Consider the following 120,918-nt stretch of genomic DNA (forward strand, 5'->3'; position numbering starts at 1 on the left):
ATATCAAAATACTGAAGAACTATATAAAAATACAAGACACTTCTGAGAAATGAGAATTTGGAGAGCTAATTACTGTTTTATAGATTTAGTGGTAGACCAAAAAAATGCCAAAAGATGGTAGTATTCAACAATATAAGAAAAAACTAGAAAATCCCCAAAATATCAAGAAAGGAACCTAGTGTTTAATAAATCTGAGGATACTTACAAGAACGATTTCCTATTCAGCAGAGACAGAAAGTGAAGAGCTCTAGGGGCATTAGATTTAAAGTAACATCTTAAACCATGTACCAAGATAAGCAGTCTTTAAAATTTGCATTTTTTTCTTTTTAAAGGAGAGAATGGAAAGAGGCATTTTTCAGATATGTGATTTGGGGCAAAATTAATAGGACGAGGAATAAAATATCTTGAAACTGCTTTGGATTTTATGAAGGTGAAAAGCATTTGCAGGGGGTGACTTCTTTCAAAAGTGGCTGCCTGAGCAGGAGGCTCCTATTTACTTGCTGGAACAAAACACTTAAGTTTCTACAAGATGAAATAACTGAGAAATCTAATGAGAAAATTGTTCTCAAAACTGCAAAAGAGGTCACCCAGAAGAGAGGGCAGCAGGAAAAGGTACTATAAGCCAAGTCAGTGCTAGTGTGGGGTAGTCTCCCAGTATTAACAGATAGGTCAGAGTCATGAGTGGCCTGCAAAACTGTGTTAGCAGTAAGAGTGAAAGGACTTTGAGGAAGCCCCAGGGTGGTTACCTTGAAAGTGTTGAGAGAGCTGAAACAGGCAATAACCTGCAGGAGTGTTAGACCCAGACACCCTAGGCACAGGAATCCTAATGTCCCTAACATTGTTCTTAGGGGGCACTGAAAATCCAATATTCCTATCCTCAAAGATCCAGTGGGGCTTAATCCTAAAAGGTGGAGGTAAGTTCAGAAATTCAAGGTACCCAAGGTGAGGCCACACAAGGCGAAACATTGCATCCCAAAATGTAATGGGTATGGACTGACAAAATCCAAATTCAGGAACTAAAGTTGGAGAAATGAGACAAAGACAACGACCATTTCCTTTCCTTTCCTTTCTTTTCCTTTCTTTTCCTTTCCGTCCTGTCTTTGCTAGGCAATTAGGGTTAAGTGACTTGCCCGCTTAAGTGGCACAACTAGTAAGTGCCAAGTGTCTGAGACCAAATTTGAACTCAGGTCCTCTTGAATTCAAGGCCAGTGTTTTATCCACTGCACCACCTAGGTGCCCCCTACAATGACCATTTTTAAACATTATATAAATTATATAAATCTAAAGACAGTAGTTTGTAACAACTGCCAAGAGTGACTCAAAGGAAAATGTGTGGTTTCCACAAGGACTACATGAATACCTAGAAGAAATGAAGTCATTGAGGACAGCATTTGTAGGAGAATAAATAGCTCACAATCTAAGGAGATGACAAATATATACAAAGCAAGCTATATACAGGATAAATAGAAAATCATCCAAAAAGGGAAAGCACTGGAATTAAGAGGGTTTGGGGAAGACTTCCTGTAGAAGGCAGGATTTTGGTTGGAACTTAAAAGAATCCAGGGATGTCAGTAGTTGAAACAGAGGAGGAAGGGCAGCCAGAAAGAATGCCCATAGATAGGAGATGGAATGTCCTATTTGTGGAACAGCCGGGAGGCCGGTGTCACTGGGTTGAAGAGTGAGTTTTAGGGAGTAAGGTAAAAGAAAGGAGGCCACACAATGGATAAAGCACCAGCCCTGGATTCAGAAGGACCTGAGTTCAAATCCAGCCTTAGACACTTGACACTTAGTAGTGTGTGACCTTGGGCAAGTCATTTAACCCTCATTGCCCTGCCAAAAAGAAAAAAAAAAGGAGCCCACTATGTCGTGAAGGGCTTTGAATGCCAAACAGGATTTTCTATTGGTCCTTGGAAACACTTTTTCCAAATGATATGATGGTTTACTTAGAAAACTCTAGAAAGTCAGCTAAAGAATTAAAGGGAAGGGGCAGCTAGATGGCGTAGTAGATAAGAGCACTGGCCTTGGATTCAGGAAGACCTGAGTTCAAATCCGACCTTACACACTTAACACTTACTAGCTGTGTGACCCTGGGCAAGTCACTTAACCCCAATTGCCTCACACACACACACACACACACACAAAATTAAAGGGAAAATCTTATAAGGAGTGTGCTCAGGATCACACAGGTACTATGTGTCCAAAGTGAGACCTGAACCCAGGTCCTACTGGGTCTGAGGCCAGCTCTCTATGTTATTCTGCCTGTGTAATTAGTGTGAAGGAGAGAGAAAATCTTGGAATATGAGATGAAAAACTCCAAAAGAGAATGAATAAGGGAAAAGCATTTGTGACATGTTTACTATGTACTAGACACTGTGCTATGTGTTGGCAATGGATACATTAGCAAATGAGACAGTTCCTGCTCTCAAGGAGTGGACATTCTAATAGGAGAACATAACACATGTAGCTAGAGATGGAAAGTGTGTGTTGGGGGGTGTTGGGGAATTGGCAGTGGCCTCACATGGAGATGGCCAGAAAGAGGCATGTTATGCCTGAAAACAGGTGCAGATAAGGTGAGAGCTCACTAGTCAGAATCCATGGCCACAGGGTTGGGATTCAGAATTCTGGGCTTTCAGAAGAGGGGAAGGAGGAAGCTGGAGCTACCGGCCTTGGATGGCATGGCCTGGAGAGGGCTAGATTACAATCATACATGAGATTATGTCAATAATCCCAATGATAAATCCAAAATAGAAAAAGAAATAAGCTTCAATGATGTAGGAACACTATTATCCTATAGCCCCATGCTACTGAAGGCTAGGCTAAGTTTTCCTTAAGGTATTGATGGGGGCAGCTAGGTGGCACAGTGGATAGAGCACTGGCCCTGGATTCAGGAGGACCTCAGTTCAAATCCAGCCTCAGACACTTTACACACTTACTAGCTGTGTGACCCTGGGCAAGTCACTTAACCCCAATTGCCTCACAAAAAAATTAAAAAAAATATTTTTAAAAAAAGGTATTGGGGCAACTAGGTGGCGCAGTGGATAGAGCATTGTCCTGGATTCAGGACTACCTGAGTTCAAATCTGGCCTCAGACCCTTGACACTTACTAGCTGTGTGACCCTGGGCAAGTCACTTAACCCCAATTGCCTCACACAAAAAAAGGTATTGATGGCCTTGAGATTTAATTGGTCCAACAGATAAAGATTGGAATCATTAATGTAGTATCCTTATGGCCCAAGTCCAAAAGTCAGCACAATGAGGAGCCCAGAGCTCTCCTCTCAGTCTTCTAACTAATGCCTCAGTATGGCCAACACAGGGAGGCTGCATGCAATTGTAGGGAGGCTCCTATGTCTGCTAAGCATCTTTTCTAGGCCTCGCCCACCAGAGTGGCCCAAGTCAGGACTGGCCTACAACACTTGGATTAGAATGAAATGGGCCGGCACGCCATAAAGCACTGGCCCTGGATTCAGGAAGACCTGAGTTCAAATCCGACCGCAGACACATGACGCTTACTAGCTGTGTGACCCTGGGCAAGTCACTTAACACCCATTGCCCCACAAAAACAAAACAAAACAAAAAAAAGAATGAAATGGCTCCATCCAAGTGGGGGTAGGAAGGGCAAGGCAAATAAGTTAGGCAGCACTTAGTCTAGGATTGGTAAAGAGAGGAGAGGTGTAAACCATTTCAATGACAGATTACTAGGAATGATTAGCTTCTTCCTCTATCACCCCCTGCCCCCTTTTTTCTTTGCAAAGAGGGACCCAATAGGAAGAGAGGAAAAAAGTATCAGAGGTATATGATATAGGGAAATGCACAATTAACAGTAACAATGGTAAACATGAATTGAATGATCTTATAAAGTAAGTGGTATAATGGATTAGAAAGCAGAATCCAATATATTGCTTACAAAAAACATACTAGTAATATAAACATTCATAGAATTTAAACGGGTGCCTGGGGCAGAATTTATGCTTCGGGTGAGTTCTAAAAAGCAGAGATAGCAAACATAATCTCAGATAAGGCAAGTGTAAAAATACAAGTTTAAAAGCAGGGAACCTACATGATGCTTAAGGGTGATGTAGATAATAAAATAATATCAACACTTAACATAGAGTGTTCTGTGAGAAAATAATGGGATTTGGCAGATACCCAAAGGCCCCACCTGAGATTAATTTAGAACTGATTGAATTAAGTGAGATTGATTTTGCTGATTAACCTACTTAAAATTAATTCAATTAAAGCCACACCTGGCTGACTCCTAAGAGGGAGTGTTCTTAGAGCCTGTGGACTATGACATCAACATAAGACCACTCTCAAGTGCAGTGAACCAATGGATTTGGATGATGCTAACCAATCAGCTTGAAGCAGTATGAAAGGACTGCCTTTTCTCCAGACCTATTAAAAAGCTTCCACACTCATTTTGCTCAGGGAGTTCATGGTTGAAGCAGGCTCCTGGTGGAGGACTTGAGGAAGAACCAGACCAGGCTGGAACTCTAGGCTAGATAGGCCTTTTCCTAACTCCACCTGTTCTCTTTTTTCTAATACCTAGTGTGCTTTAATAAATGTTTAATGCCCAAAGACTGGTGCTAAAGCTTCTAATTTAAGGCAACCACACACTTAGATTTTAAACATCACAGTTTCCAAAGTCTTAGTGCATGTACCTAATAGCATCTACATTTTTGAAGCAAAATTTAATCAAATTACAGGAAGAAATAGCAAAGCTATAATAATTGGGCTCAGACCTAGTCAAAAAAATATTAAAATAGACAAATTAGAGGGGAATAAAGTAGTATTTTAGAAAAGTTAGATGTGCTACATCTCTGACAATTACTGAATGGGAATAGAAAGCAATATACAAATTTCTCAGATGTGTATAGCACCTATACAAAAACTGACGATGTCAGGGCATAAAAACTTTATAAACAAATGGAGAAAAATTAAACTTATCATTTACTTACTATAATGCAATAAAATTATAATCAATAAGGAGCCTCTGAAGAAAGGATTTAAAATTAAATGGGGACTAAATAAATTAATCTTAAGAAATTGATAGGAATTAATGTTAAGGAATTTGTTCCCACTGATCCAACATTCTGTAGAGCAATTTGGAACTATGCCCAAAGGGCTATGGGGTTGTTCATACCCTTTGACCCAGTAAGACCACTACAAGGTTTGTATCCCAAAGAGATCACAAAAAGGGAAAGAAACCCACATGTACAAAAATATTTATAGCAGCTCTCTTTTTGGTAGCAAAGAATTGGAAATCAAGGGAATGCCTATCAACTGGGGAATGAATGGCTGAACAAGTTGTGGTATCTGAATGTAATGAAATCCTATTGCGCTGTAAGAAATGATGAGCAGGCAGATTTCAGAAAAACATGGAAAGACTTACGTGGATTGATGCTGAGTGAAGTAATCGAATTAGGAGAACATTGTACACAGTAAGTACAGCAACACTGTGTGATAATCAGCTATGATAGATGTAGCTCTTCTCAGCAATAGAATGATCTAAGATAATTCCAAAAGATTTGATGAAAAATGCTCTCCAGATCCAAAAAAAAAGAACTGTGGAATCTGAATTCAGATTGAACCATACTGTTTCTAATTTTTTGTTGTTGTTTTTCTCTTTTTTGAGGTTATTCCCTTTTGTTCTGATTCTTCTTTCAAAACATGACTCATGCAGAAATATGTTTAATGTGATTGCACATGTATAACCTATATTAGATTGCTTTCTGTCTTAGGGAGGGAGGAGGGAAGGGAGGGAGAGAGTAAAACTTGGAATTCAAAATAATTTCTTTCTTTCTTTTTTTTTTTAGTGAGGCAATTGGGGTTAAGTGACTTGCTCAGGGTCACACAGCTAGTAAGTGTTAAGTGTCTGAGGCTGGATTTGAACTCAGGTACTCCTGACTCCAGGGCCGGTGCTCTATCCACTGCCCCAAAATAATTTCAAGTAGCTTTTTAGTTGATTCTCTAGGGTTTTCTAAGTATAACATCATATCATCTGCAAAGAGTGATATTTTTTCCTTATTACCTATTCTAATTCCTTTAATTTCTTTTTCTTCTCTTAATACTATATCCATGTGGAAGCTAGGTGGTGCAGTGGATAAAGCACTGACCCTGGATTCAGGAGGACCAGAGTTCAAATCTGACCTCAAACACTTGACACTTACTAGCTGTGTGACCCTGGTCAAGTCACTTAACCCTCATTGCCCTGCAAAAACAAAAAAAATGAGTCTTTGACACATCACCTTGACTGAATTCTAGAGAATTATTGAGCAGGAGTTGTTTCTCTCACAATTTGGAGGTCCCACCTAGATTTGAAAGGAGCTACAGGACTCTCCAGGTTTCACTACTCTTTCAACAGGATATCTAGCTGAACTATTATCAGTGATCGAATGGATTGTTGGAACCTGGAGGCCATATTCCTGATGAAACCTGAGGAGGAACTTGGGCAGAGATGTTGCAAATGTGGAAAAGATTAAGTGCACTCTAGAGGGGGTAAGAATTTATCCAAAAAGGGGTGAAAATTGATCAAATTATGGGGGAATTTCAAGCCGTGTAAGTCTGTGCTCATGGATCCCATAGAAGGAAAGGGCTGTTGAGTACTTCCTGGGTGGTTAAAAAGCCAGGGTTTGAGGCAGACTCTGGTGGGGCCATATTTGGTTCAAGTCTGAAGGCTTATAGCCAAGAAGTTCAGGTTTGCAGGCTGGGTTCCCCCAAATTAGAAAAGTCACCAAGGATGGTGTTGAAGGAACTGAGTAAAAGCGGCCTCTCAGAATTCCCTAAAAGACAGACCTTTTAGGGAACAAATTAAGCGAGTAGAAAGAAATCAAACCCTGTTTGTACTGACAGTGAAAAACTTGAAAGGAAAAAATATGGTTTTTTATTTCTTTCCCCAATTTTTCTTCTATTTCTCTAAATGCTTTTTAAAGTCCTTTTTATACTTTTCCAGGAATTCTTTTCAGGGCCTGAGATCAATCTTCACTTTTCTTTGACGCTTCACCTGTAGCCATTTTGTTACTAGTCTTTTTCTCTATGTATACACTTTGATTTTCACAGTCACTGTAGTAATTGTCAATAATCAAGCTTTTGTTGTTGTTGTTGTTGGTGGTGGTGGTTTTTTGCTCATTTTTGTGCCTTTTTTGTGTCTTGATGTTTTTATTTGAGTTGGGCTCTATTCCCAAACTGTTTCAAAGTCTGTGTTGACGCTCTGGGCCTTATTGGTGGTTTTCACTGGGCTTCTGGGCTTAGCCACTTTCTTTTACTGGGATGCTAAAGTTAACAAAGTCTTTCTGGTAGCTGTCCCTGGAGGAGGGATCTTGTTGTGGGTCAGCCCCAGAGGTGATGCCTTGCTGCTGGGTTACTCAGTTAGCAGGGCCTCTCTAGTAGCAGGCCCTGGAGGAGTAATTTTGTTTCCAATCTGCCCAAGTGTGTGTGTGTGTGTGTGTGTGTGTGTGTGTGTGTGTGTCTGGGGGGGGGGAGGTCCTGCTACTGGGTTGCTATGGTAACCAGTCACTTTGCTAGCAGGCCCTGGAAGGGCAATTTTGTTGAGATCTACTGAGTCCCTGGGGCTCATTTGCCCTGGCAATAGTCTCTCTGCTAGGAGGTCACTGGAGTGAGAACTTGCTGTTGACCTGCTTGGGCAGGGCTTCCCTACTGGTCAGCTATGGGTTCAAAGCCTCCCTGGTGGTCTGTGCTAGCTTTGGGGTACCTGGTGAGTGTCCCTGCTATGCTATATATAGTGGGGGCAATGAGGGTTAGGTGACTAACTCAGGGTCGAACTGCTAGTAAGTTTCAAGTTCTGAGGCCCAATTTGAACCCAGGTCCTTCTGAATCCAGGGCCAGTGCTCTATCCATTGTACCACCTACCTGCCCTATAAGCAATATTTCTTAAGAATCCCCTTCATCGGGGGACAGCTAGGTGGCACAGTGGATAAAGCACTGGCCCTCGATTCAGGAGGACCCGAGTTCAAATCCAGCCTCAGACACTTCACACTTACTAGCTGTGTGACCCTGGGCAAGTCACTTAACCCTCATTGTCCTACAAAAAAAAAAGGAAAAAAAATAATCCCTTTCATACTTAGGTAGGACTTTATTCCAGCCTTTTAGGAAATTAACTAGGTTTTTTTTCTTTGCTCTCTTCTCAGTGATGACTAGTAATGTCTCCCCCGCCCCATAATTTCTCACAAACATTTTATAAAATTTCTTAATACATCCCTTATGACATGTAACATCTCCCTTCTGATGAGGGGGAATTTCATATCACCTTGCTTTCTTCTCCACAGACTCTCATACCTCTCTCATAGAGCACATACCTTATCCCTGAGTCTATGGGGATAAGCATATCATACTAAGTAATTTCTCTAACTTTTATTATTCTAAAATGATTCTCATTTTAAATACAAAATATTTTTCTTGATAATCCATTGGGATCTTCTTGGATATGGTGTCAAGTGTTGTCTGATAATCATAAAGATTTTATTAGTTTTGGGCAAATCCCTTCTGGGCTGCAGTTTCTTTCTCTAAGTTGATGAGGGTTGGACTAGATGAATTCTGAAGTCATTTTCAACTCTAAGCCATGTGACTTTTTGTGGCTTAGGAGTTGGTGACATTCAAGGATGTGGCTGTGGATTTCACCAAAGAGGAGTGGCTCCTCTTGGACGATTCTCAGAAAGAGCTATACAAGGAGGTCATACTGGAGAATGTCCAGAACCTGCTTTCTGTGGGTAAGGACCTTTGCCTCTGGTAACTCTGGTAGCTCATTGCTCCTCATCTTGCCAGGCATAGCAAGTTTATCCTGATTCTTCCTTCTTTTGTTCCCTCAAATTCCAATCCAGATGGTGGGAAAAGAAGAGAATGGAATAAGCATTTGTATATACCTGCTTTATATCCAGCACTGGGCAAAGTGTATTATACTTATTGTCATTTGATCTTCACAACATCTCTATGATTTTGGTAGTATTATCATCCCCATTTGATAGTTGAGGGAACTGAGGCAAGCAGAGGTTACATAAGTTGCCCAGGGGGACACAGCTACCATGTGTCTGACACTGGTTTGAAATGGTCTTTCTGACTCCAGGCCCAGGGCTGTTACCACTGCACTACCAGCAGCTTCTAATTTCTAGTTATTGGAAGCTAGGCAGTATGTGCCCACCCTTCTGGGAAAGAGGTGAATAAAGCTGCAGTTTTCTGATTCCAAATGGGCTTTGTGATGTCTGCCCCCTCCAAAGATCCCAGCAATCAATACTATGGGAACCATCCTGTCATCTTGGCTTGCATGTCTCCTTTCCCTAAAGAGGAGTACCTTGTATATTTCTCTCTATCCTCATCCCTTCCTTTTTCTATATTCCCAGGACTTCCAATTTCTAGAGAAGATTTGAGCTCCCATGTATAGGAAGGGGAACTACCAGGGATGGTAAAACAAAAAGGTCCAAAGAACTCCAGGTGAGTGACATAAAAGCATGTGTACGAGGGCTTTTATCATAAGAGGTCTCTAAGTTTTGTGGTCAAAGGAGTGCTAGACTTGTGGGCATAAAGGTCTGGCTTAGAATTTGGTTTTAGACACATTTCAGCAGTGGGATCCTGGGCAAGTAACTGATCCTATGAGCCCCAGTTTCCTCTTCTGTAATGCAGGGGAGCAGGTCAAACTTCTTGGCCTTTCAGTAGCCTTGTAGTGATAAAACTTTAATGCTATAAGAAGTCATCATTTTGAGCTTTGAGGCATAGAACTCTCCTGAAAGCCTCTAAAATGGGCTGAGGTATCCAGTATGAATTCTTTCCTAGTCTTTATTCCAGTCAATAGACATTAAGCACCTAGTATGTTCCAGATACTGTGCTAAGCACCAGGTATACCAAGAATGGCAAAGGAGAAGCCTTGCTCTTAAGGAGTTCAGTCCAATGGAGAGGACAACATGTAAACAACTATCTACAAATCCACCATATTCAGGATAAATTGGAGCTAATCAAGAGAGGAAAGGCCATAAGGGTAAGGAAGACTGGAGAAGCCTTACTGTAGAAGGAGGAATTTTAGGCAGCACCCCAGGGAAGCCAGAGCAAACACAAGAGGCAGCCAGAGAGATGTTGTTGGTCAAGAAACAAAGAAACCTGTACCACTGATTATCACACATGTGGAAGGAAAGTAGGGTGTAAAAATACTGGAAAGGTAGGAGAGGGGCTGATGATAAAGGGCTTTAACAGCCAAGCAGAGGATTGGTAATAGGGAGTCAATAGGAACAGGGTTTACTGAAGGGGCAGATCAGAAATGTCCTGTAGTAGATGAATTTACCCCCACAGTGGGTGGGGGATTAAATGGATTGGTGAGAGACTTGAAGCATTGATGGCAAGCAAAAGTATTTTTCTTTTAAATATCATCATTTTATGTCTAATCATAATGATTGGGAATCAGTACACAGTGAAACATATGAATGTTTCAAACATGCATCTACTTGTTGTTCCAGGGGAAAAATACATTGGAAACAAACCTTGGCAATTCTTTACTGCATAAGGTGCCATTAAATAATTTGTAATACACATTTTTAATGAACGTTTTGAGTTCCAAATTCTACCCCTCCATCCCCTACCCCTTTTTCCCTACCCCTTTCCAGAGGCAGAAAGCAATCAGATATATGTTATACATGTGCAATTATGTAAAACATGACCATATTAGCCATTTTGTATAAGAAAACTCAAAACAAAACAAAAATGAAAGAGTTAAAAGTAACATGCTTCAATGTATGTTCAGTCAATATCAGTTCTGTCTTTGGAGGTGGATAGTATGCTTCATCATTAGTCCTTTGGGAGTTTTGGATCATTGCATTCCTGAGAATGGTTAAGTCATTCATAGTTCTTCATCAAATGACATCACTATCACTCTGCACATTATTCTCTTGGTTCTGTTCATCAATTCATAGAAGACTTTGCAGATGTTTGTGACTTCATCTGGTTTGTGATTTCTTAAAGCACAATAATATTCCATTACAATCCTATACCACAGCTTGTTTAGCCATTCCCCAGTTAATGGGCATCCATTTGATTTTCTTAGCCACCACAAAAAGAGCTGTCATAACATTTTTTGTACAGATAATTCTTTTTCTCTTTTTGTGGATGTCTGGGATAGAAACCTACCAATGATACTGCTGCATTAAATGGTTTGCACAGTTTCATAATCCTTTGTACATAGTTCCAAATTGCCCCCTAGAATGGTTGGATGAGTTCACAACTCCACCAAGAGTGGATGTGTCTGAGTTTTCCCAGATCCCCTCCAAAATCCAACATTTTCCTTTTTGTTATTTTTGCCACCCTGATAGTTGTGAGGTGGTAACTCAGAGTTGTTTTTATTGGCAATTTCCTAATCTAGAGTGATTTAGAACATTTTTTACATAACTATTGATAGCTTTGATTTCTTTCTCTGAAAACTGCCAGTTAATATTCTTTGACCATTTATCAATTGGGGAATGACTTGTATTTTTATAAATTTCCTTCTTTTCTCTATATATGGGAGTAATGTGGCCTTTATCAGAGATAATTGTTTTAAAAATTCCCATTTTTCCTTATAATTTTGGATCAATGAGTTTTGTTTGTGCAAAAGCTATTAAATTTTATATAATCAAAATTATCTATTTTACATTTTGTAATGTTATCTGTCTTCTTTGGTCCTAAATTCTTCCCCTGTCCATATATCTGACAGATAAACTATTTCATATTCTCTTAATTTTCTTATGGTATCACCCTTTATGACCTTATTTTAGTACACAGTAGTGTGAGATGTTGATCTAAACCTTGTTTCTGCCATTCTATTTTCCAGTTTTCCCAGAAGTTCTTGTCAAATAATGAGTATTTGTTCCAAAAACTTGGCTCTTGGGTTTATCATATGCTAGCTTACCATAACCAATTACTATACTGAAATTTGTACCTATTCCATTCCACTGATCCACTACTCTATTTCTTAGGCAATACCAGATTGTTTTGCATTAAATAATTTTTTGCTAAAACCCCTTGGACTTCATCATCATGAACCTCCAAAGAGTTCATAAACCACTAAATGGGATGCTGTACCAGAGGACCAGAAAGAAAGAAAAATGTTATAAATTAAATCAAGCCTCTAAAAGAATCCTGGTGGGAAAGAATCTACAAAAAGATGGAATGAAATAATTTTATAGCCCAAGAAAACTTAGAAGGACTTCAGAAAAGTTCTGTCTTACTTGTATAAAAGGGGAGGGGAGCCCAGTACAGACAATGCCTGGGAAAGTCAGCAGAAGGCTCTTAGCCACAGCACAGATCAGCAACCAAGGCCCAACCATCCTGAGCCAGAAGGTTAGTGGCACAGCAGGCTAACTGTGAGAACTCCAGCCCCAACACAGCAAACAAACTGCCAGCCCTAGAAATACAGCACAACAGCCATGACTAGGTTGTGCCACCCTAGAAAAGAAGGCAAGCTGCCAGCCCCAGAAGCCCCAGTGCAGAAAGCCAGTGACCAGACCCCTGGCCACCACTGCAAAAAGCTCAGGACAGTACCCCATATATCCCAAGAGAATAGCTCAAATTTTAAAAACTTTATTTAAAAAAAGGAACCTTGACTATAGAAATCTCTTATGGCAAAAGGGAAGATCAAAACCCAAACTCAGAAGAGGAGAACAATGCCAAAGTGCCTATATGTGAAGCCTCAAAGGGGAAGATGAATTGGTCTCAAGCCCAAAAAGTCCTCTTGGAAAAACTCAAAAAGGATTTTAAAAATTGAAAAGAATGGTAGAAGGAAAATTGGGAAAAGGAATGAGTTATGGGGGCAGCTAGGTGGCACAGTGGATAGAGCACTGGCCCTGGATTCAGGAGGACCTAAGTTCAAATCCGGCCTCAGACACTTGACACTTACTAGCTGTGTGTCTCTGGGCAAGTCACTTAACCCTCATTGCCCTACCAAAGACAAAACAAAAACAAAAAACCCCAAAACTAAAACCAAAACCAAAAAGTCTTGGGAGGGGGGAATTTTAAAAAAAATAGAATATTTTTTTTTAAAGGAACGAGTTATGCCAGAGAATTACAAAAAAAAAAAAAAAAAGAAAGAAAGAAAGAAAGAAAAAGAAAAAGAAAAGAAAAGAGTCAACTGCTTGCAAAAGGAAGCACAACAATCTAATGAAGAAAACAATTCCTTTAAAGGTACAAAAGCAAACTGAAGAAAATAATTTCTCAAAAATCAGAATTTAACAAGTGGAAGGACTCTTTTAAACATCAAGAACCAGTCAAATAAAATAAAAAGAATGAAATAATAGAAGAAAATGTAAAATACCTCATTGGAAAAACACCTGATTTAGAAAATAGTTCCAGGAGAGATAATTTTAAAATTATAGGATTACCTGAAAGCCATGATCAAAAAAAGATCCTGGACAGCATTTTCCAAGAAATTATCAAGGAAGACTATGATATCCTACAACCAGACTGTAAAATAATCTTTGAAAGAAACCACTGATCACTTCATGACAGAGATTGCAGAATTAAAACTCCAAGGAAAATTCTAGCCCAATTCCAGAACTATCAAGTCAAGGAGAAAATACTACAAGCAGCCATTCAAATACTAAGGAGCTACAGTGAGGATTATACTGGATTTGGGAGCTTGTACATTAAAGGATCAGAGGGCTTGGAATATAATATTCTGGAAGGCAAAGAAAATTAAATTACAACCAAGAATCAAATATCCAGCAAAATTTAGAGATATAAAATTTCCCCTAAGAACTGCTTTGACTGTGTCCCCTAAGTTTTGGTATGTGGTCTCATTACTGTCATTCTCTTGGATGAAGTTATTGGTTGTTTTTTAATGATTTGTTGTTTGACACACTCATTCTTTATGATGAGATTATTTAGTTTCTAATTAATTTTTGTTCTAACTGGTCCTTCAGCACACATAATTTTTATTATATCATAATCTGGAAAAGACACAATTACCTTATCTGCCTTTCTGCATTAGAATGTCAGGGTTTTATGCCCTAATACATCATCAATTTTTATGTACAAGCCATTTTGTGTACCACTGAGAATAAGATATATTCTTTTCTTTCCCCATTCAGTTTTCACCCTTTTATTTCCCCATTCCCCTTTTGCTTTCCTAGAGGATAAGATAAAATTCTATACACTATTCAGTGTGTATCTTATTCCCTCTTTGAGCCAAATCAGTTGAGAGTAAGGTCAAAATGATGCTTACCCCTCCCTTTTTCCCCTCTATTGTAATAGGTCTTTTATGCCTCTTCTTGTGATGTGATTTACCCCATTCTGCCTTCTCTTTCTTTTTCTCCCACTATAATCCCTTTTGTTACCCCTTAAGTTTGTTTTTTTTTAATATCAACACATCAGAATCAACTTATGCCCATACTTTCTGTCTCTGTGTACTCCTCCTATCTGCCTTGATAAAGATACAGTTCTCAAGAGTCATCTTCCTGTGTAGGGATGTAAACATTTTAACCTTATTGAGTAACATGTTTTGTTTTTTCCTCTTTTTACCTTTTCATGCATCTCTTGAGTCTTGTATTTATAGACTGAATTTTCCGTTCAGTTCTGGGATTTTCTCTAGGAAAGTTTTAAAGTACTCTATTTCATTGAATATCCCTCTTTTGCTCTGAAAAATTATACTTAATTTTGTTGGGTAGTACACTCTTGGTTGTAATCCCAGTTCCTTTGCCTTCCAGAATATCACATTCCAAGCCCTCTGATCATCTGATGTTGAAGCTGCCAGGTCCTGTGTAATTCTGATTGTTATTCCTTGATATTTAAATGGTTTCTTTCTGGCTGCTTGCAGTATTTAATCCTTTACTTGATAATTCTGGAATTTGGCTAAGATATTCCTTGGAGTTTTCCTTTTGGAGTCTCTTTCAGGAGGTGATCAATGGATTCTTTCAATGATTAATTTTTCCTCTGGTTCTAAGGTATTGGGGCAGTTCTCCTTGATAAATTCATGAAATATGCTATCCAGGCTCTTTTTTTTTTGGTCATTGTCCTCAGGTAGTCCAATAATTCTTAGTCTGTCTCTCTTGGATCTATTTTCCAAGTCTGTTGTTTTTCAGAAGAAGGATTTTATGTTTTCTTCTACTTATATATTCCCTTCATTCTGATTACTTCTTTCTTCCTATTGTCTCATTGAGCCATTAGCTTCCATGTGTCCAATTCTGATTCTTAAGGAATTATTTTCCACAGTCAGCTTTTGCACCCCTTTTTCCATTTGTCCAATTGTATTTTTAAGGAATTATTTTTTTTCCAAGCTACTGACTTTCTCTTGTATAACTCTCATTTCTTTCCCCAATTTTTCTTCTACTTCTCTTATTTGGTTTAAAAAGTCCTTTTTGAGTTCTTCCAAGAGGACTTTTTGGTCTTGAAACTAATTCTTCACCATTAAGGCTTCACATGTAGGCATTTGATCATTTTTGTCCTTTGAGTTTATGTTTTGATCCTCCCTGTTGCTATAGTAATTTTCAGTGCTGAGGATTTTTTTTTCTGTTTCTTGTTCATACTTTTGTCTCTTTTATGCCTTTTAAGGTTGAGTTCTGCTCCTGGTGTACAGCATGCACTGTCCCAAGCTTCTTTGAGAAGGGAGAGTAGGAGGGGCCCAGTTGTCCAGTCACTGGCTTTCTGCTCTGAGGCCTCAGCAGCTTGTAGCTTGCTCACTGCACTGGAGTAACCCAGCCTAGTTGGTTGTATTGGGTAGCAGATACCCCATCTGGCAGATTACCTTCTGCATTAGTGCTGGAGGCCTCACAACTGGCCTGCTGCACCACTAGCTTTTGACTTAGCTTGAGGACCTCAGGTCCTCAGTTGCTGATCTGTGCTATGGTTAAGAGCCTTTTGCTGGCTTGCCCAGACACCCTCTGAGCTGAGCTGTGTTGTCCTTTTACCCAGATGAAATAGACCTTTCCTGAAGATCTTGTAGGTTGTCTTAAGTCAGGAGACTATTGAATCTCCAGAATCTGTTGAGAGGCTTAATTTAATATTGTTTCTGAGGGAAATTTGGGAGAACTCAGGCAACTTCCTGATTTTTACTCCACCATCTTGGCTACTTATCTATTTTTTTTTACTAAGTGTGTGACCCAAGGCAAGTCACTGAACCCCAGTTGCCATAAATATTTTGGGCCATCTCCAGTAGTCCTGATATGTCTTGTCACTATACCCATGACATCACCCTGATTTCATGGTCCTCATTGAGAATGAAGAATGAACAACAACCTACCCTTAATCACTGAGTGGACTTTGCTTTGGGCAAAGTAAGACCTGAGAAAGGCCTTAATTGAAAAGGATAAAGTCTCCCACTGCATTTGGGGCCATCTCCTATTGTCCTGATGAATATCTTGCCACTGGATTCAGATGGCTCTGGAGGAGAGAGTAAGGTTGGTGACTGCACAGCCTTTCCTCATTTAAATCCAATTCATTGTAAGTCATGACATCACCTTCTCAATATCATGGTCCTCTTCAAGAATGAAGGACAAACAACAAACTAACAAAAAACAATTGTTTTTTTGGAGCTAGAAAAAAAATTAAACTTATCTGGAAGAATAAAAGGTCAAAAATATCAATAGAATTAATGAAAAAAATGCAAAGGTGCCCTAGCCATACCAGACCTAAAATGATATTATAAAGCAGCAATCAAAACTATCTGGTAATAGTTAAGAAATAGATTGGCATGAGGCAGCTAGGTGGCACAGTGGCTAGAGCACCAGACCTGGAGTCAGGAGGACCTGAGTTCAAATCCAACCTCAGACACTTGACACTTACTACCTGTGTGACCCTGGTCAAGTCACAACCCTTACTGCCTTGCAAAAAATAATAAACAAACAAACAAACAAATAAATAAATAAAGTTCTTATTTCTGAAATATAGTGACAATTGAATCAAATTTATAAGAGCACAAGCCATTCCCCAATTGATAAATGGTCAAAGAATATGAACAGGCAGTTTTCAGATTCAGAAATTGGTGTTACCTATACTCATATGAAAAAGTGCTCTAAATCACTTTTGAGTAGAGAGATGAAAATAAACAATTCTGAAGTACCACCTGACATCTATCAGATTGGCCAATATGACAGAAAAGGAAAATGATAAATGTTGGAGATGTGGGATAATTGGAGCACTAATGCATTATTTGTAGAGTTGTGAACTGATCTAACACTTCTGCAGAGCAATTTGTAACTGTGCCCAAAGGGCAATAAACCTGTGCATACTCTTTGACCCAGAAATAGCACTATTAAGTCTGTATCCCAAAGAGATCATAAAAAAGAGACCTACATATACAAATATTTGTAGCTGCTTTTTTTGTGGTGGCAAATAATTGGAAATGGAAGGAATGCCCATCAATTGGGGAATGGCAGAACAAGTTGTGGTACATGAATGTAATGGAATACTATTGTGCTGTAAGAAATGATGTGTGGGCAGATTTCAGAAAATCCTTGAAAGACTTTAGTGGACTGATGCTGAGTGAAGCAAGCAGAACTGGGAGAAAATTGTGCACAGTAACAGCAACATTGTATGATGATCAGTTGTGATAGACTTAGCTCTTCTCAGCAATACAGTGCTTCAAGACAATTGCAAAGTCTTTTTTTCTCATGTTGTGAGTGAGATTTTCCCCACCCCTTAAATACAAGTGATTTAATAGTAGTACTAATCAGATTGTAGACTAGAAACTGATTTAAATTATTTAGATATTCTTTAGTAGCTTAAGAAAATGGTAATGAAGTAAGATAGATATTGAAAGGAGCTAAGGCAAATGCAAACTTGTGTACTTTACAAGTTTAACCAAAGATTCAACTACCTGACTTCCAATTGTGGTTATGTATAGCCACCAATCAACATAAAGGTCAGATATCTAGAAGAGTAACTTCTGAGGTATAAGGGACCAATTAGAGCTGGAAACAAGTTGAAAAGCCAAGCTTAACCAATATGGTAGAAAGTCTTGATATAGGCCAGAGAGGCTGCATGCAAGATGGGAAAGACACAATCCAGTAGATGGCTTCTTATGTTACATGAGCCAGTTAAGTAGTAATAGGGTTATTTTAAGCAGGATCTATAGAATGGCAAGGGACTATGCTAGTATCTGACTGATGATTTCTTTCTTCCTATTCCATACTTACTGTATTTGTACCACTTGGATTATGTTAAATAGTGGGAGAAGTCATTGTGCATAAATATCCCTGAATCCTGAGGCTTGGGTTATTTGGGTCCTAGATGTGATACCAGCTTTATTGTGAGACAGGATCTCTCAATAAACCTACTTTCTTTTGGCTTGGAGACTGTGTTTTTTTCTTTGTCTAACACTACAACTTAGACATTTTCACAACAGAAATTTTTCCCCTTTGTCCTGTTTCTTCTTTCACGACATGACTAATGTGAGAAATCTGTGACTCTAATATCAAGATGGAGAAGAATCCTAAGACAATCTATGAGTTTGGTGAAATTAGAAAGGGATTCATACAGTCCTCAGTCCTAAATCACAGTAAGAGAATGACTTCATGGAATGAGTCTTTTCAGGACACTGAAGATAATGAATGGTTTCCTAAACAACTGGAGCCTTTTCAGTCTCAGGAGAAGTCACACAAAATGCAAATATGTCAAGGGAATCATCTGGAAATGGTGCTGAATTTGAATTCTGATCTCATTAGACATCAGAAAAGTGATACAGGAGAAATGCTTTATGGAAGTAACAAAAGTGAGAAAGCCTTCAGTCAGACCTCTAAGCTCATTACTCTTCAGAAAATTCACTATCTTTAAATGCGACGGGAAAATAATAAAATACTTTTATAATAAAAAACTTAAATAAAAAATAAGAAATTTGTTCTCAAAGAACAAATCAATAAAATAGATAATTTCATCACAGAAAATAGAGACCAAATGCCATAACCTTTGAGATGAAACTAAAAGAGATCCTGAGAGGAAATCTTTAAACACTTTCCTTAACAAAAGAAAGGACAGGGTCAGCTAGGTGGTGCAGTGGATAGAGCACCGGCCCTGGATTCAGAAGGACCTGAGTTCAAATCCAGCCTCAGACACTTAACACTTACTAGCTGTGTGACCCTGGGCAAGTCACTTAACCCCAATTGCCTCACTAAAAAAAAAAAATTGTGTTCTAAATTTTCTTCCTTCCTCTCTCCTCGACCCTCCCTATGAAATCAAGCCATTCAATATAAGTCACACATGTGCAGTTATGCAAAACATCTTCACATTAGTCAGGTTGTGAAAGAAAATAGACAAAATAACTTTAAATAAATAAAATTATACTTCAATCTGTATTCAGATACCATCAGTTCTTCCTCTGTTGATGTTTTGCATTTTTCATACATCTTTCTGATATCATTCTGCTCATCATTTCTTTCTTTGTATTCCCCTCCATTTTATTCCCTCCCCTTGATATTTGCTCTATTTTCTATCTTCCTTCACCCTATCCCTCCTCAAAAGTGTTTTATTTTTTACTCCCCCCTTCCCCAATCTGCCCTTCCTTCCTTTGCCTCTCCTCCTCCCATCTCCTTCCCCTCCAACTTTCCCTCAGGGCCAAATATATTACCATACCCACTTGAGTGTGTATGCTATTCCCTCTTTGAGCCAATTCTGATGATAGTAAGGTTCACTCACTCCCCTACTCCTTCCCCATCTTACCCTCTACTCCATAAGCTTTTTCTTGTTTCTTTTATGTGAGCTACTTTTCCCCAATCCACCTTTCCCTTTCTTCCAGTGCATTCCTTAGTATTAGGGCAGCTGAAAGGAATATACTTGGAGGGCATGGGTGTGAATTGAATATGAAGGGATGATATCTGTAAAGCATTTCTTTTTTGTTAATCCTTATTTTTTTGTGGGGCAGGCAGGGTGGGGTGGCTTATGTCTGGGGCCCGATTTGGGCTTGGGGCCTCCTGGGTCCAGCGCTGATGCTTTGTCCACTGTGTCACCTACCTAACCCATGATGACATCTCTAAAATAAAGTTAAGGGGTAAGAGGAACACACTGGAAGGATAATGTTGCATCTCAAACTGGATATCCAGTAGGCATTTTTTTTTTTTAGTGAGGCAATTGGGGTTAAGTGACTTGCCCAGGGTCACACAGCTGGTAAGTATTAAGTGTGTGAGGCCGGATTTGAACTCAGGTACTCCTGACTCCAGGGCCGGTGCTCTATCCACTGTGCCACCTAGCTGTCCCCAGTAGGCATCTTTAATTCAAAATGTCTAAAAGAGAGCACATCACCTTTTCTCCTACAGCCTTCCCTGACCTTTTCCTACCTTTTTTTTTTTTTTTTTTTTTGGTGAGGCAATTGGGGTTAAGTGACTTGCCCAGGGTCACACAGCTAGTAAGTGTCAAGTGTCTGAGGCCAGATTTGAACTCAGGACCTCCTGAATCCAGGGCTGGTGCTCTATCCACTGCGCCACCTAGCTGCCCCCCTACCTTTCTTATTACTGTAGAGGGCATCATTATCCTTCCAGTCTCTCAGACTCACCACCTATGAGGACTCTACTCTCTTACTTAGTCATCATCCATATCCAATCTATTGCTAAAGCTTGTTTATTCTGCCTTTGCAACACCTCTTAAAGACACCCTCCTTTCTTTGAAACTGCCCCCACCCTGGTTCAGGTCCTTATCATCTCATACCTGGATTATTACCTTAGCTGCTGGTGGGTCTTCCTGCCTCCTGAGTTAACATTAGGTAACAAAGAATCATAAAACTTCAGGGTCTGGTTGTCCCATGGGTTGGGGGCAGCCACTGTGGCACCACATCGGGGCAGGGGAAGGGGGGGTATACATTTTTAGAAGTATTGTGAAGAATGTGAACCCTGAGTAAGCAGTTTAGGTGAAAAGTGGCAGGGAATTTTTTGCATTAGGGACCTATATAAACTGGGTGTGTAATAAGCATAGGCATGCACACAAAGGCCTTCCTGCTTTGCACCAGACTGGGGGTCCTGCCACAGTTTATCTGTTTCTTACACACTGCATTAAGGCAGAATCCTGGGATTATACCATTAAACCAATGTGTCTCTTTAGGGATCATGAGAAAAGATGATTTGCAGTCACCTTGGGGCCGGTGGGATCCAAGCCCTTTATATTACCATGAGGGAGGCAGGATTTGGGTTCAAAAAGCCATCTGGCTGAAATAATGTTTCTTGCTGCTACAGTGGCATTTTTTAATTTGGTTGGAAGCATTTGACATAAGTTTTGATTTTTTCAAAGAAGGGCAGCCACTTAATGGGGGAACAGCTCAAATAACTAAGTTCTGAGTGTTCATCAAGAGTAGAGGTAGCAACTGCCCAGAGGAAAAGGGAAAATATTTTAACTATGAGGTCAAGAGCTGTATAGTAGGGATAGGATGGGACTAATCCCCCTGGGTCTGAGTAAGGATAATGTGAGGAAATGGGGATTGGTCTCCTCTCAATAAGAATATAATAATCAGCATTCAAATTACAGTCCTCTGGACCTATTTCAGGAAAAAGGTCTCCCCTGCCCGCTTCCCCAACAAAATCACATTGTTCAGGGAAACCCTGAGCTGTGCCCATATAAGGGAGGAATTGAAGAACTGTCCCTGTATCACCTCCCCCATTGGCTAAGAAATACTGCATTCTGATTAGCTAGTTTTTGCACATAGAGTGTAACCCTTGAGTAATCAAACCAATGATGAAAAAGGGGAGGGTCCATTTGTATTAGGGACTAGTGGATAAAAGGGGCCTGTGAGCCTCCATTTTTTGGTCACCCACCAGCTGCACAGTGGATGGCCCATTATCAAGAGAATGACAATAAATATGCCTTTGACACATCACTGCTGCTGAGTTTCAGAAAATTATTGAGTAGGAGTCATTTTCCTCACAGATAATAAAGGGCTTGTAGTAGATAGAATACTTGGAGGAGGGGATTAGCTAGAATTTTTAAACAATAGTAGTCAAGGCAACAGCATTTGGTTAGTGGAAGAAAGGGAGGTGGTAAACTGAGTTCAGTCTATTGCCATCTTAAGAGCTCAGAATCCGCAACAATTCTGCTTTGTTCATAGAGCACAGTGCCTTTTTTGAGTGGGCATGCCGTGCTGGATGATCCTGTGCCAATGTCTCCCATGTCTCACAATCAATACCAGAGTTCTTCATTGAGACCTTGAGAGTGTTCTTGTATCACTTCTTCTGACTACCACATGAGTACCTGCTTCTGCTTTGTGTGAGTTCTCTGTAGAAAAGTTTTTTAAGCAAACATGTGTTTGGCATTTAAACAATGTGGCCAACCCACTGGGGATGTACTCTCTTTTTTTTTTCCTTTTTTTTTTTCAGAGCAATGGGGGTTAAGTGACATGCCCAGGGTCACACAGCTAGTAAGTGTCAAGTGTCTGAGGCTGGATTTGAACTCAGGTCCTCCTGACTCCAGGGCTGGTGCTTTATCCACTACTGCCACCTAGCTGCCCCCCAAGCATACAAAAAATTAATTCAGCACAATGGCTCTGTTTGATAGGCAGCTTAAGGCCTCTTCTCTCCTACCCATTCTTTTGGAGCCTCCCAAATGTTGAGCTAGCTCTGGCAATACATGCCTCAACTTCATCATCCATGTGTACATCCCTATGTGTACATCTCTGTGTACTGCCAAGATAAGTGAACAGTGGCATTTATTAGAGTATGTCATTGTAAAGAGAAGAGACAGATGTTAGGATGTGAGCATGACAAAGGTGATGTGTGCCAATCACAGACTTATCCTATTCAACCTAGACATTCACATTCAACAAAAGCCTGTCCCAAGGTATGATGACTATCAGAAGACTCAAAGTAAACAGATTAGAGTGCTTCTCTGTGTATGAACAGTTTGTTATTGACTTGGAGAAAAAGCTGAGCCAATATACTATTGGAAACAGTGGAGCAGAAAAGGAGTGGGCAGCTTTCAGAGAGTTGGGGTACAATACCATTTACTTATCTGGGTCAGAATATTGGCAAATATCACGATTGGTTTTGTGACATTAAAAAATCTAACTGTGATGTCCAAAAATCTAATGTGTGGTTGCCTTAAATTAGAAGCTTTAGCGCCAGTTTTGGGGCATTAAGAATTTATTAAAGCATACCAGGTATTAGTAAAAAGAGAACATATAGAGTTAGGAGATCTGTCTACTCTGCCTGCCCCAACAACCACCAGCCAGTTCCCGAACAAAAAAAGGCCAATCCTCCATGTGTTCTAGTGGAAGTTCCCTGCCGGATGGAAGAGGGGTGGTCCCCACACACAGCTCCAAGCTAATTGGCTGGTCCACTGATTGACATGACTTACAGGCAGTCTATGAATAGATGTAACTTCCAGATGCCAGACAGTTTCCGGACACTAGTCACATGCTTTCTCCTCAGGGCAGAGCTGCCCTGGTTCTCACAATGTCTTTCTCAGTAGGGTGGTGGCACTCTGATTCTCACAGTTTGATGGGGAAATTCAGAAGCTACTAAATGAAAAGCAAGAACTCTACAGGGTCTACCAGCCCAATAGTTCATCAGTCCCTAAAAAGCAGTTTTTAATTTCATCAGAAGTAAAGTGTAAGCAAAGCTTAGAGAGATGCAGAATTCTTGGCTACATGAGAAGGCAGATGAAATTCACTTTGATGCCAATAGTAACAATCCCAAGTGCTTTTATCATGCCCTGAAGGCTATTTATGGGCCAAAAACCTTTGGAGCCATACTGATTAGTGACAAGGACATGATCCTGGAGAGGAAAATTTTCATAGTGTTCTCAACACACTATTATCAATCAAGGCTAAAGTGATTGACAGTTTACCTCAGGTTGAAATCAATCTCTCTCTAGCCTAACTTCCAACTGAAGAGGTTTTAAATGCCATTAGGCTTCTCTACTATGGCAAAGCACCTGATGCTGAGTCCATTCTACCTAGATCTACAAGGCAGGGGTCCACTGCTCATACAAAAGTTGACAAATCTTCAGGTTATATGGCAAGAGGGTTTCTAATACTGTTAATTGGATCACCAATTCCCCAAGTATTTTTTGAAAATTCTCTCAAGTGGTCCCAATCATCCCTGGAGTGCTTGTCTTTATCCTGCATAAAATTATTAATCCACCCCCTCCTACTTGTCTTTCTAGGATAGATAATATAAACAGTCACAAGTATTGCTGCAATTGAATATGTTTTTGACTTTCCCCTGATTTGGAAACAGGACTCTGCACGTCATCTTTAAGTCACTGCCAGATCTCAGTGGACAACGAGTCTGTAGAAACTGATTCCTATGTATGTTACTAAGGTCACCTGGGATACAAGAGGCCTGAAGTGTTAACAAGCATCACTTGACTCTCTGACTCCCTGCACTTTGCTGCTTCTGGACACACAGCCTTCAAGGAAAGAAGAATCTCAGGCCAGTTGGTTGTACTGGCCACAATGGACTTATTTTCCTGGACAGGCATTGGCTTTGCTGGCGGCTCTTCTTCCTGTTGCCCATGGGCTTTTGGATGACTTTCTACACAGTTCTGTGGTGGAAGAAGTCACAGTTTTTTCTCATTGCATTTGAGTCAATATTCAATATGGTCAAATTTCAGTTTTTTTGTGGATTAGGTATGTAGGAATCTGGGTAATATGACTCCCCTTCAGGCATACAGCTATCTTCACTGGAAGTCCTGAAGTCATATGGTTTGACACAAAACTTTTGGTAAAGACATAAGTGTGGAAATACTATATGCTACATCTTTCCAAACAATAAGGCAACAAAATAGAAAAAAGCTCTCAGAACACAATAAAGGATCACTGGCTTTGGATTGAGGATGTGGGTTTGAATCTCAGCTCTGCCACTTATTCTGTGGCCTAGGGCAAATCATTTCCCTTCTCCGGCCTGTTTCCTCTGTAAATTGGGGGGGGGGTTTGAATTAGATAGCCTCTGAGGTAGTTTCCAGCACTAGTCAAGTCATTGAGCATTTATTAAATGTTTCCTATGTGCCAGGCTTGGTTTGCATTAGGAATTCAAACACAAACCTTTCCCTTAAGGGGCTTATATCCCAATGGGGGAATAAAACACATAAAAAGAAGCTGGAAAGTAGGGGGGGGAGGAGTGTAGAAAGAGGGAATGGTGGGGTAAATCTGGAAGTCAAGCCTACTCAGGATTGAAGATAGGGCTGGCCTGTGCACTTTCCTTAAAATGGAGGTTCTGGGAGGAACCAGTCAGAAAAGGGGGCATCAGGGGCAAGGGCACTTCCAGGGTGAGAAGGCTGTTACATGGTGGAGAAAATACAAAGAATCAGGAGTGGAGGCTGGTGAAGAAATAAGACCATAGCTAGCTGTTCTGGGCACTTTCCTTAAAATGGAGGTTCTGAAGTACTAGAATTTTGATCCCATGAAAACCTCTAGAATAAAGCTAACCTTGGTCATGAGACCAAGTTTAAAGCAGGAAATCCTCATATTAATTCATTGCATTTTTCTCTCCAGTTAAATCTGTACCTAAAGACCTCATGTAAGGAATAAAAACATAAATCAAAAGACAAAATAGAAAACAAATTTGCAACCAGAGTAACACCTTTATTTTTCAGTTTAATTTTTAACAAAGACAAACCACAGAGTAGCCAATTCAGGCTGAGAAAGGGGAGACACAACCAAGATAAGAGGTTCAACAACCAGTATGGTTGTCTGCTCCTGACCTAGCAAAGAGTTAAATGAAGGATTTCCCAAAATCCAAGCGGCCAAATTGAGAAGTGAATAATGCAATCAAACTGATTTCAAAGGAAGAAATAAAGCAGATGAGTCGATGAACTGATTACCAAAAAAATAAAAGCAGGGTTAAGTAGGTTCCTGCATGATCTTCAATGAGTAAGCAATCCTAGTAATAGATAAGACTGTTGCTAACTATGGAGAAGGGATGGTGGGCTGCCTACTTCTTTAAGGTAAAGACTGGATTAATTTTGAAACTAGATAAATAATGCTGGCTAAAAAAAGTTACTGGACAATCTTAGTGAATTTGTTAAGAATAACTTAAGTGACCAGCATAAAGAAACAGTGGGCACAGCGACTAGTTTTCACTTCCCCTTTTGGGTCTTCTCTTCTCCAGGCTCACAGGCCTTATCCCTGTTGCTGACTCCCCAGTGACACTGGCTCAAGGCTCTTCACCATCTTGGTTGCCCCCTTCTAGATATGCTTCAGGCTTGTCAAGGCCCTTGCTTATACAGTATCAACCAGAACTGGACACCAGGCCCCAGATGGTCTGACAAGGGCCAAGCTGACTTTCCCTGTTGCAACTTAGTTCAGTTTTTCAATTTCCAGTCAAAATCTAGGGCCCTTCTGATTAGGCTATGCTAGATTCCCTCTAGTCTACCACAAACTCCAGGAGTGTCCATTTCCTTTTAGGTTTCCCAACAGTTCTACTCCAGAAACCAGTTCTTTTTAGTGAGAATAAGATCCAAAATAGAATAAACTAAGGAGAATACATGAAGGTGCCACTAATTAATAGGAGCAATTAAGTGAATTTTTTTAAGATCATAAACCTCCTCAATGTTAGAACCAGGAATTCACACCCAGATCTTTTTGGACTCTAAACCCACAGCCCAATCTACAATAGCACACTGCTTTGCTATCAGATCATGATTATATCAGACGTAGAAATATGGGACACCTGAGTTGCTGGAGGGGGGCAGAATCACTCAACTGTTGCATCTCAATACTACCAAACTACAAGAAAAGAGAGATGTCACACCCACAGAGAATAAGGGCCTGGTTCTTCAGCCCAGTCCAAATGATAAACTGGCCCAATGATTCATAGCATATTTCTGGACTAGAACCTGGAAGAGAATGGGAAATCCATCCATCTATCCATCAATAAGCATCTACACATCTACTATCTACCAGGCACTATTCCAGGAAGGAATACAAATAAATACAAAACATGGAGCAACACCCACTCTTTAAAGAGGTCACATTCTAGTGAGACAAGTACATATATAAATATATACAGAACAAATATAAAGAGAATACAGATAAATAAATACAAGATGAAGCATTTTGTCACATGTGAAGAACAGAGAGGCCAATTTACTTGGATTGCAGGTAATGGGAGGGAGAGCAAGGCTGGAAAAACAGGTTGGGGCCATGTTGTAAAAGGTTTTTTAAGCTGGAGTTTATTTTATCCAAGGCAACAGGGAGTCAATGGAATTTCAGTAGGAAATAGATTGATGTTTAAGGAAAATAATTGTGATAACCATGTGGATGATGGAGTAGAATGTGGAGGACCTTCAGGTAGCAAGGCTGATTAAGACACTATTGTAATAATCTAGACAAGAGGTGACAAGGGCTTGAACTAAATTAATGGCAGTTGTGAGAGAAGGAATGATGTCAATGATTCATAGTAGTAGGTCCAAATTCAACTCATTAGGAAAAAGGGGAGCCCTATGACTGATCACCTGAAACTCTTGGTGAACCTCAGTATCCCAGGTTGTTGGCTAGACACCTGCTTGGAGACAGCTCCCTGTTTCTTATATCCTCTTACCCTCATTATTTTTTAGTCAACAACTGTGATTTGGAGAAATGGAGGGAAGGGTTGGAAATACAGCTTCTTTATGCTTGCCTATTGGTTAGACTGAAAGGATTAGCTAGATTACATAGACTAGCTAGGGTACCAAGCCATAACCTACTCTCCCACCTTGATGACCTTAATGAGCTGGCCAGGAGACAGCATGGTATTATTCTATAATGTTTAGTGAATCATCTTGTGGCTGAATGAAGCTATCCATTGTGTGAAAGGGCAGAGGAAATGACCCAGGGCTCTCTTCCTTTGCCGGTAGGCTAACCCAGTGACATTCCCATCATTTGAGTGTTTGATTTGAAGTGGAGAGTTATATATATATATATATATATATATATATATATATATATATATATATATATATATACACACACACACACACATACACACACATGGACTCACTGTTTTCTACAGACTGTTCTTGAAAGGTTATTTCAATGACATATTTGGTATGGGTACCCATGTAGGATTTTCTGAAAGGATCCACGTTGATGACTAGGCATATCAATGGTAACCCAGAGAATCTTTACCCTGATCAAACTAATGAGTTCTGTTATTTGAATTGTGGAATCATCCAGCAAGTCAAAGTTCTGACCCAGGACCCTGACTAGAAGTTATACCTGAAATAAGGAATGTTCATGTAATGTTGGTGCCTGTCTTGCCCCAAGGCTTACCCTGGGAATGTGACACTTTGGCTCATTTGGTTCTCATCTAGGTGTCTTTAATTCCCTTGCCAGTATCAATGTGGCATGAAGCACAAAAACAAATTTATTACACAAAGAATACACAAAGGAGTGGTACCTAAACTTTCTTCTATCAAGTTTCACCTTTCCCAGAAATTTGTCCATTGTTCCCAAACATATCCCAAGTGAGGCTGAGGTGTGTACCTGCAGGAAAAGACTCTGGGGTTGCTGGAGGGTCAAGTAACTGACAGCCAACCAGTGAGTCTCCCCTTCATTTGCTGGAAACCTCACTTTCCCATGCAGCAGGAGGAAGAAACCAAATACCTCTTCTTATTCTCCAAGTCCATCTTTTAGTACCAGAGGTAGTTAAACCAGGTGATCTTCAAGTGATCTTCCAGCTTTAACAATCTATGATTTGAGTTCAGGCTCCCGGTCAGGGCAGGAAAGCACAGGTAAAGTGGACCCCTTCAAGCCCAAGAGTAATTAATTTATATATGAGACAAACATGAAGACAGGTACTCTCACCATTACGCATCCTCCTGCTATGGGCAAGAACATCATCTTATGTCATTTATCTGTTGTTTTATTTCTCTGCTCTAAGCTCCTAGATTTCTCCCATTTTTTTTTTTTTTTTTTTTGGTGAGGCAATTGGGGTTAAGTGACTTGCCCAGGGTCACACAGCTAGTAAGTGTTAAATGTCTGAGGCCGGATTTGAACTCAGTACTCCTGAATCCAGGGCCGGTGCTCTATCCACTGCGCCATCTAGCTGCCCCGATTTCTCCCTTTTGCTATTATTTTTGTGGATTTTCTAAAACTGTGGTCTGGAACTCCTGTGATATAGTGTTCTTTTGAAACCTGCTCTTAATGCAACTTAACTGCTAGGTAATGCCAATTTAAAATGTGTATTCCAGCAGAAAAGGTTGGAAAAGTTTTATTTTTTATTAGAGTCACTTTTCTGTCCCAAATCATCAAATGCTGTACCTTGGGACAAAACATGACGTTTTCTTAAGGTGACAGTTGGGTATGAAAAATTCCCCATATTATTAAAGCCAGTTAATCTGACAAACAAAACATATGTCTAAGATTTGGTCCATGTTCATCCTGTTCATAGGGCTTTTTTTGAGTGTGCATTTCTGAATTATTGGCTTTCCTTATGGTTTATGATGGCTACCTTCTCATGTTTATTATGTTTATGGGGATTCTCACTGGTATAAAAATCACTTTCTTTACTGTGATTCCTCTAGCTGAAAGCTTTCCCATGTTAAGTATATTTAAAGGGTTTCTCTCTAGTATGAATTTTCTTATGTGCATTGTAAGTCTGTTTCTGCCTGAAGGCCCTTCCACATTCATTACATTTGAAGGGTTTCTCTCCCGTATGGATTCTCTCATGCTCAATGAGATAGTCCCTCTGAGTAAAAGCTTTTCCACATTCATTACATTTATAGGGCTTCTCTCCTGTATGAGTTCTCAGATGTTTACTGTAGGATGTATTGTAACTGAATGCTTTTCCACATATGTTACATTTGTAGGGCTTCTCTCCAGTGTGGACTCTCTGATGAATGATAAAGGAGCCCCTTAGACTGAAGTGCTTCCCACATTCATTACAATTATAGTGTCTCTCCTGAGTATGAGTTTTCTGATGGACACGAAAGTATCCCTTGTTTCTGAAGGTTTTACCACAGTCAGTACACGTATACCGCTTTTCTCCATGTTTTTCCTGATGAGCACTAAGGCCTCCACTATCTCTGAAAGCTTTTCCACACTCATTACATACAAATGGTTTCTCTCCAGTGTGAATTCTTTTATGTACACTCAGGTGACCCCCATTTCTGAAAGTTTTCCCACATTCACGACATTCAAATGGTTTCTCTCCAGTATGAATCATCTTGTGCATTTTAAGACTTCCTTTTTGGCTGAAAGTTTTCCCACATTCAATACATTTGTGGAGCTTCTCTCCAGTATGAATTCTCTGATGGTAAATAAAAGATGCTTTGTCAGTGAATTCTTTCCCACAGTCATTACATTTATAGGGTATCTCTCCGGTGTGAATTCTCTTGTGTTTCATAAGGTATGTCCCTCGACTGAAGGCCTTCCCACATTCATTACATATATATGGTTTCTCTCCTGTATGAATTCTTTCATGTTGAATAAGGACATAATTGTTGCTGAAGGCCTTCCCACATTCATTACATTTATAGGGTTTTTCTCCAGTGTGAATCCTCTGATGTTCACTAAGGTTTCTCAGCTGCCTAAAGAGTTTCCCACATTCATTACATTCAAAGGGTTTCTCTTTACTATGAGTTCGTTTATGTTCACTAAGGTGTCTAGACTGACCAAAGGTTTTCCCACATTCATTGCACTCATAGGGCTTCTCTCCAGTATGAATCCTCTGGTGCTGATTAAGGTGACCTTTCTGGCTAAAGACTTTCCCACACTGACTACATTTATAGGGCTTCTCTCCAGTATGGATTCTCTGGTGTTTAATGAGGTATGAATCAATGCTGAAAGCTTTCCCACAGTCATTACACTTATAGGGTTTCTCTCCAGTATGGATTCTTTGGTGTTGAGTAAGATGTGCCTTACGCCTGTAGGCTTTCCCACACTCGGTACATTCAAAGGGCTTCTCTCCAGTATGGATTCTCTGATGTGCAATAAGGCACGATCTGCTCCCAAAGGCTTTCCCACAGTGACTACATTTAAGGTGTTTCTCTCCAGGATGTATTCTCCGATACTGAAAAAGGTCTGAATGATAATTGAGAGGCTTCTTGGATTTAAACTTACAAAGTTTCTTCCCTAAGGCGATCTTATTATGTTTAATAACATCTGAGGACTGTATGAGGCTCTTTCCAATAGTATTGGACTGACTTTGCTGTTCTATAGTAACAATCTGTTCTGGAACAAGAACTGACCCTACCTTGAAGCTTCCTGCAGAAGGAACACTGAACTCATCAGAAATTATTCTGTGACTGACCGAAACTTGTTGGGACCGTATCTCCTGATTCTGCCTCTCCAAACTGACCCCAGAATCCCAATCTCCTGGTAGGGTGGAATCCCAGATGTAAGTCTTTGAACATCTCTCCTTGGATGACTCTCCAATATATGTGCCCTGCTTTGAAGCTGACTCCTTTGTTTCCAATATGGTCTTCCAAATAACAGAATCTGAAATAAACAAATAAGAATATCTATATTTCTTTCTTTTCTTTTTTTTTTTTTGCACGGGGCAATGAGGGTTAAGTGACTTGCCCAGGGTCACACAGCTAGTAAGTGTTAAGTGTCTGAGGCTGGATTTGAACTCAGTCCTCGTGAATCCAAGGCTAGTGCTTTAACCACTGTGCCACCTAGCTGCCCCAAACAATATCTATATTTCTTTGTGGAGGAGAAAGAAAATTGCTGTATGGTTAAGTTCTAGACTGCTTAATCAAGAACACCAGCTCTGGAATCAGATGACCTATATTCAAATTCCACCTAGCTATAATGCTTCCTTCCTGTGGGACCTTGAGCAAGTCCCATAACTTTTTGGCCTCAGACACTCAATGTATCACCCTGGACAATTCACTAAGCCTGTCATGCCTCAGTTTCCTCATATGTAAAATGGTGAAAAATAATAGCATTTCTCTTCTAGGGTTGTGATGATCCAACGAGATATTGTAAAGTGTTTTTAAGTATAATACATCCTTGTTTTCTTCCTTCTCCCCTCTCAAGAAAAGTGAGCTCTGTTATATAGTACCTACCTGCCTGGGATTAAGAGTTTAGTTTGTAGGGTAAAGAAAGAATTTACCTAAGTCCTTAGAGTGCTGCCATCTGGGAATATGTCTAATTGTCAAAATGAGACCTGAGGGGCAGCTAGGTGGCACAGTGGATAGAGCACCAGACCTGGAGTCAGGAGGACTGAGTTCAAATCTGACCTCAGACACTTCATACTTACCAGCTGTGTGATCTTGGGCAAGTCACTTAACCCCAACTGCCTCACCAAAAAAAAAGAAAAAAAAAAAAGACCTGAAATCAAACATGGACAACCCTCAAAAACATGTTATTGAGGTGATGATTTGTGAATATTTAGAAAAGCTGCTGATCCCTAAACTGCATGGATTCACTAACAAAACATGTGAAAGCAACTTCATTCCCTTTAGTAATGATATTTTTGGATTTTTGGATGAGGAGCTACTGTGCATATCAGCAAAGCATGTGACAAAGTCTCTGAAGATATCTTCATGGAATATAACTCTACTGGTGAGACAGCTGGGTTAAAGAGTATGAATAATCTTTTGTTTCTTATGTAATTTCAAGTTTTATTTATTTCCAAAGGGGTCCCACGAGCATATTATACCAATACTGAATTTTCCCCTCTGCCAGTCTGATGCTTGTAAAATGATGTAAAGCATCTAAGTGCTGTTAGTTTCATTCTTCTCTTTATTTGCTATCTGAAGTCCCATCTTTTGGAAACTTCTCGATTATGTCCTTTGATCATTACACTATTGGAAAATGGCTCTTAATCTTACATATAACATTAGATATATGGGGCAGCTAGGTGGCGCAGTGGATAGAGCACCAGCCCTGAATTCAGGAGTACCTGAGTTCAAATCCGGCCTCAGACACTAACACTTATTAGCTGTGTGATCCTGGGCAAGTCACTTAACCCCAATTGCCTCACCAAAAAAAAAAACAAACCCAAAAAACCATTAGATATATCAGGCTTTTACTATATATTTTACTGTATGGAATCCAAAGGTTGTCATACCAGGGTGGGAGTGGGGATAAGCTCCCACTCTCTATAAAATGTTCCAAAAGTGTGCGTCTCAAATAGCCTCTGACAACCGAAGCCCAACTCCTGGCCTTCTCGTGGCGGAACTGTTTCCACTAACAGGAGAAGGGGCGAAGGTGAGTCACTGGCACCTTAAAACCAGTTGCTTCGGGCAGGTGGGGCTCGTCAGCCTTGGCAGGCAACCCGCCTAGGGGAAGGGACCCTGATTTGAAACCTCCGCTGCCTTGCGGCTATACCCATATATGGGAAAGGCTTCAGGAGTTAACCCCAACAAAAAATCAGGAGACGGAGTCCCTTAGGCAGATGGATGTTGGGTATCACATCCCTCTGGCAACTCCTGCGGCGGCACTGGTGCCAAACTGTACTGGCTCTGCCTCTCCTTTGGATCCACCCATGTCGCGGAGAGGGAAAACCTGCTCCATGGGCAACAGCGTGTTTTCCATATTGATCTGCCCAGGCCAGCGCCCTGGAGAGGACACTCCAGCTACTCCTCATGGGGTCGATACAACATGGGATGTGGCAGTTACCGGTTATAAGTCACTCAGGAGCTGCATCTGCCATATTGGACTGCACAGCCACACTGTGGCCTGTGGCTCTTCAAGGCGCTGATCCGTGGTCGTCCGCGACTGGTGGAGGCCTACTACTACTACTATGGGAATTTACTACGAACAATTCCCCTCCCCACCCCCCAGTACTTGTCTTTTCTATTGTAGCTGAATTGCATTCATTTATATAAGAGTTTATTTTCACATAAACTTAATCAACTACTTTGTCTTTTGCAATTGATTCAGTACCACGGCTAGTTAAGAATTTTAGCCCTGGGGCAGCTAGGTGGCGCTGCAGTGGATAAAGTGTGTACCTGAGTTCAAATCCAGCCTCAGACACTTGACACTTACTAGCTGTGTGACCCTGGGCAAGTCACTTAGTCCCCATTGCCCCACAAAAAAAGAATTTTAGCCCTATCCCTGACTGTGAAAAAGTCTATTACCCTCTATTATTTTATGATAGGATTTTAATATTTATACTGTGTATCCAACTGGAAACGACTATGGCATAAGCCCATTTTCCACACTAGTCACCAGTTTTCTAAGAAGATTCAATTGAAGAAATGTCTAATTATCAGAAAGGAAAAATGGGTTAATCCTGGAAACCACAGTCTGATGACACTGGTTTTATGCCTGTCTCCTCTATTGAAAACATTTATCAATTTAAAAAAGCTTTTCCCATGAAACAACCTGAAGAAATATTAGTTGGACCATAGTTGGACAGCTAAGTGTATTTGTAACTGGCTGAATCATTTGATTATCAAAGGCTAATGAGTAATGCATTATTCACTTGGGATCATGCCCTTTGGCTCTTTACTTTTCCTTTTACTCGTCAACATTCTGAGTCAACAAATTAGATTAAAATATAGAAGCACCTGCATCAATTTTGGATTTTAAAATTATTTTATTTTTTTAAATTTTGCTGTTAAACTTTGTTTCAACATATTAATCTCCAATGGAAAATCCCATTATTTGCTGCTCCTTACAACTAATCATACATACACCAAAATACTTGAATCAAAAGTCTCATGCAGGTCAGCAGTCCACCTTGACTCTGATCTCCCCTGTGCCCACCCTCCTTCCTTCCTTCTTCCTTGGCCCCTATCATGTACATGACCTCGTTTGGGGTCATGACTAGTTATGGAGGGAAGCAAAGCCCAGGTGGCAGAGGCAGGCTGGGAGCACAGGAATGGGCCAACAACTTCCAAGTCCAAGCAAGGCCCCAAGTGGGCTTAGTACATGTGGATGGCTATCTATGGTCAGAGACCGGGATGGCAGCTAAGGAGGCTGAGGAAGCAAGAGCACAGAATGCCCAGAAGGTGTCCGCATGACTGCATCAGCCCCAAGGAAGGCCCCAAAGAAGGAAGGAAGAGTCTGAGCTGGGTCCTAAGCCCCTGGAACAAGGACGGGAGAGGGGCACACAATGAATAGACTGGAGGAAAGGCCATGCCACCGAGGCTGGAGGTGGAGGAAGGGGCTGAGGGTGGCAGCAGAAGCAGGCCCTGGGGTCAGGCTGTGTTCAAAAGGCTGCAGCTATCCAGAGGACTGCAAGGAACACATTGTCGAGACAGAGCCCTTAGGGAGGAGGCATAAGGAACATGTAAAACTGTAAAATCTGAGGATGGCAGAAGTTATGAGCATGACTGAGGCACAGTGGGATGGATGAACTTCATGGGGCTACAGCTGAAAGTGATGTGGAAATACTTCCCACAGAAGTGTTGGATAAATGGGAAACAAGTTCCAAACAGGGAAAATTTGCTTTGTTCTTGTGGACTGTAAGAAATAATTATTTATATCCGATATTGTGGAGGACCCGGTGATCTCCCCTTCTTTCTTAGTCCTTTCTCCCTCCCAGGAGCAGAACTCAACCTTAAAAGGCATAAAAGAGACAAAAGTATGAACAAGAAACAGAAAAAAAAATCCTCAGCACTGAAAATTACTATAGCAACAGGGAGGATCAAAACATAAACTCAAAGGACAAAAATGATCAAATGCCTACATGTGAAGCCTTAATGGTGAAGAATTAGTTTCAAGACCAAAAAGTTCTCTTGGAAGAACTCAAAAAGGACTTTTTAAACCAAATAAGAGAAGTAGAAGAAAAATTGGGGAAAGAAATGAGTTATGCAAGAGAAAGTCAATAGCTTGTTCATACTTTCTCCCTCCCCTCCCCCCACTCAAAGGTCTAGTTAGTTCTCCTTGAAAGTCAAGCCCACCCCAAGCTTACAAAGAGTCTGGCGGAGACAGCGCCTTCTGTTTAGACAGCTGAAGGACTTTACTGATGAGGTTCCATGAACCACACTGAGGTGGGAACTACCTTGCCCTGATCAGGCTTGAGCGGAGGGATGCTATCTACATTTTTTTCTCTAATGCCATCTTCACCAAGAGTAGAGTCAAGTATCCCCACACTTCATTGTAATGTAACACGCCTCCAAATCACGTCGATCAATTGGATTTGATTGCTTTGTGATGGACCTCCTACAGTTAGAAGGGTATAAACGGTGACTCCACCACCATTAGGGGTCTTTGGTCTGAGAGATGACCAAATGACCATCTTTTTATTAATAATCTGCCAGCCTATTAAGAAAATGATGAAGTTACCCAGAAACCGTGTCTCTCCTATTTTCAATTGTCACATGACACCACTTAGAAAGGTCACAGATGAGCTGCTGAATCAACAGAGGAGGGAATCAGAAGGGCAGAAGGCCTGAAGATCATGCCCTATGATGGCAGCTTGAAAGAAGGGAAAGTGAGTCAAGAGAAGACTCCTAGGGCCACAACCACTGTCATGTGGAAAAGACTCATTTAGTTTGGCCCCAAAGAAAGATGTCAAGGTTGCAAATGAGCTAATTCAGGCTCAGTGGGAGGACAGTCTTCCTGACAAATGGTGCTGCCTCAGAGAGGAACAGGCTGCCTTAGAAAGGTGGGTCTGCTCTCAATGGAGGCTTCTCCTAACAAACACTAGTTACAGGGAATGTCCCTTCAAAGGAAATCACAGGCCCTTGGGGTGCTGAGAGCCGGGAGAGGCTGAGAGGGAATGTTGGGGGAAAGGAGGTCAAAGATAAAGTGATGCACCCGAACATGTTTAAAACTGTAAACATGGTCAGCAAAACTTGTGTTTGTTTAAAATACAGGCCGGCCCTAGTTATGTTTGAAGGCAGAAGGAGTGGAACACATCAAGAGGGAGCCATAAAGGAGGTGATGTTAACTTCTTCTGGGCAGGAATGTATTCATTTTAGTAGTATCTTAAATTGGAGTGAGTACATCTAGGTGGCACAGGGCTCCTGGCTTGAACTCAGGAAGACTCACCTTCTTGAGTTCAAATATGACCTCAGACATTTAATAGCTGTGCGTCCCTGGACCAGTCACTTCACCCAGTTTGCCTGTCTCCTCATCTGAAAAAATGAGCTGAAGAAGGAAATGGCAAACTGTCCAGTATCTACGCCAAGAAAACCTCCAATGGGGTCACCAAGAGTCTGACCAAACTGAAAGACTGAACAACAAGCTCTAGTACCTTAACACAGTTCCCAAGCATACAACATTTATTTAATACTTCCTGACTGAAGAGGAAGAAATAAACGTGGAGTGGTGAGGAGGGAAGGAAGGCTGAGATCCAGAGTCCAGAAGGGTGAGCATTAGATAGAAGAACAAAGGGGAGACAAGTGTTATGTCCAACCCCTAGAGGGCCTCAGAGAGCCAGCTGCCTGCCTGATGCTGGTGCCTTTGAGGAAGGCTCCCTGCTTACCATTTCAAAGGGGCTCCAACTTTATTGCCCCACTAAGCTCCAGCTGGCAAGGATTCCCCTCAGGCTGGTCTCCCTCCCTCCCTCACTCACCTGAATAAACCCTGTCTGCTCTCCATGGTGCTTCTCCTCTCTCCAACTGGGAGATCACGGGAGGTTTGGGGGCTGGCATTCCTCCTGGTGGGGAAAGAAATGACAGAGCGCTAAGAACAGAAATCCACCCCAAAATTCCCTGCAGCCCCTTCTCTTTAGCCAAGGACCCCAGGACATGGGAAGACACCTGTGCTGTCCCCAAGCAATATGGAGGTCAGCTCACTGAGGCCACGGGGCCAGAGATTCTGAGCTGGATGGGCCTGTGGGGGCCGTGTGCTCTCACCCCTTCATTTTACAGATGAGGGACCTGAGCTGATGTGGCATCAAAGAAAATCCAGTTCATTTTGATCCTGCCAAGAGGAAAGAAACCTTCCATGCCTCCCAGGGAAAATCTCTGCCCTGGGAGAACCCAGGAGGGGGAGTACCACACAGCTGATTTCCAGCTGCATAAATCAAAGGCTCTCTCCTTGGGGCCAAGCAGCAGTACCATGCCTACAGGGACAGAGACAGGCAGCAGGGGCCATGGCCTTCATGTTGTGCCTGGACTGTAAGCCCCTCACAGGCAGGAACTCTTTCACTCCCGTGTCTGTATGGCCAGCACAATGCCTTACACCTCAGAGGTGCTCAATCCAGGCTTGCGGCAGTCAGGGGACACCTGGGATCAAACTGCTGCTCAGACACTCCTAAAGCGTGGGGCCAGTGGAGAGGCATCTAGTCTGTGCCTGTTTTTAGTGCCTGGCACATGGGAGCCACTTTATCCAGGCTTGCTGATCTGCACACTCTCTGGAACTAAGATTTCTCCTCTGTAAAATGGAGAGAATTGCAGTACTGACCTCACAGGTTTGGGGTGAGATCAAAGAAGGGAACATACGGGGGGCAGCTAGGTGGCGCAGTGGATAAAGCATCGGCCTTGGATTCAGGAGTACCTGAGTTCAAATCCAGCCTCAGACACTTGACACTTACTAGCTGTGTGACCCTGGGCAAGTCACTTAACCCCCATTGCCCCGCAAAAAAAAAAAAAAAAAAAAAAAAAAAAAAAAAAAAAAAAGAAGGGAACATAGGTTAATGCCAGCCCAGAAGCCCTGAACTACAATCCAAATGTCGGCCACGGTCCCTGTCCCCATGCTCACTCGTGACTACCCCTAGGCACTAAGACAAAACCCAGCTCAGCACTTCAGCCAGGCCACAGCCTTCACAAGCAGGAACACAAGGCTAGCCCGATGCACAGACGCCAGCTCCCAGGGCCAAGCCGTCCTTACCAAGGGAGACAAAGTTCTGATAGTTCTCCAGCATCACTTCCCTGTACAGGTCCTTCTGAGCCGGCTCCAAGTGCCCCCACTCCTCCTGGGTGAAGTCCACAGCCACATCCTGGAACGTCACCGATTCCTGAAAGAACAAACATTCCTGCTCACTCGGGGACCCTCTATCACGTGGATGGTCACGTGGAACATGAAGGTGACAGGAAGCTGGCTGGTTCTAGGAGCTACGCATGCTCCACCTCAGGGGTTTCTAGAGGCCTCCCCTGGTATGAAATTCTCACCAAGTCTGCAGGAACAGCAGCGAGCACATCACAAACACTCCTTTCTAAGCTGGCACACCACATCGGTCAAGGCCAGTACTGACTGATATATTTTAGGCAGAATAAAGAGGATGGCTACAAAGAAAACTGATATAATATGATATATGCTGTAAGTTGTCACTAGCTCTAATTAACATCCCCCGTTCTCTCTTCCAAACGACTGCTTCCATTATCACAGGTATCCAGAGGGCAGATTTATTTTGCTGATCACAGGTGGAGGGGGAGAAAAAAACCCCATCCATTACAGATGGAGAGAGTGACTGAGAACAAGTTTTCAGACTACATTTGTGCTGGACAGGTGAAATTCAAGGGACAAACACGAGAGCAGGAAGGGGCATCAGCAGCCTGGAAAATAGCATGAGTCAAGCCATGTGGGCAAAGCAGTGGGGGACACTCGTGGGATGGCATGTGGTCTAGTCTGCAAGAGAGAAAAGAGCTAAGTTGGAAGATCAGGGACGCCAGCTGCTGGCAAGAGTTCTCAAGCAAAGGAAGAGCACGCGATCTGGACACAGCAGGGAGAAGGCAGCTCCAGCAGCGTGGTGATGGATATGGGCTGGCTGGGAAGAGGCATGGGACACACCTCACTCTATGGTCTCTACCGGGTCAGGCCGAATGAGTCTTGACTCCTCTTCCACTTGACATTCCTACAAGTACCTTAAGACAAGTATCACATCTGCCCCAAGCCTTGTTTTCTGAGGGATCCAACTATCCAGTTACCCGGGCCAAGCTTCAGAAGCAGGTCAACCCAGGGCCAAAGGGCATCCGCAAGGTCTTCTCCCCTCCCATGAGGATCCATGTGGAATCCCTCCCTCCTCCTCTGAGCCCCCTCCCACCTGCATTTATCTGAGCATAACTTCTTGGTGAGAGAGGTTATGATGTCACTTATGCACAGGGGACAAAATTAGGTCCCTTGTCCATTAGTCCTACAAGAGTTTCTGCATCTCAGTATAGACAGGGATGGCTGTAATCATGGCAGCATCTCCTCACTGTATCCAGCCGCTCTCCTCATGCTCCACTCTGGGCTGAGCTCCCTGCCCCATCTACAAGCACCTGGATCAGACTCCGTTCAATAAGCATTCAGTAAGGGACTGTTTGGTGCCAGGCACTGACCTTGATGCGTGATGCAAAGGCAGAAATCAACCCGCCCTCCTGAAGCTTCAAGTTTAGCATCTCTATGGTGGTCCTTACACAAGTAATCGGTATCCACTGAATGATGAGGTGGCAGCCTGAGTGTCCAGAGTTCAGAACTGAGTAAGAGGAAAGACAGTGAAGGCACCTGCTGCGCACGGCCTTCTCATGCCTTTGGGCCACAAAGGGGGCAGATGCAGGGTGATGGCTAGCAAGGATGTGGAAGAGTCAAGAGATGTCTTTTGGGGGATGGGGAGACACAGGCACGTTTGTAGGGAGGAGGGAAGCAGTCAATAGAAAGACTGAAGCAAAGTGAGAGACTGGGGATGACAGACAGGGCAATCTGCTAGAGAGGATGGGATGAAACAGATCTCTGGGATCTCTTGCATGTAGAGGGGCTGCCGCTTTGACAAAAGAGGAGATACAAGGAAGTCTGGGAGAGAGGACACTAGAGGCATGGGAGGGGGGATCACGCAGAAGACGGTGCTGGACCTAGTGGTATGGAAGGATCCCTTTGTTAGAGACTGGGGGAAACAAGGACAGAATGGTGGATCATGCCACTTAGGCAGGTTCTGAGATAAAGAAAATGGAAAAAAAAAGAAGGCCTTCCATCCCATCAGATGGTCTTAGAAATAAAGTCCTCAGCTGAAGGAGGGACAGGAAGCATCAGGAGGCTTGAGAAGGGAAGAGAAGGTTTGGAATAGCTTCTGGGGGAGTGAGACAGGGATTCAGTTCCACCTTGGTGTATCAGGGGCCCAGCTGAGGTGGAGTAACATAAGTCTGTCACATACCCCATCAGAACAGTTGTGTGCAAATTCCTTCAGCTGTTCCCAGGGGCTCCTGAAGAAGAGTGGAGGAGGAGGAGGAGGAGGAGGAGAGGAATCCAGAGCCTAGGCCTGGCAAGAGAAGAGTGATGAGAGGACAAGGAATCCCAGAGGACAGAACAGTGTGGAGGGGAAATACTTAACGACTGCGCTGAGGCTACTTGTTAAAAAGGCTAGAACATATGGGGCAGCTAGGTGGCACAATGGATAGAGCACCGGCCCTAGATTCAGGAGGACCTGAGTTCAAATCTGGCCTCAGACACTTATCACTTACTAGCTGTGTGACCCTGGGCAAGTCACTTAACCCCAACTGCCTCACTAAAAAAACCCAAAAACCAAAAAGGCTAGAACAGACAGGAAGAGAATTAAACATTTTAAAGTGCACAAAACCCAGACTGCACAAGTGGTCAGAGACGCTCCCGGTAAATGGATAAAGGCAGAAATAGGCAGGAATCTGGAAATAAACAACAACGTGCCCAGCAAACAGCCCAACTTCTCCTTTCCCTGCGGTCAGGGTGAGACACTTGGACCACGTGGGACCTCTGCCACATAGCAGCTATGGGACAGCTCTGAGGCTTAGTGTCCCAGGTATAAATGGGCTGGGGTCTACATTAACAGAAAACCCCAACTGCAGTCACATCCCCAATCCATGGCATGCTGCCCATTCTATGCGAGCACTTAATCATTCATAGCCTTAGTGACCTGACTTTCCATTTGCAAAAAAATACCCAATATTTACTTTTTTCTGGTATGTATCTTTCCTCTCCAACAAGATTATGGGCCTGGTTTTTTTCTTAGCATTTAGCCCAGTACAGTATACAGCTGGTTCAATGAACGTGCAAATGTTTCCCAGGAGAGAGAAGGGCACTAAAAAAGCAGGGAACATTTCTGACACACTGAGGCCTAAGAGAAAGAACACAGGGCAAGGAGTACGGAGACCTCAGTTCTTATACAGTCTCTGCAACAGGTGACCCTGAATGAAACATTTTCCTTCCCTGGACCTCAGTTTACCATAATGTCAGATAAGAGGGTTAGACTCTATGATCTCTTCTAGCCCTACTATCCGCAAACTATGAGGCCCATGTAGAGTCATCAGAGGGACATCATTCATGGCTTTGGTCATCCCTGGATGGGACTGGAGAGGAAGAAGTGGGAGGACAAGGGAAAGAGAAACAAAGAGACATGTCAGGAGAGAGAAGAAACCGTCACTCACCAGGGACCTGGCCATCAGGAGCCCAGAAGTCATTCCCTCCTCCTCTATCCCCCTCTCTTGGGGAAAGGCAGAATCTGGAGAACCCAGCACTGAAGGAAAAGAAAGAATTCATGAAGGAGACAAATCCTTGCCTGGCAGTTCCAAATTCATCAGGGTGAAACGTACAACACTCTGGCCAAGATGTGGGAGACCCAGGATCCCACAGAGGAAGAGCTCATAAGGCAGCGGCAATCAGAGGGAGGGGTCACAGACCTCAGTCCTCAGGGCTCCAAACCTGTGCCTTTGATCATATAACGGGGACCACGGGACAGAACTTGGCTGTGGAATTGGGGCCCGTGGGCTGAATTTCAGTGCTTCACTCTAAGTTCTGTGTGATGCTGAGTGTACATATTACTCTCTTTGTGCCTCCACTGCCCAATAATGGAACAAAAATTTCAGTCCCTTCGTAGCTGACATGAAGTGTGAAAAAATGAGTTTGCTGAATTCTTTGGAAAAAGCTGTTTGACAGTTCTCAGAAAACGTGTGGCCCACAGGATTGGAGGCTCAGTGGAGAGAAAAGAGTATCAGAACACTTACTTCTGGGGCCACTACTGGTCAGACAGGACAAAGGGAAAGTTCCAGCCACTGTGGGCAGGAGACTGGACTAGGTCACAACTAGATCAAACGATAATGGTCTCAGCTCTGAGGTTTCCCCATGCACACTGAAAATGAACAAAGATAACAAAAGCTGGGAAGAGTCCACATAGAAAGCATTAGAAAGACAGACACATTAATTAATACATTGCTGGGGGAGCCATGAATTGCTCCAACCATTCTGGAAAGCAAATAACTAAACTGTCCATAGTATTTTACCCAGAGATTCCACTGCCAACCTCATGACCCAAGAAGGTCAGGGACAGAAAGGCAGTTCCATGGACACCAAAATATTCAGAGCAGCATCTTTTGTGGTAGCAAAGCACTGGAAACAACGTGGGTGCTTGATGACTGGGAAGAGGCTAAACAAATTGTACTACACAAATGTAATGGAATATTAGAGTGTTACAAGGAAAAAATGAACATGAAGAATTTAGAGAAAAATGAAACACTTCTATGATGGAAGTCAAGAAAGCAGAACCAAGAAAACAACAGACACAATGACTATATAAAGAACAAGAATCCTGGCTTTAGAACATACGACAAACAAGAGCATGAAGTTCTGGTCCCAGGTTAGCAACAGTAAAAATTCCATCATGGGGGCAGCTAGGTGGCGCAGTGGATAGAGCACCGGCCCTGAAATCAGGAGGACCTGAGTTCAAATCTGGCCTCAGATGCTTGACACTTACTAGCTGTGTGACCTTGGGCAAGTCACTTAACCCCAATTTCCTCCCCCCCCCCCAAAAAAAAATTCCATCATGCACTGCCTGGGAGTAGGAGAAGTCTGACCTCCTCAGGAATGAAGGAGGAAGGAATAAGATAAATGAGATGAAAGGAACAGTCAATGCTGGAGGTTTGGGAACAGACAGATACACTCATGTAATGTTGGTGCAGCTGTGAACTGTTACACCCATTCTACAAAGCAATTTTGAATTATGCAAATAAAGTGATAGAAAGGTCCATATCCTGTGACCCAAAGATTCCACTGCTGGGTATGTAGTCCAAGGATGCTTGTATACACCAAAAATTCATTGCAGCACTTTTGGTGTTAGCTAAGAACTGGAAACAAAGCAGAAACCCAAGGACTGGGCAAAGTTCAAGCAACTGCAGCGCATCAAAGTAACAGAATGTGTCTGGGCCATCAGAAATGAGGAGTCTGATGAATGCAGAGAAGGCTGGACAGACTTACATGAATGATGCAAAGTGAGATATGAGGGCCACCTCCCTGCTGCCTTTGCAGAACTTTGAGGGTGGAACACTGCATCTACTGGCAGATTTGTTTTGATGTGTTGGCCAATATTGCTGAATTATTTTTTCTCTTTTCTCTTTAAAAAAGCAAACAAACAAAAGCCTTTGTTACAATGAATGGCTTTCTGGGAGAAGAAAGAAGGAACACAGGGAGAAATCTAGGCAATTTGAAAACAACACAAAAAAATCCACAAAAATCTATATGCACAAAAATAACATTGTGAGGCTAAGAGAATGTGGAAACATCTGTTGTTTTTTTTTAAAGCATTATTACCAGAGCTGCAGTGGAAAATTATGGAAAAAAGGTAAATAACTAGGAGGATGGCAGCTAGGTATAGTAAACAGAATACTGGAATAGGCATCAGCAAGATCTGAATTCAAACACTAGCTATATGACCCTGGGCAAGTCACTTACCCTTTGTCAGCCTTCATTTTCTTAGGGGTAACAATAGCATCTGCATTATTATGTTGTTGTGAGGATGAAATGAGACAATATTTGTAAAGTGCTTTGCAATCCTTAAAGTGCTGTACAAATGTTAGCAATTGACTAGGAGGCCTGGGTTCTAATCCTAGCTTTGTTCACAGGGGCTTAACAAATCTTATGGTCTCTCTTGCATGCATAAAAAGATGAGGATGCAGCCACTGCCCCCACTTGCATAATGGGCTCCCAGGAGGCCAAAATAAGGTAAAAGACAAGAATGTATTTTGATAAGTCAAAGTTAGCTGCAAAGACTCACTGGCTCAAGTTCAGGATGGCAGAAACATTTCCAGAGGAGAACTTAGGGGCCAGGCTAGAGGTGGGGACAAGGAAGAGAATGGGCTTCCCCCACTTCCCAAAGCAGCAACAGCAGACCAGACTCAGGTCCTGCTCAAAGTGGCTCTGAAGCTAGATTCTGCATACAGCTGATCTGGAGGACGGAAAGTGAAGAGAGGGAGGAAGAGGAGTGTTGGAAAGAAAAGGAGAATGGCTACTCACTTTTTCAGTTGTTTGGGGTGGGGGCACACTCTGAGGCCAGGACTCGGGAGATAACACAAGGGGTCCTTCCTTCAGGGCTTGGAAGACCCTCCTCCCCGCACCACCTTCTATCCCTGAGGGCTGTGAGCAACAAGTAGCTGGAGGCTGACAGCGGGTATGTCACAGATCACAGCAGCCGGAAGGTCTACGAGCAGAGCTGGTGGGAAGAAAACTTGCTCTGTATAAGGATGAGGAAGACTGACGAAGAAGAAAACATGCACCTATCTGCAACAGACCCATGTGAAGAGACACGTGGAACTCACAGATCTGGCAAAGAGGCCTGAGAGAAATAGCAGTGATGGGAGATTTCAATTATCCAGATACCCACTGGGGTTCTCTCTACCAAAAGCAGAATGGCTAATAACTTATTGATTTGCCTTAATGTTGATTTCATCCTTCAAATGGTGGAGGAACCAATAGCAACCATTTCTGGGCATGATTCTCACAAATCTAAAGAAATGTGTTACTCAAATGGAAGTGATGGAAACCTTGGTGAAAAATGACCAGTTAATCTTGGAATTTGTGAAAGAGGAAAGGTAGGATTCTATAGACTAAAATTCTACAGAGGAAGTCAAGCTAGGAAGAATGAGGGATGAGAAAAGATGGAATCCTAAAAACACAAAGGGGAAAGATTCTGATGGAAAAGAAAAGGGGAAGCTGGCTAAAGAGACCAGTGTGGATGTACCTGGAATTCATCAACCAACCTTCAGGAGAAGGAAGAAATAGTAAGAGGTAACAAATGGTAGATACAAAAATAAAGGAATAATGTGGGGAATACAAAAACTGAGAACAAACTGAACTTACTGAAGCTCCCAAAGGATTTTCTTTTCCTTTTTCTTTACACCAGGTGTTTAGATATAGTGGGGAAAAAAGGCACATCATAATGGCTCGATGTCACCTTGGAAGGTGGAATGGCTGACTTCTGTGCTTAGCATTGGTAACAAAACTAAATGTTAGTTTATGAAATTTAACAGGAATAAATATAAAGTCTTACACTTGGGTTCCCAAAAAATCAATTAAAAAAAATGCCAAGGCATGGTGAGACTCAGATGAAACTCTGGGGGTCCTAGTGGACTGTAAACTCAATATGCACCACCACTGAAATACAGCCATATCACTACCAAAGGAGAATGGGGATTTGTATTTTACTGGGAGAGGGGTGACATCCAGGCCTGGTCAGGTTACATCTGGAATACTGTGTTCAGTCCTGGGCACCATTTTTTTTTTTTTTTAAGGAAGGCTCTTGTTTTAGAGAGCCTGAGAACAACCAAAATGGAAAAGGGCCCAGGGATATGAACATCAGCTGACAGAACTGGGGATGCTAAGCTTGCAGAAGAGAAGACTTGGGCTGCACAGATTCTGGAAGGGGTATCAGACAATCAATTTGCTCTGGTTGGCCACAGAAGGCAGGGAGGGCAGGTTCCCTGTACTGGGCATTTTCAGGTGGAGAATGATGTTGGATCACTGGTCAGAGATATGTGGAAGGGTTCAGTGGTCTTTCCAATTCTAAATCTATGACCCAACGCACTCTGAGGTTTGAGGAGGAGCCCCTGATGTCACAAGAGTGACCTTACTTCCCTTTGGACAGGGTTACTCATTTGATAGGTAAGAGGAATGCTATAACAACAGTCTACTTGTATTACAGCAAGGATTAAAGCAGCTAGGTGGCCATCAAGTGGATAGAACAGTGGTCTTGGGAGCCAGGAATCATGCCTTAGTCACTTACTAGATGTAATCCCAGGGCAAGTTCTTTAACCTCTCAGCCTCAGTTTCCTCATTTGTAAAATGGGGAGAGGAATAGCAGCTCCCTCACTGGGCTGTTGTGAGGATTCAATGAGATAAAGCACTTTACACAGCTTCAAGCACTGTACAAATGCTAGCTATTATTATTTTTAAAGTTTCTCCATGACAGTCATGAGACACAGGATGGACTATTTGGAGACGTGTAGGTAGAACATGGAAATCATGTCATTTGTTAAATCATGTAAACTGTTGGCCATACAGTCACGTAAAGTGGTTGGTGAGGCACAGCACGTGCGCAATCACAGCCGCTGCGCGAATGTCAGGGCGCTTTTCAGTTTTCATAGGTCAGCCCTGCCCCAAGACTCTGGGGTATACGTGGCTCCAGGGGCTGTCAGGGGGTGTCCTTGCCCATGAGGTCCGATATCGTAATCGATGGCTTGTGGAGGTGCTTCCGCGCATGACGCGCAGTTTGGGGGGAGGCTTTAGTGATTCCCGTGAGGTTGGGTGGGGAGGCCAGGGAAGAGGCCTTGGCAGCCCTCGGACTCGGGGCACCCCGCCCCCCAGAATCCATCCTCGGGCTGCCGGACCTCTCCCTAACAGCGAGCAGAAGCGTCGCTAGCGCACAAACATCGGCCTTTCCAGAACTTCTACCCTGGACCCGGAAGGCAGCACGCAGTCAGCGCGCCCCTCCCGAAGTTCCTACTATGTGCCGCCCGGCCGGGATCAGCGCGGCCTGGCGCGCAAGTGCGCGGGGCTGTCGAGCACGAGCATCTGCGCGCTCATCAGCCGGGCCGCAACCGGTCTGCGCCCACTACGGCTGGACTGCGTCCCGCGCCCGGCACTCGGCAGGCGCCCCACGGGCGTTGGCTTTCCTCACTGTCAGCCGTGGATTCGCTTTGGTTTCTTGGGACATCGGTGAATCGTCTGGGAACCAGCCACGAAGCTGCCATAAACCTGCATGTTGCGGCCTCCCCCCCTCCAAAGGCCCCCAGCAGGGAACCCCACGCCCGCACGATCACGTGCTCTCCCCGCCGGGTCACGTGCCTTCTCCCGCCGGGTCACGTGTCCCCTTCTCTTTCCTTGGCCCCCTCCCCCCAAGCCCTCTCCTGGGGCTTACCGCTCTCTTCTCGCCTCAGGCTCCGCTCCTCGGAAGCTCCGGGACACGCCTCAGCTCGGCCGGCTCTTCCCGCACCTGCCCCAGCCCCCACGCGACCTCGGCTGCCTCCGGACACGCCCGACGCCGACGAGTCCGACGCCCAGCCGCCAGGGCCGCGCACGCACGCACGCGGGCACGTACGCGCTCACGCAGCCGCAAGCATGAGCGCGCATACTCCCAGGAGGGAGGGGAACCGCGCCCCTGTCCCCTCCCCTTTTCTGGCACGCGTTCACTTCCGCCATTTGCCCGACCCCACTTCCATCACCATGAGCTGGGGTCCCGCTTCCGCCTTTCCCGTGGAAGACAGCCACAAAGGGCTCAGCGCGACGTGGGGTCGTGACCCCGGCATAGCCTCCTCGAGGCATCTTGGGAAACGTAGTCCAAATTCCCCAATCTGCCTTCTCGCCGTCACTTACTCAAATCAAAGAAACAAGCTCTGATTTGTGGGTTTGGCTCACTCCCGGGGTGCCGATCCTCACGCTGAAAATCCAGCCTCAGCCCAGCCTCGGCCTCAGCCTCAGCCTCAACCTTAGTAGGGGCTCAAAGACGTCAGCATGACATAACTTAAAAGCAAACACAATGACGAGAATGTATAAAATACAAATCAGTTTAACAATTTCAACTATAACAAGAACGGAAGTGTCACGGGGAAATTAGGTGTGTAGTGGTGGTGATGGGGCAGGCAGTCCTTGGGTCTTCCTCTTTAAAGAATTACAACTCTGGGCACACAATCCAATGAGAATAAAATAGTCTTTTATTTAGGTGCTAGAGGAAGTGACCAAGACGGAGGTCAAAGACTTCCTCCTGGAGGGAAGAGATGGCTTAGAGACATTTTTCTCCCAGAATGGAAGACAGGCCCAAGCTTTTAGATGGGTGACCACCCGACAATGGAAAGTTCCCCTTCGGGGTGGAGAAAACTTGAACAAGGGGTGGGATAGGAAAGGCTTGAATGAGGGGTAGTGTGGATCCTTTTGACTTCTGGAGTCCTGACATTGGGAGGTGATGTCATGACTTGTAGTGAACTGGAGTGAAGTGAGGGTCTACAGAGCCTTTGTGCTGACATCATTTTTGTATGCTTGTGAAACCTAGATGGTATTGCCAGCACCATGCCAGAGAATGAAACCTTTCCCGTTTGAATTCGAAGCAGACAATTTTTAGGGCACTTTTCCTAGCCTCCTTTTCACACCAGGAGATGAGCAGTGTGGTCCTTAAGAAGGCTGCTTCAGTCCAGTGAGAAGATGACCTTATGGCCTAGGCTACCTGTGTTCAGGGTTGTGACTATAGCTCCCCATGTATCTGCACCTATTGCTTTGCCACTAGCCTGTCACCACAGGACGTCCAGGTAGGTAAAATAGTAGTAACATAGTAAAATAAAATAGTAAATATAGTAATAGTTCAATAGTAAAATAATAAACAGTAAAGTTGTTGAATAGTAAAATAACAAAATAGTAAAATGACATAGGTGATTCGGTAAATTGGATTTAAGTGAGGCATGGTTGCACACCATCATCAGCCTCACTCTCTCCTCCAGCCTGTTCAAAGTGCAGTGCTAGACAAAGGTCAGGATGACAGTCCATGGCCCAGGATGCAGTGTATGACCTTGGCATCTTTGTTGTCTGGTCAAGCTCTAAGCACTCCACATTGCTTGCTTCTGGTGCCTATAATAATAAACTATTTTGGGGCAGCTAGGTGGTGTAACGGATAGAGCACCAGCCCTGGAGTCACGAGGACCTGAGTTCAAATCTGGCCTCAGACATTTGACACTTACTAGCTGTGTGGCCCTGGGCAAGTCACTTACCCCCAATTGCTTCACCCCCCCCCAAAAAAATAACAAACTATTTTATTTCACTGTAGCAGAAGCTTAATAAATGCATATTGATTGATTAATCCATTGGAATTAGAGGAGAGAACTAGAAGCAATGAGAAAAAAATGGAAAGGGGAGAATTCAAGAGTGATATCAGAAAGAACTGACTAACAATTAGAGCTATCCAAATGTGGAAAGAGCTGCCTCAGGATGGGGAAAGCTCTAATTGATGGTTGTCCAGCAGAAGCCCAGATGACCACTTGTCACATTAGATCAAGTTGGGATTCTTTTCATGCGTAGGTAGAACTTGATGGTCCTTTTGGTCCCACAAATTCTGTGATTTGGGATAAAGGAGAAAAGGCCATTGCATGGGCATGATCAGGGAAAACTTTCTGGAAGAAGTGGTATTTTAGGAATGCTTAAATGGATGGGCAATGAAAGTTAAGTGACTTGCCCAAGTCAAGTGTCTGAGGGCAGATTTGAATTTGGGTCCTCCTGAATCCAGGGCTGGTGCTTTATCCACTGTGCCACCTTGCTGCCCCCTCCTTTTCAAGCTTTAAAAAAAATGTAGTATTCTTTTTCGTCTTCATTCCCACTAAAATAACCTTCTGTCTTTCCTTGTGGATTCCCTTTGGTGTGGCCTCCTTAACCTATGTCGGATTCCTGGGCATCCTTTAACACCTGTTTCAAAAGCTCCTTTTCCCGTGAACCTTTCCCCACGCCCTAAATGAGTGATTACCTTTCCCTTTCAGACCTCACCAAACACTTTTCTTGTGCCTCTCTAATTGACTTGTCACATATCTTTGTGCATTTCGTTTATCAGGCGTGCCTATGCTATATCACCAACCTAGGGGCACAGGGACAGTTCCAATTCCCTCAGTCTCTAGTATGGGGCCCTGAACCCAATAGAAACTTAATAAATATTAGTTGAATTTAATGAAGCCTTTTTCCCAAACCGTGTTCCTCGCGGCCCCACCCCACCCCACCCCCATTCCTCTGATTTACACGCACTTCACCTGACCAGGTACTTGTCTCTGGACTACATTTCCCGGAATCCTTCCGGCTGTGTTGTGTTCTACGCCTCCATTTCCCAGAATCCCTGAAGAGTGAGTGGCGCAGTGATGCTCTACACTGGTCCTGAGCAGGGGATTCCCTAAGATTGAGCGTTGTCCCCTGGACCGCCGCAGGTGCGCAGGCGCAGATCTCCCTGGCTGGCCAGGGCTAGGGATGGAGGGAAGCTTTGCTCCTGGGGCAACTGGACAAGAGTCAGGGTGTGAGCAAGGGCGTGATGTGGGCGTGTAAGTGAGCTAGAGGCTGGGGATCGTGGGTGCTTGGGGTCTCGTATGTGTGGGATTGCTTATGGACGCATGTGTAGAGGGAGGGGAAGGGGCTCAGCAAGGCTGCAGGGCAGGGTATGGGGGTGTGCTCAGACCCGGAGCCCATATCCCGGGAGCAGAGCAGGGGGATGTGCTCAGCTCCGCTTCTGTCCGGGTCTGATGTCCTGCGCACCTGGGTGCTGGGAGCCGACCTCTGGAGCTGTCCCGGGCACCGGATCCCGTGTCCTTGCGTGGCTGTAGAACCTGAGGGTTGGGGGGTGGGGGTGGGGTGGGAGGGGAGCTGTGAGCATGCACGATGGCAAGTGTGTGTCACAGAAGGTCCAGGAGGAGAAGCCATCTTGAGAGATCATTGGAGTGAGTGGGGGAGCTCACCTGGCCCAAGGTCAGGCTGTATGCCAGGATTGTGCTAAAGAGCTGGAGCCTGCAGCCTCATCTTCATGAGCTCAAATATGGGTGACTCCGGGGAAGTCAGTCTCCCCTGTTTGCCTCAGTTTCCCCATCTGTGAAATGAGCTGAAAAAGGAAATGGCAACCCCCTGCAGTATCTCTGCCATGAAAACCCCAAATGGGGAGGTGGGGTGGGGCAGCTAGGTGAGGCAGTGGATAAAGCACTGGCCCTGGATTCAGGAGGACCTGAGTTCAAATGGGGCCTCAGACACTTGTCACTTAGTAGCTGTGTGACCCTGGGCAAGTCACTTACCCCTCATTGCTCCACCTTACCCCACAAAAAAATTATCTCTCCATCTATTTTCCAGGTCAGTTCTTTTTCCAATAAGACAACATTTTCTTCTATTTTGTTCATTCTTTTGATTTTGTTTTTCTTGATGTATCATGTTGTTAGCTTCTACTTGCTTAATTCTAATTTTGAAGGAATTATTTTCTTTAGTGAACTTTTGTATCTCCTTTTCCATTTGTCAAATTCTACTACTTTTTAAGGAGTTTTTTCCTTCAGTGAATTTTGGAACCTTTTTTCCCCCCCCATTTGGCCAATTCTGCTCTCAAGGCATTCATTCTTTTGTAGTTCTCCTATTAACACCTGTATCTTCCTGTCAACTGCTACTCCCATCAGTATCATTCTGGCCTTCATGCTTCTTTTTTTTTCATGTCCGTCCTCTTGAGGCTATTTGTGAGGAAAACGACTCCGGCTCAATAATTCTCTGGAAGTCAGCGGCAGTGATGTGTCAAAGGCTCATTTATTGTCATTCTGGCGAGAATGGGCAACCCAGTGTTCATCTGTTGGGTGAAAAGAATGGGGGCTTGCAGGCCTCTTTTAAACCCTAGTCCCTAACAGGAATGGACCCTCCCCTTTTTCATCACTGGTCAATCACTCAAGGGTTACAATCTATCTGCAAAAACTAGCTAACCAGAACGCAGTTTTTCTAACCCTAATTTCCATAATTATTCTTTGGGTTCTTAACCAGTGGGGAGGTGATACAGAAACAGTTCTTCAGTCTTCCCTTATACCGGACATAGCTCAGGAGCAGACCTAATTGAGACCAACGCAGGGCTTCCCTGAACCATGTGATTTTGTTTGGTGGTGGGGAAGGAGGGGAAGGAGACCTTTTTCCTGAAACAGGCCCATAGGAGTGTAATTTGAATGGTGACTGTTGTATACTTATTGAGAGGAGACCATTCCCCATTTCCTCACACTATTATAATCTCTTATTATCTATCCCTCCCTCCCAATCCATTAGCTATGCCATCATTAGACTAATGTTCTCTATGCAGGAATACAGAACTAGAGTTGAGAGAGACATTACATATCATGCAGTTCAACCCCTTTACTTTATAGGTGAGAAAATTGAGAGTCAGGAAAGTAAAGTGACTTGTCCCAGGTCATAATGGCAATAGCTGGGATTCACACTTAGTTCTTATCACTCCAAATTAAGAGCTCTTTCCATGATGCCTCCTGTAGCAAAAATTTCTGAGTCTGATGAAGAAAAGAAACAGCAAAGTCTCCATGCCATAGAAAATTAGTTTATTGAGAGAGGGATCCTATCTCAAAATAAAGCTGGTCTGGGGTCTAGGACTTGAAGCCCCCAAACCTAGGGCTTCAATGGTATTTATACCCTGGTAAGCCCTTCCCATTGCATCTTTAGAGCATATAGGAAATGGCACAGAACATGATCCAAATAGTATAGGAATGAAACATTTTAACGTGGTCACCATGCCCAAGTCATGAAAATGTTTTTCAGTGACAGTCAGGGCCAAGCAAATACCTGGCAGCCAGCCAATTTAAGGTTCTTCTCAGGGCTTTTTGCAGAAGTCTAAGGTATGTGAGATATAAATTGGATATTAGATCATAAATCTACCCTACTTAACCTTTCCCTTAATTTATCTCCCAGACTAGTAAATGGAAGAAGCTTCTGGTTTTCTAGATAGAGCTTTTATTGTATGGTAGTCACAAGGTGATGTTGATTAGAAGGCTAGGAAAGTAGAAATACAATACAAATTGTCTCAAGTCTAGGCTTAGTCTATATTTCGTATAAAACTCACCAAAAGCGGAAGGCCACCTTTGGGGAGAGAGACCGAGTCAAGTGCATGCTGTTAACAGAGAGCCGAGCCGAGTCAAACTCCAGTCCGTGTCTGTCTGTGCAGCGCAGCCAGGAGACCAGTGGAGCAGGAAAAAAGGCCCCACTTCCGTTCTCTCCTTGCCTTTTAAGCTCACACCCCGGAAGTCGAGTGCTCAGCAGGCAATCTGGCCTGCGTTGCAGGCGGACTGGTGTGTGTAGCTCATGCTGTTGGTCTCCTCCCCAAAAGGGTGGTCCTAAAAAAAACTGGCGTCTCTCCATTATCTAACCGACTGTTAAAACTTTTTACCACAGGTATATCATATCAAATGCTGATTTGTCCCTTCAGCTTAGAAGATACTATTTTTAGTACCTTGGTTGGACCTTTAATCATAACGAAAGGAGATGGTCAAGAGACAAGTTCACAATAGGAGCATGTTACACAATTTCTTTCCTACTTTCTTCATTTGCTTAAGCCAATAAAGAACACTCGGAGTACATTGAATCACAATCTCTACAGACTGGGGAAACTCTCACTCATATCCCTCCTTTGATCCAAAGATAAATGCTCAAATTTGTCTCTTGGATCATTGATAATCTAAAAGATGTATACAATTCAATGCAGAGACCAAAGTCTTCTATGGCTGGCACAAATTTCCAGAGGGGGCAATCACCTATTGATGCGCAAGGGTACAATCAAAATAATGTGAATGGGTACAACTTATAAAATACAGTTACAAAATCAAAGAATATAGCAAAACTCAAACTTCATTACTACTTCTAGAATGACCCATATTAGTAAACAGTTACAGAATTAGAAACACAGCAAGGATGAGTAAGATTTCCATAAAATGATGGTTTAAAACATTTTATATATGGTGGACCATTGATAACATTAGCTTGATAATTCATTACTGTAAAAGGTCTTAACTAAAAGTCAACCTGAACACATTTCTGAAATCTGCAACAATACTGGATTCTCATAACATTTAGCAGCCATGGAACAATCATTGCCAATAACAAGTAGTCCTGACTGAGTTAATTTTACAGTTGTTCTATAGAAATCATCCTATGAACTCCCCTGCCACAAATCATACAATCAACATTGTATTAAGTACAGCAGTAGCAGTGATGTTTGAAGATTGAGCAATGTCCAGTTCAGGAACAGAGTCATGAAAGACTTGCCATCCAAGGATGTGGTCAGCTCTGATGACTTAGAAACAGAGGTGTCAGGTTCTGGGTTCTTGTTTATCTGAAGCAGAAGAATCAGCTACTGGTCCCTGTTTGATAGGTGTGTTGTCCTCACCGAAGAAAGAATAAAGTCCAAGCAGTACAAGTGTCCAAACAGTATAGATGAGATGAAATCCACCAAGGTTAAATTAGGGTCCAGATAATAAAGTAAATAATCATTAGTAGGCTTCCACCAGTTGCGGACGACCATAGATTAGCGCCTTGAAGAGCCACAGGCCACAGTGTGGCTGTGCAGTCCAGTACGGGAGCCGCAGCTCCTGCCACAATGAGGATATCGGATAACTAATCATAGATGTCTAAAATAACAGGTTGTAGTTTTATCACTTACAGAAGATGATATTTCAGGAAAATAAATAGGATCTGAAATATGTGTAATATCTTGGAAGAGTTCATGCCTAAAGAAATACACTTAGAAAACATTTATCACATATAACTTATAGACACATTAACATTTAGCAAATTGAGTACAGCAGTTCACAATTATTTAAACAAGAATAAGCGCTAACAAGAAAAAGCTCCTCAAGTAATTAAGATAAGCCTCTATTGCTAAATGATGAGACAATCCATAAAAACCATGAGGAGGGAACTAATCTGGAAGTAGTACCCTCTTGTGAGTAGGCTGTGCTATTTGCGAAGTATTACTCAACAATTTCCCCCCTCAACATTATTAATAATATCACCTGAATAATTTACATAAAAACTGACAGGATTGATTAATGGTAACACAAGCTTCAATATAAAAAATGAAATTATATATAAAAGTTGTTGGAATAACTTCAGTTGTAAAATGAATTCAAGAATGATATACAAGAATATTAAATGATCAACTTCAGAGTAGTAAATAATTAACTTATTGAAATAATTTAAACTTTTAGCCACATCTAAATAAATAACCTCAAACAAGAATGGATGTCTCTTTTAAGGCATAATAAATCAAAAGTTAGTTATGTTGTCATATCTTCCTTTAACATAGGACTAAAACAAGTGTGACACTAACTAACAGATTCACATCCTGATTCCACCACTCTTTGCATCATTCGCCTAATCATCCTCATACCATTATGAGAAATAAAATATCTAACATAGCTAATAACAGATATCAACACTAACGCCAATATTTTATCACCACATGACATCTGACATGGTTATTAGAAGTTACCACAAAAGATTAGGGAAATAAACTACACAACAGAGAAGATATTCTTTCCCAATATCCAGGACAACTACAGGCAGAAATTATGCAGATAGCCAGATGCATTGAGTCAGGCTCAAAATGAGCTAGGTGGGATCTGCTCCACATGTCACATCTGGGGACAAGAAGTCAGAAGAATCCTACCTCGACCATTGCTGAGTTATTCTCCCAACCTTTCCCATGACATTTCTACCACCTGCAATTCACAGATGTAAAATCCCTTAGGATTGCTGGTACCATGACTCATTCATTGCCTCAATAGCATCCCTTGATGATCATACCTGAAGTTAGACTCAGAAAACTAAAATGAACAGTCCCCAAATGTCTTAAATAATAACTTCCAATAATCGAAGTCTCATATAGATTTAAATATTGAGGACAACAGTGATAACACAGAACATGAATTAGGTTCTTTATAGGGTATATAATATAACAATTTAAAATATCACTATAAACATAATTACAATTGTAAATAAATTACATAATTATAATTAGTAACATTGATTAATGTATAATTTCTATCCTCCAATAATTAATCAATTGGAACATAAACTTAGAGTGAAAAGCTCTAAAATCAATTGATTGCACAAGACTATTTTTTCTTAGGGTTTCTATAGAAAGAATATATACTGCATGGACAAATAGTACAAATGGGCCAAAATGTGATAATTTTCCTTAACTTACAGATATCATTGATCATCTTTTTAGTAAACATAGATGCAAGATCTCTTTAGTATAGGAACACTTGTAAGTAATTCTGTTACCTTTCTCTCCTGTGTCATATGCTGATATATGTTCTCATCAGAACAGTGATATAAACCCTCAATACTAGTTTGGGTTGTAACATCTAGAAATCTAGAATCACAATAGGTTTCTTGTTTCTGTTCAATAATGTAATGTTCATAAAGCTTTCTTTTACATAAGTGATGAGTTCAACAAAATTAATACCATGTTAGAAATTTCCCAATTATTATTATTATTTTTTGGAATTGGTACTGTTGGGGCCAAATTTGATATAGGGAGAGTTAATTGAGTGGCTTGCCATAATATTGGGGTCCTGGAAATAAGGAGGGACCTCTAGGTCCAAAACTCCCTCCCTTCTAGATTGCCTTTTTAGATATTTCTCCCAGGCCAATAAGAAAGGAGCCTAACAGCCTCTTTTCCACAAATGAATCAGGTTTTATTAATGGCAATAAAATAAACAGCAAAGGTGAAATTAATAAAATCAAAGACAAGGGAATAGGGAAAAAGAAAAATGGATAATCCCCCTAACTCTAACCTAAGTCTATACAATCCCTAATCTTGCTTCCAATTCAGCTCATTCAAAAGAGCAGGGCTTGTATGTTAACTCACCACCTGGGGTCCATAGCTTCAATGGGAAACAGCTTTGCAGTCAGGGCCCATAGGACAAAACTGCTAAGAAAGAACCTCTATCTTCCCGCTCCCACAGCTCCCACAACCAGAAGGAAGGAGCATTCCCCTCAGCGAGCATTTACTCTCCCTCCCTCAAAAGGGGAGGTCCTTCAAATTGCCTGTGGAGAGTGGTTTCTCCTGCTGACATCAGCAGCATATGTCACTCAGGCCAGGCCAGGTGTGGCTCATCCCAATCAGTCTGCCAAATTCCATTATTTTACCACATTCCTCCCTTTGTTTCTTTGAGGAACATGGACTGTTTCCTTGATGAAGCAGTAAAAATTAACAGAATATAATACCCTATGCTAACAAACAATATGTTAATAACAATATAGAAAAGGCAGAAAAGGGAAATTTTGTCCAGAGGACAAATTAAACAGTGAAAGTTCTTCAAAATATAAATCATACTTAAACTTTATATATATAGCATATTACATTGCAAAAAATGTGAATTTGCTTTGACTCAGAATATAAGTTACAATTTACAATAATTCCAAATAATAATAGTTTTTTGGTAAAAATAGTATTTCTAGAATTAATTTACACTTGTCATGGTAATCAATTCACCAAGGAAATACTTTATATAATTTGATCAAATAATCAGTTGAAAAAACAGTTTACAAGAACAAAATACACATGGAAGAATAAAAAAAACAATGAAATTAAAATTGGCTTGAAACACAATCTAAAAAGAATGAAAATCTCTATGAAAATAAACTCATACTATTGATTTCAAAATGTAGATACAATGGCATAAAAAGAAACCTTCTGTAACATTTGAACTGACTTTTTAAAAAAATGCTTAGCAAAAATAATGCTTCTAGAATTAATTTTCACTTGCCATGGCAACCAATTTGCCAGGGAAATGCTTTATAGAATTTGATCAAATAATCAATTGGAAAAAAAATTAGAATATGGGAGCACAATAGTCCCAGAATTTATATTGTATTATGAAATCAAAACCATCTTGCATTGTTTCAAAGTTGGAGAGATAGATAAATAGAACAAAATATACATGGAAGAATAAGAGACCATGAAATTCAATGGTCTACATGTCCTGGTACTAGTTTTATGTGGGAGCAATGTATTCAAGAGTCCTTCTCTCTGATTTTGATGGCAGTTGGAGTTGTTGCAGTACTTGGAAAGGACCTTCCCAAGCTGGCTGGGTCCCACTAGTCTCCTGAAAATTTTTGATATATACACTGTCTCCTGGTCTCAAATCATGTAAGGAGAAGTCCAAGGGGCCAGCCTGTCCTGCTGCTCCTGCCTCGTGGAGTTCACGTAGCCGGGCTTGTAATTCCTTTATATAGGAAGCAACAGAGGAATCTCCCCCCACCACTGATGTATATGGGAGGGGGGGAGGGGGGGAAGGTTTTGCTTGGATGGGGGGATGGCCAAAAAGCATCTCAGAAGGTGATATATGTAGCTCTCCTCTTGGTCTGCTGCGCAGATAAAACAGTACCAAGGGGAGAACATTAGGCCACTTCAGATGAGTTTCAGCACACAATTTGCCCATCATGCTCTTAATACCTTCTACCTGGTGTGAACTTTGTGGGTGGTTGGGTGTATGGAACTTTGGAGTCACTCCCAAGAAAGAGTAAATTTGGGATAAAACAGAATCAGTAAAGTTTGTGCCTCTGTCAGAATCAGTGTGGGCGGGTGGACCAAAGCCAGGAACAATCTCTTTAAGGAGGGTTTTGACAACAAAGGCAGCTGTGCCCCCCGGGCTGGGAAATGCCTCCAACCACTGAGTGAGTTGATCAACTATAACTTCCTGAATCAATTTGTAAATGCTGAAAAGGTGTATATGCTAAAGCACGCCCTCCATAAGCTTTAGCCCTGAAGGCCTATTGATTATAAGTCTGACAGACAGAACAAGAGGCACAAACCCTAGAGGCCAGTTAGTAACTCCAGGATCTGGAAAGGTAAAGTCTTCAGATTCTACTGTCCTTTCCCCTCCCCGACACCACCAGTCCTCTATATCTCTCTGATCTGTACCCCTTTGAGAGGGTCTGTAACTTCTCATTTTGCTCCTCTATATCTCTCTGAAAAGGCCTATAGCTGTTTTGACTCTGCCTCTCTGTACCCCCCTGAGAAGATCTATATCTATTCTCTCTGTACCCCCCTGAGAATATCTATATCTATTTTGGTTCTGCCTCTCTATCTCCCTTTGCATGATCCTACAGTACCGCATTATGTGCCCCTGTTTATTGCAGTAATAGCAAAATCTAGGGGGTTGATAGTGATTCTCAACTGCCGGTCTTGCTGCCTTGTTGTTTCCTGTACTGGAGCAAAAATGCCCTGTCTGTTCCTTTCTTCCCTCTCATTTCCTTCATAAATATATGTTGCTATTTCTTTAAGTCTGTCAGGACTCAAACTACTCCAGTCTGGACAATGCCTTTCAAATATTTCTGTAATTCTGGTAAGGACTGGTGTATAAAATGAGAATAGATAACATGGGCATCTCTAGCATCTAATGGGTCTAGTCTAGCATATTGCCTGGCATGCCTACCCAGTCTGTTATAGAATCTATTAGGTCTCTCATTAGGTTCCTGAACTTTATCTAAACATTTTTGCCAGTTATCAGTCTTTCTAGCACGGGATTCCATTGCCTTCAATGTTTCCCTTGCTTCCTGCAACTTATCAAAATGTTCAGGGATACTGGGATCTCAGTCAGGGTTCTCTAAAAGGCCATCCAATAGCAACTTTTCCTGATGTTTCTAAGGAATTTCCTGCAGCTATTATATCAGCTCTTTCCCCTGGGGATAGTATTGTTTCTATGACATCAGTAACATCATTCCAAGTGGGCTGATATGCTCTAAAAATTGCCCTAAACTAGCTGATAACTGCTGTGGGGTCCTCATCAAATTTAGGCATATTTTATTTCCATGAAATCAAATCTTTGGGCACAAAAAGTATGTATGTCTAAGCTTACGTATAGCACCTTTTTGACCATGAGTGAGGATCTCTTGAAGGGGAAAAATTTTGATCTCTGTCTCCTCTACAGGGGAATCATTTATTTACTTATTTATTTGTTTGGTTGGCATGGAGGAAATAGAGGGAGAGGGAATAGGAGTTGGGTCATTTGGAATTTCAGTCTGAGAGGCCTTGCAATTAAGGTACTTGGATTGAGTTGGGTCATTTATTGTGTCAGTCTGAGAGACAGACTCAGATTTAAGCTGGGGCCTGGATTCTCCTTGTCCTATATCCCCAGTATCATAATACCTGCTTGCTCTGGCCCAGATTTTCCAATAAAGTGAATGTTCAGGTGGACATTGGCATAGAATTCTTTGCAAATGCCTCAATGTTTGGGGATTAAATGACCCATGTTTGGGCCATTCTTCCTGTAATGCCTTATGCCACATAAAACACAGTTTGATAAGCTTTCCTCTGGTCATGTTTGTTTTTGCTACAAATTTTCCCTTATTCCAATCCATGAGTAGCAATCCTAATGGAGAATCCTGGGGAATCTCACTCATTCTAATTTCCTTCATGACCTTCTGAACTTTCCAAACTACATAACAAAGCCTGGCAAAACTAAGAATAGGAATAAAAAAGTATTCATTAAATTCAAACTGACCAAGGGTCAACATGACATTTTCCCCTTCTTGTCTGATTAGCCAAGCTAAAGTTAGAAAAGGGGTACTTAGGAAGTTTTAAAAATCCATTTGAAAATTTAAAGGGAAAACAGCCAATACTTAGCAGTACTTTCAAATTGAAAGGGACAGGGGAGGGAAAATTTCTTACCCAACCAGAAGCTCAGAAGATTGAGGTTCAGCTTTCCTCTTTGTGGTCAGCCAAACTGTGTTGTTTAAAATCTAATGTGGGTTCTAATCTGCCCCCCCCAGTTTTTTTGGGGAAGCTGTCTAAAATCACTGATAAATTCAGCAAGAAAGTAGGCTTTTAAGGATTTATTAAAATATATTATAAGTTAGTGAAGAGAGAGAAAGAGATTTTGAACAGATTCCTTATAGCATGGAAAATCCTAGCTTGGATCTATTCAGTATAGCCAGAGGAAAAAAAAAACAACAAACTTCCTTTCCTAGCAGCCCATGTGAAATCCCTCTCCACACCAAAAGTCCTGGATGACCAGGGGGACCCTCCTTTTTCTCCCATGTTTTGCCACACTAGTTCTTCCATGAAAACAGACCGCTTCAGCCAATGAGCCTCTTCTTCCTAGTTCTTGCCTCCCTCCCCCAAAGGGGAGGTCCTTCAAGCTGATTGGTTGAGAGTGGTCTCTTGCTGACGTCAGTAGCACACCACCTCTGAGAACAACACATCACTCAGGGCCAGCCAGGCGTGGTTTCCATGCAATCACCCTTAAGTAGGTACTTAGTTTCTCAGTCTCACCCAATTCAAACAATTGTGAGATTTAAAATTGGATATTAGATCATAAATCTCCCCTACTTAACCTTTCCCTTAATTTATCTCCCAAACTAGTAAATGGAAGAAGCTTTTGGTTTTCTAGATAGACCTTTTTATTTATTGTTATGGTAGTCACAAGGTGATGTTGATTAGAAGGATAGGAAAGTAGAAACACAATACAAATCGTCTTAAGTCTAAGCTTAGTCTATATTCCTTATAAAAACTCACCAAACCGAAAAGGCCACCTTTGGAGAGAGACCGTCTGTGCCGCCCCGTCAGGAGTCCCGCCAAGCAGGCCAAAGCCCCACTTCCGTTCTCTCCACCCCGGAAGTCGAGTCCCGCAGACAGTCTGACGTGCGCAGCAGGCGGACTGTTCGTCTCCTCCCCAAAAGGGTGGTCCTTGAAAAACTGGCGTCTTTCAGTTATCCTAACCGACTGTTAAAAACTTTCATATTTTACCACATTTCCCCCCTTTGCTTCCTCAAGAAACGGAATGTTTCCTTGATGGAACAGTAAAAAGAATATAATAACTATTGCTAACTAATAATATGTGAACAACAATATAGAAAAGGAAGAGAGGAAAGTTTTGTCCAGAGGGGCGATTTTTTTTTTTTTTCTCATGAACCGACGCTTTGACAGTCTTGCAAAGGGAGAGCCTCTGCAGAGGGTACATGTTACAGATAGTATATAACAGAAAGGAGATAGTAAAAGCTAATAAAGCAAAACAGTTCATATAAAGTCTCTGAGTTCTCTTGTCTTCTTGAAATGGTAAGATATCATCAGGAGGAAACTGGATTCTGGTCTGGAAAACTGGATTCTGGACTCTGGTCTGGATTCTGGACTCTGGACTCTGGTCTGGAAAGCTGGATTATCTTCTTTAACTGTTTGAATTGCTGTATTTTTTACTAAACCTTAGCATAGCATTGTCAATGATCAAATTAATAAATTCCATTACATTCCCTCCTTTATATCCTTAGACTTCTAATAGAGGGTTGAGGTAGTTATGCAATCTGTAACACTTTTTACCACCATGTGTCTAGATCAAAGCCAAATTTAGTATGTGTTCATGACACCTGAAAATGTTATGGAAAGGTTATCATACCATATCTCATGGTTCCGAGACAGCCAATGATTGTGCTAGGCCACAGGTGAGTATATTCTCTCCAGGGCCTCCATCAGAGTTCACAGCAAGTTAGTCTCTGAAATGATGTTTCCATATTTCTGAAATCTCATTAATTTCACCAAAGACAGTATGATGGTAAAAATTGCGTGCTATGCTGCATAACTGAGAATATATTAGTGATATATACAATAATTCCAAACCATACCCAGAGTATAATGACATATAAATAATAAACGAATGTAAATAGCTGATTACATTAGACATTATTACATAATCTTCTTTTAGCAAGTAAACCATATCATCTTATACATGAATTCTCTAGTATAACAGTAGCAGATACTTAAAGTGGTGATTAATTTATCAAAAAGAAGTAAGACTTCAATTAGCAAGATTCAATATTCAATGTTTTCAGTGAGGTATCAAGCAATTTCTGGTATTTTTTAGTTAAACAGAACAACATACAAGAGAAAGGAGAAAATAAATAAATAAAACAAAACTCATTAGAACTCATGGTTCTCTCAAAAAGAAAGAGTAAAAAAAAAAAAAAAGAATTCTGGTAGCTTCTGAGGCCCGATAGCCTCACCCACAGCATATACTTAAAATGTTTTTGAATAATCACTTAGTTTACAAAATTTAGTTTTAAAGAAAAGCAAAAGAAACAAAAGTAAAAAAAAAAACCAAAGCAAAACCAAAAATAAAAAATAAAAAGCAAAAGATTCGCTAAGCACCCTTTTGTGCTCTTAAAGAACTTAAAGGTGTGGTCAATTCCAGGTCTTTTCAGTGCCTTTCAAAAGTCAAAACAAAAACAAAAAAAACAAAAATTAATAAAAAAAAATAGTTGAGGTGGGCCAGACAACTAGGTCATGTGCTTTAGTGGTTTGCCTGTAGAAGGAAATGCTTGTTAAATTATAAGGTATTTAAGCTGCTAGAGTTTGGGGTATGCCACATTGTTTTAACTGGTTCCCCAATTCTCTGCATGCCAAAGTGGCAGGGGTTTCTGAATTGTCATTGATCTTTCTAATGCTGTCATAATGTTCTTTATGGTAGAAAATGTGGAGTTCTCTAGCATCAGTTTTGTCTGTGCCATTGATTTTCAATAAAGGCTGATTTAATTGATGAACCACAACATTCAGCTGATGCTGCTTAGCAAATGCTACAATTGTATCATTTCCTCCCCACTTTCCAAATTTCTTTAATTCATCAACATATTCTTCAAAAGGGGAGTCATTTACTCTAAAAGACTCAAACTCTTGTCTATGGTTAATCATATAAGAAGCAGCTTCTTGTCTGTGTCTGAGATGATTTCTACAGTGACCTTCTAGCTGGTCTGCTAAAGCCCTAAAAAGGCAATTTCCATCTCCTGATACTTTACGAAGACTGAGTCCCAAAGCATTTAACTGATCAGTGGGATTATCAAATGGGAACTGTCTATTTCCTCTGAACTCTTTTTGCTCTTTAACAGTTGCTATCGTTAGGGTTTTTACTTCTTTAGCGTCTACCTCAGGTCTATCTGAAATCTCTTCACCTATGAATGGTGCAGGCTTTACATGAGAGCAATGAATCCATGAGTCTTTTTCACCAATTTTAATGGCAGTAGGAGTTGTCAATAATACCTGAAAAGGTCCTTCCCAGGCAGGTTGGGTTCCACTGGTTCTCTGAAAATTCTTTACATATATTTTATCTCCTGGGTTGAAGTTATGCAATGAAAAGTCTAATGGTCCTGCCTGGACCACAGCTCCTGCCTCATGGAGTTCACGTAGCCTGGTCTGTAATTCCTGTATATAGGAGGCAACAGAAGTATCACCTCCCACCAGTGATGTATAAACTGGGGAAAGAGTTTTAGCTTGGATAGGAGGGTGACCAAAAAGCATTTCATAAGGAGATATATGAAGTTCTCCCCTTGGTCTACTGCGTAGATAGAATAATGCCAATGGTAGAACATCAGGCCATTTCAAACGGGTTTCAGTACATAATTTGCCAATCATACTCTTAAGCTCTTTATTCATACGTTCGACTTGGCCTGAACTTTGTGGATGGTAGGGCGTGTGGAATTTTGGAGTCACTCCCAAGAAAGAGTAGATTTGGGATAAAATTGAATCAGTGAAATGTGTGCCTTTGTCAGAATCGATGCGGGCTGGTGGGCCAAAACGAGGTACTATCTCTTTAAGGAGAATTTTGGCAACAAAGGCAGCTGTGGCTCGGGGGCTGGGAAAGGCCTCCACCCACCGAGTGAGCTGATCAACTATAACAAGGCAAAATTTATAATGTCCTGCTTTTGGCATAGTAATATAATCAATTTGTAAGTGCTCAAAAGGTGTATATGCTAGAGGACGCCCTCCATAAGCTTTGGCCTTAAAAGCATACTGATTATAAGACTGACATGTGGAGCAGCCCGAGCAGATTCGAGATGCTGTATTAGTCACACCTGGTGCTATCCAGGTTCTCTTAATAGAGTCTACAATGCCGTGTGTACCAAAATGGCCTTTTCTGTGAACAGAGAGGCATACCTGGTGGTAGAATTTCCGGGGAAGAAGTGGCTTACCTTCCGGAGACACCCAGATGCCATTGATCTGTTTCGCCTTAAATTTCTTTTTCCACTTTTCTACTTCAGAATCGTCATAGGTTAGGTTGAAAGGAATATCCTCAGAAGGTGAAAGGTTAAATACATGTTCAGGAGCTTCTAATGCAGCAAGCTTGGCTGCAGAATCGGCTCGTGCATTTCCCTTTGAAACAGGATCACTATTCCCTGTGTGGGCAGGGCAATGTACAACGGCTAGGGAAGAAGGCAGTTTCAGGGCATCTAAGAGGTCCTTGATAAGGTCCCCATTGGCAATAGCCTTGCCCGAGGATGTTAGAAAGCCTCGTTGCCGCCAAATCATACCAATAAAGTGGCATATGCCAAAACCATATTTCGAGTCAGTAAAAATGGTGGCACTCTTATCTTTGGCTATATTACAGGCCTGTGTAAGAGCCACAAGTTCAGCAGCCTGTGCACTAAAATGGCAAGGCAGAGAAGCTGCCCAGAGGGTGTCATAATCAGAAACTACAGCAGCTCCAGTAAAACGGGTTCCCTCTCTCATAAATGAGGAACCATCTGTATAGAGAACAAGATCAGGATTTTCTAAAGGTGTATCAAAAAGATCGTCACGGGGTTTTTCAGCCATATCAACTAAAGAAGCACAGTCGTGCAACGTTTCCCCTGAGAATGGTAAGTTAGGGAGTAGTGTTGCTGGATTAAGAACTGTGCAGCGTTTTAAAGTGATATTCTCATTACCTAACAGGGTTATTTCATACTTAGCCAGCCTTTGATCTGAAAAGGCTTGTGTCCTGTGACGTAGTAAGAGAGCCTCCACTTCGTGAGGGCATTGCACAGTTAGAGGGTTACCTAGGACCAAATCAGAGGCTTTTTCTACCAAAAGGGCTGTGGCCGCCACTGCTCTAAGGCAAGGTGGCGCTCCAGCCGCTACAGGGTCCAGCTGAATTGAATAGTAGGCTATAGGGCGTTGGTTAGGCCCCAGTGACTGAGTCAGAACTCCAGAAGCCACCCCCCTTTGTTCATGCACAAAGAGAGTGAAAGGCTTACTATAATCTGGAAGTCCTAGGGCAGGTGCTGATAACAAGGCCCGTTTTAATTCTTTTATGGCTGAGAGATGCTGGGGATCCAACTGTAAAATGTCTAGAATAGAACTTTTTGTAAGAGCTATGAGAGGTTTAGTAATTTCACCAAAAGAGGGTATCCATTGTCTACAGTACCCAGCTGCTCCCAGAATGACTCTTAATTGCTTCTTAGTAGAGGGGGCAGAAAGTTGTTGAATGGCCTGGACTCGCTTAGAAGAGACAGAGCGAGTTCCAGCAGCCAGAATAAATCCTAAATATTCCACCTGGGGCAAACACCATTGTACCTTTGTCTTGGAAACCTTGTGGCCTCTCTTGTGCAGCTCCAGCAGTAAGTGACGGCTATCTTCCTGACAAATTTCAGCATTAGGAGAGGCCAAAAGTAAGTCATCAACATATTGTACTAGTGTGGAGCCTTTAAAGGTAATAGAGGCCAGATCCTGCTGTAAAATTTGGGAAAATAATGTGGGACTGTCTACAAATCCCTGTGGGAGTCTAGTCCAGGTCCACTGTCTATTTTTCCAGGTAAAAGCAAATAAATATTGGAAGTCCTCATGTACTGGTATGGAGAAAAAGGCAGAGCAGAGATCTACCACTGTGAAACATGTAGATTCATAGGGAATTGATGAAATTATTGTAGCCGGGTTTGCGACTATAGAATGTCTAGGAATAACATAATTATTAATCGCTCTAAGATCTTGCACAAAACGATAAACAGGTTTACCATCTGGCCCAGGCTTGGGTTTTTTAACTGGCAAAATGGGAGTATTGCATGGAGAGTGATGACATGGAATAATAATACCCTGGCTTTTCAAAGCCTCAATTATAGGTGTGATCCCTTCTATTGCTTCCCTAGACAATGGATACTGTGGAATGGAGGGGGGTGGCCCCCCCTTAACTTTAAAGGTAACAGGCATGGCAGACTTAAGGAGCCCCACCTCATTAGGGGATGAGGCCCATAAAGACTCAGGAATGTCAGAGGGGATTTTGGATACCTCCCCTGCTGTTCCTTGAGCTTCTGTAAGTAAAATTGGTAATAAATGAACAGTATCCTCTGGCAATTGTAGGGAGACAGCCCCATCTGGAGCACAAGATATGGTTGCTCTAAGCTTACAAAGGAGATCACGACCTAATAAATTTACAGGGGCATCAGGCATGAGTAAAAATGAATGTTCTACTGTTAAGGGCCCCATAGATACCATGCGAGGATTCAATTTTGCCACTCTCTGGCTCTTTCCTGAGACTCCCACTACATTCAAAAATCCTACAGGTCTACACCCAGCATCTGGTTTGCTTACTAACACTGATTTAGAGGCTCCTGTGTCTAGCAGACAATCATAATAAGTCTCCCCCACTTTTAGGGTGACATGTGGTTCTTTACTCTGGGGAGGTGAATGGATTGGTACAAGGGCATTCAAAAAATCTGGATCTGGGAATATATGGCTTTCATTATCTATGTTCCATTCCTCCCCAAGACCCCGTCAATCCTGTGCCCTCCTCTGAGAGGGACCTTGGTCACCATTATTCTGGTACTGCCTTTCTGTATTCCTCCGAAAAGATCTATTCCTATTTTGATTTCGCCTGTAATTAGAATTAGAATTTCTTCTCCAAGTCCTACATTCTCTCAATTCATGCCCCTCCTTATGACAGTAACAACACACCTTAGTGTCCTTGTTCCGGTGTTCACATGGCTGACAGGAACAACACACCTTAGTGTCCTTGTTCCGGTGTTCACATGGCTGACAGGAACAACACACCTTAGTGTCCTTGTTCCGGTGTTCACATGGCTGACAGGAACAACACACCTTAGTGCCCTTGTTCTGGTGTTCACATGGCTGACTGGAACAACACACCTTAGTGCCCTTGTTCTGGTGTTCACATGGCTGACTAGGAATCACCGGTGCCAGAATGCTCTGTTTGGGGTGATCTGGACCTGTCTCACGTGAGTCAAAGACATAATTTGCAAGTTCCTTAAGTCTATCAGCTGTTAAGCTCCTCCAATCTGGACATTGGGTCAGAAAATATTTGCGTACTTCTGGCAGTGAATTACAAATAAACATGTTGAGAATAATATAAGAATCTTTTGAATCAATTGGATCTAATCTGGTGTATTGCCTGGCGGTCTCACAAAGCCTATCGTAAAATCTGCTTGGTCTTTCATTAGCCTCCTGAAATGTGCTCATAAATTTCGTCCAGTTTTCGGGTTTTCTAGAGCATAATTCCATTCCCTTCAGAAGTGTTTCCCTAGCATCCTTTAATCTTTGGAAATCCCTGTCATTATTATAATTCCACTCTGGATCCTTTAGAGGCCATTCCTCATCGGCCTTACCCTTCGCAACAAGGGCATTTCCTGCCGAGATAATATCTGTCATCTCAGTTGGGGACAGTAAAGTTTCCATAAGGCAAGTAACATCAGCCCAAGTGGGTTGATATATATTAAATATAGTCCTTAACTGTGAAACTACACCATTTGGATGTTTCTCAAAACTAGGGAAGATTGTTTTCCATGAGCTCAAGTCAGTTGCTGTAAAGGGGTGATATTTTCTAACCTGAACTGATACTCCCTTTTTATTAAATTCTATATCTTCCTGCAAGGGAAGTAGTTTCAGCTGATTTGATTCTAAAGACTGGCCAATATCTGTTTCTGTAACTGGGTTACCTCCAGTAGGGGGAGCTATCTTAGCGTCTCCCTCGCCACGTGGTGAGGCTGGGTTACCTTCAGCAGAGGGAGCCATCTTAGTGTCTCCCTCGCCACGTGGTCTACCTTTAATCTCTTCCCACATTACAACTATGATAATACCCATAATGAGAGTTATAGTCATGTGAGCTATCGTGAGTATGGTATTACAATTTATTTCAACTGCAGGCATAAAATTCCTACTAATATTAAACACATTTTCAGTGGAGACAGTTACACTCATACCATTATACCAAAAAGATTTTGCTGTGTGAGTGAGGAGGAGACCTATAACACAATGAAGGAATACCGAGTAAACTAGATGTCTAAGTTTGGACAGTATGGTACCCCAACATGCTCCAATGCAAAAAAATGAAAAAACCAAAGGGAAAATGACATATTCGATCATATTTTAAACTGGGCTGGCTTTTTCCTTTAAAACAAGGCTTTTAGAGGCTTAAAGTCTTTAAGGGAGATTAGACAAAGGGAAAGTCCGTGGGGGGGGTATTTGGAAAATCCACCGAATTAGCCGGCTTATGGCCAAACTAGGGAGGGTGGGAGGGTCCTTAAGGTCCCTTTGGGGTCGCCAAACTGTGAGATTTAAAATTGGATATTAGATCATAAATCTCCCCTACTTAACCTTTCCCTTAATTTATCTCCCAAACTAGTAAATGGAAGAAGCTTTTGGTTTTCTAGATAGACCTTTTTATTTATTGTTATGGTAGTCACAAGGTGATGTTGATTAGAAGGATAGGAAAGTAGAAACACAATACAAATCGTCTTAAGTCTAAGCTTAGTCTATATTCCTTATAAAAACTCACCAAACCGAAAAGGCCACCTTTGGAGAGAGACCGTCTGTGCCGCCCCGTCAGGAGTCCCGCCAAGCAGGCCAAAGCCCCACTTCCGTTCTCTCCACCCCGGAAGTCGAGTCCCGCAGACAGTCTGACGTGCGCAGCAGGCAGACTGTTCGTCTCCTCCCCAAAAGGGTGGTCCTTGAAAAACTGGCGTCTTTCAGTTATTCTAACCGACTGTTAAAAACTTTCATATTTTACCACACAATTCTAAATCAATCTTCAGGTGGGGCCCCTGGGTGTCTGCCACATCCCATTATTTTATCACACTTTATTGTGTCTTGGTTTCTCATAAAGTCACTAGCTTCTATTTGTTCAATCCAGGGGCAGCTAGATGGCACAGTGGTTAAAGTGCTGGCCCTGGATTCAGGAGTACCTGAGTTCAAATCCAGCCTCAGACACTTGACACTTACTAGATGTGTGACCCTGGACAAGTCACTTAACCCCCATTGCCCCGCAAAAAAAAAAAAATCAATTATTTGTTCAATCCTAATTCTTAGGCACTTATTTTCATCAGTGAGCTTTTGTGCCTCCTTTTCCATTTGGTCAATTTGGCTTTTCAAGCTGTTGACTTTTTTCTCATGTCTTTCCTGCATCACCCTCATTTTTCTTTCCATTTTTTCCTCTATCTCTCTAACTTTATCTTCAAAGTCCTTTTTGAGCACCTCTGTGGCCTGAGACCAATTCGTATTTTTTGGGGAGCTTTAGATATAGGGGCCCTGACGTTGACATCTTCCTCTGAGGGTGCCCCTTGGTCTTCCTTGTCACTGAAGAAACTTTCTATGGTCCTCACCTTTCTCTGTCTGCTCATCTTGCCTTTCTTTTCCTTAACTTTTAGCTCCTTAAAGTGGGGCACTGATTCCAGCCTGCGGTAGGTCCCAGGTGGTATGATTTAAGGAGAATCAGGTTCTTCCCTGGCCTGGCCTGTTCCCTGGTCCTTAGATGACCCAAGACCAATTTGCTAATCAACCAGCTTTGTGTGTTGTGGTTGTTAGCTCCGACGAGCCTGTGCCCCTCCCCCAGCTGGGCCACTGCTACTTGAGCCTACCTCCTGGTTCTCAGCAGGGGTGTAAAATCCAAGTTCTGCCTCAGCACCAGCATAGACCCCTGTAGTCTCCCCCCTGCCCAGGGCTCAGCCCACTCATCAGACCGTGAGCTTAGTTCCAGAAGACACTGGAGCTTCAGGTGATTCAGCTCTGGGGGTCTTCTTCTCTGGTGAGGACTTCCTGGGACTGGATCTGTGTCAGGGTGACTGTGGGGGTGGACTCCACTCCTGTATCAGCACAGCAGCTCCCTCCTTCTGACCTTCCAAGCTGTTCTTGGTTAGAAGATGATTTCAGCACATTCTTATGTGGGTTTTGCTGCACCAGGAATTGTCCTATGGCATCATTTAGATGTTTTTTGGAGTGATCGTGTTATGAGTTTGAGAGATCACTGCCTTTCCTCTGCTATCTTGGCTTCCAAAGATACTCTTTTTAATACCTTGGTTGGACATTTAACCACAATGAAAGGAGAGAGTCAAGAGACAAGTTCACAATAGGAACGTGTTACACAATTTCTTTGCTATTTTCTGCATTAGCTTAAGCCATTAAAGAATACTCAGAGCACATTTGTAATGTCACCATCTGTAAGGGGCTAAAATTCTATCTAGACTGTCTAAAAATCTAATGAGGGGTTGCCATAAATTAGAAGCTTTAGCAAGAGTTTAGACTTTTAAGCATTTATTAAAGAGCATAAGAATTTGGTGAGAAGAGAGAAAGAGGCCAAGATGCCTTCATCTGTCTATCCAAGGGAGCTAGCATCTCTGCTCTATTCTACACAATTTCCCGGGCAAAAAAGAAAGCCAGCCCTCCTCCCTGGCTTCCTCCAGCCATCCATACACACAGCCCCAAGCTAATTGGCTGGCAGCACCCACCAGTAAACATAACTTCCTGACAGCAAAGAACCGACCTTCTAAGCCACCTGGTCTCCCCTCAGGCCAGAGCTCACAATGTTCCTCCCAATAGGGGGCGTCATTACAACTCTCACACACTGAATCACAGCCTCTAAGGGTTGGGGAAAATCTCACTCACACTCCCAACTCTTTCTCAAAAAAAGGTTGTGACTCCTTTTTGTACCCTGAGTAAAGTTCAGCCTTCTTTTCTTGGCAGATTTTTTGGGTGGGGCAATGAGTGTTAAGTGACTTGCCCAGGGTCACACAGCTAGTAAGTGTCAAGTATCTGAGGGCAGATTTGACCTTGGGTCCTCCTGAATCCAAGGCTGGTGTTTTATGCACTGTGCCACCTGTAAAAATTATTTTAATTGGGGCCTAGTCTGTGAACTCCCGGCTGGCTGGCTATCTGTAACACTATAGCTGGTAAAGCTATAGCTGGCTATTACCTGCCTAAGCCAGTCTGTAGGGCCTATCTGCCAGGGGGTTTAAAAAATGCCCCAGGCTCGTTAAGCCCCGTATGGGGACCCAACCTGTAAGGGCCTGCCCCTTCCCCCACTACCTCTCTCAGACTACAAGAAAAAAAGACTAGGAAGCCTCGTTCAATGTAACAGCAAAGGGTTTATTTATATGGAACAAACTTAGAATTAAATACAAAGGGAAATATACGACCTGACTGTGTTTGACTTTCTTTCCTGCTGTTGCTGCTACCGCCTGCGCTTACAGCTCCTGAGCCCCGTCTCCTTTCTCTCTCAGTCTTCACTACGTCCTTTCACTTTTCCTCCCAATGGACCTTCTCCCCCTCCATATCTACGCCGTCCCCCTTTCACTACCCCCCCCTCCTGAATGTAAACCCTTCTTTCTCACTGGACCCTCGGGCCAGGCCGCGCCCACGTGCATATAAATTAGAAACACAAGTGTGGTGAACTAATGTGTTCTTTACCACTTGTAGGGATTCAAGTTACATTGGCAGGAGATAAGGGATTGAGAAAGTTAAAGGAGTGGGGCAGCTAGGTGGCACAGTGGATAAAGCACCGGCTCTGGATTCAGGAGGACCTGAGTTCGAATCTGGGCTCAGACACTTGACACTTACTAGCTGTGTGACCCTGGGCAAATCACTTAACCCTCATTGCCCTGCCAAAAAAAAAAAAAAAAAAAAAAAAAGGAGACAGAGAGAAAGGTAAAAGTAATGGGATTGAAACCTCTGTGTGACTATGAAACAAAGGAATTAAGGTTGAGTGTACTTGGGGGAGAAACAGAAATGGTGGGATATCAATAAAACCAAAATATAAACTTTTTAAAAAAATTAGATAAGAATTGGAGTGGTGGAAACAAAAAATGACTGAAACAGAATTTAAATTGTGATACTAGAGTATTCCCTCCATGAGGATAGAGACTAAATGGTTTCTGAATTTCTAGGAGCAACTTGCATGGTACCTTACACATAGGAAGTACCAGATCAGCCTCCCTCACATTGAATTGAAATTGGCTTAGAAGGATAGGATTCCAATATGTGCTACATAGCAAGTTGTTTGCTGTTTAGCCATCTGACCATTCAAGGAAGAAAGCAGGTCCCAGGTTGTCAGTCAAACATCATCGTCATCATAAACATTTATTATGCACCTGTTATGTGCCAGGCATTGTGTTAAGTGCTAAGGATACAAAGAAAGGCAAATGAGAGTCCCTGCTCTCAAGGAGCTCTCTTATTATTTCATATGAAATGAGGCCTCTGATGGTGGAGACTTGGAGCATCCTGCTGACCCTGAGCCCAGAGTCTGAGTCTGAGTTGAGAAAACCTTTCTATTCTGCTGCCTATTTCTCTTTTTTATCATAAAAGTATTTTCTTATTTTCCAGTTACATGTAAAGATAGTTTTCAATGTTTGTTTTCATAAGATTTTTAGTTCCAAATTTTTCTTCCTCCCCTCTCCCCAGGACAGAAAGCAATCTGATGTGGATTATACATGTACAATCACATTAAACATATTTCTGCATTAGTCATATTGTGAAAGAAGAATCAGAACACAAGGGGAAAACCTCAAAAAAAGGGGAAAAAGGGGCAGCTAGGTGGCACAATGGATAGAAGACCAGCCCTGGATTCAGGAGGACCTGAGTTCATATCCAGCCTCAGACACTTGACACTTACTAGCTGTATGATCCTGGGCAAGTCACTTAACCCCAATTGCCTCACCAAAAAAAAAAGGGGGGGGGGAAACAGCCAAAAAGTAGAAAATATATGGTTCAATCTGTATTCAGAAACTAATTATTTATTTGTTTAATTTTAATAGTTGCTAGTTGTACTCTCTCTCTCTTTGTTTCTTTCTTTGTTGGGAGAATGAGAGTTAAACGATTTGCCCAGGGCCACACAGCTAGTAAGTGTCAAGTGTCTGGGGCTGGATTTTAATTCAGGTCCTTCTGAATCCAGGGCCAGTGTTTTATTCACTGTGCAACCTAGCTGCCCCCTCAATCTGCATTCGGAATCCACGGTTCTTTTTTTCTGGATGTGGAGAACATTTTCTATCATGAGTTCTTTGGAATTGTCTTAGATCATTGCACTGCTTAGAAAAGCCAAGTCTATCACATTTGATCACACAATGTTGCAGTTACTGTGCACATTGTTCTCCTGGTTCTGTTCACTTCTCTCAGCATCAGTCCATTTAAGTCTTTCCAGGTTTTTCTGAAATCCTCCTGCTCAGCATTTCTTTTTAAAAATTAATTAATTAATTATTTTGCAGGGCAACGAGGGTTAAGTGACTTGCCCAGGGTCACACAGCTAGTAAATGTCAAGTGTCTGATCCCAAATTTGAATTCAGGTCCTTCTGAATCCAGGGCCAGTGCTTTACCCATTGTACTACCTACTTGCCCCATGCTCATCATTTCTTACAGCACAATAGTATTCTGTTACATTCATATACCACAACTTGTTCAGCCATTCCCCAATTGATGGGCATTCCCTTGATTTCCAATTCTTTGCCACCACAAAGAGAGCTGCTATGAATATTTTTGTACATGTGGGTCCTTTTCCCTTTTCTATGCTCTCTTTGGGATATAGACCTAGTAGTGGAATTGATGTAGGCCAGAATTTGGAGTCAAATTGATTGTCCCAAAAGAATTACAAGACTCAGTGACTCAGTTTCCCAAGTTTTATTGCAATACTGTGGGTGACCACAGGGAGAGAACCAGAATATTGGAAAGGTATCTCTCAAATAGTGAAAGGAAAGACAGTTATATTTATAGAATGGATAAATTGATTATCAGTCTCATTATAATAATCTCCGCCTTGGGGAGGTACAGGGGAGGGCCTGTCCTACTCATTATAATATTTTCCACCTAGGGGTGTTAAAAGGGAGGGCTTATCCTAATTTGGAGTTCTTGGGGGTCCTAAGCCAACCCCTGAGGCGGTACCTTTTTCAGTGGAGGTGTGTTTTGGGGGTTTACACGTCATAAGGTGAATCTGGGGACAATTTTGGCCTTTTCTGCACATGTCTCTTTCTGATTCCCATGGCTGGTTTCAAAACATCTCCATTTTTCATTAGAATTTCTATAGGTTGTCTTTTTCCTTTATTGTTATTTTGACCTGACCTGCTCTGGTCTGTTATGGATGTTGATCACAGTGGGTATGAGAACCTAGCATTTTGACTTGTAACTTATCCATTAACTGGGGTCTGACTCCCTTTTAGAGCTAATATCTGAATTAAAGCTTGGGTCTTAGGTTTTTCTATTAACCCCTTTTTGCCTCCTACATCATTCCCCCTTTTCATATACCCCGGGAAAAAGGATGAAGATTATCTCTTCTGTTACTGCTTCCTGCTGAGTGGGGGTGAAGTAAGGGTCCACGGGGGGTTTATGAATTGAGGGAGATGTAGGAACTAGTGTTACAAATGCAAGAACCACAACACAAAATACAAATTATTTACAAACAGACCAAGGGGCAACAGGGACCTAATACAGAATAAATCTAAAAGTTCCATGAAAAAACTGGATGAAGCAAGCAGTTGTGACCAGTTTCAGCCATCCAGGTAATCTCTGTACAGCAGCTCAAACTTCAGGTGCTGTTCTGGACCATACAGACTCTGCCTCAGTCCAGGACCACATTTGCAAGAGAGTTCAAGCACTCTTCCAATTCTTGTAACCCTAATGCAGTAGAATTAGAAACTTATTCCATTACCAAGGTTAAATTTGTAAGCATAGCTTCATGTTCAAGTTACCCTACAAAAGGGCAGCAGTTTTTCAGACCCACCAAAGAAAATGATCCCAGGTTCCTCTTTTGACTTTAATATGAGAAGAGGCAGTATCATTCTTACTCTAGAATCCAAATAGCCCAAGATAACATATGGGTTTAAACAAGTGGTAGTTAACACTAAAGATATAGTCTCCTCCTTGTTATAGGAAGGGGAAATACATTTGGGGCACAATAGGGTGCAAGGGGACCGGTGCTAGGGTGGACCAGCGAATGGACCTGGTAACTAATCCAGCAGCAAGGTCTGCTCTGTGATTCCCTTGTACTATGGAGTTGGTAGCTCGGTGCCCTTGGCAGTACATAACAGAGATCTCACTGGGCAGATTTATGATAAAACCTGAAATGCATAACTATGTTTCCTAGTTACCACCCTCCCTCTCATCTATAATAGGGAAGAATTTCACTTTCTTCTAAACCCCCAAAATACCCAGTTAATTTAACCTTATCATAATACCATGTAAGCATTAGCAGGCATAAGGCAAACCTGACTATTAATATACCTTGTTGTTTGACACAAAAAGTGAGCACACATTTAAACTGAAAACAGTAAGATCTCACATACTTGCATTGTGCTCATTTCTTCTACTGACGACTTGCTCTGATTACAGAAATCTGCTATAAAAGAAAAATCAGGGACTTGATTATAAGGCCAGGATAAAGCATCCTTAGCTCTGTTTGATTTCAGGTAAAAGTTACAAGTGACCACCAGTCATACAATAACAGCCAAATTCAGGGATAGCCAGGTGGGGAAACATTTCCTATTCAGTAGGAACATAATGAGCCAGAAGGAGCCTACCTCGGATTGAGTCCGAAATTGTCCTCTCAGCTTTTTCCCAGATACCTCCACCTGTAAGCAGCACATTCCCTCTTGTGGCATTGATTTGTGGCGTTCTCTCCAGTACTTGGATTACTGGCTTAACCATCCAAACAATTATACCTGAATTCAAAACTCAAAACAACATAAATTACAGTCCCAAAATATTTTATCTTAAATAGCAAACCTCTACTCTTGAAATTGCAATGAGCAAAAAAGATTTACCAGGACACACACACATGTTGCTTGGTTTTTCTTTCCTTCTTCTCAGGTTTAAACTTTATCTTGGTGTAAAGATCAATCATTAGAAATGACTTCTGTACAATTAGTAACCTTATAAATCCTCAGCAAAACCATTCCTTGTTACCAGCTCTTTTCTGGCAAGTTTACAAATTAAAAGAAGTCTCGAAGGCCTTTTTTCTGTGTAATGATTTACCAGCTTCCAATGCTTTCCTCTGTCTTAGAGGAAACAACTAATATACCTATTTTTGTTAAAACCATCAATTGCTTTTTTCCAATAATTTTAACACAATTACAAATTTAACACAATTCTAACACATACACATCAATTTTAAAATAACTTTAAAACTTTAACAGTACTCTTTGGTTTCTTCCAGAATTCACAGACCTTGAAATGACAGGTGAGCACTTAAAGTGGCAGTGCACCTTAAATATACTCCCCCTTTTTTTTCCAAGATTCCAAATTCTTTGAACAGTCAGTACAAAATGGCACAGTTTTCTTTCTTTTTTCTTTTACCAATAATTTAAAATACTCTGGACAGTTTCTTAAGATTTTCTAAACATTGGGGCAGCTAGGTGGCACAGTGGATAGAGCACTGGCCCTGGAGTCAGGAGTACCTGAGTTCAAATCCGGCCTCAGACACTTAACACTTAACTAGTTGTGTGACCCTGGGCAAGCCACTTAACCCCAATTGCCTCACTTAAAAAAAAAAAAAGATTTTCTAAACATTTTCTCTCTCACTCACCCACTCATAGCTCTGGTGCTGCTCAGCCAGCCAGCACCTGAGGTGGGGGGGGGGGAAGGCAGCGGCACAAGTCACGCTCAACTAGAGATCATTTTTCATTACAACTTTTACACATTACAAATAGTTCCTGATTTTTTAACCATTCCACTACAAAAGATTTTTAAGTAGCAGCATTTTCAAACCATCTTTTACAATGTTCATCTAAGGCTATTAATGCCTAACAAAGAAGTTACATCCCAATTCCAAATTAAAACTCTTAAGTAGACACACACCTGTAAAGATATTTAGAAGTCAGAGACTTCCCTTCCCCCACCTTCAGAGCCTGGCCATCACTCTGAAAGGGTATGGGGGTACAACCAAAAATTACCCACAGATTATACAACACAATTACAACATTTGACAGACATAAATGCACAAGACAACAAGCCGACTAGTAGCCGCACACAGACAAGCAATCAGGAGGTCTGTTACCTTAAATCTTTCTCTTGCAAATAAGTCATTTGTTTCTTTTCACTCATGTCCAATTTTCCCCCCTTTTTCTCCTTTGTCCTAATTTGTAAGGATACACCCAAGGGGTCATGCAGAATGTTTTCTCTCCCTGTCCCTTTAAGGTGGGTTGGGCTAAGACCACACCTGAGAAAAATCCTACCTCAGACCTTGGGGGCCCACCCAATGTGACTGAGGTTTCTGAGGCAACAGAGGAGAAAAACACAATGCATACTCCGTCCTGAGGAACCCAAGAGCCAAACAAGGGGTTTCTGTGGCCAGACAGTATTGCAATAAAACACCACCCATTTTCTTTTCCAGGTCAGTGCTATCGGAATTCTCCTTTCTCTTAAAGTCATTTGTTTCTTTTTGGCTACATCCAATTTTCTCCTTACTCCCTTCTCCCAATTTGTCAAAATTTCCTGACTCATCTGTAACCTCCCAGAGGTTACCAACACCATACCTGCATCAACATGGGTGTCCATTAAAGCAGCAAAGAACCCAATCCAGGGTGTTCCCCAGACTGCTTGCTGGGTCTTGCCAACAGGGCAATTCCTTTCTTTCCTTTTTCAGGAAAAAAATGAAATCCTTCAGGGTAAATCGCTTGATCCTGGATCAACGAGAAATATTGGTGAGCTGGTCACACTCCCAAATGAGCCCAAAACCTGGGTGCAGGAGTTAAAGGCAGATTCCAAACTTACCTTAATGAGATCTCACCCCACTGAGTCTGGGACTTGAAGTCACAAGGGGCACCAAATGATGTGGGCTAGAATTTGGGGTCAAATTGATTGTGAGTCATCCCCAAAGAATTACAAGACTCAGTGACTCAGTTTCCCAAGTTTTATTGCAATACTGTGGGTGACCACAGGGAGAGAACCAGAAAAGTGGAAAGATAGCTCTTGAATAGTGAAAAGAAAGACAGTTATATTTATAGTATGGATAAATTGATTATCAGTCTCATTATAATAATCCTGGGAGTCCTAAGCCAACCCCTGAGGTGGGTACCTTTTTCAGTGGAGGTGTGTTTTGGGGGTTTACACGTCATAAGGTGAATCTGGGGACAAATTTGGCCTTTTCTGCGCATGTCTCTTTCTGATTCCCATGGCTGGCTTCAAAATAGAATCATTTTTCATTAGAATTTCTATAGGTTGTCTATTTCCTTTATTGTTTTTTTGACCTGACCCCCTCTGGTCCAATATGGATGTTGATCACGGTGGGTATGAGAACCTAGCATTTTGACTTGTAACTTATCCATTAACTGGGGTCTGACTCCCTTTGAAAGTCTGAATTAAAGCTTGGGTCTTAGGTTTTTCTATTAGCCCCTTTTGGCCTCCTACATCAGAATTACTGTGCCAAAGGGTATGAACAGTATCATAGCCCTTTGGGCATAGTTCCAAATTGCTCTCCAGAATGGAGAACAGTACTTCCTAACTTCTACTCAGTTTGATCTTATTGGGTGCCACCTAATCTACAATTTCCCTCACCTACCGCTGCCAAAGTAAATGAAGCCGAACGGAGGCAGCAAAATACAATTCTATAGCAGAGTTCAAGACCTAATTTTTTCTGGAACTTATTGCATATAACTGTGTAATTTAAATTTCTAAATGTGGGTTCTAATCTGTCCCCCCAGTTTTTTTGGGGGAAACTAAAATCACTGATAAACGAATTTAGGTTTTTTAAGGGTTTATTGAAAGATAATAAAAGAAAGAGAAAGATTGAGAACAGATTTCCTATAACCTGGTGATCTTAAACTTCCTAAGCTCCCACTTCTGAAGTCAACTGCCCCCACACCAATCTCGGAGCCAAAGAGGCCAAGCTCTCTCCACATCATTCCATTCCTCCTTCCTGTTCCCCTCCCAGAAATGGGAGGTTCTTCAAGCTGATTGGTTCACTGGGCCCTAAGGTGGTCAAAATTCAAACTTGTTAGCTTCTGAGAACAATTACTTTCTTAAGTTCCCTTAAATACCAGCCAGATGTGCTTACAATCTAGTAAGCAGTCAACAGGCAGTTGCCTTATCCAATTCAATCAATTTAACTCAGTCTCCAGGTGGGCCTCGAATATCTGCTAAATCTCACCTATCACATTCCATTATCTTGACACACAATGTATATATAATATGGTACTTGGAAAACCAAGTAATAGGACAACTCAATAAACAGGAAAAAGAGAGGTTCTTTCTCATGCATATAGTCAATTAGAAGCTACCTATCTTGCATTTTTTATTGCAATTTTTTTTTTTTACTGAGAAAATAGAGGCCTTTTTTTTTTTTTTTTTTTTTAGTAAGGCAGTTGGGGTTAAGTGACTTGCCCAGGGTCACACAGCTAGTAAGTGTTAAGTGTCTGAGGCCGGATTTGAACTCAGGTACTCCTGAATCCAGGGCCAGTGCTCTATCCACTGCGCCATCTAGCTGCCCCAATAGAGGCCTTTTTTTGTTTTGTTTTGTTTTTGCAGGGCAATGGGGTTTAAGTGACTTGCCCAGCTAGTAAGTGCCTGAGGCTGGGTTTGAACTCAGGTCCTCCTGAATCCAAGGCCAGTGCCTTATCCATTGCGCCACCTAGCTGCCCCCTAGAGGCCTTTTTTAATGAGCTTTTCCCCCTCCTCTTTAGATCACACAATTCCTTGCCATGATTCCTCCGTGCTCTTCTTTATTTTAGTTTTTGATGAGGTAGTTCCTTCTTCTCACCAAGGCCTGAACCTCCTGTAATTGCATATCCCCCAATCTTCCTAGTAGAACAGATCACAATCATTTCCCCTCTCACTATAATGCTCAGCCCTTTCTTACTTACATACTGCCCTATACCAGTGGCCTATAAACAGGCCTAAATCTCCCATTTCCTTAAAAATTCTTCAATTGGATTTCTGGTACCGTGATAGCAGAGTAAGGAAGGAACTCCCTTGAGCCAGCTCATTTACTGGCTGCCCCAGTCTGTGAGGAGCCCCATGCCAGGTGCTCCTGGGGCTGGGGGCTGAGCAGAGGAAGCTCCAACATTTCTGAGGCCCTGTGTGCACCTCTCTGATGAGCAGGGCATGGGTGCGCAAGGCTTATGTGACTAGGGGGGGTTTCGGGTAGAACAGTTAAGCTGGGTATAGGGGCCAAATTTAATATGGGGAGAGTTAATTGGGTGGCTTGCCTTAATATTGGGGTTCAGAAAATAATGAGGGACCTCTAGATCCAAAGTTTCCTCCCTTCCAAACTGCCTTTTTTAGTTATTTCTCCCAGGCCAATAAGCAAGGAGATTAACCGCCTCTTTTACACAAACAAATCAGGTTTTATTAATGGGAATAAAATATATAACAAAGGTGAAATGAATAAAATCAAGGACAAGAGAAAAATGGATAAGCTCCCTGGCTCTAGCAAAGACTGACACAATCCCCAAACTTGCTTCCAGCTCAGCTAATTCAAAGAGCTGGCCTTGTGGGGTCTGAGGGCCATAGTTTCAATAGGAGACAGCTGGGCAGCCCCTCTCCAGTCAGCTCTCAGAAGCTCACCGACAGGAAAAGACAAGCTCCCCTCAGCGAGCATTCCCTTTTCTACTTTTACTCTCCCTCCCCCAAAAGGGAGGACCTTCAAGCTGGATGTCAGAGAGTGGTTCCCCGGCTGACATCAGCAGTTTATGGCACTCAGGACAGGCCAGGTATGGCCCATATCTAATTATTGTTCCTTTTGTTTGTTTTTTGTTTTTTTTTTTGTGGGGCAATGGGGGTTAAGTGACTTGCCCAGGGTCACACAGCTAGTGTCAAGTGTCCGAGGCCAGATATGAACTCAGGTATTCCTGAATCCAGGGCTGGTGCTTTATCCACTGTGCTATCTAGCCACCCCTAATGATTGTTTCTTAAACAATACTAGATCAATCAGGTGGGACCCCTGGGCCTCTGCCAAATTCCATTATTTTATCACCTTTCTGTCCCCTCTTGGCATTTTTTTTTGGTGGACCTCTGATCACATGTTTTTGCTTCCATCTCAAGAACTTTAATTTGTAACGTCAAGCCTTAAGAAAACCTGCTTTTTGATTTCTTTGCTTCCTACTGAGCGAGGCGTTCTTCTCGCAGCTTCTTTGCTTTGTCACTTTCCTCCTCCGGCTCCTCAGACCCAAAGAGATCAATGTGTCGTCCTCACCTTTGCTGTCTGCACTTCCAGTAGTATCTGGTACACCAGCAGGCCCGTACTTGCCCAAGGCTTTCGTTTGACAAGCTCGCCTTCAGTTTCTCATAGGACTCAATGCGGTTATACCGCCAGAGGGCGTGGTACGAGCCTGCGGGCCGAGGCGGCCGAGAAGGCTTCCAATACCGCCACGTCAGCCTGGGACGCGGCGTAGGGAGCCTCTGCAGCCGGCGGGCGGTGGTGGGAGGGACCCAGAAGGGGCGGAGGTGGAGGAGCAGAGGCGGGCTAGGACAGGTGCGCAAACACGCCACCCTGGCGGCTACGTGGACTGAGATAAAAGGCTCTCTTGGCATAATCGGACGCCCCCTCCTCTTCAAGCTTAAAAAAGTGTATTCTTTTTCGTCTTCATTCCCATTCCCATTGCCCTTCTGTCTTTCCTTGTGGATTCCCTTTGGTGTGGCCTCTTTAACCTATGTTGGATTTCTGGGCACCCGTTTCAAAAGCTCCTTTTCCCGCGCCCCCCAAAACTTTTCCCTTTCAGACCTCCCCAAACACTTTTCTCGCGCCCCTCGAATTGATTCGTCACATACCTTTGTGCATTTCGTTCATCAGGGGTGCGTATGCTATATCACCAACCTAGCTAGGGACACGGGGACTTCCCTGAACCCCATGGAAACTTAATAAATATTAGTTGAATTTAATGAAACCTTTTTCCCAAACCGCGTTCCTCTCGCGCCCCTCCCCGCTTCTCCCCCTCTCCCCCCCACCCCCGCTTCTCCCCCTCTCCCCCCCACCCCTTCCTCTCTGATGTCCACGTACTTCACACCGACTATATTATTTTCTCCGCCTCTATTTCCCAGGATCCCCAAAGAGTAAGGGATTGGCGCAGTGATGCTCCAGACTGGTCCAGAGCCGCGGATCCTGTGAGATGGACTGGAGCGTTCTCACCGACGCAGGTGCGCAGGCAGACATCTCCCTGGCTGGCCAGGGCTAGGGATGGAGGGAAACTTTGTTCCTGGGGCAACTGGACAAGAGGCAGGGTGTGAGCAAGGGCGTGATGTGGGTATGAGTGAGCCAGAGGCTGGGGATCGTGGGTGCTTGGGGTCTCGTAGGTGTGGGATTGCTTGTGGATGCGTGTGTAGAGGTAGGGGAAGGGGCTCAGCAAGGCTGCAGGGCAGGGTATGGGGGTGTGCTCAGACCCGGAGCCCATCCTGGGAGCAGAGCAGGGGGATGTGCTCAGCTCCGCTTCTGTCTGGGTCTGATGTCCCGCGCACCTGGGTGCTGGGAGCCGACCTCTGGAGCTGTCCCAGCACCAGATCCCGGATCCGGGGCACCGGATCCCGAACCCCAGATCTCGTATCCTTGTGTGGCTGTAGAACCTGAGGGTTGGGGGTGGGGTGGGGGGGGCTAGCAGTCTGAGGGGAGCTGTGAGCATGCACGATGGCCAGTGAGTCACAGCTGAGGATGACACCACAAGACCCAGGAGGAGAAGCCATCTTGACAGATCATCAGAGTGAGTGGGAGAGACTGGGAGGTGGCTGTGGGGATGGGGAGTTCACCCAGCTCGGCGTCACACAGTATGCCAGGATTGTGCTACATGACTCAGCAGATAGAGCTGGGGCCTGCGGCCTCATCTTCATGAGCTCAAATCTGGGTGACCCTGGGGAACTCAGTTCCCCCTGTTTGCCTTAGTTTCCCCATCTGTGAAATGAGCTGGAAAAGGGAATGGCAACCCCCTGCAGTATCTCTGCCAGGAAAACCCCAAATGGGGTCTCAGAAAGTGGGACACAGCTGTCATAGGGAAAATGGGGCAAGGGGTTTGGGAAGAAGGGAAGGGGATAAGAGTTGGGGTCCTTAGGAATTCCTCTTTAAAGAATTACACCCTCTTGCACACAAAAGCAGTTAGAATAAGATGGGAGTTTATTTTGGGACTGAGGAAGGGAAAGGGAAGGGAAACCATGAAAGAAATCCTTGGACTTCTCGTTGGGAGAGAGGCATGGCACAGAGAGAGTGGCTCTGAGATACCAATCTCGAGCAGGAGACTGGCAGGTACTTTTATAGAGGACTGATGGGGGTGACCATCTGACTGGAAAGTTCCTTTAGTGAGGGAGGACCATTCCCCACTGGTGGTGCCTGGAGGAACTGGGTGAGAGGTGGCTGCAGATCTCTCAAGCCATCTCAGGACACAAAGGAAGCAGCCACACCTAATCTTATCTCCCCAGGGTTGAGGGAGACTAGAAGGAAGGGTGGAGGTCCCAGAGCTAGCTCTGTCCCATCTGGTTCCACTTCTCTCTTTAGGTGTGTCTGTCTTTTGGTTTATTTTCCAAGGAGAAGGTTCTTTGATGTGCACCCTTCTGGGGTGCCCTGGGCCCATAACACAGCTAAAGAAGCAGAAAAGGATAATGCTAAGAGCTGGAGATACAAAGAGTGGCAAAAATTCTGTCCTTGCCCTTGGGCAGCTGACATCTAATGGGGAGACAACATAGGAGACACACTGTATTTTATATATTGTAGATAATATGTACGTACACCCACATACACGCTGCTGTTGTCGGTCATTGAGTCCTCATGACTTGTGCTGCCTCTGGCCTTTGATGCCTCAGGAAGAGAGAGTAAGGCTGAGGACTCTGCCTCACCTGAATGTGATACATGATGGAGTCCTGCACACATGCACATACACACACACACACACACACACACACACACACAGGGTAAATGGAGGGCATCTTTCCATTAGGGAAAGGCCTCCTTAGGAGGTTGCTGAACCTTGGAGAAAGAGAGCTTGGTTGGTATCTCTGCAGAAGGAGCCACCAGGAGCATGATAATAGTAATGGCAGCTACCGTTCATGTAATTTAGGTATATTATCTCCTGAAGAAACCGGCAGGCCAAGGTTAACTAATTTATCTAGGGTCACAAGTTAATTAAGTGTCTGGGTTGATTTGAACTCTTTTCTTCCTGGCTCCACATCTCATGCTGTTCGCTGTACCACTTAGCTATCTTGGTTCAGCTGCCTTTTTTCCCCTCCTACCTTTGAGGGTCCCTTTGGTATTCCCCTCCCACCTCCCACCTCCCACCCAAGATGCCTGGGTCTCATAGTATCTGCTGCAGTTTGGCATATGTGTATTAGGTAATTGTCAAATGAATGGAGTACAATCATGGAAAATGGCTCTGTGTTGGGACTCAGTTCATCCACAAGCATTTATTCGGAGTCGGCTATGTGCCTGGTACCTTGCTGAGTGCTGGGATGAAAAGAATGGCAAAAACAGCTTCAGCCCTCAAAGAGCTCCCACGTGAAGGGGTAGGGGTGCAAACCCTAGCACATATCCTGTGTGAGATGGGGTGAGTGAATGTCAGCCGGTCAGTCAAGAAGCATTTATTAATTCTTAGGTGCCTGTTGTGCCAAGCACTGTGCTTGCTAGACCTCATCAATGACTCTACCTTGTCTTGTGCCCCCAGCACCCTGATGGTGAACCCTAGAGCACCGGGGACCAGCTCTTCAGAAAGGTGGAGGGGTTTGAAGACAGCCCAAATCCATCCTTCTTATGCCAAGACTTTTGCCTGGTGCTTCAGCGTCGAAACATCCTGGAACTTTGGGTGCCTGGGCAAGTCCCCATCACTGGGGCTGGGAGAAAGGACTTGACAAAAGCTAAACATTAAGGTCGGAGTTGAGGAGGGGTGCCCGCAGAGGCCTCTGGGTTCCTCAGGCTTGAAGAGAGACGTGAGGAGTTCTGGGGTGGGGGCTAGAGAAGAGCCTCTGGGGGGGGTGCAGAAGCACCTGGCCCCCTTGGGGAGAGTAGCTGAGGAAGCCTCCTGGGCTGGAGCCAGAGAACTCGCACGTAACGGATCCTCTCCTGACCCCAGTGTGCCTCAGACACCCCTCATTGTGTCCTAGGTTTAGAGTTGAAAGGGACCTCAGAATTCTCCTCCCAGTTTCATGCCATTTTTCCTCTCTCTCTCATTTCTCCACCAGAGGGGCCAAGGCAGTCTGGGTCCCACTCCACTCTGCTACCCCTTAGTCTGAGCAGGGGAGTCCTGCCATCCCCGACACAAGGTGACCCCACAGAACCACATTCTTCCTGCCCTTCTGACATAAGCTAAGGAGGAACATGTCTTCATGGCTTAGTGCCTCCCATGGAGGCAGCAAGGTGGCTCAATGGGTAGTGTGCTGGCCTTAGATCTTGTCTGTGTGACCTTAGGCAAGTCACTTAACTTCTGTCTGCCTCAGTTTCTTCACCTGTAAAATGAGGGAGTCAGGTTCAGTGGTCTCTGTGGTTCCTTTCAGCTCTCAATCTATGATCCTCTGACTGGATCCTTTAGACAGGTTCTAAAAGAGACCGGTTGATATTCTTTTCTTTGTTCCCCCTGCCTTCCTCATTCTTCAGAGAACCCTTCCTTGGGCAGTCTGTTTGCATCCCTTTCTTTCCCTCCCCCAGGCTCTGTCACATGTGCCCGGAAGCCAAGTTAGGGCATGGCTTTCCATCCCCTGCTCCTGACCTAGAAGGGCTTCAGAACATCTGCAGCAATTCACCCCAAACCCCAGGATCTCAGGTTCCTTAGCAGCCTTGTGGTTCGTTCTTTTTGGGAAAAAGATTCCCTCCTATAAAATTTATCCGATGAGTGGGGGCCCAGCCTGTGCTGCCCCAACGCAGCCCCTCTACCTGGGGATGGCTCTCACCACTGAGCCATCATGTTTCTCTTGACATCAAGCCTAAATGGGCTCTCTTGGTAACTTCTGCCACTGGCTCCTGGCCTTGTCCACCCACTGTCCTGAGCTCTGCCGTCAGAGGCCAAATCGAACAAATCCTTGCGTCTCCTGCAAACTAGGGAAGGGAATGGAAACATTTCCCTTGATGCAGAGAGGAAGCCTGGCGTTGGTGTGGATGGGAGCTGGCCTTGATGTCAGGAAGTTCTGGGTCCAAGTCTGCCTCTGATGCTTCCTACCTCTGTGACCTTGGGCAAGTCACTTCTATTTTCTAGACTGAAGTGGTTCTTAACCTGGGATATGTGAACTAAAGTCTTGAATGACTATTTCAGTATCAATGGTTTCCTTTATTTTATGCAACTAGAGACACCACTGTGAGGAATCCATGGCTGCCCAAGGGGGTCCGGGCCCCCTTCTGCTTGTGGATGCTGGCTGTGTGACCCTGGACAGAACGCTGCGCCTCTTAGTGCTCTAGATGGCTCTCTTAGGATTAGGGGTAGCTGAGCATTGCCACAGGGAGGTTCCTCATGAGAGAGCTTCTGACATGAGTAAAACCACAGATTTGGACCCCTTCCGTCCCCCTCAAAAAGAGAAGCAACTGAGGCATGGAGACTGTGAGTCTCATATTCAGGATCACCCAGGACATAGTGGGAAGTTCTGTGAGTGATTCTCCCAGTTGGGCCCATAAGCTGTGGCTGTGATCTGAGGAGAGCTGGCAAGGCTGCCCCCAGGCTCTGGTGGGATTGTGGGGCCCCCCAGCCAGCTGTGCATGGGGACCTGTACCCTGGCAGGTCTGGGAGCTGCCTTCTTTAACTGGGCTCTTACCTCTTTTCTTTTCCCCCAGCTTTGATTTCTCAAGATTTTGTCTTTCCCCAAATGACAGAAGTGAAGAAGATGAAGGAAGTGACTTCTGGGTCTCAGATGGCCTTGCCTAAGGTGAGTTAGGTTTTCCTGCCTCTTCTGAAATACCAGCTGATTTCTCAGACCTTTCTTTCCCTTGTCCTTAGTTGGTGCCCCACAACCGAGTCCAATCCAAGGTCCCACCATGTACTTAGTCTCTGCCAAACACTTGGAAAACCTGATTTAGAATGTGTTCATAGGGGATTAGAGCTGGAAAGAATCGTAAACATTGTGAAGCCCCCTTCCCCACGCACTTGCCATTTTACACATGGGGAAACAGAGGCCCAGAGATGTGATATACGGACCCAGGTTCACAGGCGTAGGACCTGGGTCAGAATCCAGGCATCATTCCCTTCTACCCTAGCCTGGGCAGTGAATGCTTCCTCCATGCCTCCCACCTGCTGCAGAGCATTCATTTGGGTGTTTTTTATTATTGTTCTTTTTTTTTAAAGAAAAAAAAAGGTGTGTGTTTATTTTAAAATCTGTTACTATATTACATTCATTGATTTGCAGCTCAGTGCATAGAGCACTGGGTCTGGAGTCAGGGAGACCCAAGTTCCAATCCAGCCTCAGTCACTGACTTGTTATGTGACTCTGGGTGAGTCACTTAACCTCTGTGTGCCTCAGTTTCTTAATCTGTAACATAGGGATAATAACAGCTCTTACTTCACTGGGTCATTATGAAGATCCAATGAGAAAATGTGTGTGTACAGTGCTTTGTAAGCCTGAAAACACTATATACATGCTAGATATTATTATTAATAATGCAGTAATAATAATGAATATAGTCCTCTCCCTTCCCTTACCCTGTGATTTTCCCCTTGTAACAAAGAAAAAAAACAACAGTTCAGCAACCCCCCCCCCCCGCCCGCCCCATGCAACAGTCATATCTAACAGTGTCAGTCCCATCTAATAACAGCACCTGCCTCTCATGCTTGTTGTGAGGATGAAATGAGATACTATTTGTGAGGCTCTTAGCCTCGTGTCTGGCACGAGGGTGGCACTATATAAATGTTAGCTATCATTATTATTATTTTTTCTCCTTCTTTCATTGTCCCCCTGAAAGGAGAGAAATTCTTTTTCCCATCTCTTCTCTGGGGCCAGGCTTGGTGATTACAGTTCTTTGGAATTCACTTTATCATTCTTACCCTTTCCAGTGGTATGTTCATTATATGTTTTTTTCCTTGGTTCTGCTTACTTCACAAATCTTTCCACATTTCTCCGAATGATTCATATTTGTCATTTCTTAGACATATATAATTTATATTTTATTCATTTAAAAATATATTTATTTTCATCCATTCATTAAACCTGGGCTCAGTATGAAGATAAATGCTGTAAGCTAAAGAAGGATACCTTTCTTCCTCTTTGGAGGGGGAAAAAGGATACACAAAATCCTTTAACAAACATTAAGAGTTAAGCAAGACAAGTGTCCTCATTGGCTGTGTCTCAGTGGGTGGGTGCCCTGACTCTATCACTGCTCTGTGGGGAGGTGGGGAGCAGGCTTCACCTTGAGTTCTCTGGAATAATGGCTGATCATTGGGTTGATCAGAGTTCCCGAGTCTTTCCAAGTTGTTTGTTTTGATGATATGGTTGTCATCACACAAATTATTCTCCGGGTTCTTCTCACTTTACTCTGTATCAGTTTACACAAGTCTTCCCAGATTTCTCTGAAACCATACCCCTCATAGTTTCTTACAGCACAAGAGTATTCTGTCCCATTCAGACACTGTAATTTGTTTAGCCATTTCCTTCAGTGTCTAGTTGTTACCACAAAAAAGCTGCCGCCATTAACTTCTTTATTAAAAAAATTATATTTAATTTTTTCAATTACATGTAAAAACAAAATTTTAACATTCTTTTCAAAAATTTAATTACAAATTATCTCCTTCCCTTCCTCTCCCCTCTCCTTGAGAAGGTAAACATTTTGATTATACACATGCAGTCATGCAAAACATTTCCATATTAGGCACACCATTAACTTCTTTTTTTTTTTTTTGCAGGGCAGTGAGGGTTAAGTGACTTGCCCAGGTTACACAGCTAGTTAGTGTCAAGTGTCTGAGGTTCGATTTGAACTCAAGTCCTCCTGAATCCACTGTCAGTGCTTTATCCACTGCACCACGTAGTTGCCCCCCCTTTTTTTTTAAACAAACATTTATTTTATTTTTTCCAGTTACATGTAAGGGTAGTTTTCAATATTCATTTTCATAAGATTTAGAGTTCCAAATTTTTCTCCCTCCCCCCTCCACAAGACAGCAACCATTCTGATATAGGCTATGTATATGTACAATCCACAAGTGATCTTTTTATCAGTTCTTTCTATGGAATGGATAGTAAGCTTCCTCATTAGTACCTTGGGATTGTCTTGGATCATTGCACTGCTGAGAGTAGTTAAGTCATTCACAATTGCTCATTGAACAATACTGCTGTCACTATGCACAATGTCCTCCCAGTTCTGCTCACTTCACTATACATCAGTTCATATGAGTCTTTCTAGGTTTTTCTGGGATCATCCTGTTTGTCATTACAATTCCATTACAATCATATATGACCACAGCTTCTTCCATCATTGCTCGGTTGATGGACATTCCCTTGATTCCCAATTCTTAGCCACTACAAAGAGTAAATATTTTTTGTACAATTTTCCCCCCTTTTCTCTTTTTCATGATTACTGTTGTTAACTGTTTCCCTCCATCCTATTCCCTTCCCCATGATATTTATTATCTATCTTCTTTCACCCTATCCCTCTTCAAAAGGGATTTGCTTCTGTCTGTCCCCTCCCCCAGTCTGCCCTCCCTTCTTTTGCCCCTCTCTCTTTATCCCCTTCCCCTCCTATTTTCCTGTAGGGTTAGATAGATTACTCCACCCAATTGAGTGTGCATGTTAATCCCTCCTTGAGCCAATTCTGATGAGTGTTAGGCTCATACTGCCCAGATTAAATAGATTACTCCACCCAATTGGGTGTGTGTTAATCCTTACTTGAGCCAACTCTGACGAAATTAAGGTCTTTGAGCCCATTCTGATGAGTGTAAAGTTCATTTACTGCCCTGTTCCTCCCCCATCTCTTCCCCCACTCCATAAACCCTTTCCTGTTTCTTTCATGTGGGATTTCACCTCATGCTCCCTCTGCCCTTTCCCCTCCCCCAGTACATTCCTCTCAAGCCTCAATTTTACCCTAAATATGTCATCATGGAGCAGCTAGGTGACATAGTGGACAAAGCATCCACCCTGAATCCAGGGGGATCCCAGCCAAAACCTGACTTCAGACACAAGACAGTCGCCCACTGTACAACACCAGGTATGTCCCCCAGCTCCAATTTTTTATGGTTCTCTAGGGTCTTGTATTTGAAAGTCAAATTTGCCATTTAGTTCAGGTCTTTTCATCACAAATACCTGAAAGTCCTCTTTTTCATTAAAGTCCCATTTTAACCTATGAAAGATTATTTGATTATTATGAAAGATTATTTAACCTATGAAAGATTATTACCCAGTTTTGCTGGGTAGGTTCTTGGTTGTAATTCCAATTCCTTTGCCCTCTGGAATATCATATTCCATGCCCTTCGGTCCTTTAAAGTAGAAGCTGCTAGATCTTGTGCTATCCTGACTGGGGCTCCACAATACTTGAATTCTTTCTTTTTGGCAGCTTGTAATATTTTCTCCTTGACTTGGGAGCTCTGGAATTTGGCTATAGTATTCCTGGGAGTTTTCCTTTTGGGATCTCTTTCAGGAGTGATTGGTGGATTCTTTCAATTTCTATTTTACCTTCTGCTTCTAGAATATCAGGGCAGTTTTCCCTGACAATTTCTTGGAAGATGATGTCTGATGTGGGGCTGAATTTGGGGGTCAAATTGATCATGAGTTGCCCCAAAGGAATTACAAGACTCAGTGACTCAGTTTCCCAAGTTTTATTGCAATACTGTGGGTGACCACAGGGAGAGAACCAGAATAGTGGAAAGGTATCTCTCGAATAGTGAAAGAAAAGACAGTTCTATTTGTAGTATGGACAAATTGATTATCAGTCCCATTATAATAACCTCCACCTTGGGGAGGTACAGGAGAGGGCCTGTCCTACTCATTATAATATTCTCCACCTAGGGGTGTTACAAGGGAGGGCTTATCCTGGGGTCCTAAGCCAACCCCTGAGGCAGGCACCTTTCTCAGTGGAGGTGTGTTTTGGGGGTTTACACGTCATAAGGTGGATCTGGGGACAAGTTTGACCTCTTCTGTGCATGTTTCTTTCTGATTCCCGTGGCTGGTTTCGTAACATCTCCATTTTTCTTTTATTTCTAGTCTGAATTTCTCTAGGCTGTCATTTAGTCTAAGGTCATGATGGCCTCTCCCCCTCTGTTCCCGTTATGGGCACTGATTTCTGTGGGTAAGAGAACCTAGCATAAGTTATAACTGGAGTCTAACTCCCTTTTGGTGCTAATATCTGAATTAAAGCTTGGATCTTAGGTTTTTCTATTAACCCTTTTTTTAACCTCCTACATCATTCCCCCCTTTTCATATACCCTGGGAAAAAGGACAACAATCAGTTTTTTCTGTATCTGCTTCCTGCTGAGTAGGGGAAAGTAGGGGCCCACAGGGGTACATGAATGGAGGGACGTCTAGAGGTCTGAGTAAAAGCCCTTCCTGGCATGTCCTGGGGTTTGTATAGCAGTTATAAGAGATGTTACAAATGAAGTGATAAGATTACAAATACAAGGGCCTCAACACCCTGCCCAGATAATGGAATGTGGTGGATAATGAGATTTCACAGATACTCAGGGGCCCCCCTGGAGATTGGGAAGAGTGACTGACTGCCCGCTTACTAGGTTGTAAGCACAGCTGGCTGGTACTTAAGGGCACTTAAGAAGGTATTGTTCTTAGAAGCTAAAACCTTTGAACTTTACATCGAAACCACCTTCAGGTCCAGTGAACCAATGAATTTGAATGACTTCAAGCTAGCCAACCAGCTTGAAGAACCTCCCATTTCTGGGAACAACACAAAACACAAATGATTTACAAACAGACCAAGGGGCAACAGGGACCCTAATACTGAATAAATCTAAGAGTTCCATGAGAAGAAAAAAAACCAAACAACTGGATGAAGCAAGCAGTTGTGAACAGTTTCATCTATGCAGGTAAGCTCTGCATGGTAGCTCAACCTTCAAGGAGGTGTTCTGAATCATACAGACTCTGCCTCAGTCCAGGATCACATTTGCCAGAGTTCAAGCACTCTTCCAATTCTTGTAACCCAAATGCAGTAAAATCAGAAATTTATTCTATTATCAGTGTTAAATTTGTAAGCATAGCTTCATGTTCAAGTTACCCAACAAAAGGAATAATGAGGACAGCAGTTTTTCAGACCCACCAAAGAAAATCATCCCAGGTTCCTCCTCTGACATTAATATGAGAAGAGGTGATAGTATTCTTACTCTAGAATCCAAACAGCCCAAGATAACATATGGGCTTAAGCAGTTGGTAATTAACACTAAAGACTTATAATCTCCTCCTTGGTATGGGAAGGGGAGATACCTCGGGGCACAGTAGGGTGGAAAGGGGACCAGGGCTAAGGTGGACCAGTGAATGGATTTAGCAACTAATCTAGCAGCAAGGTCTGCCCTGTGATTCCCTTGTACTGTAGAGTTGATAGTTTGGTGCCCTTGGCAGTACATAACAGAGATCTCACTGGGCAGATTTATGATAAAACCTGAAATTCATAACTATGTTTTCTACTTATCATCCTCCCTCTCATCTATAATGGGGAAGAATTTCACTTTCTTCTAAACCCCAAAAATACCCAGTTAATTTAATCTTATCATAATACCGTGTAAGCATTAGCAGGCATAAGGCAAACCTGACTATTAATATACCTTGTTGTTTGACATAAAAAGTGAGCACACATTTAAACTGAAAACAGTAAGATCTCACATACTTGCATTGTGCTCATTTCTTCTGCTGACTACTTGCTCTGATTACAGAAATCTGCTATAAAAGAAAAAGCAGGGACGTGATTATAAGGCCAGGATAAAACATCCTTAGCTGTGTTTGATTTCAGGTAAAAGTTATAAGTGACCACCAGTCATACAATAACAGCCAAATTCAGGGATAGCCAGGTGGGGAAACATTTCCTGTTGAGTAGGTACACAATGAGCCAGAAGGAGCCTACCTCGGATTGAGTCCGAAATTGTCCTCTCAGCTTTTTCCCAGATACCTCCACCTGTAAGCAGCACATTCCCTCTTGTGGCATTGATTTGTGGCATTCTCTCCAGTACTTGGAATACTGGCTTAACCATCCAAACAATTATACCTGAATTCAAAACTCAAAACAACATAAATTACAGTCCCAAAATATTTTATCTTAAATAGCAAACCTCTACTCTTGAAATTTCAATGAGCAAAAAAAAGATTTACCAGGACACACACACATGTTGCTTGGTTTTTTTCTTTCCTCCTTCTTCTCAGGTTTAAACTTTATCCTGGTGTAAAGATCAATCATTAGAAATGACTTCTGTACAATTAGTAACCTTATAAATCCTCAGCAAAACCATTCCTTGTAACCAGCTCTTTTCTGGCAAGTTAACAAATTTTAAAAAGTCTCGAAGGCCTTTTTTCTGTGTAATGATTTACCAGTTTCCAATGCTTTCCTCTGTCTTAGAGGAAATAACTAATATACCTATTTTTGTTAAAACCATCAATTGCTTTGTTTTTAATTTTGACACACATACACCAATTTAAAAGTAACTTTAAAACTTTAACAGTACTCTTTGGTTTCTTCCAGAATTCACAAACCTTGAAATGACAGGTGAGCACTTAAAGTGGCAGTGCACCTTAAACATACTCCCCCTTTTTTCCCCAAGATTCCAAATTCTTTGAACAGTCAGTACAAAACAGCACAGCCTTCTTTCTACTTGTTTTTACCAATAATTTAAAATACTCTGGGCAGTTTCTTAAGATTTTCTAAACATTCTCTCACCCACCACTCCGTTCCCGTGCTGTGCAGCCAGCACCCAAGAAGGAGGCGGGGGAGGGGAGAGAGAAAGCGACCAGCCACGCATGTCAGAATTGACTAGACAACATTTTTCATTAAAACTCTTACACATTTCAAATAGTTCCTGATTTTTAACCGTTCCACTACAAAACCAGCTTTTACCATGTTCATCCAAGGCTATGAATGCCTAGCAAAGAAGTTACATCCCAATTCCAAATTCAAACTCTTAAGTAGACACACACCTGTACAGATATCCAGAAGTCAGAGACTTCCTTCCCCCACCTTCAGAGCCTGGCCATCGCTCTGAAAGGGTAGGGGGCACGACCAAAAATTTCCCACAGATTGTACAACACAATTACAACATTTGACAGACATAAAGGCATGAGACAACAAGCAGACCAGTAGCTGCATACAGACAAGCAAACAAACAGCCATAAGATATTACTTCTTCCTGACCAGCCCCCTCTAGTAGGGGATTAATCAGGAGGTCTGTTACCTTAAATCTTTCTCTTGCAAAGAAGTCATTTGTTTCTTTTCACCCATGTCCAATTTTTTCCCTTTTTTCCAAATTTGTAATGATATACCTCGGGGGCAGCTAGGTGGCGCAGTGGATAAAGCACCGGCCCTGAGTTCAAATCCAGCCTCAGACACTTGACACTTACTAGCTGTGTGACCCTGGGCAAGTCACTTAAACCCCATTGCCCCACCAAAAAAAAAAAAGGATCTACCTGAGGGGTCATGCAGAATGTTTTCTCTCCCTATCCCTTTAAAGTGGGTTGGGCTAAGACCGAACCTGAGAAAAATCCTACCTCAGACCTTGGAGGCACACCCAATGTGACTGAGGTTTCTGAGGCAACTGAGGAGAAAAACACAATGCATACTCCGTCTCGGGGAAACCAAGAGCCGAATCAGGGGGTTGCTGTGGCCAGACAGTATTGCAATAAAACACCACCCGTTTTCTTTTTCAGGTCAGTGCTATCAGACTTGTCCCAATTTGTAAAGTCATTTGTTTCTTTTTGGCTACATCCAATTTTCTCCTTATTCCCGTCTCCCAGTTTGTCAAAATTTCCTGACCTATCCATTACCTCCCGGAGGTTACCAACACCACACTTGCATCCACGTGGGTGTCCATTAAAACAGCAAAGAACCCAATCCAGGGTGTTCCCCAGACTGCTGGGTCTTGCCAACAGGGTGATTCCTTTCTTTCCTTTTCAGGAAAAAAATGAAATCCTTCAGGGTAAATCACTTGATCCCAATAACCCCACTTGCTTTGGTGAGCTGGTTACACTCCCAAATGAGACAAAATCTGAGTGTAGGAGTTAAAGGCAGATGCCAAACTTACCTTAACAAGGTCTCATCCCACTGAGTTTGGGACTTGAAGTCACAAGGGGCACCAAATGATGTGGGCTAGAATTTGGGGTCAAATTGATTGTGAGTTGTCCCAAAAGAATTACAAGACTCAGTGACTCAGTTTCCCAAGTTTTATTGCAATACTGTGATGACCACAGGGAGAGAACCAGAATAGTGGAAAGGTATCTCTCGAATAATGAAAGGAAAGACAGTTATATTTGTAGTATGGATAAATTGATTATGAGCCTCATTACAATAATCTCCATTTTGGGGAGGTACAGGGGAGGGCTTATCCTAATTTGGAGTTCCTGGGGTCCTAAGCTAACCCCCAAAGCAGGTACCTTTTTCAGTGGAGGTGTGTTTTTGTGGTTTACACGTCATAAGGTGAATTGGGGGACAAATTTGACCTCTTCTGTGCATGTTTCTTTCTGATTCCCGTGGCTGGTTTCGTAACATCTCCATTTTTCTTTTATTTCTAGTCTGAATTTCTCTAGGCTGTCATTTAGTCTAAGGTCATGATGGCCTCTCCCCCTCTGTTCCCGTTATGGGCACTGATTTCTATGGGTAAGAGAACCTAGCATAAGTTATAACTGGAGTCTAACTCCCTTTTGGTGCTAATATCTGAATTAAAGCTTGGATCTTAGGTTTTTCTTTTTTTTATTTAATTTAATTTAATTTTTCAGCAACGTTTATTTTATTTTCCATTTACATGTAAGGGTAGTTTTCAACATTCATTTTCATAAGATTTAGAGTTCCAAATTTTTCTCCCACCCTCCTTCCCTCCCTTTCCTCCCCCCTCCACAAGATCGCAATCAGGTTATTTATGCACAGTCCACAAGTGTTCTTTTTATCAGTTCTTTCTATGGGGGTGCATAGTAAGCTTCCTCATTAGTTCCTTGGGATTGTCTTGAATCATTGCACTGCTGAGAGTAGTTAAGTCATTCACAATTGCTCATTGAACAATACTACTGTCACTATGCACAATGTCCTCCCAGCTCTGCTCACTTCACTATACATCGATGTTCATTAGTCTTTCAAGGTTTTTTGGGGATCATCCTGTTTGTCATTTCCTGTAGCACAAGACCATTCCACTACAATTATATAGCACAGCTTTTTCCATTATTCCTCAATTGATGGACATTCCCTTGATTCTCAATTCTTAGCCACCACCAAGAGTTGCTATAAATATTTTTTGAACAATTTTCCCCCCTTTTCTCTTTTTCATGATTACTATTATTAACTGTTTCCCTTCCCCATGATATTTACTCTATTATCCATCTTCTTTCATCCTATCACTCTTCAAAAGGGATTTGCTTCTGTCTGTCCCCTCCCCCACTCTGCCCTTCCTTCTTTTGCCCCTCTCTCTTTATCCCCTTCCCCTCCTATTTTCCTGCAGGGTTAGAGAGATTACTCTGGCCAATTGAATGTGTACATTATTCTCTCCTTGAGCCAATTCTAATGAGACTGAGGTCTTTGAGCCAATTCTGATGAGTGTTAGGCTCATTTACTGCCCAGATTAAATAGATTACTCCACCCAGTTGGGTGTGTCTGTTAGTCCCTCCTTGAGGCAGCTCTGATGAGTTTAAGGTCTTTGAGCCTTTTCTGATGAGTGTAAAATTCATTTACTGCCCTGTTCCTCTCCCATCTCTTCCCCCACTCCATAAGCCTTTTCCTGTTTCTTTCATGTAGGATTTCACCTCTGCCCTTCCCCCTCCCCCAGTGAATTTCCTTCACCCCTCAATTTAAACCTAAAGATGTCATCACCTAGCTAAGTGACACAGTGGACAAAGCATCACCCCTGGACCCAGGGGGATCCCAGCCAAAACCTGACTTCAGACACAAGACAGTCGCCCACTGTACAACACCAGGTATGTCCCCCAGCTCCAATTTTTAATGGTTCTCTAGGGTCTTGTATTTAAAAGTCAAATTTGCCATTCAATTCAGGTCTTTTCATCACAAATATCTGAAAGTCTTCTTTTTCATTAAAGTCCCATTTTTTCCACTGGAAGATAATGCTGAGTTTTGCTGGGTAGGTGATTCTTGGTTGTAATCCCATTTCCTTTGCCCTATGGAATATCATATTCCATGCCCTCCGGTCCTTTAATGTAGAAGCTGCTAGATCTTGTGCTGTCCTAACTGGGGCTCCACAGTACTTGAATTCTTTCTTTTTGGCAGCTTGCAATATTTTCTCCTTGACCTGAGAGCTCTGGAATTTGACTATAATATTCCTAGGAGTTTTCCTTTTGGGATCTCTTTCTGGAGGTCATTGGTGGATTCTTTCAGTTTCTATTTTAGCTTCTTCTAGAATTTCAGGGCAGTTTTCCCAGAGAATATCTTGGAAGATGGTGTCTAAGCTCTTTCCTTGATCATGGTTTTCAGGTAGACCAATAATTTTCAAATTATCTCTCCTGGACTTATTTTCCAGGTCAGCAGTTTTTCCCAGAAGATATTTCACATTGCCCTCTATTTTTTTATTCATTTGGATTTGCTTTATTGTGTCTTGGTTTCTCATAAAGTCACTGGCTTCCATTTGTTCAATCCTAATTCTTAGGCAGTTATTTTCATCAGAGAGTTTTTGTACCTCCTTTTCCAGCTGTTGACTTTTTTCTCATGTCCTTCCTGCATAACCCTCATTTCTCCTTCCATTTTTTCTTCTACCTCTCTAACTTTATCTTCAAAGTCCTTTTTGGGCACCTCTATGGCCTGAGAGCAATTCGTATTTTTCTTGGAAGCTTTAGATATAGGGGCCCTGATGTTGACATCTTCCTCTGAGGGTGCCCCTTGGTCTTCCTTGTTACTGAAGAAACTTTCTATGGTCCTCACCTTTCTCTGTCGGCTCATCTTGTATTTCTTTTACTAGACTTTTAGCTCCTTAAAGTGGGGCACTGTTTCCAGGCTGCAGTATCCCAAGCTTAAGAAGTCCCAGGTGGTATGATTTAAGAAGGATCAGGTTTTTCACTCACCTGACCTGTTCCCTGGTCCTTAGATAACCCCAGACCAACTTGCTAATCAACCAGCTTTGTGTGTTGTGGTTGTCAGTTCCAATGAGCCTGTGCCCCTCCCCTACCTGGGCCATTGCTACTCAAGCCTACCTCCTGGTTCCCAGAAGGGGTAAAAAACTCAATTTCTTTTTTTTTTTTTGTGAGACAATTGGGGTTAAGTGACTTGCCCAAGGTCACACAGCTAATAAGTGTTAAGTTTCTGAGGCTGGATTTGAACTCAGGTGCTCCTGACTCCAGGGCCGGTGCTCTATCCACTGCACCACCTAGCTGTCCCGAAAAACTCAATTTCTGCTGTAGTCTCCCCCCTGCCAAGGGCTCAGCCCTCTCATCAGACTGTGAGCTTAGTTCCAGACGACACTGGTGCTTCAGCTGATTCAGAGACTCTGGGGGTCTCTTTCTCTGGTGAGGACTTCCTGGGACTGGATCTATGTCAGGGTGACTGTGGGGTTGGGCTCGACTCCTGTCTCAGCAGAGCAGCTCTCTCCTTCTGACCTTCCAAACTGTCCTTGGTTGGAAAATGATCTCAGCACATTCTTCTGTGGGTTTTGCTGCACCAGGAATTGTCCTATGGCATCATTTTACACACCATTAACTTCTTAAGCTATTTTCTTTAGCTTTATTTCTTTAGTTTTAGCTTTGGCTGTCATGACTTTCCCTTGCTTGGGATTCTGGAGTTAGGTAGATTTTTTTCTCATCTTGCTCTGCTAAGTTTTCCCCCCTTAATTTGCATATTTTCTTTTTCCTTGGAAATAAACTCTTCCTTTTTTGTCTGATCTTCTCCAGTAGAGTGTATGTTCTTTGAGGGCAGGGAGTGTCTCTTGCTTGTGTTTCTATTCTTGGTGCTGAGCACAGTGCTTGGCACATAGTAAGTGTTTAATACATTCTTTGACTTGATTAGAAAAAAATTTTTTTAAGTCTTGAGGATGTGGGAAAGGAAAGTATGAAGATATGGTGGCAGTGCTGGAAATAAGGGCACAGGAAATTAGGGGTTGGGTGAATTCTTAGATGGATAGAAGATGAAGTGCTGGATCATTACCCAGAAATACTGGGTGTTTCAAAGCTACCAAAAGGTATGAGTCTGCCTGTTTCCTCCCAGTCCCTCTAGCATTAGGTTTGATCATTTTGGTTTGTTTTTGTTACTTTAGTTGTAAGGTAGTACCTCATGTGTTAACTTTTTATTCCTTTAGTAATTGGTGATGCTGAATATTTTTCAAAGTATTTGTAGCTAGTAGGTAGAGCCAGGAAGACCAGGCTTCAGATCTGGCCTAAAGGACTCTGGGCAAGTTACTTAATTTATTTTATTTTATTTCTTTGGTGAGGCAATTGGGGTTAAGTGACTTGCCTAGGGTTACACAGGTAGTAAGTGTAAAGTGCTTGAGGCCGGATTTGAACTCAGGTCCTCCTGAATCTAGGGCCAATGCTCTATCCACTGCGCCACCTAGCTGCTCTCAGCTTTGTACTCTTTGTAGGTTTGACACATTGCTTGCTGACCTGCCCTTTTGGTCCAGGCAGAGTCAGTCTCTGTGGGATGGCCGTTCAAATACTGGAGACTCCCTCAAGTCTTCTTTTCTCTGGACTCAGCACCCGCTGCTCCTTCAGCCACTCCCTATTTGTCCCTTCACCACCCCATGCCTTCTGAATGATAATCAGTAACAACAGCTGACACTTGTGTGACGCTTGCTGTGTGTCAGGCTTTTACAAACGCTCTCTCATCTGATCCTCACGACACTGGGAGGTCAGTTGATATAGTTATCCCCATTTTACAGATGAGGAAACAGACAAAGAGAGGTGAAGTGACTTGCCCAGGGTCACTCAGCTAGTAAGTGTCTGAGACTGGATTTGACTCAGGCCTTCCTGACTCCAGGGCTGACTCTCCAGACACTGTGACACCTACTTGAAAGTCCTATGAATCTTCAATGGTCCACCAACCATAATCCCACCAGTGAATTATGATCTTCCCTTCTCCTGGAAGAAGGGGAGATGGGGAATCATGGGTACCTAGTATAAAGGGAGAAGTGGTTTGAGGTCACAGGCATTCATGTCTAGCAGTGAGATAAATCTCCCACGTAAATCTGTGGTTTATACTCTGCCTCCTGAGTGCTGTGCCTGGTATAGTAGAAGTGCGTAGTACGAGTCGATCACTTGTCCCCCAGACCTTGTGGTAAGTAATGCAGAGTGATTTATCTAATTAGAAAATAGTGTCAGTCGGGCAACATTTATTAAGCTCTGACTCTGTGCTCAGTCCCTTGCTCTGTTCTGGAAATGCAGAGAGAGGCAGAAGCATTGCTCCTTCTTTTCTGGGCTAGTTCTTGAGTGGAGTACAATACAGACTACTCTGTTCTGCACTGAAGTGAAATGAAGCATGTGCAGGTTGTTTGGCTGTTCACAGAATGACTTGGTCATAGCAGAAGAATATTCAGTGAGGCAATACGTTGAGGACATCTCCGGTTGACTTAGCTGCTGCTGAGTTGCATGTGGTCTTTCAGCCAAGTATCACAGCTGCCCGGAGCTATTTTGTCATCCCGAGGGAAAAGCCATGAGTTGAATCTTGAAAGAAGCCAGAGAAGCTAAGAGGCAGAGGTGAGGAAGGAGAATGCTCCAGATGTGAGAGACAGCCACTGCAGAGGCACAGAGATGAGTGTTGTATGGGAGGTCCGATGATGACGGCAGGAGAGCTGTAGGGAAGGGAGAGGACTGGAAAGGTGGGAAGGGGCCCAGCTGTGCAAAGCTGTAAAAGCCCAACATTTCATCCTGAAGGCAAGAAGGGCTGGGACGCTGAGTAGGAGAACATGGGTGACATGGCTAACCTACAGAAGGAGGCTGAGGCTGGATGTGAGGGCTTCACGTTTTCCCACCTCCGATTTCAGCCCTCCATGTGGTGTGCCACCGACATGTTTGCTCTTTCAGCAACCTGTGACATTCCAGGATGTGACTGTGGACTTCACCCAGAAGGAGTGGAGGTGCTTGGAGCCGGCTCAGAAGGACCTGTACCGGGAAGTGACACTGGAGAACTATCAGAACTTTGTCTTCCTTGGTAAGGACGGCTTGCCCCTGGGAGCTGGCATCTGACCATTGGAGAGTTAATGGTGAGGTGCCTACTATGTGCAGGGCACTGTGCTAGGTGCGGGGGAGGCAAAGACTCTTCAAGGAGTTTCTATTGGACTTGGGGGACACAACACATATGAAGATAAGTAAATACAAAATTACATAAATTCGAGGGAAATGGGCACCACCAACAGCAGGCATCCAACAAGGCTGCTTGTAGTAGGTCAAACCCAAGCTATGCTTTGCAGGGATCTAGAGACTCTAAGAGGTGGCAGAGGTGAAGAGAGAGCAACTTTGAGACATGGGGGATGTGGAAATAGGAGGGTGGGGAATGTTATGTCCAGGGCACAACTAGCCCAGTTTGAATTGGCACAGAAAGTGCTGGAAGGAAGGGTGTATCATGAAATAAATAAGTGCAAAAAGAAGTCTGGGTGGGAGCCATATTGGGCAGGGCTGGGAATTTTGTGTTTTAGACTTAGAGGCAAGAAGATTTTTGCCTATGGAGTCATATTCTGAGGGCCCCAGGGCAGACAATGTGGCATCTCTGACACTTTCTGCGTAAGGGAGCGCTGTGTCAGACCGGACCTGTGTTTCAGGGATATCAGTTTGACAGCTGCATGGAGGGTGGATCTGGCGCACCCTGCATTAGATCCAGCAGCCTCTGGGTCAGTGGTCAGCATGCCACTCTTTTCTATTCAGCTCATATCTTCAGACAAAGAGCTTCTATATGGGAGGTCCGTGGTACGAGGCATGACATGTCATACAGTGCAGTGGCTTGCCCTTAGGAGGTCCAGGTTCTAATCCTGACTGCCTCTTTTCTAGCTGTATGACACGTCTGGAAGCTCAGCTGTCTAGTCTGCAACATAAAAGGGGTGGCCTAGCTCAAGCTACTCCAAGGTCCTTTTCAGTTCCCAATTCACTCATTCGGAGCCTGACCAAAATATTTAGCAACTAATAGTCACGTTGAGTCAAGAAGCTTTTATCAAGTGCCTACTGTGTGCCAGGAACTGTGCCAAGTACAGGGGGCACAAAGAAGGGCACAGATAGTCCCTGGTCTCAAGGCACTCATGGCCTAATGGGGGAGACCACGTGCCAGCCACTGGGTACAAATAAGGCACGAGAAATTGGGAGTGACTTCAGAAAGAGGACTCCCTTTAGTTCAGTTTTGTTTTCTTTTTAAAAACAATGATCTGTATTTATTTATTTATTTTGAAGCACCGAGACTTTATCATTTTTGTTGTTATTATTGTTACTGTTCAGTTCCAAATTCTCTCCCTCCTCTTATCCCCTCCCCCACCTAATGAGAAGGCAAGAAAAACAAAACAAGGATGTGTGGTCATGCAAAACACTTTGCTAGAGAGAAAGGAGAGAGAGAAGGGAGAGGAGAGAGAGGAAAGAGAAGGGAGTGAAGGGAGAGAGAAAGAGAGAGAAGAGAGAAAGAGAGGAGAGAGAAGGGAGAGGAGAGAGAGAGAAGAAAGAGAAGGGAGAGAGAGGGGAGAGAGGAGAGAAAGAGAGGAGAAAGAGGAAAGAGAGTAGAGAGAGAGAGAGAAGAGAGAGGAGGGGGAGGGTAAGAGGAGAGAGAGAGAGGAAATCAGAGGCAGAGGCAGAGACAGAGACAGAAAGACTGTGTTATGGGTGAGGAATTGCCGGGAGGCAATGTAGAAATTGTGATTTCTGGACTTGCTCCTGCAATGATAATCCCTCCTGCTGTAGTCTTTAGTTTTGAGGATAACCTGACAGTAGGTCAGTGATTCTGCATTTCCATTGAATCTCTCTTAGCCAACATTAAAATGTAGGGAGCCTCTTTCTTTCTGGATAGTGGCATTCTAAAGTCTGTAGGATGTCTGGAATGCTTAGGTCTGGTTTGATTTGCTGAATGGGGGTATTAAAGTGGACAAATTCCTCCATTTCTCAGTACCAGGAGTCTCTGTGTTGGTGCTGCATTCTATTTTGTCTTTTTATTTCCAGAGCCTGGCATAGTACCTGAACATACATAGGAGGCCCTTAAGAAATGGAGTTTGAATTGGGTTTCCAAGTGAAAGGTTCTCCCTTAAAATCTCAGCAGCCCCTGCATGCATTCTGGGGATGGGCCAAATTGACCTCTGGGATGTTCCCTAGGCACAGTACCCCATTTCCCACCTCTGTGCCTTTGTACAGTCTGTCCCCCGTGCTTAGAATGCACTTTGGTCACCTCTGTCCCTTAGAATCTCCATAGCGTTTCTTTCAAAGGTCAACTCAGATGCCACCTCCTACAGCCACTAGTGCCTCTCTCCCTAAGTTATCTTGTGTTTACTTTCCATGCGCTTATAAATATGCATGTTAAATGTAAGCTGCCTGGAGGCAGGCCCTGTCCTGTATCCCTAGTACCTTGTACAGTGCCTCACTCAAAATGGGCTCTTAACAAGTGCTTTATGGGTTGATTGATTGAATATTCCAATACACATCCTAGAGATATGAAAGGTTCATATTCTCTTGGCTGGGGTTGGACCAAAATGGATTAGTTTTACTTGACCCTCAGTTCTCCATGTGGTCTATTCGCTGTACTTCCTGGGAACACCGAGTGGAATGTTCTTCAGAAGTCCTTTCTTACCACCCCCTGGGGCTTCCTAGCATGCCATCTTTTCCCTAAGCAAAAGAATTTGATTCAATACCGTTCAGTAAACATTTATTAAGTACTTAGTATGTGCTGGGCACTGTGCTGAGCACTGGAGATACAAAAAGAAGCAAAAGACAGCCCCTGCCCTAAAGGAGCTCACAGTCTAATGGGAGACAAGCAAATATACACATGGCAAACGATGTGCAGGAAAAATAAGATGGGATTACCAGAGGGAAGGTTCCAGAAAGGACTCTATCTTCAGGGCTTCCTGTTTCTTTCCCTGAGCAGGGCTCCCAGTTCCCAAACTAGATGCGATTGCCCACTTGGAGACAGATGAAATCTCGCAGCTTCGGAAGAGAGACATCCCCAGATGCACTTCTGTAGGTAAGTGATGGAAGACCAGCAGAAGGGAGTTCCTGAAAGTGTTAGCCAAGGACATTCCTGGTATCTCTCCCGTTAGAGTTTCCTTCAGTCTTAGAGAAAGAGTGGTTCCTTCTTCCCCCCCCCTAACCCTAATGCAACCGCCTGAACAGATTAACAGAAGCTCAGAGTTGGAAGAGGCCATCAGAAGCCATTTGGCCCAACTCATACCGGAGTAAGTATTCCCTCTACAACATGCTCTCTTACCTTGAGAACATGGGTTCCTGACCTTTTCTGTGGCATGGATGCATTTGGCTGTCTGGTGTTGCCTATGAATCCTCTTCTCAGAATATAAAATACAATACTTATGGTTACAGAGGAAATTAATTACATTAGAATCCAGTTATCAAACTATTATTATTTTTTTTCTGATAAAAGTATTTTATTTTTTTCCAGATACATGTGAAAATAGTTCTCAACATTTGTTTTTACAAGCTTCAAACTTTTTTTTTTTTGTGAGGCAATTGGGGTTAAGTGACTTGCACAGGGTCACAAAGCTAGTAAGTGTTAAGTGTCTGAGGCCGGATTGGAACTCAGGTCCTCCTGAATCCAGGGCTGGTGCTCTATCAACTGCGCCACCCAGCTGCCCCTAAACTCTTATTTTTTAAAACAAAAAACTGAGCTCACAAACTTCACCTTGTATAACATATAAACTTTTTGGCTTTTCAAGCCCTTCAACAGCTGGCCTCGACCTAGATTTCCAGTCCCATTATCCATTACACACTCCTTGAACGCTGTGGTCTTCCTTCTTCACACCCAGAGTTCAATCACTTTTCTCTACACCTTTGCCCTGCCTCACCCCACTTCCCTCCACCCCATATCTGTAATGCATTCCTTATTCACCTGTCTCTTAAAATCCCATTTCCTTCAGAAGTCTGTTCAGGCCTGTCCTATAGGAAGATCCCTTCGTATATGGAAGGTAAATGGGAGAGAGTAGAAACTTGAGTCAGGGAGACCAATTTGAAAGTTTTTGCAAAGATCTAGATGATGGTGATGGGTGTCTGCATTAGGCAGAGGAGAAAAAGGGAAGTATAGGAGAGATGCTGTGAAGGTAGAGAAGACTTGGCAACTGATTAAGTATGTGATACATGGCAGAGTACAGAGTTAGGGGTGATTCCAATGCTTTGGACCCAGGCAACTACTTGTGTCTTGGAAAGAAATCAGGAAGTTCAGAAGAGGGTTGGATTTAATGGGGGAAAATGACATATTCCAAATAGAACTCTTCCTCTCCCCCTAAATTCATGCCCCCCCCCACTCCTTTTCCAGTCAATACTTCCCTATCTCAGTCCAAGGTCTCCCAGGTTTGCTACCTCAGCATTATCCTTGCCTTCTCACTCTTCACCCATGCATGTAATCAGTCGCCAAATCTCCCTTCTCTCATGGCCACCACGCTAGCTCAGGGCCTCAGCTCTTCTCACCTAGACTACTACACTGGGGCCATTGCTCTCTCCCCATTCCACATCCTTGCCTTGACTTTCCTTAAGCTTTGGTCTGACCATGTCCCTTCCCCTCTTGGTCAGCTCCAAGGGCTTTTAGAGCTCTTTATGATCTTGCCCCGGCCTGCCTTTCCAAACTCGTTATACCTCCCACCCTCCCCCACACTCTGCTGTTGAGTCAAAGTGGCCTTTTTGCTGTTCCTTACTCGGGGCACTCCATTTCCTATCAAAAGATAATATTTGTAAAGCATGTAGCACCGAGCCTGACACATAGTAGGTGCTTAATCAATGCTTGTTCCCTTTCTTTCCCCTATCTACATGCCCTCACACCGGCCATCCCCCATCCTTCTTAAATGTCATATCAAGCCAAATCAGCCAACATTTATTCAGCATGGCGCTGTGCTAAGTGTTGGAGATACACAGACAAAAAATAGTCTGTGCTTTCAAGGAGTCCATAGTCTGACTGGGGGAGACAACACGCAGACAACTATGTACATTCAGGATATTGAATTGAATTCGATATATTCAATGTTCTGATAACAAATCTCCAGTCAATACATTACAGATCAATCAGAGATCATCTATAGAAGGAAGGCACTAAAATGAAGGAGGACTGGGGAACATGAGACTGGGTGAGACTGGAAGGAAGCCAGGGATACCACAAAGTGAAGATGAGGGAGAGAGTTTCAGGCATGAGGGACAGCAAGTGAAAATGTTTAGAATGAGGATATAGAGTATCTTATTCAAGGGACAGTGAATAGATAAGTACCATTGGATCACAAGGTATACCCATTGTTCCAGCCGGTTGAGGTTTTGTTTTTGTTTTTTTTTTGGTGAGGCAATTGGGGTTAAGTGCCCAGGGTCACACAGCTAGTAAATGTCAAGTGTCTGAGGCTGGATTTGAACTCAGGTCCTCCTGACTCCAGGGCTGGTGCTCTATCCACTGCATCACCTAGCTGCCCCACCCGTTGAGTTTTACAAAATGTTTTTGATTCATCTATTTAGTATATTAAGTGTTCCAAATACATTTGTTTCTACCAGCTAACTATGATTTTATCAAATGTCTTGATAAAAACATAGAGCAGGAGATGGCCAACTATAAAATCTAACACACACTACTAGAAGACTCCCTATAGGTTGAGGACATCTCTTTATTTGTGACTCTTTCTGTCTCTGTAAGCTTCATGTAGGAGGTGGGGCTTGAGCTGAGGCTGGAAGGAAGAAAGGGATTTTGAGGTGCAGATTAGAGAGGAGAGCATTTCAGTCTTGGGGGGCGGGGAGGGAACATGAAAAGAGGAGATCAAGTGCCATGCTTGAGGAATGGGTAAAATACTTTCATCATTTTGACCACAAAGATTTCTTGAAGGATCTTGCCAGACGATTGGCCAAATTCTAGATACTGGCTGCCTTCGGCACCTCCTCATCTATCAACTCAGAAATCTTATTAATGATTAGTTTTGCCAATGTGTTCCTATTGAATCCATACTTTTTTTCTCCCCTAAGATCCCACAAAACATCCATTTTATAATAGTTTCCTGAATTTTACCATAGATAGCTTCAGGCTGACCCATCTGTAGCTTCTACCACCTGTTTCCTATTTTTCACTATGCAGAAATTTTACAAAAGATTGCCTATGGTGGTTCTCTGATGATATGAATAAATTCTTTCCACACCCTGGAGTATTATGCATTTAATCCTGGATAGTTTTGCTGTTACTTTATTCTTACCTTTTTTTGTCTTCAGTCTTCCTTTGAAAATGTTTTTTCTATCTTTTCAAAACTGACCATTCTCTGTGTGTGTGTGTGTGGGGGGGGTGTATGTTTTAAAACTTAATCAGGGCAGCTGGATGGCACAGTGGACAGAGCACCGGCACTGGAGTCAGGAGTACCTGAGTTCAAATCTGGCCTCAGACACCTAACACTTATTAGCTGTGTGACCCTGGGCAAGTCACTTAACCCCAACTGCCTCACTAAAAAACCCCCAAAAAAACAAAAAAACTTAATCAACAAGTATTTATCAAATAATGAATATGTGCCAAACACTATGCTAGATTTTGGGGTTACAAAGACGAAAGTCAAACAGTTTTTACCCTCAAAGAACTTACATTTTGATGGAGGGGACAACATTCACATAAATAGGCATATCCCATACAAAAAAAGTGTAAGGTACAAACAAAACCTATGTAGCCAAGATTAAAAGAAAAGTAGAAAACTGGAAAAAAAAATTACAGCGAATTTCTCTGATAAAGGTGTCATTTCTCAAATACGTAGAGAACAGATTCAAATTTATAAGACTATGAGTCATTCCCCAAGTGATAAATGACAAAAGATATGAACAGGCAGTTTTGAGATGAAGAAATTCAAGTTATCTCTAGTCATCTGAAAAAAAATGCTCTGAATCACTCTAGATCCGAGAAGTGCAAATTAATACAACTCTGAGGCACCACCTCACACCTATCAGATTGGCTAATATAACAGAAAAGGAAAATGACAAATGTTGGAGAAGATGTGGTAAAATTGGGGACACATGCTCTTTTGGTGGACTTTTAAACTCATTTAAGCATTCTGGAGAGCAGTTTGGAACTATGCCCACAGGGCTATAAAACCATCCATAGCTTTTGACCCAGCAACACTCCTGCTAGGTCTTTTCCCAAAGACACTTTTTTAAAAAGGAAAAGGACCTATATATATAAAGATAGTTATAGCAAGTCTTCTTGTGGTGGCAAAGAATTGGAAATTGAGAAGATGCCCATCAGTTGGGGAATACTGTTGTGCTATAAGAAATGATGACCAGGATGCTCTAAGAAAAACCTGGAAAGACTTTACATGAATTATGCAAAATGAAGTGAGCAGAAACGGGAGAACATTGTACACAGAAACAGCAATATTATACAAAGATCAACTGTGAATGACTTAGCTATTCTCAGCAATACAGTGATCCAAGACAATTCCGAAGGAGTTAGGTGAAAAATGTTATCCACTTCCAGAGAAAGAACTGATGAGTCTGAATGCAGATTAAAGAATACTATTTTTCACTTTTATCTTTTTTGTGTGTGTTTGTTTTGGTCTGTGTTTTCTTTCAGAACATGACTAATATGGAAATGTTTTGCTTCAGTACACATGCATAAGTTATATCAAATTGCCTTCTCAATGAGGGGAAAAGGGAGGGATGGAGAGGAGAGAATTTGAAATTCAGTATCTTACAAAGTGAATGTTAAAAACTTTTTTACATGTAAATAGAAAAAATATATTTAATTTTAAAAAGGAACAAGGTAACATTGATGGGGAAGGCACTAGCTGGGAAAACCAGGAAAAGACCTCATGAAGAAGACCTCCTTCAGGAGAAATGAAATCTAGATCTTATAAAATAATTTCTTTTTTCCCTGAGTACAGAGATCAATGAATTTTGACAAATTTTTCTTTCTTTCAGCTTCCTTTACTCAGAAGGCAATATGTAAATCCAAGAAGTCAATTCCAAAGGAGGATATTTCTATGAGAGGGTCATCCAAGAAGAGATTCACAAAGGGTGATCCCCGCCATCCCAAGTTTGAAAAAACTCAGGACCATGATGTCAGTCTAGCCAGGCAAAAGGGCAATACAAAGAGACAGCACCGGCAATCAGCAGCCACTCACAGAAAACCTATTAATGAGTCAAGTGTTCGTGAATTTAAAGGAAAGTTCAGTCAAAAAGGGAAGTTCAGTCAAGCATCAGTTCTTCTGAAACAGGCAGATCCAGTAAGAAAACGTCTCCATAAATATAAAGGTAAAAAAAGTTTTGAACAGGATTCAGAACTAAATAAATATAGTAAACGCTCCTTAGGGAAGACACGTTCCAAGAAGTGCAGAGAGCCCTTCAGTTACCATTCAGACCTTATTCAATACCACAAAGCACATTCTAGAGAGAAACCCTATAAATGTAATGAATGTGGGAAAGCTTTTAGCCAGAAAGGGAACCTTAATACACATAAGATAATTCATACTGGCCGGAAACCTTTTGAGTATAAGCATTGTAAGAAAACTTTTTGCAACAATTCAAGCCTTATTCTGCATCAAAGGAGTCATACTGGTGAGAGGCCCTTTGCTTGCAAAGTATGTAAAAAAGCTTTTAGCCAGAAGAGGTGCCTTAGGCAACATGTTCGAATCCACACTGGAGTGAAACCCTTTAAATGTAAGGAATGTGGAAAAAAATTCATCAATAATTACCACCTGACTCGACATCAAAGCATTCATACTAGAGAGAGACCTTATGTGTGTGATGAATGTGGAAAAGCCTTCAGCCAGCAGGAGTACCTTAAGAAACATCACAGAATCCACATTGGAGAGAAACGCTTTGAATGTAATGAATGTGGTAAAGCCTTCAGTGACAATCACCACCTAACTCGACATTATAGTATTCATTCTCAAGAGAAGCCTTATGTATGCAATAAATGTGGGCGAGCATTCCCTAACAGTTCCCGCCTTGTCGAGCATCAGAGAAACCATGCTCGAGGGAAACCCTATAAATGTGGTGACTGTGGCAAGGACTTCAGGCACAAATCATTTCTTGCACAACACCAGAGGGTTCATACTGGAGAGAAACCCTTTCAGTGTAATGAGTGTAAGAAAGCTTTCAGCCAGAGGGGAGATCTTAATAAACATAAAAAGATTCATGCTAGAGCGAAAGATTGCCAGTGTCATGAATGTGGGAAAAGTTTCAGTCACAAAAAATACCTGGCTGAACATCTGGAAAGTCATTCTAGAAGGAAACCCTATAAATGTAATGAATGTGACAAAGCCTTCACCAGGAAGAAGTACCTTACTGAACATCAAATAACTCATTCACAAAAGAAACTTTATAGCTGTAAGGAATGTGGGAAAAACTTCAGGCAAAAGAAATTTTATATTAATCATAAGAGACTTCTTCATTCTGAAGTAAAACCTCGTGAATGTAGTGAATGTGGGAAGGTTTTTACTAATATTGTTTCCTTTAATGACCATCAGAAAATTCATGTGAAAGAGAAACCCTTTCGATGTGATGAATGTGGAAAAACGTACGGCAACAATTACTGCCTTACTCAACATCAAAAAACTCATTCTGGAGAGAAATCCTATGTATGTAATGAATGTGGGAAAGCTTTCATTCTGAAGGGAGACTTGAATAAGCATAAGAGAATTCATACTGGAGAGAAACCTTTTAAATGTAGTGAATGTGGGCAAGCTTTCAACCGGAGTGGAAACTTTAAGCAACATCAGAGAATTCATACAGGAGAGAAACCTTTTGAATGTGATGAATGTGGAAAGACCTTCAGGCAGAGGCAAAATTTAAATGCACACAAGAAAACTCATACTCGTGAAAAACACAGTGAAATATAATAATCTTTGGAAAATTGTTAGCTTGATGAAACATTCTAGGAATATCAGAGAATTTGTGCTGGAGAGAATCCCTATAAATGCATTGAATGTTGAAAGCCTTCAACCTGTGTTTCTCCTGAGAAAGGATGAAAGAATTCATATTGCAGCAAAACTATGAATATAATTGACCATGATTGTAGTTTGTGCCCCATCAGAGATCTGATCCTAGAAATTAACTGTCAGAGATATTATCATATAGGAGAAGCATCATAAAGACTTATAAATTGTTAAGTTCTAGAGTCAAGATCTCAAATTTTGTAACAAACTATAAAATTGTTTTGGTATTTTTAAGAGAGAAAAATAACTATGCTCCTTTGTACACCCCCTTCCCCATGATGTACATGTTAGCTGCCATTTGGTGACAACTGGGTGGCATAAGTTTAGGATCTGAAGTAGCACCTAAACTATAAGAGCTCAGAATTGGTTTAATAAAACATTTAGGTAGTGGTTCACTTTCATGGCCTTTTAGAACCAAGGACCAAAAAGATGGAAGGCACTAACTTAAAATAACTTTCTTGCCTTGGCTGGATTATCCTTAATATAGAGACTGCCTATATCTCTTGAGGTGTAAATTAATTACCTCTGGATTGGATAGTTCCAGGAAATATTAATTGTAGTGGGATAGAGTCATAGCATAGGTCAGTCAATCCGAGCTAGAAGATTCCATGAAGATCACTTAGCTAACTCAGTCTGGGTCACAGAATCTCAGAGTTGAAAGGGACCTTAGACACCAATTGGTCTAAGGTCTAAGTAACACTTGGACATGAATCCTTACTATATCATATATGATGTCTATATTTTGAAAAATAATTTTATTTATTTATTTAATTTTTTTGATGTGAGAAAATTATTACCAGGGGCCCCCTTGCTGAGAGAGCCTGGCTGACCGTGACTTAAGGTCAGGTAGTTACCTCACAAAGCCTTGTTCATGCCAGAGGATCTGAACTCTGACCTCACGATTCATGGACCGCCATGGAAGTCACGTCAATCAATGGACTTGAATGCTACCAGCCAATTAGCTAGGAGCAGTGTGTGAGGACTGCCTCTCTTCCAGACCTGCAGGGAGCTTCTGCGCTCACAGGCACAGGATCTTTCTATTTGTGGCCTGGGACTCGTGGGGGAAGGCAGCTTTTTCTTCTCTCCCGTAGATCCTAGGTAGGCTTTCCTATCTTTCTGAACTTCATGTGTTCTCTCTTTACTCTTTAATAAATGCTTAATGCACAAAAACTGGTGCTAAAGCTTCTAATTTATAAGTAAACCCTAGCTAGCTTTCCCTACACTTGGGACAAAGATAGTCACCACACATTTAGTTTTACTCATTCATTACATTGACATTTAAAAGTTTTCTTTAGTTCCAAATTATTCCTCCCCACCTTCCCCTACCTAACAAGAAGGTAAAAAAAACCAAAACAAACTGATTACAAATATTTATAGTCATGCAAAATAAAATTTAATATTAGCCATGTTTAAAAAAACAAACAAAACCAAAAGCAAGAAAAAGAGAAAAAAATGCTTCAATCTGCACTCTGAGTCTATCAGAGTTGGAGAGTGTGTTTTATCAGCAGTCCTTGGGAATTGTGGTGGGTCATTGTGTACAATATAGATTTGCATCCCACTTTTGGATAGCTCTAATTATTAGGAAATTTTTTCCTTATTTCAAGTCTAAATTTACTTCTTTGCAATTCCCACCCAGTGTTACTAATTCTGTCCTTGAGGGCCAAGATGTCTTCCTTCCTCCTAATATCATCCCTTTGCATATTTGAAGATAGCTGTTATCTCCCCACTAAATTTCTTTCTCCTTTCCAATCATTCTCAGTTCCTTTAGGAGATCTTCATATGGTGTGATCTTGAAGTCCTTCACTGTCTTGGCTGCCTTCTGGACACTTTATCAGCCTCCTTCCTAAAATCACAAATGGACATGAAACTTTAGGCATGGTCTGATCAGGGTAGAGTACAGTGGAACCATCACCACTGTAGACTCAGTTCTAGAATTATCTTTACTTTTGTTTAGTTTCCACTTTCAGAGGCAACTTTTTTTGGGGGCAGGGCAGTGAGGGTTAAGTGACTTGCCCAGGTTCACACAGCTAGTAAGTGTCAAGTGTCTGAGGCTGGATTTGAACTCAGGTCCTCCTGAATCCAGGACCGGTGCTTTATTCACTGTACCACCTAGCTGCACCCTCTTGGCATTTTCTTGGCACAATATGACAACATTTTTAAAAGATGGGTGTAGGTGGTAAAATAAATGTATACAGCTTTGTCTTCCAGTTTAAAAACTGAAAGAGGAAGTATTTTACAGAACATTAGGATATTCATACTTCAAAGAAATACTATAAATATAACCAATAAAAAACCAGACTCAGGAGTCCTTATTAATTATCAGAGAATTCTTCATTCTAGCATATCCCCAAAGATGTAATGAATGAGGAGAAACCTTTATCAGTACATCCTTAATTTAAAAAAAATTTTAAGTTAAATTTAATTGTTTTCAATGATCAAACTCTCTCTCTCTCCCTCCCCTCTTCCCCTTTCTCACTATTCCTCCACCCCTCACTGCCCTGGGAAAACAAAGAAAAATAAAACTCTTGTAATAAATAAGCATGGCAAAAGCAAACAAATTCTGACATTGGCCATCTCCAAAAATATGTCTCATTCTGCTTATTAAACCATCACCTTTCTGTCAAATGGAGAGAATTCCTCTTCATCAGAAAGCAAAAGAAAGGAAAGTCAAAAACAAAACAAAAACAAAAAAAGCAAAAGGTTTGCTAAGTACTCTTAAGTATGTGGTGAATTCCAGGCCTTTTCAATGCCTTTCAAAAACAAACAAAAAGGAATGGCTTTAAGGAACAAGGGTTAAGTAAGGGAAAAGGGAAAGGTTGGGGGAGATTGAGGTAGGCCAGAAAGCAGAGCCATGTGCTTTTAGTGGCATGAGTGAGTGCTCTTTCATTTTTATCCAATAGGGTCTTCAAATTTACGGAAGATTTTAAAATGGCCATTAAAGGGTCAAGGGATATATACATTGAGGGTAAAAACAAAGGTTTGGGTCCCCAAGAAAAAGTAACATCATCCACATGGCCAAAGAAAAAGCAAAAATCATCGCCCTGCCAGTGGAGAAAAGAAACCTTGTCTAGACATCCCGCAAACAGCACCTTCTGATCAACAGAATCAAGATCAGTTTGATTATTAAGCACAATGCAAATATGTTGGGCAACTACTTCATATAACATAGAAAAATTAGCTTGGGGGAAAAAGAGTGAGAGAACACAAGTTAGAGGAATGGCTGAACAAGCAGGGTTCCATCTGCCGAGTCACCATCCCACATACTAGACCTTGATAGCATTTAGTACAGTCATTAAGAACATGAGTTACATTATTCAGATCAATATACTCCCCTTCAATCTGCAGTAAAACAAAATAGTTGTGTAATATGAATGGGATTACAAGAAAATTACACATGATAGTAGTAGAGGTGATCTTAAAGTGAGTTAAAGTTCCAATACAATATTGACTATTACAATAGGCATTAAGTACAGCTTTTGATATCCAATGATCATTAGTTAAATAGCTTTAAACATTACATTCCACATTGTTGAGTCACCTAACATTAATAATCTTTGAGCATTTTCCTTTTGATAGTTCAAAGTATGTTGGTGAGACAGGATCATTGTGGGCAGCCATAGTGCATTAAGAGTCAAAGCTTGAGACACTGCAGTCTGCTGGAAAGGGACTCAAGATCTACTGAATTAATTAAGCCTAAACCAGTTCCTGCTCCACCAAGTTAAGTATCATACCATGCTCTTTTTCTTTGATTACAAGTTTTCATTACTGGAAAGCTAATGTTGTAATATAATACAAATTTCAGAATTTGCTGAGTTATATTAACACAACTGGAGGGTATTTTTTACCATGGAAGGTTTATACATATGTCTTCCTGTCTAGTTGGGTGTAAAATTCTAAGATAGCCCATAAACGGCCCTCTCCCCACAATAGGTGTGCTATCAGTACACAAGATAGTTTAAATTTACTTAAATATTGGTCCTTCTATAATCCAAAGTCTTGGCACACTGTTCATTTGTGAGGCAGTCCACTGTTTAGGTGGGAGCAAGAGGGACTAATTATATAAACAAGTCATGTTTACAAAAGTATTAAATATTATTTGTATCATGTTTCCCTTTTAAAAATGTCATCCATATCGGGACTCCCCTTCCAGGTGGTTGCTTGTCCATCCCAGGAGAAATTACCCCAAAGGCAGATTTGATTTGCAAGACAAGTATAATTATCTTGGGGCCAGTATTGACTGGAGTCTCTCCATCCAAAGTGGATTTCTCCCTTTAGCAATGGGATACCAGGGGGTCCAGGAGTAAGCAATCTGTAACAGCATCTAGGAAACTATAAAAAGAAACTTTCATTCCCAAAGGAAGGTTTGTGTGAATGGTACAGTATATAATTTGTAATCTCCAATATAACCAACCATAATTTCTCCTCTATAATCACTATCAATTATGCCCCACACCATTTGAACTTGCTTCATAGCAGTGCTTGCTCTTATTTGTAAGTTAGGAGTCATCTTTGCCAATGATAAAAGTTCCTCAGTGTCATCAGAGGAAACCCTGGACTCAATTTGGGTTACCCCTACTTTGGCCAGCCCATCCACATGGGTGTTATACTCACGTTCCACTGAAATTACATCCATATGGGCATCTACATGAAAAACTCAGACATTAGTAAATTGAACCCATTCCCATATATCTCTCCACATTTCATATCCCCAAATAGTTTTGCCATGTATATCCCAATTCTTTGTTTGCCAGATTGGCATCCAGGTAGTTAATCCATTAGCCACCACCCATGAATCAGTACAAGTATGACATTGTTCCCTCCTTTTATTTATTTTTTTTAATGACCTGATATACTGCCATAAGTTCAGCCCATTGACTACTTCCTCTCTTCCCCGAGGGTTTTTTTTTTGGGGGGGACAGGCAATGGGGGTTAAGTGAGTTGCTCAGGGTCACACAGCTAGTAAGTGTCAAGTGTCTGAGGCTGGATTTGAACTCAGGTCCTCCTGACTCCAGGGCCAGTGCTCTATCCACTGCACCACCTAGCTTCCCTATTCCCCTGAGGTTTTTAACCCTACGTTAGTAATACGGTTAAATGATACAGCTGTAATAATACCTGCTTCTTGAGCATGTCCAGTTTTAGGTGATGCAGGAGTCCCCATTCAAATTCATATTTCTTTCCGGTTACTTTATCATTATAAAGAAGACTAACATTTGTCCCAAATGAGGAATGGGGTTCCTCCGGTATCCAAAAAGTCCAATCAATTTCTGTGCCTCTTGGTTAGAGGCAGGGGAGCAAAGTCAGCCCTTTTCTGTTTAGTTTTCAGTAAGATTTCTCTATGGTCTGCATTCCACATACTTCCTAAAAATCGTACGTTCTGGGCAGGCCCTTGTATTTCAGGAGGATTTATCTCCCACCCCTTCTCCTTCGTGTGATCAATCACAGCATGTAGCACCTTTTCCACTATTTCCTTGTTCTCTCCCTGAACCATAATGTCATCAATATAATGAATAGTATGTACTGCAGAAAGTTTTAATTCATCCAAGTGTTCAGCCACAGTTCCATGACAAATAGTAGGGCTATGCAAATTTCCTTGAGGAAATCATGTGAAAGCATGTTGTCTCCCTTGCCAAGTAAAGGTAATCTGGTCCCACTGACTAGAATCTACTGGTAATGTAAAAAAAAGGCATTTGCAAGATCTATAACTGCATACCACCGCCCAGGGTAAGTTTGAAGAGTCTCTATTAAAGTCACTGCATAAAGTGGAGGAGTTACCTTGTTTAATTGTCTATAATCAACCGTCATCCTCCATGTCCCCTCACTCTTCCTCTTTCTTTTCTTATATTCATACTGAGCCACTCTCACAGCAGCTTTCTCAGCTATACTCTGATAATTTCGAGCTTGATCTCCAAGTATAAAATTCTGACATTGTAACAAATTATTTTCCCTGTAATTCAGCCAACTCTTTCCAAATCTGCTTTTTCTTTTATCTTCTCATTCCTATCCTCACAAACTATCCTATATGCAGTCAAAAGTGCCCACCCTTTTCTACAAACTCCAATCATTTCTTTTCCTTTTTCAGCATATTTCTTTCTTTTTTTTTTTTTTTTTTGGTTTTTTTGCTGGGCAATTGGGGTTAAGTGACTTGCCCATGGTCACACAGCTAGTAAGTGTCAAGTGTCTGAGGCTGGATTTGAACTCAGGTACTCCTGAATCCAGGGCCGGTGCTTTATCCACTGCGCCACCTAACTGCCCCTTTTCAGCATATTTCTTAAACAGAGGCATTTTGTACAGCGAATCCTGTTTGTCGGATTTGCTCCTACAAAAATGACACTCCAGCACCAGGTGAAGAAAATAAGATTTAATTAATATTGTAGGACAGGAAAAGAGATATTAGTTTTGCAGCAGCAATAAAGCAAGCAGCCTAACACTGTAACTATAAAAGCAAAAACAACCACTATGTAGATATTTAAAGGGAAAATACATTACCAAATTGGGGAAACACCAACTCCTGGCTCCATTGTCTGGGGGTCCCAGTACAGCCTCCCAGAGTCCCGATTGGGAATATCCCCGGCAGAACATCCTCTCCAAGGGTGAGACTCCAAAGAAGTCGGGGCTTTACTCTGACTTATATAGAGCTTAAACAAAAGTGGCTTGTATGATGAGCTAATTCTATGACTGACACCAAGTGAGATCGTGTAGTATCACCGCCAGAGAAGTTGGTAGTTTCTCAGGACATACTCCTGAGGGGGAGCCAACCCCCCAGGACTACTCCTGGAATTGTTTATAGTCCCCAGGAATGGCTAGTTCCTGGGAACCTTAAGCAGTAAATCAGTGAGATATGCCTAGAAGGGACCTGGCCATGACCCCAGCAGGGTATCCTCCTTCATGTTCTCACTCTCAGTCAAAGCAGGGGCAATTTCCCACATTAAGCTATAGCTAGAGTTCACAGAAAAACACCTGGAAATTCATAAAGGGGGGAAACACAGGTTTGTGAGCTATGCCTATGCCTGGATAATCTTCTAATATTCAAAGAACTTATAAATTCCAATAGATTAAGACGTAGCTCCATATTTGGAGTAGGCTTCCTTAACATCCTTCACGGTTTTTATTTCCAATTTTTGATAAACTCTGTTGCCCACATTATCCTGCAGGACAGGGAAAGCAGAAAAGGCAAGCTGCCCAAACTCTATAGGATTTTCTAAAGCTAAGTGTTGAAACTGAGAGAGGGGTTGTGGATCGGCGCTTTTATTAGATAAACTAGGTGTGGGACCCTCCACGGATTTATATGAGGGTCAGGGAGGAGCCTAAGGAAGAGGAGCTTCTTTCAAAGCTACAGATTTTTGAGACAATACTTCTAACTCCTCTTCATGATCTCAGCTCTGTGCTCAAGTTACTGCCTCCAATTCTATAATGAACTTGGCATCAGCCAAACAAACCTCAATAACATGAAACAAAGAGACAAACTGTTCTGGAATCTCTGAATTTTTCTGAAGTGCTGTCCCCACTGCTTCCCAGCTTTCTTTAGTAATGGTGAGGCCCTAGGGAAACCAGGGGGCCTTATGATAAACATAGTTAAGAAATCTTTTGAGAGTTTTACCTTTCGCCATAATCCCCCAACTAACAGCAATGAGTTGTAACTTTTTTTTTTTAGTGAGGCAATTGGGGTTAAGTGACTTGCCCAGGGTCACACAGCTAGTAAGTGTTAAGTGTCTGAGGCTAGATTTGAACTCAGGCCCTCCTGAATCCAGGGCCGGTGCTCTATCCACTGTGCCATCTAGCTGCCCCAGTTATACTGTTCTTAATGCAGCCAAGGTCACATTATTCTTAAACCCAATATCCCTGGGCAGCTGCTGGGTGGTGCGGTGGATAAGGCACCGGCCATGGATTCAGGAGGACCTGAGTTCAGATTGTTAGAAACACAGCTAACCGCTCTTCCTGTTGCTCAGCTCTAGTGTCAGCAGCTCTGGTGTTGGCAGCCCCAGTGTTGCTAGCGGGTCACTGTTCAAAAATACCAAGCAGGCAGCAGTTGGTGAGTGAAGGCTTTATTCATCTTCGCGAAGGTGGGTACTCTTCTGAATGTGCCAGAGAGTGCCCTGAAGTGAGGTCCCTCACCTCTATTTATACCCACCAAGGGGTCCCCTCTGACCAATCACGTTAAGGCCTTTTGATACCCCTCATTTACATTTCAGTTATTACAGTTATTACAGTTGCTATTTATACAGAATAACAGTAACAGCCCAAGAACCCATCAGGTGGTACCAGTTAACCAATCAGATTTTACAAACTACAATACCAGGCCTTAACTTATTCTGGCCAAGAGTGTCCCCCCCCCCCCCCCAACAATACTGTGTTAACATACATAACTCTTCAAGCAGGAAAACCTGTCTTGGGGTTTGACCAATCAGATTGCTCCGTTTGCCCACCAACCAATCAGATTGCGGCCTTAGGCCCCAACCCTATGCTGGAGTAAGAATGTCCCCATTCCCCACTAAACAGTGCTTGTGTAAAGATAACTCTGCAAAACAAAACTGCGGTCAGGG

General features: G+C 42.5%; 2 protein-coding genes and 1 long non-coding RNA gene across 12 annotated transcripts; 2 read left to right on the forward strand and 1 right to left on the reverse strand.

Annotated features, from left to right (window-relative positions):
• The first annotated feature begins 8,603 nt into the window (after positions 1-8,603).
• Positions 8,604-22,071, forward strand: LOC122749887. The gene is made up of 3 exons (XR_006355717.1): positions 8,604-8,723; positions 9,351-9,441; positions 21,983-22,071. It is a non-coding gene; the product is annotated as an uncharacterized LOC122749887 (long non-coding RNA).
• A 5,771-nt stretch (positions 22,072-27,842) lies between these two features.
• Positions 27,843-47,927, reverse strand: LOC122749885 (zinc finger protein 883-like). 2 transcript variants are annotated; one of them, XM_043996452.1, is made up of 5 exons: positions 47,772-47,927; positions 42,016-42,104; positions 38,531-38,657; positions 37,272-37,355; positions 27,843-31,291 (listed from the first exon to the last, which is right to left on the reverse strand). In XM_043996452.1, exons 2-5 carry the CDS (start codon positions 42,046-42,048, stop codon positions 29,394-29,396), a joined length of 2,142 nt encoding a protein of 713 aa, XP_043852387.1. In that variant the 5' UTR covers positions 42,049-42,104; positions 47,772-47,927; the 3' UTR covers positions 27,843-29,393. The 2 variants fall into 2 exon arrangements, with proteins under 2 accessions (XP_043852387.1, XP_043852389.1); XM_043996454.1 differs by lacking the exon at positions 42,016-42,104.
• A 2,808-nt stretch (positions 47,928-50,735) lies between these two features.
• Positions 50,736-113,522, forward strand: LOC122751573 (zinc finger protein 883-like). 9 transcript variants are annotated; one of them, XM_043998667.1, is made up of 7 exons: positions 50,766-50,913; positions 83,367-83,462; positions 85,964-87,055; positions 88,054-88,145; positions 102,342-102,468; positions 105,364-105,459; positions 110,361-113,522. In XM_043998667.1, the coding sequence occupies exons 4-7, from the start codon at positions 88,086-88,088 to the stop codon at positions 112,280-112,282; spliced, it is 2,205 nt and encodes a 734-aa protein (XP_043854602.1). In that variant the 5' UTR covers positions 50,766-50,913; positions 83,367-83,462; positions 85,964-87,055; positions 88,054-88,085; the 3' UTR covers positions 112,283-113,522. The 9 variants fall into 9 exon arrangements, with proteins under 9 accessions (XP_043854598.1, XP_043854602.1, XP_043854601.1 ...); XM_043998666.1 differs by having other exon boundaries at positions 85,964-86,165; XM_043998669.1 differs by having other exon boundaries at positions 85,964-86,165; positions 88,093-88,145.
• The last annotated feature ends 7,396 nt before the right edge of the window (positions 113,523-120,918 follow it).

This window comes from Dromiciops gliroides, chromosome 3, assembly GCF_019393635.1.
Source record: "Dromiciops gliroides isolate mDroGli1 chromosome 3, mDroGli1.pri, whole genome shotgun sequence".
Lineage (NCBI taxonomy): Eukaryota > Metazoa > Chordata > Mammalia > Microbiotheria > Microbiotheriidae > Dromiciops > Dromiciops gliroides.

Excerpts from the sequence above, each read along its gene's own strand:
- LOC122749885 (XM_043996452.1), bottom strand. The coding sequence starts at position 42,048 with ATGACTTCTGGGCTCCTGATGGCCAGGTCCCTG. Across the intron at positions 37,356-38,530 it reads TCAGAACTTTGTCTCCCTTG|GAGGAATGCCAGCCCCCAAA; the intron begins GTAAGGACGGCT and ends TTTCCCCACCAG. Across the intron at positions 31,292-37,271 it reads AGCAGACAGGGTTTATTCAG|ATTCTGTTATTTGGAAGACC; the intron begins GTGAGTGAGGGA and ends TGTTTATTTCAG.
- LOC122751573 (XM_043998661.1), top strand. The coding sequence starts at position 83,947 with ATGGCCAGTGAGTCACAGCTGAGGATGACACCACAAGACCCAGGAGGA. Across the intron at positions 88,146-102,341 it reads CTCAGATGGCCTTGCCTAAG|CAACCTGTGACATTCCAGGA; the intron begins GTGAGTTAGGTT and ends TTGCTCTTTCAG. Across the intron at positions 102,469-105,363 it reads TCAGAACTTTGTCTTCCTTG|GGCTCCCAGTTCCCAAACTA; the intron begins GTAAGGACGGCT and ends TTCCCTGAGCAG.